This window comes from Leguminivora glycinivorella, chromosome 18 (genome assembly GCF_023078275.1).
Source record: "Leguminivora glycinivorella isolate SPB_JAAS2020 chromosome 18, LegGlyc_1.1, whole genome shotgun sequence".
Classification (NCBI taxonomy): Eukaryota; Metazoa; Arthropoda; class Insecta; order Lepidoptera; family Tortricidae; genus Leguminivora; species Leguminivora glycinivorella.
The window spans coordinates 3,204,761-3,348,939 of NC_062988.1; the positions used below are offsets into that span (position 1 = coordinate 3,204,761).

Below are 144,179 nucleotides of genomic sequence, written 5' to 3' on the forward strand. Positions count from 1 at the left end.
CAGAAAATTCGCAAAACATGAAAGGACCTACCTTGTAAACGGACCACTCCTTTTCGTTATTAGTGTAAGTATTTTTGTAACAGTCCGCACGTCGCCCTTGCGGGCTGCGTCCAACAACTCCTGGCCTCTGCCCATGGCCCATTTAATTTAAAACATCACACACAAAAACAACACAGAGATCAATCATATCAATTTTTTACACTAGACTTCACTACACACTACTACTTCATTGATCGCGCCGCCATGTTTAGTTCAATGTGACGTGAGTGCGCTCTAGCGGCCAGCATAGGAATCGATATTCCGTTCTCTTTGCGATCCGTGCTGTAAACTGACATTCCATCAGTAAAAAGAATCCAAAAAAAAATGTTAGATTGTTGAATATCAAACATCATATATTTTATAATTAAAATTACTGTTTTCTTAAGAATATATGCATTTTTCAATTAATTATTTTTTTTCTATGATGGGGCTGCCGCATTCCGTAGCATCTATTGTCTCGCTCTTACTCGCTTGTATAGTCTTTCTATCTCTTTTACTCTGTGTACATTCCACTTGTGCCATTCGTCTGACATTCAAACATTCATTCAAAAGTCTGCTGTCAATTCTATTCGATTCACTTCACTCACATGCCATTAGGCTTGTGCCGTTTCGTTCGTTGATCGGAGCGCTCCGATCTCGTTCTATCGCTCCCATGAACTAGTTCGCTCTTTTAGGTCTTTTGCTCATTTAGTTCAGCCAGACCAGCGATCACTTTCACTGCGGTCGGAAAGATCAGAACGTGGGACCGATAGTGTCAAAATTATACGAATAGTCCACAGATAGTTTTTGTAAGTAACCGAAGTTTAATATGAAAACTTGACTTTTTTGTTGCTCTGCAAATATCATTTACACATGTTCTCGATCCAAACTGTTCGCCGATCCTATACAACTAAATAGCAAAGACCGATTCTCAGAGCACGGAAAGATTCAGTTCATTTCGGTCTGATGATGATAGTTCGTGAAACACAAGCCTGTCTTGTTAAGTCGTGTTAATTAGTTATCGTACTGTTTTCCTTGATACGAGGATCAGCTGATTTCTGTAGGCGGAGGTGTAAATCAAATAATAGGATAAAACCGATAAAATAAATTCACTGCAGTGTAGTGAATTTAGTACTTATCGATTGTGATTCTTGTGATATGATATAGTTTTCATAGTTTACCATGATGCTTCATTATATTCTCATAATATTGTATATTTGTGCTTCTATTAATGGTGAAGAAGTTCAAGGTATGTTCAATTATCTAAGTAATTGTTTGTATGTCATTGACTGCTGAACTAGAGTCAAGGAGTTCCCTCTGATTTGAACAAGCTACTTTTGTATAAATAATATAATGTAGATAAATAATATAATATCCACAAACACCTTTCAAAATACAGGCTTTATCAGTTGCCTGCTGTTTACAAATAATAATAATAATAAACTTCAAAAACTTTGTTGGCTGTTTGGTTGCTGTTTTATATTATAATTAATTTTTGTATTTGTCCAATTATTTGACATATCTCCTAGTATTTATCCGTTAACCATGACTGCTCGCTGCACAGCCTAATACTATTTTGTTGTCCGCCCAGGGAGCTTAATCCGACTGCAACATGATGTAGTTAAGCATTCATTATTTTAAGATGAGGTTAGTGGCATCCATTTTGGTAAATATTGATATTATAATATTTTTATTTCAGAATCTACATTTGTAATATCCTTAAACGACACATATTCAAATGAAGAGCTATACAGCAGCATAATCAATATACAAAGCAAATCTAAAACCCATTTCCAATTCACCAATGTTAACAAAAACATCTCCTTTATTGTCTTTCAAATGCATAGTCACCTCTACAATATAACAATGCGGAATGAAACTTGTTTCAATAACAAGTACCGTGCCTGCGAGACATTAACGGGGACGAATGTAGGATTATTCAGCACGACGGAACCTATATCTAACATGTCTGTGACTAATCCAAATGATTTGGATTTGAAAGTATTGATAGCAGTCCATGGATATATTTATGACGGTGAGTTCATGCTTTTATTTCAACTAACAGTAACTAGGATTAGAATTTTTTTGTGGGTGTGTTTAGTTTTTTTTTTTGTAACCCCTGACGCAAAAACAACGGGGTGTTATAAGTTTGACGTGTCTGTCTGTCTGTATGTCTTTCTGCCTGTCTGTTTGTCTGTCTGTCTGTGTGTGTGTCTGTCTGTGGCATCATTAAGTTTTTTTTTGTCTCAAAGCTGAGTTAGTCGGGAGTGTTCTTAGCCATGTTTCATGAAAATCGGTCTACTATGTCGCGGTTGGGGGTTTTTCAAAATTTTAATTTTGTGGTTAGGTTATTTTATATATAGGATTCCGCAAGGTGACACCTGATTGTGTACATTATTTTTGATTTTATATTAATTTTATTATATGTTAAATGATTTATATTGTATATAGGATAAAGTTTGGTATTTCCTGAGTTAGTGCTTTTTGCCTCTAGGTACTTAAACCATGACAGGAATGCAATATTCTAAGTGCGTTTTCACAATATCCGATCCGATATCGGATGTCGGACCGATATCCCATACATCACAGGCGCCATTTTGTAATTTTTCCATTGAAATCCTTCCGACATCCGATATCGGATCGGATAATGTGAAAACGGACTAAGGGCGCTCATGCGAATATCATTATCGTACTGGGTTCGAATCCCGGCTCGTGTACGCTACTGGACTTGGTTGGTTGTTGTACGATATCTGTTTCAACTTATAATTGCTGTTACACGGGCAATTCACATACCATTACCGCGTTTGCTCCATAGTTAGTTGGTGTGTAATTGTGTATTGAACAAATGCGGCAATGGTATGTGAATTGCTGCCATTGCTGGCAATTGTGTTGCCCATGTAACAGCACCGTACAAATCAATTGAATTAGTTTCCTATATCATTGTCGATTTAATACCTACTACTACTGACTTACTTTGATACTATATTGACCGCAAAAATAAAATACTGTAACAACACAAGGGCAACAAAATCATGTAATATGACTACTTTTTGCTTATTCTTGAAACTAACTCCGTGTCGATTTTTGCTATCTACAATGCCATTGAGATTGACTGAATGAGTTCAATAACTTTATAGGTATCTTATCTAAATAAATAAATAGTACGGTCACCTAAAGATAAATACCTACGCTTTTTCTCCAGTATACTTGGAAATCCTCGAGATATTTAGTAATGTGACATACAGACAGACGGACAGATTAGCACCAGAAGGGTTCCTTTTGTACGTTTTTGGTACGGAATCCTAAAAATATATATTTAACCCTTTCGCTGACAGTGCTCCGCCTGATGTCGACGTACTGTACTGTCACTGAAAATACATATACAGGATGCTTTTTCTGCGGCAGTGGTTCGGCTGTCAATTTACCTACGTGTCAGCGAATGGGTTAAAAACTGAAATCTCGTTAGATGGGTACCTACACAGCAGCGGCTAATCCATCTGATTGGTCAACCAATCAGAGGCTGGTATTTGGTGCTTTGTGATTGGCTGTCGACAAAACCGACGGACCAATCACAGAGCTGTGTTTTGCCGGGAATGTGCGGTCCGAAACATAGCAAATAATTACCTATTCGAAAGATTCCATTTATTTTCTAAATAAATGAAACTTTTCCAAACTTCGCTACATTAAACCTGTAGCTGATCCAAATCTTCTCTTCCCATAGACCCGGTACCAGGTGGCTGCAACTTAGATGGTCCCATAGAAATACCGGCGTTCGTGTCAACAGCTGCCTCACCACACAGAGACTATATCAGCGTGACGGCTCCAGCGCCAAGCCCTAGCTTAGCTCCTAATATGTGTGAACAGAGCCTAGGAAGCCTGATCTTTTATAGGCTTTACTTACCTGAGAGGGACTTTAGTATAGACACGTATTTTGCGGGGATAAAAACTATGATGAGCTATTCTAGTGTTTTGGAGCATGGTGAAAAATGAGTTTTGTATTAGTTGAATATTTTTCAATTGTGTGAAAATCATTTAGGTATAGTCCCACGTTGGCCAGATACTGGTTATTGCGATTGATGTCTGCATTTATAATTTGCTATTTATATAGCAACTGGTCTAAAACGCAAAATTTCCAGGTATCTTCAAATGGCCGAATGCCAATACGGAAGAGCGATAGAGATAGATTGCATTCAAATGGCCGAATGCCAAACTGCACAAGAGGAGTCCCGCGCAAGCGGGGCTCCGTCGATATTGCTTCAAAGTTTAGTTTAATTTAGCGGTCTAGACCAGTTGCTACTAACCCCCGGTTATCATCATCATTATTTAGGAGCTTTGCTCTTTTCAGTGGAGTAGTTGCTAAGTTTTTGTATTTCTATGGCATTGAATCATGAAAAATTGAAAAATAAGACATCGTACGACGTACTTAAAAGTATGGATTGACCGAGACTTTCGGATTGTGTCATACGATTCTTACCATCTTTCTTGCTTTATATTGCTATGCTATTGCTTTACCTAAAGTATCAACAACAATCGACATCTTCTATGACACTTGAAAACACCGAATGACGCAAACTATGTTCGCAAAATATTTACATGCTTTCTTGTTGTAGATACCCCAAACTCACCCAGCATACGTCCGCCGTACCGTAAGCGCTTACCCTGGCACGGGGGCAGTGTTCGCAGCAGTAGCACTATTTGCTACCAGCAACGGCAGTGTGACAACTCCTCGGTGGTCCATATACGTGCCGACGGTCACGTATGTCTGCTCGCCTTTGGTGGAGGGGGATTGCATGTTGCTTGGTAAGTGGTCTAGGGACTGTTTCAACCATATTCATCTTTTAAACAGGTTAAGGAGTTCGGATATCTGACAAACTCTTAATGATGCGGACATGTGCGATGAATTTTATTTATAAAGACACCCGTGTCTGCTGGGTGCTAGCAGCACTCACCCTACGCCTAAACTTATCTAATAGAAAAGGTGCTGTCTGTTATAATAAATAATAGGTATAGCTCAAGAAGGATTTTTTTGCAAAAGAGAGCTACTGCATCCCAGGATCTCTCGTTGTGAAGCATTGCGGTAACAATATTTCGCAACGAGAAAAGTGTCGCTTTGCAGTTCCGCCAACTATGTATTGTAGACAACTAATAGATACCGACGCTTGGGAGACCCTTTTTTGAAGAGGTGAAATGCCTTACGCATACCACCCAGGCGGTTATGTGGGACGCCCCAGGCTAATGAGACCCGTAGTTTACCCATTAACCCCCCCCTGTCGCCGCCGCCTTGTTATAAGGGCGAGGTCCCAGGCACGCCGAAGTAGGTACCTACTCGTCCGCAACCTCGCAGCAAACGTTTAAACTCAGACCCGACTCTTGGGGAAATCACTACCATCTCAGTCGGCGCGTTGGTTATATATCGCACCCTCCCACGCAGGGCCCCTTACGTAGGCTTGGGAGACCCTAAGTGTAAGTTTATTTTCTATCCTTTACCCCAGGTGACCTGCTATCCCAAACCCTCTGCGCGTCTCTCCTCTTCGTTGGTCTGTTTGTGTGCTACTTCGGTCACAAGTTCTTCAAGACTGAGATGTTCATTTTCGGAATGCTGAGTGGAGTCGTCGTCACTTATATACTGATTTCGCTGATGGCTGAGATGGATCAAACGCGTGAGTTCTTCATATTATGTCTATAATAATTCGTCCTTATAATTCGTCTATAATTGGCTCTTTATTTCTATTCAAAATGTATATTCTATCATTCATAGCTGTTGGAATTCCTTGTATAAATAAATAAATAAATAATGTTTAAAAGTTTTTCACGAAACATTGTATTAGAAATGTTTACGAGCATCATTGTCCACATTACCAAATTATTGTTTTTGGGAGCAACTGCATAAAAAATATTACTATTGTAAAGTACACTACCTGAATTTTTCCAAGGTTATTACATATTACGGGTGATACTGGCCTCGTAACTTATAGATGTACGTGCGAAAAGCTTTTCCTTCGTATTTTTACGGAAACGCACGAACGTGTCATGCTAGTCCAGTAAGTCTCAGTATAAGACTTAACTCTGTCTGAACTACCATGACAAAATACGAACGTTTCCGGAAAAATATGAAGAAAGCACTTCGCATTACATCTGAGGAGTGTCTTTTCAAAAGGGCTTATTTCCACTTTGAACTTTTTTTGGGAAATCGAGAAAAACATAATGCCACGGTATTGATTTTGAAATTAATATTTAATTTGCAAAATTGTAATATTGTAAGTTGACGTTAATGCTATGATTACATCAAACGTAACATGTGTACCTAAATAAATATTTAATTACCATATGTTTTTGAGAATTAAGCACTTTTGATGCGAACTTTTGTGAATTAAGCCCTTTTGTTGTGGCCTCGTAGCGTAAACGTTATTATTTTAAAATAGTTTTATTTAATTTTTGGATTTTGTATTAAGTTAGTTGATATCAATGTTGTTGTACTACATACATTGGTTTATCCACATAAATAATCATTACACATTTTTCAAAATGTGTTCTAAACTTTGATGTTACTCTTTTTTTTAAAGATCAGGGCGAGACTTTTCGGGCTTTAATCTCAAAACAACACGTAATTTTCTATACTAAAAAAAACTGCATTCATAGTTTAAAAAAAAGAAAAAATGGAAATAAGCCCTTTTGAAAAGACACTCCTCATCTGTATCCATTCGAACAAAAGAAAAATCCCAACCAAACCTTCTTAGAGAGTTACTAAAGAACACTTATAAACAAAAGTAAGATATCTAATTTTCTAGTCGAAATGATGATGAATGGATCACATTATTCTAGGAGATTTTGAAGTAGGAACAATAACAAAACGATTAACTACTAGACTTTTGTACTTACCACTATCAAAAGGTACTCATAAGTTGCTACATCTATATCTTTTCTGCAGCTCTGATCGGTGCGTCTTTTCTCTCCGGGATCCTGTTTGGCTTCATATGGCTGACGTTCTGGTGGTTCTACGGCATCCCAGTGTTTTCCGTGCTTTTAGTCACTCTGACCTTCGGGTTTTTCGCTGCCTGCGTTCTGTACCATCAAATTCCTGGTAAGAATCTTTAGTCCTTTGCAGATATGTTATTGGTGCTACTTATGTCTGTGTTCTGCATCATCAAATATCCTGGTAAGAATATTTAGTCCATTGCAGACACCTTATTGGCGCTACGTTATGTCTCCGAGATATGATCTGGCTGACTTTCTGGTGGTTCTCCGGCATCCCAGTATTTTCCGTGCTTCTAGTCACTCTGACCTTCGGGGTTTTCGCTGCCTGCGTTCTGTAGGTACCATCAAATTCCTGGTAAGAATCTTTAGAACATTGTAGATAACTTATTGGTGCTTCAATAAGTACGTCTTCATGATCTGGCTTAAGTTCTGGTGGTTCTACAACACCCCTCTGATCTCTGTACCTCTACACTAAGAGAAATTTGCATTGTGAATTTAACAAGTTCGACTTGTTGCGGTTTATCCGTTTGAATCAGCCAAACGTATGTTTAAAACAATATGTGTCAGGTTGTTTTTATAAAATCGACTTGTTAATTCAAATATATTGCCGATTCAAATGACAAGTAGCTTGTTGTTCAAACAACAAGCTACTTGTTGCTACAACAAGCTACTAGCGCCTACGTGCTCTTTGGTTCAAACTTTGGCGCTATTTTAACCAAAAAACTTGTTGAACGAACATGAAAACTGGTTGTATTTTCTCTCAGTGTAATAACTCTGTCCTTCGGCTTCTCTGCCTGTGCCTTATACCATCAAATTCCTGGTAAGCATTAACTCATTATAGACGTTAAACTTTCGTGAGACATATTCAAATACACCCTGTTTTTATTGAATTCCGTTAACTTTAAGGGAAGGTTCTTTAGATCAAATACAATTAATTTCTCTAAGAAACTAGCGTCTTAACTTTTACGGTTATTGAGTTATTAAAAAAATAAAAATAATTACTGAACACGTGTGTGACAGCCTTTACCACTTCCTAATGTTATTTGTTTTGACATGTGCCGTCAATCACTTGACACTAACTTGAATATTATTCTTAAGGGTCTCTCACACTAATTAATTCATTTATTATGTATGAAAACTATGAAAAAAATTTTTGGTGAATTTAACTAAAAGTGATATACAGGGTGGTTCCTGATAACGAACCTAACGACGTGTCGAATTTAACGGAAAACAAAAAAACACGGTGTATTTACGGTCATTCATAAACGTACACTCAAGTTATCAAGCTGATATAGTTCGTTTGTCCCTTTCCGACGTATTGGTGTGATAGAAAGGGACAAACGAATCGGTTTGATAACTTAAGAGTACGTTTATGAATAAGGGGTTAATCAATAACCAGTTGTACTCACGTTATTATATCGCGACTGTTACGACATGTTTCGGGTCATTTAGGAGATCCGTCTTCAGGCATATAGGCAGACTGCTCCTACACTGAGAGAAAAAACAACCAATTTTCATGTTCGTTCAACAAGTTTTTTGGTTAAAATAGCGCCTACGTGCTCTTTGGTTCAAACAACAAGTTAGATACATTCTACAAGTCTCATTTTATTTGAATCAACAAGTCGATTTTATAAAAGCAACATGACTCATATTGTTTCAAACATATGTTTGGCTGATTCAATCAAATATCTTTTAACAAGTTTGACAAATTCGACTTGTATCATCAATATTGTGATTTATTCTGTTTACTAAGTATTTTAGTTGTTTCAAACGGATAAACCCGCAACAAGTCGAACTTGTTAAATTCACAATGCAAATTTCTCTCAGTGTAAAGAGAGAAAACTACGACACACTACATGCAGAGAGTTAATGACCCTTGGCTATGGACCATGGTAAAATTCTTTGGGATCTTGCAATAAGATATCCCTTTTGAATACGTATACATTTTTCTACCTTAGTAAAACTATTGGCAGCCATATACCATCACGATTATTGAGCAATTTAGGGTCACTAGCTAAATTGGTTGTACTAGTAGTACCATTAAAATTGACACTCTTTCCAGGTGGCCTGATAATGCTGCTGGAAGACCTAAACTTCTGGACCCTATTCATCCTAGTGATGCTCCTGACAGCAGTAATCCTTACACCAGCTACTTATCCAGCTAACATTCTGTGCTGTTCTGTTCTTGGCGCTTACGCGGCCATTTACCCTATAGACTATTGCTTGGGATCCAATTTGAAGTACATCATCATCAATACTGTGAGACGGGCCACTGTTGAGAAGTTTCATTATGCTGTGTTGTCGCCACCTTTTGAGAAGAATGGTAAGTGTTCAAGCACGTATATATAGAAAGTCTAAGGGGGGGGGTCCGGGTCATGAACTCAACCGGATAAAAAGAGGTCTCGAACATTTAATTAATAATGATGCAAAATAAAAGACTACTTCGTTATAAAACTTTTCTTCTTATTTTTCTTTTTATTTTTCTTCTTAAAATTAGTTGATTGACAATATCATTAGCGATTTAGCGTCTATTATTACGGCAGCTATTTCCCTATGCATAAGGGCTAGCCCCGTGAGGCGATCTTGTCCCGTCCTATTACGCAAAAATGTTTTTAACCTTTTTAAGGTTGAAAAACTTCTTTCAGCAGTTGCTGTTGATACTGACAAAGTGGCCAGTATCAATAGCAACTTTCTGATCGAAGGAAAGAAATTTGGATCATACTGGTCGATGGCCCCAATAGCAGGTCTAGGTTTTTTTCAGGCTCCAGGGTTGACCAATGACTCGGATCTAACTCGGATATCAAATGTTCCAAGAAAGGATAATATACGTTTCGCCGGTAGTATATCCGCAGTTTCCCCTGGAACATTATTGCGATGGGTTTGCCGACCAGTTGTACGAGGTGCCACTAGTTCACCGCCAGGGCATAAATTTTCGGCGCCCTTGGGAAGAAGATTCACTACGTAGGAAAATAAATCGCGAGCGTAGCGAGCGCGAAATTTTTTTCATAGTAATGCCGTAATTTGAAGATTAACGCAATACAAAATTTATTCATCAGACAGAGTGCGAAAGGGACAAATGGTTGAACTTTCGTAGTCGCACCCTAGTATAGTTACGTGTGGCTGAACGTGAATATCATGTACCTACATAAAATAACAAACAAAATGGAGCACTATAGTGGCCAAGTCAGGAAAGCAGATTCGGAATTTGTCCTAACTAAAAGAGCAGATAATTATAAATAGTAAGCGCGATTGTTTTTCCTATTGAATCGATTAATTAAGACAACCCGCCAGCGGCGAATCCGCGAACTTTCAAGCTTTTATTGTCTGCATCTGCACTATTCAGCGCTGCGGTCTTTGACATATTTTGGGGTATTTTGACTTCACAGGGCGCCTATGTTCCCGACTTTTAGGCCTTATATTTCGCCATCTCTATTATTTTTATATTAATGCTTAAGAGTTAATTAAGAGATTAACTGCGGACTCGATCGTCACCGTCGGGACGCCCATTTCGGTATTTTGCCACTAAGTGATCTGAGTGCTTTGAAATTCGCTCACCATCTGCTCCGACTCACAAAATTGCGCCTCCCTGAGACGTTTTGCGTCTTTGGCTTTATGAGGAACTCCGCTTTGGACTATTGGGTGGACTCATATTTTTGCATTTGGATAGCGACGTAGCTTTGCCATTCGCCGCACAATGTGGTTCGTCAAGGGCTAGAATCCTCCTTTTACGGCGCCCTAGCAACAGCGCCCTTATGAATGGCAATATGGTGCAACTTTCCACTTAATCTGAATTACAAATCTAGATTTTCAATAGGTGGATTAATTTCCGAATCCTCTCGCCATTTTGTGATATATGCGCGCCCACGTAACGTATAATTATTTGTATGGATTTTTCCATATTCTCGATTTTGGCGCCCCCTTACCATGTGGCGCCTAGAGCGGCCGCTCCACTCGCTCTACCCTTAATCCGGCCCTGCCTAAGGGGGGGGTTTGAACCCCCTGAACCCCCCCCTTATATACGTCCTTGTAAGTGTTAATGTAACAATATTTCATGTCAGAATCGTTATAATTGTTATCGCGCCGGAAAAGCAGGTGTCAGCGTCACAGACATTTTCTAGACATTCATCATCATCATATTAGCCTTTTATTGCCCACAGCATCGGCCTCTCTTCTAGTAGGCCACATGTCCCGGTTCTGACTTTATATTACGATTTGTCGACCAAAAAGGTGTCTATAGAATTTCAACCTCAGTAATGCGTTGGTGAATAATTTTACTGAAAAATCTTATCTTTAAATTATTTACCAAAATGGTATTATTGTTTAATACGGTTAGTATATATAATATTTTTTTAATATCCTGCGCCAATCCTTGACGTTTGCGGACTCGTTGACTAGCCATAAGGCCATAACACTTAAAAATTGATTGAGAATGTAGAAGCGAAGGTTTAATTTCCATAGAAAATTTGAATTTCGCGCCATTTTTATCCACTCAGTTGCTTTTGGTAGCTCTAGTTACCAGCTGTCACCTTTATTTTACTTGACAATAGAGGCCATTGAAAATTTTAGAGCAATTGCCAAGTTTTTATTGACTGTCTATATCTGTCACAAGTAGCAATATGTGACGTTATTTAGCTAAAGGGATCATATTTTCGATGGCGCTTACGTCCCGCGGCGTCGTATTTGTACACGAACATCGCTCATAACGCCGTAAGCCCCATCGACAATAAGGTCCCTTTACCCAGATAATGGCACATATACTCGATGCTGGCCCAAACATTCAACATTGCATATTCCCACAGATGCTCTGCTAATTCTCGTATGGGTAATGTTGGCCACAACGGGGTTCCTGTTCCAACATTACCACAATCGCGGGAAACCGCCCTTCCCTCCCCCGCCAAGGAATATTCGAGAAAGACCTGAGGGTTATGGTTCTATCACGCCTTACACACGGTACGTATATACCCTGTTTTTTTTTTAACTTTTTAATTCTATTAACTTCGGCGTATAGTTAGGTACATTATAGGAAACAATGGCATAGTTAGTTTTCTTAAATTTGTATTTTATTTTCTAAAAAAAACCATACACCTACAATTGCTTCAATTGCTGTTGAGAAACGGGCTTTACAATTAACTCACACTAAGTGTCAAAACTATGACATGTTAATCGCATATCGAACACACAAACCCCGTTTCTTAACAGCAATTGATGTAACATCTATCGCAGGTATATGGGATTTTTCGGAAAAAAGTTACGAATAAAAAAAATTCCTATAATGGACCTAACTATATGCCGAAGTTAACGGGAATAAAAACACGGTATAATATACACTCTAAGAAAAGTTTGGTTGTTCCTATCAATAGTATCAATATTTTGATAGTCGTAGTCAAGCATCTTGATTCCATACGAGCCTGATAAGATCTTAGACAAATCGAATAAGGTAATTTTGATTGCTCTTACTTTTGCAACATAACTGAGACAATTAAGATCTTGTTCAATAATTCCATGAAAAATAATTATGCAAACTAAATTACCTTAGTAAGTTAAACTAAGGATTTAATCAACCTATGTTACATAGTTATGCCTAACAAGTTAATAATTGTATCAAGGTGTACAATGGTTAGGAATAACAAAACACCTAAGTTATTAGTTCAGTAATACATTCCCTTATTGTTTTAGTAATCAGCTTTATTTGAATTATACACGGTGTTTCCGGTATCACTCAAAACCTCAGACACCCCAACTGATTTTTATTTTTTTAAACTCATCTAGAGTATTCATCTTTTAATCTGATCGTTACTTTTTTTTTAATTGAATTTTTAATTTTCTGTACAGCTCTACTTGACTTGTAGCTCTACACTCAATAAAATAATTGCTAACTACCATCATAAACCATAAGACTATTTATTTGTGTACGTTACTGCAACGACATAAGGTTTACCAATAGACAGCTAAGATGTCACTGTAAAACACTTTAAAGCTTTGTCACAGTAAACTTCAAATTGGACAGGTAATCGCAGTAAGCAAATAAACTCAATATTCAAAATGACAAGGTTGTAATTAGGTACGAGTTCAATTTGTTATGACTTATGATAAACATTAAGATTAAACTGACAAACAACGTCAAACTAGTAGCGGAAAAAATAATCGTCCAAGTAACCGGCCAGTATTAATACCCCTAAATACTGAAAAAAGGTAAACAACCTCTAGCAATGCGATATACACAATGTTGTATTACGAGTACAATAGAATGGGCACGTAAAAAATAACTAATAATACTAATTTAAACAAAAATATTACCCCCATCAAGATATAGCTCAATCGATTCTACTCTCGATTCTGAACAATGTGTTTTCAGGTTTTTAGTGTTAAGTGAAACACGGTGTATACAAGACTGTAATTGTAGTCATTAACTTAATGTCAACTAAGAGAAAAGTGCTCTTAGTTGGTCTTTATTTTTTAGAGTACACAATATCATACATACACGCACAAGTTTTTTTTGCAGAACTCACGCCAAAGAGCTGGTGACTTCCTTACACAACGTACCGATAGTTACAGTACCTAAATATAGCGCCTGTATAAATTCTAATGGCAAAATTCCAATTAGACCATGTGTTTACACCGATCAACAGACAATTTCTTAGCTTTCTTGATTTTCTCTAACTTTTCACTAATAAAAACAACCTTATATCTGGCAAGGTAAAAAGTCATAATAAAATAATATTATGGTAATATTTTATTTCGGTTGATTGGACATTACTTAATCATATAGGACAGACTTTAAAAACCGGCCAAGAGCGTGTTGGGCCACGCTCAGTGTAGGGTTCCGTAGTTTTCCGTATTTTTCTCAAAAACTACTGAACCTATCAAGTTCAAAACAATTTTCCTAGAAAGTATTTATAAAGTTCTACTTTTGTGATTTTTTTCATATTTTTTAAACATATGGTTCAAAAGTTAAAGGGGGGGGGGGGGATGCACTTTTTTTCTTTTAGGAGCGATTATTTCCGAAAATATTTATATTATCAAAAAACAATCTTTCGTAAACCCTTATTCATTTTTAAATACCTATCCAAAAATATATCACACGTTGGGGTTGAAATGAAAAAATATCAGCCCCCACTTTACATGTAGGGGGGGGACCCTAATAAAACTTTTTTTTCCATTTTTATTTTTGCACTTTGTTGGCGTGATTGATATACATATTGGTACCAAATTTCAGCTTTCTAGTGCTATCGGTTACTGAGATTATCCGCGGACGGACGGACGACGGAACGGACGGATGGACGAACGGACAGACAGACATGGCGAAACTATAAGGGTTCCTAATTGACTACGGAACCCTAAAATATCAAGTAGCCTATTGTCTTGAAAAATAGATTTCAGCATTTTCAAGGTGACACACTTTTTTTTATTTGCCTTCAAAAAAGTAAAAATCGCATAATTAATAAGTTTCTGATAAACTATTTGTTACGTTTCAGTTTGGGCGATTCTTCGGACCCACCATTCCGGTCTACAGTCAATCTCAGAAGCAACGAAAACACCCCACTGCTGGCCTAAAATGACACTTAATCGCATGTACCGAAATCTTGTTTTCCTATTTGAAAATTATCGCTCCTTGATCTCGCAATTAAACGTAAAAAAATTTTCTTTTTCTGCATTTAGTTTTGCAGATTTTTTTTGCTAAAAATACTAACATTTATTATATTAAAATGTTTATTTTATTATCTACAGTGGGTACTAAGTTATCCGTGAGGAGGGCCGTAGTCAGCTCTCTATATTTTTTTAAAGAGGCCTGTGTCACAAAGTTTTAACTGAAAAAAATATTTGAACAACAAATTATTTAAATTATAAGTAAATTTGTAAAAAATGCTTACTGCCTAAGTAAGACGGTTCTATGTAGTCGAACCTTTTTAAGGTTAACTTATATTTATTTTAATAATATGGTGAAAAGGTTGAAGCGTAAATTTATTTTTTAAATCTTTATTTTTTGTTTAATTTAGGACTTAGTTTTATTCCTAGTGTTACCAAATATTTAAAATCGTTAAGACTGTCGTCATTTGTGATAGTATATGTATGTATTTTAGAATAATGTACCTATTATCATTACATTATGCTTACACGGAGGTTTTTAATGCTTTTGCTGGACGCGCAAACTCATCTGTGTAGAACATATTCAAAGAAAAACTGAAAAAAGCAATTTTTTAAGCCGCATATTTGCTGCCTATGAAAATACATTGCGAAATAAAATGTAATCGTAATAAAAATAATCAATTGATGTTATAAAAGTAATTTACCTAACTCAAAATAGGTACATTTAATTCATTTTACCTACTTTCAACTGAATTGTATTTAAGAATAGCAGACCATGTTAACGCCATATTGCACAAACACAAAAAAACTAAAATCCGTTTAGAAAGAATTGTCAGTAGAAAGATTAGCCATTCAAATCAAATGCAGTTGAGGGATGGACAGACATCATACACAGATCTCTACTATTAGACGGAGCATTGAAGCACAGTAGCACAGTATAATAAAGAGTACTATCGTACAGTATGGCCACTCCCGCTCCCCGCTGAATGTGCCGCCCACCCCCTCTCGGTTACCTCACAGTTTCCACCTGTCAAAAACGCGAACAGTCGACCTGTCGTATTTCACTCATACAAACATAGTACGCGTTCACCTACACGAGCTTAGACTGTGTGCTAGGAACGCGCCTCTTTCATATATTTGATCGCCAGTGTCCGAGGTGTGGTGACAGTAGTAACCATACGTCGCACTCCATGGAGCATTTTGCGGGCACGTCAGATGGTAAGGTTCACAAATCGATCAAATACTTTTTCGAGTAGTCAGTATAAGGTATTTGTACTTAGTATTTGGTACTCAGTATTTATAATGTGCAATTTCAAATATCTTAGCAAATAAGGCCGTAGGTTAAAATATTATTAATAATAATATATTCGCATAAATTACATCAAATATATTACCAACATACTATTCAATGATATTTGTATTTTAAATTTAATGCATGTAAAAAATAGATACCTAATTAACGTACAGCCTTAGTTGCTAAGATATTTGAAATTGCACATTATAAATACTAAGTACCAAATACTAAGTAAAAAAGGTATTCTGAATACTCGAAAAAGTATTTGATTGATTTTTGAACCTTACCATCTGACGTGCCCGCAAAATGCTCCATGGAGTGCGACGTATGGTAGTAACTCTTCTAACGAACTTACGCCGCGCGGTATGTATGTGTGCGTGCTCTGTTCGTACACAACACATGTAAGCGGATGAGAGTGAATGGGAATGAATCTTTATCATCCCCTTACATGTGTTGCGTACGAACACAGCGCGCACACATAGGTACATACTGCGCGACATAGTATATAAGTGCCGCCCACCCGCTCTCGGTTATCTCACAGTTACCGCCTGTCAAAAACGCGAACAGTCAACCTGTCATATCTCACTCATACAGGCATGGTACGCGTTCACCTACACGAGCTTAGGATGTGTGTTAGGAACGCGCCTCTTTCATATATTTGTCGCCAGTGTCTGAGGTGTGCCTGTATACTCTCGGGATAAAATGTCAGTGTCTCCTCATTGCGCTGCTCAAATCGTGGTTTTTTATTTTACCAGTAAAATTGTACATATGTCTGGTAACCACGCGTTTTGTAAACTTCATAATCCGGTATGCAGTCTGTGACAGACAGATCTAAACCAATTATAAGCGTAGATAATCAGGATTGTTTGATAGAGGGGTGTGTTTCTGATAGAATTCCATTATAGGGCAGATAGGGTGCTGACACTAGTATGCACGAAAGTGATGTTGTTAGGAAAAAAGTACCGCATGGTATACAAATGTGACGTTATGAAGTAAAATATACCACTATCGCTTGGCATAAGGACGCTCTGACAGGTAAAAATATGCAAGCAAATTTCGACTTTCCGGTAAGCGACTATGTGGTACCTTTTTCTTGAATTGTGTCGCTTAACTTCAAGAGTGGGTAAATCCATTCTGCTGTAAGGTTGATTATCTTTCAGATCATATTATATTTTTTTATATAATCAACCTTATAGCAGAATGGATTTGAAGTTAAGCGACACAATTGTACTTCAGTAATACTTGCATACTAGCTATCAAAGGCTGTCTTACGGCCCGGCCATGACATAGGTCTAAGCGCGATAGCGGTGAGCGGCAGCCATACGTGCGAATGAAAAGTCCATCGCTGTGTCTCGCTCCAATGTATGGCGCGTTGGCACCGTAGTATTGGTACCTTTCACTTTACCTACTACTTATATATGTGACCTACTTAATAAGTTTATAACAGGAAAGATTATGAAAAATATTAATGTTTCCACATACTTACAGTTAAGTATAAGTTATATAGTGTATAAGTTACCTATATTTATCATTCTAGATAGTCTTTTCAAATTCAATTGCTAATTCAATAAATTATTTTCAAATAACTACTGTTTAATAATTACCACTGAACGTTTAAAATTCACCATACTGTGTTCGGATCACTATAATGCTACAATACAGATAATCCCTTTTGTTCAACCCTAAGAGGGTTTTCTATGTGTGCGTCCCCTATATAACACGCACACAAACAAAGACTGCTCAAATATATATAACCAATTTAGCTGTGATGTTGAAATAAGGTGTAACAGCCCTTTTGCGAAGGTTATAAAGTCCAAATGGATAGCAAATATATTGGTAGATGAATAGGGTTGTCGCAAACGCAATAAAGTTGCATATCCCTTGATTTTATTGCCATCTGCTGCGTCACAATAATGCAGTTATTAATAATAATATTTTATTCCACACTTTATTAGGGCATTGTTGGACTATTAGTAACACTCGAGTGTGCCCATTCGTCATTTTAAATGATCATAACTTTGTTTGGGGTTGATATTGACTTATTAAATTGATATAGATATTTTTGTGGCTAAATAGAGACACAATTTTTTTTGCCAAACATATATTTAGTAGACAGTAAGCTGGCACCGAAGCCTATTTAAATGTGTACAGGTGTTGTACGCAGTGTTCAAAACAAAACAATAATATTTTGAAAAAACCCCCAACCGCGACATAGTAGACCGATTTTCATGAAACATGGCTAAGAACACTCCCGACTGACTCAACTTTCAGACAAAAAATAAATCTAAATGTAAATCGGTTCATCCGTTCGGGAGCTACGATGCCACAGACAGACACACACACAGGCAGACAGACAAACAGACAGACAGACAGACACGTCAAACTTATAACACCCCGTCGTTTTTGCGTCGGAGGTTAACAACGGAAAATCACTGGCAAATAACATCGCACAAAAAGAAGGCCGCAAAAATATCTGATACAATCTTTCTAGATCCATAAGAGGGTGTCAGATATTTTTTATATGATGTATTACCACTGACTGTACGGTCAGCCAAAAAAGTGGTTTACCACTTTGGACTCGATTTTAAACGCATAAGGTTTCGACTACCAAACCACTTTTTTGTTTGACTGTACGACGCTCAGATAGACTACCAGTGCAAGTTTTAGGTATATTAAACGTCAAACTTCTATGATATTTTGATAATGCTATTAACATTGCTGTCTACTTTATTAGTGAACAAAAGAAATCATTAAAAAATACATACGTTTAGATCCACAGCGCAGGCTTCGTCATATAACAGAGTGTCCATCCACCTAAGGTTTCGTCAAAATAAAACATTATCATAACATACACTATCCGCAACACGCATCGTCAAAACTCAAGCACACAAAAAAAAAAAAAAAAAAAAGGCAAACACAATACCCTTAATAAAAACCTTATATCCCAACCCGGTCAGTACCCGGAACAAACGTCCCCAAAATACCAGCCGCGTTGCCGCGCTGTATAGCCAACGATATACGTTGTACCAGGTACGAACCCGATCTAGGATCGCAACCCCTATCCCGCAAGCGTCTACCCAGGGCCTTCACAAAATCCTTGGCTTCGGCGCACCAGGGACCAGCCGACTCAACCGCAACAGGGACAAAATCGTACACCGGCTTCAAGTTCGAGTACTTGGTATGCTTTTGCCTTGCCGCGTACTCCGCCGCCCCGCCCGCCGCACGCGTAGTCTGTGCCAGATGTGATGGAGCAAACGTGCTCACACACGTAGCATCCCACAACAGACTACGACCTTTAGCCCACGGAACGAGAGTGAGACCGTCAGGCCTCTTTCCATCCGTACGACTAAGGCCCTGGGGCTCCAACACGCACGGCAGGTTCGCCGACACCATCGCCCTGCGAACGATATCATTAATCGCATGATGTCGAGGAAACCTACCAGCACACCGCGCACAACTCAGCCCATGGTGGTGGTGCCAGTCCCATTTGCCTCCACCGTTACACCACAGACACATGGATGAGGCTCACACACAGTACACCCGAGCCTTAACGCAGCACCAATCCTCAAGGAGTCGTTATCCAACAACGTACCCAAGTGCGATGATGGCAAGGCGTGTAGCCAGGCCCCCGACTCGGGCGCTACTGCCGCCTTTAACCGAGCCAACTCAACCCCCGATGCGCTCTCCAGCAACTGTTCGTATGCCTGACGGCACAGAAGGTCATCCCACGATCTCTGAGCTCCGAGGTTGTCCGGTCTGGCCCCGCTGGAATAGCGAACAGCCCACTCATCCAATGCGCTACCCACAAAAGGCATGTGCATATCGATCTCACGAACTGACAAAATACGCGCAACCAGACCCTGAGACGCGTGTGAAGATGCAAGAAAAGCTACAAGTCCCACATCCTGCATGCGACGCACCCCCAACCCGCCATGCCGAATGGGAAGAGTAGCCTGCAACCACTGGGATTCCTCAAACCGGACATTCAGGATGGACTCCAGACCGCTTTGGAGCACCTCATCGAATCTCATCACAACCTGCATATGCATCCAAGTCGGCGCCGTTCTCAAAGTGTATGTTACGCGTGGGATTGATAAACAGTTACGTAACAACACCAAAGATACATGCGCCGAGACATGCTGCAAGTGCTTCATAGACTCTGAAAGCGCCACGGTTTTGTCCTGAACTACCTGATTAACCCCCTCCGAAAAAATCGGCGCCCCAAGGAGCACTTAAGATGACTTCTCCACCAACCTTAAGCCAGGCAAAACATCTTCAAAATCGGCTACCAACCCCCTAGTTTCCGGACCACAAAGAAACAACTCGCACTTCTCAGCATTCACCTGCAAGCCAACGGCTGATAACGCTTGCACTAGCTTCCTCACATCCCCCAACACGACATCCGGCGCTCCACCCAACGTACCATCATCCAAATACCAGACGTTTAAAGGACTGGCTAGCGAACGGATGACACCTTGCATGGCTAAACAAAAAAGGAGAGGGCCCAACGGATCGCCCTGCTGAGCACCTACCTGTGATGCAATCGGATCAGTCCCATAAAAGAGATTACTTGTGTCTGTCTACTTGGTTTTATGACGTTACCAGTAGGCCTAGCACATGATGGCCGCGGGAGTATGTCGCCGCGAGATAGATGACACGTCTTTGTCTAATTGTATTAATGACATAAGGACAGGTAGTCTATCTCGCGGCGACATACTCCCGCGGCCATCATGTGCTAGGCCTGCAGTATCTATTTTTAATACGGCATGAATAAAACAAAGGAAGTAATGATTAATGCGATATTTATTAAATTTCACTGTAATCCCCTCAATCTATATCCACTTATAATCGATTAATAATTTATTTTACACTTACAAACTAAATTACAATTAATACATACACTTTTTATATCATATCGCCCCGTCAGTATTGCATTTCATTCCATTAAACAATGAAAATATATTAAAATGTCAATTTTACATTAAAATTAAATGTAAAAATATTGTTGCTGAAAATCAGCACCATCATATCGAAGAAATAAATGCAATTTTGGCTTTAGTTTACACGAATTCAACAATTTGTGGTAAAATAATATCTATACTAATTTAATCACAGCAACATTGATTCCTATCAATAAATAAATATCGTAAATTAACTAAGTGCTGTTATGAGTTGTACAAATAATACAAATACAATTTGTAGTGTGACAATGTAAGGGGGCGCTCGCCGTGGCGAACGGGAATTTCCTCTTTTCTATTAATACTTGTCACCCTACATACATCAAAGAAAAAGGGTTGTGCAAAGGGTGCATAACACTAGAACGTTGGCACAAACAATTATTTACATGTACGGATTTCACGCGAGCGTTCTGAGCCGCCGCTACTCGATCAGAGATGGCGCTGTATGTACATTTAATATCCTTGGGTTCGTAGCATAATTTCGTAAAACAAAATTACTAAAATGCGTTTTAAAATAATGTGAAGGTCTTTTCTGATGTACGAAATTCTTAAAAACTGTAAAAATGAGGCAGTTTTCTTAAATAATATGCAGTTACATTTAATTTAACTTCGGTAGGAAAAAAACGTACCCCAAAACCATACAGAAAAAGGTACGGTGAGCTAGATGGCACAACATTTTAAAACATATTTATGAAAGTAAAACTGACTTTTAAGCCTGTGTCGAAATATTTGATAAATTGGTATACATATTGGTAATATACTGCAACTGTTGAGTTATATGTGTAAATAATTATGTAGTTTTTATGAATTTCGTACCTACGTACAAAGGAATTATGATTTAAGAAATTATTCTCCGGTAGGTACCCAAATCCTTATCTTAGTTTAAAAATCAAACGAGCGCAGTAAATTATGCTGTTATAATAAAATGAATAATTCATACTGATTTTTAGTACACTTTTGTTAATTCTGCTAAGAATCTATTAAACCAGTAATTAGAATGATGGTCTAAACCAATTAGATTTTTTAAGGTCGGGTTTGGTTCTGACTAACGTATGGAAACAAAGCTGTACTCATTGGGTAATTTTACTCAAAAAATATCAAAGTCTAAGTATGTACTAAAACCCCTTATTTGCCAAGAGTGGCACTGAAACTTGAGTAGATTCATGTGCTCTGTCTACCCCTTTATGAGATACAGGTGTGATTGCATGTATATGTATGTAAGTACTAAAAAATAGTTTATCAGCATAGTTTACCACGCGCGCCGCTTAAAACTAGGTTTGAACATCATCAGTTGCTTCTTACGATACGGTTTCTGGCATCTCAATGGCGTCGTGTCCCGCCGTCATATTGAGAGCGTTCATAGACAGGTCGTAGTTGTGCGGCATTTCGCTAGATGGCTCTGTCGGGTTCTCTGGCATTAGCAGGCGCGGGAACCCGAATAGCTGCGATCACTGGAGCCTGCCCCAGTAGTTGGACGCGAGGTCGGGCCCCTGTGATGGTATTTGAACGGGGACTGAGACGCCCGCCGATATTACACCTACGAAAAAAAGGGGAGGTCAATTGATATTTGATTGTTGAGGGTTTAACGGCTTATTATTGATAAGTTGTGGGTTAATCGTAATTTGAGTAATTTCAATTACACGTGCATTTCTTTTTTTTGCCATTTTTTTTATTTTGATTTTTTTAGGGAGTTTTAGGTCAATTGTACTCAGAATCACGAGTACTTTCAATCTCATTGGGAGGCAAAAAGTGTCCCAGAATGTCCATACATTTGTTACTTTCCTCTTTCCTCTTTTGTTACCCCACACAACATGTGCGGAAAACGGTAACAAAATAAGAAAAAATCGTATGGGACAATTTTTCTAACTACTAGGATTGAAAAAGCTAGTGATTCTGAGTAGAAATACCATAATTTTTTTCAAAAATATCAGGTTTCATAAAAGTGGCGAAAAAAAAGAAATTCTCACACATGTTTAACTTAAGTATAAATAGCATCACTTTATGTTGGATCGAAATTCGCGTCTCATACTTCCATATCGATATTTGAACTATTCGCATCGCCGTGAGACCATAGCGCGACCGTCGCCCACCTACGGCGTATATTTAATTTTTAATCGGTTACATTTTTAATCAGGTTATTATTTAAATTATAATCATATATTGATTTATTAAAATTTATTGCTTTATCTGTCGTTTAAATTGGTTGTGGATTTGGTGGAGTATGTATACTCGTTTAAAACGCTAATTAAATATGAATACATACACAAAACGAAGGTAAACGAAAATTAAATTACATTAACACCTGGTAACTTAACCTTAAAGTTTTTCAGACACGAGTAGGTATGTACCTAAATTAAACAGACTAATTGCAAAGTTATGCTACCATAGCAATTTACATCACAAATACCTTAGCATTCAAGGGGTTAATTCGCCCCGATATTATCGATCATACCTTAACGCATATTCCGTCCGATACACTTAGCGTTCCGCATCAATTGCCCAGATCTAGGACCCAAACGTCATATCTATCTCAAAACCTATTAGCGTGTCAAACCAGCCAATATGGCATTCTATTAGAAAACCTCTTATCTTGGAATATAGGCATCGCAGATTCCACCTTAATACGTGGGGCAGAGTCGATATTAGCAAAACGAGGGTTAAGATAGGAGTTTGTGCAGTTAATGGTTGGTACGGACGTTCTGTACATGATTGATGCTTATATCAGCAAGCTGAATGATAACCCTATACGTTTATGTATCATAATTATGAAAACGACGTATATGACGTGCTTCTCCTGAAGACTTACGCTGTTTTCATTTGGCGCGATTATACCTAGTGAATTATGAAAACGACTCATGTGCCATAGCTTCTCTTGGGGAGTTACGTCGTTTTAAATTCTCTCGGTTATACGTATGTAGACATGAGTTGGTTATTATAGATCGGTCTGACGAACCAATAATTAGTTCTAGGAAATCTAGGATTGTGTGATACAAGTTGGATGGCTGTATTGCAAGAGGTGAATCATGAATTTTGATAAGGAATTTGTCTTGTTAAAAGTTCCTAATTAGAATTCATATCGGTTATATTCAAAAGTGCATGGACACATTCTGAACGAATTTTATGTTCATGCTATTTAAACAACATAAATAAATAATCGCACTAAAACGCACTTATTTATTTATTTATTTATTTATAAAGTACAAATTCCTTATTTACCAGTCAACCATTGGACCAAACAGAAACTTACAATTGCATTCTTATTGCAAAACGCACTTATTGCTTCATTCATTCATTTATTTATTGCAATCATGCCCAACATAATATTACAATTACAATTTATGTGTAAAATGAACCCTAACAGGCTGTATTAATTGTAAAATAAGTAACGAGTTCATTTTCAAATGTAGGTACGAGTAGGTAACGTAGATTAAACTTGTACCTACCTACTACATATTCTGCGATTAAATTTAAAAATCTTATAATCAAATTAATAACATAGCCAATTTAATTCAAACCTATTCAGTCCCGCCAGCATATGTACAATTGTACATAAGTAAATAATTGTATGTCACTACATAAATCACTATAAATTGGTCAATTTTCGTAAGCATTTTGAGATAGGCGCCCACATATTACGCATTAAAGATATTGCGTTTATCGAACTAAACACCGCTTAACATATACAATACTAATGCGATACAGCAGCGCACTGGTTACATTTCAGGTATCCAGACATACGGCCGACTCAACCCCTTGCCTGCCGCCGGCGATAACCAGAGGGTTCGCTTTCACGCCATTATCGCGCTAAACACGCCAGTCAATGGTGTGTGTCTATGGCTCGCTCGTGCCGCTATATTGTTGCTGGCTTGTCAATTTATCGGTGTTTTAGACAAGATTTAATCACTATTGTTGTGATGCTTCGGTAGTGTGTTTACGTGATAAATTCTGAAGTAATTTACCTACTGAATTGTTCATGGTTTATGCCAATACTCGACACCTCATAATTTTTTCAATCGGTATTTTTGGGACTTTGTGTACCTAGTTAGATTTGTAGGAGTTTTAGGCTATGAAAAATCCTTCGACTTAGAAACTTATGGGAGACATTTTCATCATAGATATAGCCATGTAAAATATTCCAGCTCCTACCTACAAACACAACTACAAAGTGGGACGAGACTATATTTTAAAGGAATCACACATATTATTGCAGGTGACTGTACCATTTCATTTTCTGTCTGTTCCTACTACGGCGGTGGGTAGGCAAATATGAATCCCTCTGTCCGTATTCCAACCATTGTGCTTTTCATTAAGCCCCAAAGAAACACGAAAAACCAAAAGGAATCTTCAGTGCAAGGCGCCAAACGAACAAATCCGCATTATTTAATACCCGGCGAATGCACCCGTCGAAATCAAAAGACTAAATGAAATGCATTTTGAATGAAAAACTCTTTTGTTCGCTGAAACTCCGACAATGAACAACAATAATTCATGCCCCTTTCCGCCACCTACGGCTAAAAATGTCGGCCGAGTGATATATAATATCAAATGGAAAAGTTACTGCCTTTGGGAAACAATGGTTTGCTCTTTGAATAATAAATCCAGATTCGTTGATTTTGTTTAGCTTTTCACGCCGAGTTTTTCATTTGTTTTCGGCATATATAGTTGTTTATTCTGACCATACTTAGTTATGTATTATCTTGATATACCTAAAACCAGTTTTGAGAACATTCATCTAGCTGTTTTCGCAGTCTCTTCGCTCGTGAGTTTACGAAAATCTATGAAATTCAACGAAGTAATTGTGAGAAAATATTTTTCTTATGTGAAACTTTGTGTGGAAAAACAAAGGCCAATGGACTAAGCGATCGTCCACCTTCATAATTATTAGGTCGTATATCCATCTAAATGGCTTCGCTACTTTTAAGCAAAACAAACAACGTACCTACAGTCTACAACTCTGATAGAACATCAGCGTAAACAAACATTAGTGATTCGCAAGTCTGCTAAATTGGCGTCGCATTTGCGTAAGAATCCAACCGTCTACAGAACAAAACCGTTCGATATTCAAAATCAATTTAAAACCCATTTGTAAGGAACAGACAACGGCAAATCCAATCGGGACTCCTATTTTCCCTCCTTTTTTCCTCGGTTTTATTTTTTGTTTCCCTGTCATGTCGCGGTGCGCCCCTTGCTCTTGACTCAGCGTTTTTTACATTTTATTACGGAGTTGGTAAATATTTTCCAAGGCTCCTGATTTCGACGGTTTTGTAGCGTTCAGACATTGGTGTTCAATATTTTCATTTCATAAATGGAAGGTTTTCCGACTGAAACGAATGCTGAACTATAGTATAGGTATCTACAGACTCGAACAAAAGTATAAATATAATCTGTCATTTGGTTGATGAAATTTGTGAACTTTTAAAAGCAGTGAACAATAACGGTTTTGTGCTATATCTCTAAAATTAACCCTTTGAATGCTATTTGTGACACAAACACTTTCAGTTTTCAATTTGTCAACAGGTATCTTTCTAAGTAGTTAACTACCTACAAACGGCGATGTTCAAAGTATGATCTTACTTTGTTTCCTTTCTTACCTTGTTGCGAAGTGACTACCCACCTTTCTCGTAAGAGACACGTTAAACTCGTGATCATACCTACTGTCAGAACAAGTATGGATACCCGCCGTCATGCTGCTGAAGGCAGGAGGGCACATGTCATAGAGCTGTGAACTCCAGTGTACTCACAAATGCTAGCGGCGACTTGGGCAGACTGAACGTGACTTGATCACACAGTCGCTGTACCAAACTCAAGATTTGCTGGCGACTTGGGGCTGACCTTGAATACGCAGTTTTTGTGGCTGCCATCGGTCAAGAATGATGATGATGAAGATGTCTCACCAGTGCCAGTGGGGCTTGTAACTAATTCATAGGCGAGACTACTAATAAAAACTAATTAGTCCGTCAGTTAGATTATCAAAGAATTTTAGACACGTATTTTTTCTTTTTTCTCGTAAACGAAAAATGACGACGGTACAGTACGTTGAAGTTTCGCGTGACGTCACGCCTAGGTACAATTTTTTCTTAGAAGTGACGTCACAAGCAGTACTCCGGAACTTTGATGCTCTATATCTTTGCATTTTTTCATTAATTAGAAAAAGCGAAAAATATGTGTTCAGTATTTTTGGACGATCTAACTGACGGACTAAACAGAATGCCATTTTTTATGTAGTCGTCATCCCTATTACACGTGCCTTTATCACGCAGTATTTGTAGCTAAAATCTGTGAGAAATGATGATGATATAATGATATGTTACCAGTGCTAGCCGCGGCTTGTGGCTGGCTGTAGGCGGCGTGCTGGTGAGCGGCGGGCGCCCGCGCGTACCCGCCGTTGCCGAGTACATCGCCGAACATGTACGGGTACCCGCCGTCACGCTGCTGAAGGCAGGAGGAGGAGAGACCGCCGGACATTGAGCTGTGGGCGGAGAGAGGGTTAGAATAGGGTAAATACGGTCGGTTTATAAGGGATAGTTGGACGTAAAGATTTGACACGAAAATATAGATAAAATATAGATGTGGAAATCAAAAGATTCAGCAAAATATGATACTTGTTATTCAATGATATATATTTTACATTTCAAATGATTGCTTCTTAAATTCATTATTAAGTAGGTACCTACCTATATCTACATAAGATATATTTATAAAATTGTAAGATTTGCAAGTGGGCGTAGTTAACGATATCAATCTCTTTATGATGAACATATTATTATATAAGTTTAGTCTAGGTAGGTCGGTACTTATCGAGAAACAAGATAGGCTATTATTATTATGAAAAAAAAAACAATTATCTAAGTACCTAGTTTCATGAAAACAACCAATATAAAAAATAAGACCATAGCCACAGCACAGACACTCAAAATGTACTTCTTGACTGAAAGCACTCATCAAGTCAAGCCGTTAAAATTATACTACACAACATCAAAACCATTCATAAACTTTACGAGCCGTGAACAAAAAGCGTGTCGGCTAGTTTCAAGTAAAGGGGAAGCTTTTCAGTTAATTTTTGACGAGAAAAGCTAACCTCGTTCAAGTATTAAAAATCAATCCGAGTGGAAGGCCAACCTCCGAACCTTAGAGCGTCTCAGTGCACCTTCCCTTTAAAGTTTATAACGTCATATGTATTCCAAACTCTATTCTAAAACGAAGTATTTTTAGCGCAATAAAGACTCATTTTATTCAAACAACCACAAACACGTTCTTAAGTTATTTTGAATCTGTGGCGCGACTGAAAACGCAAGGCGACCTTTGCCGCGCGATTTCGCGCTCAATTTAATTAGTGTCGCCACTCGATGACAGATGGCGCTAGTGGTGAGAACGCGAGTTCAAAGCTCTCAGTTTTCGCGTTGTGTTGTGTGTATTCGTGTAAGCGCGTTTTCAACTCGTTTTATGAAAGACATCGAGGAAGTTTTCAATTTCGTTTAGTTTGGGTAAGCACTTTGCAGATGCATGATTTAACAGAAAGTATCTTACTTCGAAGAGTCGTAAAGAATATAAAGAATATACCTTCTTATTCTTGATCTTCATAACTTGGATCGTAATTGTTTGAGTTGTAATAGCAATGACATTTGCGCATTTACCTATGCTTATCATATTGTGTGTTATGGCTCGTATTCATTCGTTAGATTTTAAAATCTGCGCGTCATCATATATAAACATGATCTATTGCAGAAGAAATATGCAAGCTTTCTTAATCTGTCTCTGAAACAACGTACACGGATCGTAGATAATATAGGCTGCAGTATAGATTATAAAACTTACGAGCACACATGGCGACCACGCCAATGTTATTTTGACAACGTCCCTATTTTTATCTAATTATATAAATAAAATGTTATAGTATTATTTTTTAATCGGAGGGAAAATTGAGAAATTCACACAGTCTATGACCTTCTGGAACATCGATCCAGTCACTCTGACCAACTAAGCCACGGAGTCCTCCGTGTGCGAATTTTTGCAAGCCTCATCCCTTTTTACTTTTTAAAAATGTTCCTTTACCTGTATGTATCACTCATTGTCGATATAGGCTGCGGTATGGGGCTATACATGGAATTGAATCCCCCGTTGAGGGGCAGCCGCGGCGCGGGGGGCGCGGGCGGCGAGGCGGCCGGCGCGTCCCGCCGCTGACTTCTTAGCTTCTCTTCCCGTCGCCATTTCGCTCGCCGGTTGGAGAACCACACCTGTAATGGTACTGGTTAGGTTTGGGCGTTTGAAGTACGTTCATGGCCGCGTGCTAGCTGTGCGTCCTTTAGTAGGTGCACTAGAAGGACGCATCGACGCGATAAGCTATTATCACACTAGTAAGGCTATTTTTCTCATGACAAGGTTCTCCAATAGCCTTAGAACGTTTTCACGTTATCCAATCCGATGTCGGTTCTAGGAAGGAATGTCAAAGATACATCCGATATCGGATCGGATAATGTGAATATGCACTTACTGGGCTGGGACTGGGAGATCGAGAAAATATCTATTGGGCTTAAAAAAGGCTTATAAGATCTTGGAAAGAGTTTTGAGGGACTATCGCGAATTATACATATTGTGAGTGTGTTTAGTAAAACGTCCCACTTTGTCGGATACAATTAAGGCGAGATTTAATTGTATCTTTATATGAATAAAATAACAAAGCGTCTTTAAAGCAATCGAGAAAGTGGGACGTTTTCCCGTGCACACTGGCATATTGTTACAATATGCTGATAATTAGGTTAGATTAAGATCATAATATATATGTAATGAACTATTCATAAGAGCTTGTAACTACCTGAATAAAGATATTTTGAATTGAATTGAATCGGTCATCGATTAACTTGGAATCATACATTTAAAAAGTGGAAAAAACTGCTTTGGGCAAGACTTAAATTCACGGCTAATGTATAAGTACGTTTATGTATAATACTGAGTCACCAAGATCTCATCCATACCAAGAATCTTTCCATTTTTAACCCCCGACGCAAAAACGACGGGGAGTTATAAGTTTGACGTGTCTGTCTGTCTATGTGTGTGTCTGTCTGTGGCATCGTAGCTCCCGAACGGATGAACCGATTTAGATGTAGTTTTTTGTTTGAAAGCTGAGTTAGTCGGGAGTGTTATTATACATGTTTTATGAAAATCGGTCCACTATGTCGCGGTCGGGGTTTTTTTTTTCAAAATTTGAATTATGTGGTAAGTTATATTATTATTATTATTTATTTATATAAAGCGCATGATTGGATTTTATAACCTGTTGGAGTGACAACATGGAAACTTATGTTTAAAATACTCATTAAGGGCGGGTCACTGAGTTAAATAAAATTAAGTATGAGGGTAATCTACTTAATTATAGTAGCATGTACATTTACGTATTTATTAATCAAATTAGGCCGGCATCGTGGCTGCGTGCATATGATATTTTTATCACATTAATATAAATAGCTATTATGTGACGCACACCATACACCATGACATCATCATTAGCTATGTGTGTAATTGTGTATGTATATCTAATTATCTATGTATCTTGTTTACATTTTTAATGTAATAAAATAATAAATAAATAGGCGTTAAAATTTGCAGTTTTTTAATCAAATATTAGAGATAAGACCTATAAGTTGTCCTAGGCACACTGTAGATAAAGCAGTTAAGAGGCCGGTTCGATGGGTAAAAATTCAGTATCTGTCAAATTACCCCATTTACACACACTAACGCACGTCACACTCACCAACATACTTTTCGCACACTACCGCAATTTACTGGAAGAGGTCAGTGACCCTCATAGAGGAACTTAAGACAGGTCTATAGTTTTACTGAAGATCAGTTGTAACGTTACAATCCCATCAAAAACATTAATGTGAAATGTGAGCCAAGTTCAATATTATATAAGTATGCCTTGGTTGTTGATAATGTTGACGTAAACGACAAAATCATTGAGATCTAAAGGGTGCCCAGTTCAATGGCCAGTCCTCAATTTTTTTTATAACAATTTATAACATAAAATATTATTTCTTATGCATTCATTCGTTAACACACACACAAAAATAAACGTTACAATAAGAAGACGTAAACAAGAAGACGATGCTAATGGTCTAATCTTCCGATCAGACCATCCGGTGAAACAATCGCGATAGGTCACAAAAATTATAGAAAACATACATTATAGAAAATTACAGAAGCATATAGATTATAGAAGCAAGTTACATTATATATAAAAAAAAACAAAAACACTAATTATACTAAATAGTACTATAGGCTTTTTAACCTAAAACTGGTATTAAAAATATTACCACTTGTATCGTACCATCATATCGAGTCAGACACCGCTTGGCTGAACATTAAACCAGCCATTGCAACCAGCACGGGAAGCATGGTCCCGCGATAGACGATAAAATATCAGGCCGTCCCTATCGCACTATCAGTAAGTGCGATAGGGACGGCCAGATGTTTTATCATTTATCGCGCGACCATGCTTCCCGTGCTGCGCCACAGTGTAATGCGGTAGCTACGTGCATTAACGTGACAAACAAAACAAGTCGAAAGAACTGCAAAACTAATACACACATAAAAATAAAATAAAAAATAAAAATAGCCATAAAAATTTATATTAATTTAAGACTTAGAATATAAGTAAGCTTAAACCTAATTTTAATTGGGGAGCATTCATTTCTGGACGAAGGCCTCCTCCATCTCGTGCCAGCTTCTATTTTGAGCCAGACGGGACCAGTGGTTTCCAGCAACCGAAACTATGTACACACATTCACACATACAATCACGCCTGTATCCCATAAAGGGGTAGGCAGAGCACATGAACTCCTCAAATTTCAGTGCCACTCTTGGCAAAAAGGGGTTGAAAGAAAACGAAAATTGTGATATTTCAGTGACAGGTTGCCAGCCTCTCGCCTACGCCACAATTTCACCCGTATCCCACAGTCGACTTCTACAACACACACGGGAAGAAAGGAGGTGGTGAAATTCTTGCAAAACTAAAATGGATTTTATCAAATTACACACAAAATTATACATTTAACTACATAGGAGCAGCATAGCTACATAGGGCAGTCGGTAGTGACCCTGCCTGCTGCGCCGCGGTCCCGGGTTCGAATACGGGTAAGGGCATTTATTTGTGTGATGAGCACAGATATTTGTTCCTGAGTCATGGATGTTTTCTATGTATATTTATGTATTACAGTGGAAACTGGATAAGTGGAACCTGGGTAAGTGGAAAACCTCTTTAAGTGGACCCAAGTTCTCGGTCCCAGTCCCTCAGGACCGAATTACCTCTATAAGAGTAATTTTGGGACCTCTATAAGCGGAATCCATTTTTTCGTACATTTCTTATTTTTACCTCTGCAACTGGAAGCAGTCGTCTCCGAAACCTCTATGAGTGGAAAAGCTTGGCGTTATAATTTTTTTTTTCAATAAACCGCCACAAGGAGGGTAGTTTATTTCGTTAACATTATGGTTTGTGTTTAAACTATAATATATTTTGTTTGAGATTACACATCGTTCAGTTTAGTTTTATCTGCGGTGCGGTACCGTGCTGTTGGATAAGCAATGCCTAAGCACACAATCAAGTATTTATCTCTTCGGGATAAATTAAAAAAATCTGATTTTTTCATTAAAGTACAATCGCTACGGTATATTGATTTATTCAACCATACTGGTTTCTCTTGAATAAATAAAATATATTAGGAGTGATTTTATGTATAAGTTACTTCAAAACAAAGGAAAAATATTGTTTTGTATAACAGTATTGTAGGTTATTTACAGTATTGCTTTTTGAAGTCAGGATCACAAAACCATTTTTTGTTTATTTATATCTACATGCATATTAAATAAAAGATACATATTCATTTGACCTCTATAAGCGACATTACTAGCACCGACAACCTCTATAAGCGAGAGCCTCTGTAAGTGAGAAAACGTTTTATTTGAACCTGGTTAAGTGGAAAACTGGATAAATGGAAAACCTGGATAAGCGAAACTAAACAGCCGGTCCCTTGCGATTCCACTTATACAGTTTCCACGTATAAGTATTTATATATTATATATATCGTTGTCTGAGTACCCACAACACAAGCCTTCTTGAGCTTACCGTCACTCTGTGTATTAAGAATGTCCTATAATATTTATGTATATTTCTATTTATTTTATTTATATTTTATTTATAGGAAGAATCATAAAGGGCGAGAATTACAAGAAGAGCTAAGATAATGCGAATGGAACTTGACCTAAGTGGCAAGTAGAAATATAAGTAGGTAATCTACAGGCAACTTGTGTCATGTATACAGGTTTCCTGGTTAAGTTGGTGGCTGTGCAAGTATTATTTAAGCTTTGTTTTGAAAGTGTGAATACTTTGCAGATTCCTCAAGGGCGGCGGAATGTTATTCCAACACTTCGAACTTTGGTATTTATAACTTCCTCAGAAAGCTGCCGAAGCGTGGCGTGGCGTCAGCAAATGGATTCAACATTGACGGCGGTCGCTAAGCTTAATACAAGATAACTTATTAAAAAGATATGCAGGCGATTTATACTTCAAGACTCCGAAGAGTAGACAAGCCAAATGAAGCTTACGACGATGCAGCATTTTGAGTAAATTATGCTGATTAAGGAAGGGAGTCACGTGGGCTCTCAATGGAATATTGAAACAGTAGCGCGCACATGCATTTTCCAAATGACATCTATTGAGTATGAAACTAATTACTAGGGCTAAAAAATATGATCTTCCATATGTATGCGCAGTGCGCACTGATGATTATGCCGCAAGTTGGTATGCGCATGGAAGATATAACTAAAACATAGGTATGCGACCCGATATGGACCCGTTACTGGCACTAAGTATAAGTAAAATGTCCTAATAGAACCAGTTACGTGAAAAATTCTACTAAAGGTATAAAGAAATACCAGTTTCAGATTGTTTCCTTTATATTCACCTAATGTTATATATGCACATAATAATTATGTATGTCGCAAATATCAATATACTTAAGAGCCAAATTTGACATTTATGTGAAATAGTTTTGAGTTGTGAGGGCGCCCAAAGAGGCTCCAAATGGTTCGTGTAATATTACACACGATGCTGTCTGCCAGTTCGGTTACTTGAACTTGGCTTGACACGCTGCCGCGTGTTTAGACTGCGAACAGTGTCAATCTAGTGTTACTATATCACACGAATTCACTCCGATTCTTTTTCAAAATTTATTTGTGCAAACACCATATAAAATCAAAATGTATTCTGTCCAACAAGTCTGTCAGTAAATAAGAACAAATAAAACTATAGGTATCCTTTTCTCTAGCACCCTAAAGAAAAGGACGCATATAGTTTTCTTTGTTCTTATTTACTGACAGACTTGTTTGACAGAGTATAACTCTGGTCTAAAAAAAAGTGCTTTATTTATTCTAATTATAAAGCCTATTTTATTAAAATTAAAATAATAATTTTCGAAATTTAGTTAAAGTTGTCTGAATCTAAGGTTACGTGTATCGTGTGCAAACACCATTTAAAAATTATGTTGGACATAAGAAAAATGTAATACACTACGTATTACTTTTTTAATGCATTTCTGTCAAAGCAGAGATATATAATATAAAATAATTACTCGAACAGAAAATCTAAACAAACATCAATTATTTAAAAAAATATCAAACGAAAGCATTTATTACTACTTGACAGAACAATTTTGTGATAAGAGAATGTATTATTATAATAAAATCGCCATTTACGTAAATAATCGTTTATAGAATATAATTATAATGATTAGTTCTGTTAGTTTTTTCACACGCCACACTGAATGTCTCTTCGCGGAAGAATGTCACACACACTGACACACTAAATAGTGTGACCAGTATAATGAAAATAAAGTCCAACGAGTTAAAATTAATTTTAAAACTTTTTCATTTTAATAAAGTTTAGAAGACAAAAAATACCTAATTTGCTTATAATTCTATTAAAGTAACATATATTTTTGAATATTTCAACAATAATAAGTCGTAAACAACAAAAGAAGACAATTTTAAATTGAGACTCTTTTACATGTCACGTATTTATTTACCTTATTACTTTTGAACACATTTAAAGCACTGGCAATCTTTTCGTATCCGTATACAACTTCTAGTGTCAAAAACAAATGTCATTGGAGCAAATTTGGCGACACGTCCGCTCCGAACGAGCTCGAACGAGCGTCTGACTCCACAGAATCTGTTCGCAGTTTTGACGTTTGTATGGAAAATTTACGAAAGTTTATATTCAACATTGATTTTATTCGTTCTCTTTGTAAGGAAAAATACGAAAAGGTAATAATTCTGTAGTCCAGTTATCTAGCTTATAAAATAACATTATTTTAAAACTAAAACACGGTCGTACATATTCAAATTTATGAAGATGCCGACAGGGGCCGACCGCATTTTAGTTACAACTTTAAGTAAGTATGTATCTAAAATTGGAAGTGTTTCCTGATTTGTATTACACACTATTTTGCATACACATACTTAAAGTTTATAATGATCAAGAAAGCCTTTTGTTTGCCTAAAAGGTTTTCGAAGTAATTGCCATTTGATTCGAAGTATTTTCAGACAGAAATTGATTTCGTTTAACTTCCATTTACTGTATTTTAGTAGCATGATATTACACATGTAAACTACTAAATTTTTAGTTTAGGATATAAATAATGCGACAACATCAATTCTAGCAGTCTAAAGCATACACAATTGAGATGAGCTAACTCAGACGTGACCACTATTTGCGGGTTTTCTTAAACGAGCGTCAGGAAAACACTCATAATTAATTCAGGGAGTAACTTTTCCTTGATGTCAACTACTGATTTTGTAGATAAGAAGACGCGCAATTTAAAACAAGTACTGATCTTATCAATAAGTATATTCTGAGACTAAAACCAGACGTAGAAAACTACCAATTTTGCGATTTTCTACTTTTTGACATTGACGGCCTCTTAAGGTGCCTACTGAAAATCAATTCGCGGGACGATATTGGTTTGTTAGATCGTTGTATCATGTTACCAAGGTCAAAGGCAGATGTCCAAGATGGCGCCTTGTATGAGCAATTCCCGTTTAGTTTGTACATTTGGATCACGTCTCCGATTTTGATAAAAATTGGTAGGCTGATAGAGTCCATGATGCAGAGCAAGATCCACTAGGTTTCCCAAAATGTCCTGTATAGTTTGTATGAAACCTTCCTTTTTTGTTACCAGATTTCTATACATTTTCGGTAACAAAAAAGGAAAGTTTCATACAATCAACCTAGGACATTTTGGGAAACCTAGTGGATCTTGCTGAGCATCATGGACTCTATCAGCCTACCAATTTTTATCCAAATCTGAGACGTGATCCAAATGTACAAACTTAACGGGAATTGCTGGTATAGGATATCCTACATCAGATATCGGATCGGATAATGTAAATTCGCTCTTAGTTAAAAGCAAAAATGTGATGGCGACGAGTATCTGACGGGCCGTAATTGCCCGACGAAATGATAGTCTGTAGTCCCCTTTAGCACCTCACACAAACAATATGTGTAACATATTCTCGAAGGTAGTAAAACTACAAATTTAATATAAACCTATCTTAGCATACTTTAGTACATTTTTAACCTTTTAAGACATTCCAGACACCCTAATAACTTATTCATTCTTAACTAAGTTGTGGAGCGTCATGTTGCCAACATCTGAACAAAAACAAGTCCGTTGCGTGCCGGAACTGCGAGTGCCGCGTGCGTCACTTCCGGCAAGATGGCGCCCGAAAGCGTCATGAATGTCATGATGATGAGGCTGACCGTGTGTATTTAATTATTTAATGGCAGTTATATTGGTAACGAGAAAATGTGGAAGAACTAACGTGGAATTGGTACTTTGTAGAAATAATAAATGTTTGGTCGAAAATGCAATTAAGCTGTACTTAGGTATCTAAGTGTAAACTGTACCTGTTTCAACTTTAATAGATAGCAAAATAAAATAAAAAAAATATTTAAAGTTCATTCCCATTTTCAACTTTGCGCGAACTTTCTAAATTACTTATACCTATTACCCTAATATGTAGGTTACTAATTGGAATATTCTAGGCCCAAGTGTTTCCAAAATTACTAAAATTTAGTTTGCAATAGATTCATGTTTGTAAACTGTCTCGTTGTAACGTTTTATTACAAAACGAAACAATAAAAATCGATAAACCCCAAAACCAGCCCGCAATCCGCAAAACTACACATTACCATAACTAGGTTACACCAAAACAATTATTTCGTCAACTTGTTGTCAAAATAACAGAATTACGGCAAATCTCATTACCAACCCTTGCAACTATGGCGCAATTTATAAAAGGAAATGACAGGCCCCTTGTCATCCCTGTCAGTAACTATAGATATGGATGGAGGAAAAACGTCATAATATTTTACCCGAGTACGATTTAGTTGGGGGCGTTATTTTTATGTAGGGGTTTTAGTTCTAGGCGATAGTTTTAGTAATGTTTTATATTGGTTATGGACGTTATGGTAATGACTATTTGGCAAAAAAAGTTAAGGAATTACTCTTTATTGCGATGTAAAATTTTATTTTCACTATAACTAATTTGTAGGTACAGATTTAACCTATCGGGGATATGTTATGTAGGTAAGTTATATATTATGTAGGTATATATCGTCACTACTTTGAAAAAATCTTGTATCTTCTTCTGTCAATGAAAAGAGAAATGTAATAAGAATGTATGGAATCCATATAGACTTACTGCGTTTTAACTTTGAGGAGCAGTGTGAGATACGAGATTTTTTTCAAAGTAGTGACGATATTTACTTTTAACAGTTTTAAGACATTGGCGTCTTAAAGTATAAGTAGTTAACACTTTATAGGATATATTGCTTTTTTAAGTTGGAGTTGATAATTTCAATGAACACGTTAAAATTGTATATTTAATAAGAAAAAGCAAATTTATTCATAGATAGATAGACAGAAGATTGAATACTCTTTATTGGCACACATCAGCAAAAGGTACAGAAAAAAGTTACAGTGGAGATAAAACAAATGATTATAAATAGAGGCAGACAACAGGCGGTCTTCATATTTAGAGTTACGAGTTACTTATTCAAGGGCCAAAAATCCTAAAACGTTCAGAATATAAAGACTGACTTCCGTGTCTGTCTGTAGTTATTCCTAATACATCGCACCATTTCGCAACTATTTCCCGTCACATAACCAACTATATCTAGTTCCAATAAAACATAAATGTACGTAGCAACACTCGACCCTTTCCCCATTTCGGGACGGGAATAAAATATTGTAGGCAGCAATTTCAGAGGCCCGGCAATAATATTATGACATATTGCTTTGCCGGCCTCTTTGATGCCAATGTGCGGGGCTTTTCCTATTTTCCTATCAACTACGTAAGTATTTAAATAGAGAAATGTTTTTTGGGAGCCATGTGTACCTAAATACAAGAATCAATATGTATTAGATTTGGTTTATTTTGTTTTTATCGTTAAAATTGGCAGAGGAAGCAATAGCAGAAATATTCAGTTTAGTGTGTCAATTTTTAATACGAAATCGCGAAATCAAAATAATGAATTCTTTACTAGGTCCCTAATAAGAGCCAGTCGAATCTACAGGCCAGGATACGTAGCCGAATGGCACAAACGCTCACGAAACGAAACGCTCGTAGATATCTATCTCTATCGCTCTTGCATATTGGCGCGACAGAGCCAGACTACCTTTCGCGGCGTTTCGTTTTCGTTTCGCGTCGCAGAAATGCCATTCGGCTACGGCAACAGGTAGGCCAACTGCTTCTAGAGTTGTAAGAATCTATAAGCACTTAGTACCTTTACTCAAACCTATATAAAATTGTGCATGAACGCTACGCAACGATATAATATAACACAATAAAAAAAAGTGTAGTGTCCGCGAAGTCGTTGAGATATTAAAAAAAAATAACACAATTTTTTTTATTGATTATTTTTTCTACCTTTTTATTAGTATTTTTCCCAGTTACTCCTGTAAAAAAATATTACTAAAGAAAATAAACTCTTAAACTAAATAACCTAACATTCCCCAGCAAATCTTTCCCGCCATTTTGTCCAGACATTCGCAGGGCAGGCAGCCCTTGTTTTACCTCATTACGAAGTTTGCTCATTAGCCTGAGGAATTATGAGTAATTGTCATTCACAATTTAATTTTGTTTAGCTCGGGGACTAAGGGTGGAATTGCATGCTTACAGTTTGCAAAATGAGACCTGGACAATGACGAAATGAAAGTACAGTGAACAACACAGCTGTGAATACAATGTGCCAAAATTATGTATACAGAACTTTATTTCCTGTACATAAAGCGTGTCTACATATTTTTGGTACCTTGTCTGTATTCAGAGCTGTGTACAGATGTAGTGCAAAAAGATTTGCCTTCGAATTGTTACGGAAACGTACGAACGTGTCATACTATTTCAGTCAGTGTCAATACAAGATGTACTGACATTGACTGAACTAGCATGACAAATACGAACGTTTCCGAAGGACTACATCTGTAGTTCATTGTACTATATACGCCCCTGTTTTGCCATAGATATAGTACCTACATAATAAAAATTAAACTGGTAGAGATTTTTTTTAAATAAGGTCAGAAAGTGCTATCAAAAAAAAAATTAAGGTATCTCGTACCTGATTTATTAAAAATGTTTCTATGGTTATAAATAATATTGAAAACGCGTTGTCTTGGCATTAGAACTTGACTCTTGATATTCTAAGAAATCCAACTTAAAGACTTTATTCCCAAGCATTTCTTCCCCAGTTTTCTTGGAAACCCTTCTTTGTTCGCCTGATATATTTTCCTTTACATTTCTTTAGGTATTTTACTTTATACACGGTGTAATATGAGGGAACCGAAAGATTAAAACTACGCATTCCGAGAGCAAAATAAAGATAAAATGTTATATGACGTCAAGCTAATTTCAGCAAAAAAAAAATTTTGTCATTCTTTTTTGTTTTTTTTTGGGTGTATTTTCACATGAAAAAGTAAATATTATTCGTAAATCTGGCACTTCATATAAAAAATACTTTTTTTGGATAATTTACTAGTTATTTTTTGACATCTATCAGGAGGATAGTAAGATTATGTCTGATAACGGCATCATCACCATCAAAATAGCGTTTTGTTCTGAGAAATAATAAGTAATTGTTATTTTTTTAAATGCTTTTAACTCTAAAAATCATCCAGAAAAGTTTATATGACATTTCACTCTTCTAATATGACGAGGAATACGCTGTTTAAATTATTCGCTTTCCTTATGTTACACCGTGTATATTATAGAAAAAGAGAATTAAATCTTAGACAAAAACAAACCAGTTATTTACCAGTATTAATCAAAAAGGACAGGAGAGGGAAAACATTTTCATCCCTATTCAAAATACTACCTTATTATCAATAGAAGAAAATCCATGTTGAAATGATGCAAACACAAAGGCTGTTTAACCTGCATGTGGCCGAATCAATATGAGTTGTAAAAGTATCTAGTATAAGGTTCCTATTAGTGTGTCGAGGATTGGTATGCGGTGGGTGCCAATTTTTCAGAATGAGGGGGAAGGGGGGAGGAAATTCGCCCTCGCTTCCTGTAGGCTGGGTCGATACACCCCTGTAGTGTGCCCACAAGTGGGGGCAGTGTGGGATTTATGGGGATTTTTTTTTATTTTGAGAGGCTTGTTGAAAGCTGAAGAGGATGGAAGCACGCATTGGAACTTTGAAAATCTGGTTTTGATTTTTTATGATGGTATTATGCGGATCGTATTTAACTTGCACAAATATTTGTATTACTGAGATGCAAAGAGAGAATTGAAATATTCATTATGTAGGTACTAGCTATTGCCCGCGGCTTCGCTCACTTTAGAAAGAGACAAAAAGTAGCCTATGTCACTTTCCATCTCCATCAACTATCTCCACTTAAAAAATCACGACAATTCGTCGCTCCGTTTTGCCGTGAAGGACGGACAAACAAACAGACACACACACTTTCCCATTTATAATATTAGTATGGATTAATATGAATAAGTGAGTGTTTCCAATTTTCGACATTTAGAGACCTTATGCATCTCTAATAAATTTTAGTGGCTTTATACTTTAATTCGAATTTATATTATCAATGGTAATTTCAAGTCGATTTTAAATATTTTGTATATGACGTGTAAAAGTGCTCTGTGGCTTATTTTTGAATAAATAACTTGTATTTTTTTGGTATTTGTATAATGCATGTCGTAAAATATTTTGTGAAAATTCGTTTTTAATATTAAAAGATGAAGGTTCACTATGTCACTATGTGTATTTATGTTGTACATTATTGCAATAAATAAATGATGATGATGATGAAAACTTTCAATAAATACTCATTTATTTCAATAACTACTTATTTGTACGCCCGTCGTGGCAAAACAAGAATCGTACATGAAAAACCAATATTATGTACACGCTTGTTTGATACAAATAAATAATTCAATCATTCATTCATTCATTCAAAAATGTCCCGTATTTTCCAACAGTACGGCCACCCTACACAGCCTTGAACCCGGGGCAACACGTGGTAGCCACTGGAAACAACTCCTCGAAAGCCTTTCCGCCACTCAGGCGAAAATGGAGCTTTGTTCACTAATCTTAGAGAGCAAAGCGGTTTGTCGCGGCTTTGGTTTAGGGTTGTGCAATCGATATGTATTTTGTATTATTTGGCGGTGAATATAATTATGGTTGTTTTTTATATCTAGGCGTTATGTTTAGTGTAAACAATAGGGATGACGACTACATAAAAAATGGCATTCTGTTTACTCCGTCAGTTAGATCGTCCAAAATACTGAACACATATTTTTCGCTTTTTCTAATTAATGAAAAAATACAAAGATATAGAGCATCAAAGTTCCGAAGTGGGGGCTTGTGACGTCACTTCTAAGTAAAAATTGTGCCTAGGCGTGACGTCACGCGAGACTTCAACGCACTGTACCGTTGTCATTTTTCGTTTACGAGAAAAAATTAAAAAAATAAATGTCTACATTTTTTTATAATCTAATTTACCGACTAATTCTGTTTTTTTAGTCGTCTGGCCTATTATTAATGTTTTGAAATACCTGTGCTATGACAAGTACTTTTATAATAACTATTTATAAAGTTTTGTGAGACAACTGTAAAAAGTTTAGGCGTCCATTTTTTTAATAAATAAATTAAAAAAAAGCCTGGCAATTTCTCCGTGAGTTGCATAAAAAACGTTTTTTAGTACTTATAGGTACAACTACACAATGACAGTAATGTTATAATTGAAAAGCAAAATTTTATAATAAGTTCTATAAAAGATTGATAACAATAAGGCTATTGTGAGTATTGTGTCACTCTTGTTTTGACACTGTATCATATAAGATGTGTAAATAAATTGATACTTTTCTCAGAACGTATTTTGCTCTACTAGGGCGTTTTTCGAAGAAATAAATAGAAAATTTATTTTAAAGAATGAGATATAACTGTAATTTGATAGAATTTGATCTTGATATTCAAGGTCATAATACAAGATATGCCTAAATAATTAGTAGGAAGAAAAACGATAAATTGGCAACCCTAATCAGTTGAGTGACCGAAGTACCGGCACCGCCGTCGAATGTTAATGCAGCACAAATACCAGTGCATCAAGGTTAACGTGGACGAAAACATCGATAACTATCCAACAACAACGAACATCAACAATATGGGTAATTTGTATGATAAAAAAAATTTTATAGCGCCGAGCCAAGTCCTATTGTAACCCAAAGATAATAAGATTAATAAGTTGTTGACCAAAGATGCAGTACAAAAAACGCATTTTTTTGTAAAATGTACCAAATACGGGCAGTTTTTCGTATGTTTTTTTTAAATACGTATGCATAAAGCTTTTATCACTGTAGGCTTTTTACAATAATACTTTAAAAAAAATTAAAACATTTATACAGCATTATATTAATTACAATAAATAATATGAATTCAACAAAAGTACAAAGCTACTATAATTAATAAAAGATGTATTAGAGTCTCTAAATGTCAAAGTACATCTAAAAATTAATTAAATTGTTACGTGTTACACATGTGAAACAAAGTTATGACTGTATTTTTTATGTATTCAAGTTCAAGTCATTTTATCAAAAAACTTTTTCATCCTCAAATGTCATAACTCCATTAAATTTTTAAAAATGTGCAGAATCATAACACATAATTCGATTTAAAATGCGTTTAGTTAAAAGCTAAAAGCAGCCAAGTTCCCCTTGACAAATGGTGGTTTAAACTGTTGGCAACACTGCACTTGTTAAGCGGGACGGATTTTTTAAAAGGTTTGGGATGCCATATTTCGATATCAAAATGGCGTAATTTTATTGTGTGTGCGTTTCGATCGTACATAACGATAAATTAACGCATAAGTGGAAGCAGTAGAACATGCATGTATATACATAGAACAAAATTAGGTACATTATTTTGATTCAACAATTCGTAAATAATGTCCATTTTATTTTAATACGAACCTTGTAGATAGCTCACGGTATTTGGTGCATGTGAAACGAACTGAAAGTCGTGCACTACGTCAGATGTGTACTAATTACATCTAGGTATTAAGACGATCGTGAAGGTTGTATCAAAACTACATTCACAACTACAATTTGTTATATCTGAATCGGGCTCTTGAACTATACGTTCATTAAAAATACAGTGATAAATCTTTAATAACTTAATCATAACAATAGTGAAGTGTCAACCAGTGACTTATTATAAAATTAAAGACTGGCTTAACAAAGGCGAAGAATTGAACTCTAGGCTATTCTCCTTATACTGATCAACATTTGTTCGGCGACTTTTAAAAATAACTTGTATTTTGATTTTTATCACCCTTGAAAGTTTTTTCTAAGAGGTAATGTATTGCGAATTCTGTTAAGTCTAAAGTGTGACAGACAACGTCAATGACAACAATAATGGCGTACATTGAAGCTAATATTTATTTTGTATGAAAAATTAAAAATTTAAAGACTTCATAATTTTTAAAAGTCACTGAACAAATGTTGAGCAGTATAGGGAGAATAGCCTACAGTTCAATTCTTCGCCTTTGTTACAGGCCCCACTCTGTATAGTATATTACGATGTGTTGTGAATGGATCATACCCGATACTCCGTAGATCTACGCGGCGCGCGGCGTAGCGCGTAGCAAGATGGCTTTTCAAATGTATTTCATTCGACGTTGCGTAACTAATTCGACGAACGTTTATCGAAATGTTAAACGAATTGGGATACATTATGTTTTTCATTAATCGATTACGACGTCAATAATAGATGAATCGTCCAATGTCCTACTTCAAGCATACAAAACTTTTCAAATCACTTAACGAAAAAAGATCCTAGTTTTCTCAACAGTCAGAAATAAAATTGGCACTAAAAAGCTCACCGCAACCCAAAGTACATAACTCACAAATGAAAAATTCAAACAACAAAAACATTGTTTAACATATTCCATAGACAATATTTACATAAGCTATGTAATATTCACATATATTTGCCGGGGGTATGTTGCCCTTGTTTTTTTAGTCTGTTTGCTAAAGACGCATCCGCGTGGCCGTGCCTACGCAAACAGAGAGTGTAAACAAGCCCTTATGAGCGCATTCGTTGAGCGCTTTTAATAAATAAAAAACGCCCTTCGATTGTATGGTCTAATTAGAAGACGTTTATTTAATAGGTACACTACGATTAAAGGTAACCGTCCTAAGTTAATAGAATCTCTATTTATTATTTTACATTACGCCAGATCACTTCTGTACCGTAAAGCGAACTTAGGTATTCTAGGCAAAAAACGTGCTTTTACATCACATGTGCCACCTAGCTAGTGAGCATCTAAATCGTCTGTTTCAGATTTTTTGTTCAATTTAAAAACAAAGCGACGACGAAGTTATCTCTCATGATAGATGTACTTATCGTTAAAACCAGCCCTAAAAAAAGGAAATGTTACAAACTGGAAAATACATCTAAACGTTAGCAAAAATCTTTAATTTAAAAGCAAATATTTATTAAAGCAAGTGCACACCTCTTTTAATTTTTGACTTATTCTTACAGCATTGCCCCAAGCGGTCTTATTCTAGTTAGTGGATTATCCATGCGTGTAAACACCGCTTGATACCGAAAGGCGGCAAAGTTAGTATCAGAGCGTATCGCCACCTTACAACTGTAATTTTTTTTTAATTTTACCTGGATACGTGCCTCAGGCAATCCTATCTTTTCGGCCAGTCGTTCCCGCGCGAACACGTCGGGGTAGTGCGTTCGTTCGAACTCTGTGGACAGACATTTCAAAATTAAATTTCGAATTGGACACGTTCGAATTTTCGGATCGACGGTGAGCGTCAAATCGAATCTTCGTGGATCAGGGCTGGGCAGTTTTGGGGAAAACGGACTGTGGCTGTTGCTTTTATGTTGGCAACGAGAAAACATGTTATCAGTATGTATTGAGGTTTTTTCTAACATGACAAGTGATATCTCTGTTTGCATCATACGTAGTAAAATGTCAGAGGAGTAAGAGAAAAACATCAGTAGCATAAATGATCTGTAATAAATCCCGAATTTCATAAATAACGATGATGTTTGCCAACCTAATAAATATTATGACACCATAAAACAATAAAGTAATAAAACAAGCAAATAACCAGTATAATAATTGCGACTGCCAGAACTCAAGCGCTGAGCACACACGGGGGATTGGGGACATTTATTTATTTACTAATAACTTGTCGACAAACAATAAATAAGATGAAAGGGATGGGAAATAGGTTTATTAGGGCTCTAGGGACCTCTTATAGTTGGGAGTGGACAATTTCGGCTGTCAATTGAGTGCTAAGTGACGGCGATTTATGAATCTGGATCGGGAGAACCGAATTGTGGTTGTATTATTTCGAAGTGATATTTAGTAAATTGGTTGTGCTAAATAATTAAGTCAAACAGTTCAACTTAGATAATATAGTTTTCATTTTCACAGATTTCTTAACGGATATTATTATAAAACATTGACTTGAAAATTTCCTTCGCATTTATTGGACTTCAGTGTGTCTTGAGTTCGCATTCAAGCTTTTAAGACCAATAGGTATACTCCAAAACTGTTGCCTAAAGTAAATCAACTTTATATTACAAACACTGTGGGAAATGCCGCAGACCTTTTTAAAATGATGATGAATGATGAACAGAGATCGGATTTTTGTGCGTCATCTCATACTAAAAGTCATTAAAATGACGTAAGTCACTAAGAATGTCGCAAATCCGTCCGATCTCTGATGATGAAGGATGGATGCTACGGATCAGATGAAGACTATGAACCTATTTTCAATTATGACAAAAAGTGATAATTGTATGGCCCTACCAATAATGATAAAACTTATAATAATGGTAAATAGTTTCTCACCATTTTTAAGGCTGAGTGTTAAGTACTATCGGGCCTTCTTATTTGAAATGGGGTATACCTAGTTGTATTTTTTAAACAAGTGCAAGCTTACCTTTTTCAAGGCTGTCTATCTGGTCATTGGTGAATGATGTCTTGTTCCTCTGCAGTTTCCTCTTGAGCCGGAGTCTCATCTGTGAGTCTTCATCTCCTGAGGAGGCGTGTTCGCTGATGCCGTCTTTATTAAGTACTATCGGGCCTTCGTATTTAAAATGGAGTATACCTTGTAAAGATGTATTTAAACAAATGTAACTTACCTTTTTCAAGGCTGTCTATCTGGTCATTGGTGAACGATGTCCTATTCCTCTGCAGTTTCCTCTTGAGCCGGAGTCTCATTTGCGAGTCTTCATCTCCTGAGGACGCGTGTTCGCTGTTGCCGTCCGAACCAGCTTCGGATTGGATCGCGTCTGCTGTGGGGAGATGATCTGTTAGTCAGTAAATTAGGTCTGTCCTTAAATAAATGTGTTGGTGCTTATATCTATGTATTTTTATTTTAAGTTTTATTCGCTAAGGAGAAAATAGTACATTAAGAAACAAGTGCGGAAAAAAGGAAGTTAAAACGAGAGGTGATAAATTAAAACGCGATCGAAGGGAGTGTTTAATCGACATGAGTTACGAACTTCCTCTTTGCACGTGTATCGTACATTTTTTAGAACCTATAAGTATTAGACTTATATGTATTTTTTTTTCATAGACATTTTCCGAATTCTAAAATAGGCAGGTACGACGTAAGCACATTTAGATACGATGGTATCCACCTCACTTCACTCAACCCGCAAAGAGCTTTCCAGCAAAGTTCACAAAACTCCATCAAACAACCACTACGAATTACGCAACAAATCTCAAACATAAATAAACCCACACACTCCTGCAACGTACTCATTTTTCACAAACTGCACTCAACAACTATCAACCAAATGACGTCAACAAAACTGCACAATTACTCAGCTGAACCAGTCATCATGAGCTCCCAAACACACTACACTCTTAAAACGTCACAAATATTTAAAAAAACCAGTCGTAAAGGACCCGCGAGACGGCCGGATCGGACTGACAGCGGGGTCGCGCGCGCCTAGCGTGATGACCCTCTTATGAGGGCTAAAATTAAACGTTATTCGTAATGTCGACATGCCCCAAGCTAATTGATTAATTTGCTTTATGGTCGGCACTCGAACTGCCTGTAACGGCGCATGGCTAGCGATGCTGAATGGGGGCTGTTACACAATCTGCCACATTTTTCTGATACGCCCCACGGATCGTTTGGCGATTCTGTGATGGATGCAATTAATGATTACAAGTGCATCCGTCAGATGGAATGAATTTGTTGAGTATATGCCCTTAGCTAATTTGCTCTTGACGTCGATTGAGATGGGATAAGATATAAATGTTTGCCGATAAGTAACCAATCAAACTTTGACTAGGGCTAGAAATTGTACGTTCGCAATGACAGAGTTAACTTATGCGAGTTTACTGATTGCTAATCTATATTTTTATTTGAACTAGAATGTATGTTTTGTCTTATTAATAAAAATCAAAGGCTGTGCGTAAAGAAAAGAGTCGTCGATTGGTTCCCTTTTATTCCACGATGTTTTTTCTATCGGCACAAACTCTTATCACTCATTTTGAGCGCGTATTAAAAACTAAACTTTTTATACTATTTCCCCAAACAACAAATGTTTAATCAAATCGACCGTAAAACAAAACACGATCAACCTATGATCCATTTAAAAACTAAACCGATCATCAAAAACAGCGTTCGACATTCAAAACTCTCGATACATAAAGCGGGCGCTACACGAGATGATTGATGTGCGACAGACTTTCCAATCGGTTGACAATTCTGATTGATCGTGCGTGCGCGCCCTAGCGACGCGCCGTGCAAATGAGAATGTTCCCAAATTATGTTTTTTTTTGCAAAGGCTTGAATTGGGCTTTAAACGATCTAATGATGACCTCAATAATCAGAATGATTTTTGTTGAGTCTGATAAGACTGATTAATCTGATCGGTTCTAATAAACTATCTGAAGATTGAGGAGGACGAGATATTATGTACAAAAGTTCGTATTTATCATATTTCAGTTAACGTCAATACTTTTCTTGTCTTACTGAGTCTGGCCAAAGACATATAACTCCGTATAGACAGCTAAAGTCTAAGAAAAAAACGTACCTCAAAACCATACAGAAAAAGGTACGGTGACCTAGATGGCGATACACCTTTGGGGACGCTCGTCTAGATGGCGCTAATATTAATATTTGACATTTTAATACATATCAAGCTAACAATATGAGCCAAATTGTCAAAACTGAAGTTCAAAAGTTTTAAGCTTTTGTCGAGAGATGGCAGTCTATGCACTGTGATTACACATTTTACTTTGACAGTAACTCTTTATAATACTCGATCCTCTTTGGTCTGGCTAAAATAGACACTTTTGCGCGATTCCGTGAAAATACGATGGAATGGAAACACATTTTACACTGCATCTGTAATCTTATTTAAATTGATTATTTTAGACTGTTTACATGTGAAAATATCAACTCAACATAAAAAACAATACCTATAACTATATAACTATTTCTGTCTTTCCTATCACGGAAACCACAGGGATACATAGGGTATTCCGGACCTTTGGGAAGCGTGCGCGGAGCCGAAGCCAACACGCCGAGGCTAAGAAAAGAGAATTAGGAGTAATTTAAAAAGCATTAGGTATTTTATTTCAAAAAATATCGCCGTAAGCCTTCGGTAATTGTGTCATATACTTGAAAATTTCGACCCTTGCCGTCGTGACCAGTTGGCCGAGTGGTTCAGGCATCCGTGGCTATAACGGAGTACGCTGGTTCGAATCCAGCATTGGACACTTGGAGGCCTTGGTAATTTTTTCTTTGTATATGACATTTATTTCAGTTTAAATATAGAAGTAATCAAAATCGCAACAAACATTTCATAACAATAGCCCAAACAACTGAATATACCACTTAATTAAGGTCTAATTCCGAGAAAGGAATCTTTTTTACTTTTTTACCAATGGCGTACAAAAGAGGAGTCCCGGCAAAGAATTATTTTCCCTATTAAGGGGCACATTTTCATTATTTATCAACGTCTCGGCCTACGAGGAAATCATTAAAAGCCGAGAGCACTCACAATTCCGATAAACAGATGATTGGGAACATTGCATACCATGAGTTTTTGACATTTTACAATACGTTGTTCTAGTCAGAACAGAAGTACTCGAAAGCGGAGCATGTATGAGAAACGTTATGAAAGTGTGTGAAGCGAAAGTGGTTTGTCAGAATCATAGCAAATAGAAATCCGTGATCTCTGCCTACCCCTCTGGGAAACAGGGGTGATTGTATGTATGTATGGCGGTACGCGTAGTTCCCGTGTGGTAATAAACGATTTAAGAATTTCGCCACCTCCTTTCTTCCCGTGGGTAATGTAGGAGTCGACTGTGGGTCATGGGTTTAATTGTGGTGTAGGTAAGCGATGGGCTAGCTGTCACTAAAATATCACAATTTCGTTATCTTCCAACCCTTTAATAGGTGTCACTGAAACTTAAGCCGTTTCATGTGCTCTATCTACCCCTTTTAGGAATACAAGCAGGAGTTACTGTACTCTATAGTGTTAAATGACATTCATTGTACTTAATGAGAAAATTAAACCCGTAAACAGTTACTAGAACTTGCTAGAACTAAAAATTACATTCATTTTCCGTAACGTTACGCTATCGAATAAAATAATATGAAGTTACGTTAAAATTTCATAGTAATGAGAGAAATAATTGTAATAGTGATAGGAATGGAAGGAAAAATTGGTGGGAATAAGGGGGCTGAAGGGTGAGGGGCGATCATGAAGATCGATACTATCACTTGCGCGGGGGCAAGGCAGAAGCTAAGGCGAGTCGGGACAGTGGAGCTTTTCGCGGTCGGTGTGGAAAAAAAAGATATTTTTTACGCATTTAGTGATTGATTTATTAATTATTATTATAAATGATCTATTAGGACTTAAATTGTTGTTTTTTACGTTTAAAATAAGTAGCTACTCAATAGTACTTAAGTATCTAGAAAAATCGTTTTGTGATACTTTTTGAACTTGACTCAATTGTATGCAAACATAAATGTTTTATGTATCAAACCACGTTTCATATAAATCCTATTATAAAACTTTTGTGAACTTATGTAAATAAATTCCCAATGCGTTTAAAATTTTCAAAGTATCTTTACTTTTTAATTATAATAGAATCCGCCTTTCGCCATTGCTCTGGCCTCTAAAGTCTCTAAACATCTCTGCGGCCGGACAAGGCGCGATTCGGCTAATTCGCCGCGCTTCCGCAAATAAAGGTTCCACTGCCTCAGAGCTCCGACTTTTTCTTTATTCGCCATTGCCAATATTTAACCTTGGGCTAATGAATTCAGTATTTCTTTTTTCTTTTCGTTAATGTTATTTTGTATTTAAAGATGCCAACGGATTTAGTACTTATATATTTCATTCTATTTAAAAAAATACAAGTTTTTTTTTCTGCGAGCAGTGGGCGAGTAAATCGGCATACTGTCATTAATTTTTGACATTTTAAAATGAGTGAAAGCCCCGAACGGTCACTTGTAAGTAGAGTTTGCATTATCCGACGGGTTTTAAATATTCGAATAATTCGGATAATACAATTTTTATTATTCGAATATTCGAATAATCGGATAATTTCGGATAATTTATTAAATGGAACAAAATGAATGTTCCAGGTGCGTATAAGCGTGGAATTGATAACGGCTGAGATAGATGAGTGCCATAATGCGAAATTTACCTACATATTTTATTTATTTTTTGCGTAAATCAGCAAACTGTAGAAATTAAAACACACCTAGCTTTCTATCTTTATGACTAGAATCTTGCAATCAGATAGTGAGCTGTTGATATACGACAGTCAGTGATTAGTTTGTTAGGTATAAGACATTTTTCTGAAACACCTTTACCTTGAGGATGGTAGAAGCTTGTGTAGAGTGGAACGTGAAACAATATCATTGAATGATGATGGTTATAGGGCATGCAGCGTTGTCATATTATCCGATCCGATATCGGATGTAATATCAAAGGCATAAATCAAAGATGGCGCCTTGAATGATTTCGAGAATGTAAGGAGTCAGTTTTCGCTCGATATCGGATCGGATACTTATCTTATCTTAAATCTGCATACACTTCGACCCATCGGGATCTTTTGTGTAATTACCCCCTTCGATCCTAAGATCTGAAGGCAACTATTCAGGAGCTTCTCGACCATCTCCACGTATCGGATGATGATTCCTTTGATCCCGTAATGGCATGTAAACATCCCCGTTATAATTTGGAGTTGTCTTATGCCTAGCTTTCCTAGCTTTTTGCTCCATCCAGAGTCTACCCTCCGCGCATAAAGAGCTTTGAATGCTTCAGACCTACCAGGGAATCCCACTCTTTTTGGTGATTAGCCTTTGTTTGGTCTTTCATAGCCCTTTTAATGGTTCCTTGTGAAAGGCCCACAAAAGGTTCCGGACCTATGAAGTTGTCTTCAGATCCGGCCTTGGCAAGTTCATCAGCATTTTCATTGCCAATGAAGCCTTCGTGCCCCGGTATCCATACCACTTGCAACTTGTTTTACCTTCCGAGCTTGTTAAGAGCTTAGATGCCATTTAATACCAGTCTAGAGTCAACTTGGGCGATGTGAGATCATATTTATATTCTTTTCTTGGGTTTGTCAACTTTTTTATGTACTCTCTCGGCTTAACTAGTTTATTCATTAATTTAATCTTGTTTATTTTAGGTTGTAAACATTGTTTATGTACTATGTCCACCATAGAACAGGCTATACCTAGTGTGGAAATGAAATGAAATTTCAAGTCAATGCGCTTATGAACGTCAAATAAAGCTACGCCGGCTCTAACCCTACGCCTCAGCCTCGAGAAGATTTCAGTCCCCCTCAGTTGGAGGGGGGGTATCCACTATGGGACCGGCAAGAAACTCGACCAGAATAAAATGTAACTCACTATGTTATTGAAATAAATGTGTCAATGTTTTATTTTGTCTGCAGATTTAAACCACAATTCACTGTTACACATCAATGTCGAGCTACACAAGTAGCATTATCTAAATCTCAACGGAATTAATAATTAAATAGTCCTTGACTAAATAATGAACGGCCTAATAACTGTTTGTTTGGTCTAATTGCAAGCTCCCAAGAGAATATCTAATAAACTGTCCAGGTCATTACGAATCCATGTTCACTAAAATATCGTGTCAGGTAATTTTAATTATCAGATAAACTTAAAATCAGTAATTCTTTTATTTTTAGGGTTCCGTACCTCAAAAAGGAAAAACGGAATCCTTATAGGATCACTCGCGCGTCTGTCTGTCCGTCGTCAAAGCCAATTTTCTTCTCGAAACTACTGAACCGATTAACTTGAAATTTGGCACGCATCTGTAAACCTGTGACCCAAAAACGGACATGTAATTTAAATTAAGAAAATTTAATTATAGGGGTTACTTTTGGGGGGTAAAAATGAAATATATGTAAGTATTTCAAAAATATTTTAAATAGGCAAAAAATTACCAAAGTATTTTCAAAAAAATACACGAGATAGTTTTTAATTTATAGAGTACAGGAAAACCTATTAGAAATCTACAGTAAAGCGTAAGTCGGACTTAAAAGAAAAAAACTCAAATTACGAATTTCACTCACTGCCGCTGCAAGGAGTTACCAAATCTCTTGAAATTGTTTGAGCGCGTTTGAATATTACATATAAACTCATTTCTGTTTCGTTTTGTTCAAAATATCGATTATTCGCAAAAATTACTTAAGTACGTATAAAAACGAGGCGCTTAAGCCCTTCTTGTAGTGTACGGAACCCTTACAACGCGAGTACAACTCGCACTTGGCCGGTTTTTTTTTTCAATACCACGTCGGTGACAATCAGGCATATGGTCCGCCTGATGCAGTTACCGTAATCTATGTACGCCTGCAACTCAAGGGTTGCATTAGAAACTTCTACATTCTTTTTTTGAAGAACCTCATTCTACTATCGTATTATCTGGCAGAATGTTTGAATGTAATAATTTTGTCCAGCAAGATTCTAAAATATTCAACAGTGCAATAATCTGCTACGTTGATTATCACCAGGTGCTGCACAGGTCCTTGGCAAACTATCGATATCAAGTGGGGGGTTCCATTACATCCCCTCATTACCAATCCATTTAATATTCAATGAAACAATAGCCATTTTTAATCGAACACTCCTTTATAAAGTGGTTTCATTGTACAAAACCCCAAGCTATAATACGTCTCCGTCAATTGTTTTAAGGTCTATCACATGCAGCCGACTGATTGGTACTAAATGTGGTTGGTTACTGTAATTGACTTTGCTGAAGTGTCTGGTACAAGAACGCGTTGTGAACACTTGTGAAGTGTGCCTTTGAAGCATTTTAGATAATAGTCGTCAAAGGCAAAATTTCGAATTTTATGATAGTGAATTTGATTCTTATGAACTTAAATTTAAGATTTTAGATATCATAAACCCCACTTGAAGATAAATTTGATTATCTTGGTTGATTTAATATTTTATGAAGAGTGACCTTTCAAAGTTCTTTCGGAAAAAATGAATGCACTTGACATGCATTTTCGTTAGAACTGACCCACTTGTTAACCATCCCCTCTGAGACATGTCCCAATCCAAATAACAACATAAAAACTAGGGATGTACCGACTAGTCGGGAAAGCCGACTATCCGGCCACATTTGTAGTCGGCGATTAATCGGCGACTAGTCGGCAAAACAGGCCAATTAGTCGGCACTTTATAAGTCATAGAATAACAGTACACAAATAAATTAACAGCTGATATAATTGTATTATGTACCGATTCGTTATACCTTTGTTAGTCAAAAGAACAAATATCTGTGATCATCACAGAAATAAATATCCTACCTAGGACTACCAGGTTTCATAGGCAGAATGACTACCCTACCCACTAAGCCAAACCGGTTGTTAAAATTGGAAAATGTGTAAATATTCTCATAGACCTTTGAAAAATTGAACCTGTAAAAAAATTAAAAGCGCAAACGAAGGACAAAAAATGTAATTCAAAAATTCTGATGAATTTAGTCGAAAATTTTGTTCTGGCCGACTAGCCGACTAATCGGCCACCCAAGCGCCGACTAGTCGATAGTCGGCCTAGTCGGCCAAATCAATAGTCGGTACATCCCTAATAAAAACCAATCATTTGATCCCATTTAGCTAACAATCGTTAAAACTATCTATTATCTGTCCCTAAGTAATCCGTAGGGTCTGTCAACCGAATCGGGACACTTAGATCCCTGGGCGCTCATGAAAATGTTTGAACTACTGCACATAGGCTGAGGTCTTCTTAAATGGTGGATAAATATTGCAGAAAACAAGGCTGTGAACGTACTGTTAGACTGTATTTTATTGTGTAGATATTTTTATAAAGGAGCGATACAGATAACGAGCGACATATTTATAAATAGAGGTTGTTTTCGTCTCATACTTTTTAGGGTTCCGTAGTCAACTAGGAACCCTTATAGTTTCGCCATGTCTGTCTGTCCGTCCGTCCGTCCGTCCGTCCGTCCGTCCGTCCGTCCGTCCGTCCGTCCGCGGATAATCTCAGTAACCGTAAGCACTAGAAAGCTAAATTTGGTACCAATATGTATATCAATCACGCCAACAAAGTGCAAAAATAAAAAATGGAAAAAAATGTTTTATTAGGGTACCCCCCCTACATGTAAAGTGGGGGCTGATATTTTTTTTCATTCCAACCCCAACGTGTGATATATTGTTGGATAGGTATTTAAAAATGAATAACGGTTTACTAAGATCGTTTTTTAATAATATTAATATTTTCGGAAATAATCGCTCCTAAAGGAAAAAAAAGTGCGTCCCCCCCCCTCTAACTTTTGAACCATATGTTTAAAAAATATGAAAAAAATCACAAAAGTAGAACTTTATAAAGACTTTCTAGGAAAATTGTTTCGAACTTGATAGGTTCAGAAGTTTTTGAGAAAAATACGAAAAACTACGGAACCCTACACTGAGCGTGGCCCGACACGCTCTTATCCGGTTTTTACATGAAAATTTTCTAGACATAGATCTTTCAAAAGTGAATACTTAATTAAAACTTTAAGCTCGTTTATAACGTTTTTCTGCTAAAGATCTCATTATTTATGTAACCTCCTCCTTGCGTTAATCCCGGCATTTGCCAGGGCTCATGGGAGCCTGGGGTCTGCTGTGACAACTAATCCCAAGATTTGGCGTAGGCACTAGTTTTACGAAAGCAACTGCCATCTGACCTTCCAACCCGAAGGGTAACTAGGCCTTATTGGAATTAGTCCGGTTTCCTCATGATGTTTTCTTTCACCGAAAAGTATTTTTTCATTTTTTATGTAACAATATTAGCCAATAATCTACATAGGTGTTTCAATTAGTCCGGTTTCCTCTTGGACGATTATTTTTTTCCGCTACGAGTTTGACGATGTTTTCTTTCACCGAAAAGTATTTTTTCATTTTTTATGTAACAATATTAGCCAATAATCTACATAGTCTTCATAGTTACCTATATAACAGGAAACAATATCACGGAGTCATCCCAAATATTCTGTTCTCGGAATCTAAAAATAAGTTAAACTTGGACACTGGCTGTGTTTAATAAAGCTCGCTTTTCTCGCTACAAGCAAAGTTTCTAGACTCAAGTTGGAAGCCAGTCCGCACGGATGATTGGCGAACGGGATCGCTCGCAAATATTTGCGTCGTCTGCTAATGTGTGGCTAAGTGATCGAGTGACCTATTTATATTTGGTTATAAAACCTAGAAAACTTCTGCAAAATCCACCTCGTTCTAATATTATATGTTTTATTGACAGATAAGGGACAACGAATCAACTGCTCCCTAGATATGACATTGAAAAAAGTCTGTTTCGCTATAATTTACGAGTAACATCAAATTTTTGACGACCTTCTTCGGGGCAGTCCTTGGATCAATCAAAGTTCGCAAACTATAGAAAAATAAATACTAAGATTAAACGTAACATTTGATCATCGCTAAACCACCAAAAACGAATAACAAAATTCTAGCACTACACTTTCAAACCACGTATTTAAAATATCCCAATAATTTACCGCCAAGCAAAAAGCAGCGAACTTGCACTATGCTTTGAAAAATCCAATTGAATACCCGAATTCAGTTAGCTATCAGTCAATTAGTGTCCAACCGAGCCGCGGTCGGACCACTGGGCACCGCGGCCATTATTGTTCTAAACGTGTGCACAAACAATTTGTGCTATTATTACGGACTAACCGGACCACTGTGCAAATGTTGCGTAATATTTTGCATAGTCGAAATTGACTTTAAATCTATTATTTCAACAGTTAGTTTTGCGGTTTCTGTTGAATATAGTTTTAGCTTGTAATAAGCTTTTTTGGGGTTGTTGTTGTTGCTCTAACGAAATGGAATTTGTATAAAATGTTGGTACACTATGATTTATGATAAATAAGTTCACTAAAACTATACCAGCCTAATTTTAGTCTGCATTCTGTTTAAATATTAACAAACTCCTTCAGATTTAGATGTTTTTAGGGCTCCGTACCAAAAAGGTACAAAAGGAACCCTTATGTGCGACTCTGTCCGTCTGTATGTCCGTCCGTCACATTACTAATTAAATATCTCGAGAACTACTAATGCTATCAACTTGATTATGTTAGTGATTACTCAGTATATTTTTATAGTTCTAAAATTACAGGTCATGTCGGCACAAGTTACTAGCTTCTAAAACAAATAATACAATACAAAAACAATCGGAAATTCAGCGCTCCATTCTTGTCTACATCAAGCCAAAGTCCGCGTGTATTCGTCTATTTTTGCGTGTAGCAACACTGGGGACATTGGGCAGAATTTTGTCCAGTTTTTTGCGTGCGGCAACATTGGGATTTTTTGTGTGCACAGTGGGCACATTGGCTGAAGCCATCGATCCGTGCTGCGCTGAATATTAAAAACGTAGCGGGAGGAATATGGCTGTATTTTAACGTTTGTCGTCTAGTTGTAATAAATATACTGATGAACTTTTAACAGGATTTTATATGTACCTTTATTACATGTTTGTATTTATAGTTTTGTGCCACAACTTATTTGAAAATATTGTTGAATAGCAAATTGAAACTTTTTTTACCAAAAATTGGTAGGTTTAAACTCATTTTGATAATGATTACATTAATCTGTAAATTATCATATCTACCTTGAAAACCAATGTTAGTACGGCTTTTGCGTGGGAAATGGGGCATTCCACGAGAATTTAGCTAACGACATGCAATTCTTCTAATACTTCTGAAGACACTAAGAAATCTAAATTATATCTGACAACCGGTCACATACAGTGCAACCTGGCCGAAACATTGGGAAAAAAGGTAAAATAATGTTAATTATTCCCATTTGACATGTATGTGACTATGTAAATATGTGCACAAAGCGCGAGAACTTAAAGTGTTATGACCGTTCATGACTTGGTTAACAAATTGGCAGTATTTTACTATTTTCTCGAGCTTTACGGATTTGATTGAAATAACTGTCATACAACGCAAAATCATGTCGTAAGCGACAGTCTCGTAGAATTCTCCAAATGCGCATAATAATAATAATAATACCCCGCGGGGGCAGCTTGTGGCGAGCTGACGGTGAGTGGCGACACCGCGGACCCCTATTCCAGAGGGCACTTCCATCTAGCCCTCGCCTCTGCGCTTGCCTTAACCGGCCGGCCAGAGTGGATTCGCAAGAGCGGGACCTATGCTCCAGGTTGGAAGTGTAAAATGTCATAACGCCGGCGGCCTGCTATACGGATCACCGGGATCTGGCTACCGCAGTCTCACCTCTCGACAACCTTTCAGCCACTCTTCAAGTGTTGCTCTGTTGTCGCACCGTGCGTGCGGCCGTTTTGCAGGGCCCACTCAATGAGTTGGCGAGTCACCGCCTGTCTTTTACAATCTTGAGACTAGTTGTCATGGCAGGTGTCCGATAGTCTCCCCCCATAGACCATTATCCAGTCCATCCAACTTGCACATCAATAGCCTATGACCTTAGTTCCCATCGCAACACAAAAGTGCTGCACTGAAATAGTCTTTACACCTGGCGGGGACCATCTCCGGATGTATCATATTGTGCGCTCGGGGATGGTATCCGCCAGGTGTATCCCTTGCCTTTAGATTAAAGTGTCTAAAAGGGCCTCTGTGCTGTTGGCTTCGGCTCCACACATGCCTCCCAAAAGTCCGGGACCCCATGGTCCCGAGATATGGTAAGACATACAAATAATAATAATAAGCCCGCAGGGCAGCTTATGGCGAGCTGTTGGGGAGTGACGACCCCACGGACCCGAGTGTTCCCGAGAGTCGGTCAGGGTCTCCGTCTCCGGCGTGTCTTCGCCGGTCGGAGTGGAACCCCAAGGGGACTCGCATGACTCTCAGCTCTGGCTTGCCTTCATTGGCCGTCCAGAGAGGATCGTCTGAGCTGTCGCTCCAGGGGTGGAAGTGTTAAAGGGCATAACGCCGCGAGTAACTTCGGAGAAAGCGCAGCACCACCTCTCGACACCCCTGAGCCACTCACGCCGGTGTTGCGCCTGGCCGTCTTTATGATGGCAAATCAGATGCCCATCTACCGAGTGGCGAGTCACCGCCTGCCTCGATAACTTGTTAAGGCAATGTTATGGTAGGTGTCCGGACCTATTTTCATAACTCATCCAAACTTCAACCCATAGACCTGATTTATTCTTTCCATTTTATTGACAATAGTTTCCAATGCCTGCTGAAACCGGTTCATGGGTATCTATCCATGTACCCGTGAATGGGTTCCAGCAGGCGTTCTACATGACATCAAATATCTCCAAACGGCCTCTACGTGTTGGATCTATATCCCCATGCACGCCTTATAAATGACCGGGCTCGAAAGACCCGAGAGTTTTAAAACGGAGAAACAATAATAATAAAATACTTTATTGCACACTACAGAAGAAAAAGAAACATAATTCAGAACAGATACAACGTGGTAGGTAACAACAGGCGGTCTTATCGCTAAAACAGCGGTCTCTTGACAACCTTCAGATAGTCGAGTGGCGATCGGAATAAAATTTACGGGTGGTGCAAAGAAGAACAGAAGGCTAGTACCTAAATGTACAATATAATAAAATACATATACTACAAATATAAAAACTATGATAGACTACATATACTAATAAATACAACAATATATGAGATATAACTATGGAGACCATTTCAACGACATGAAATTTCTTGGAAAACAGAAAGTTTATGAAGTAGACAAATAATGATCCTTCAACATTTTTTTAAAAATGGGTAATGAAGTTGCACGTCTAATATTAATGGGCAGATTATTCCACAATCGAACCGCACGAAAACTGAAAGAGTTGTTGTAGAATTTTGAAGTGGAAGGAGGTGGGACAAGCAGCAGATTTTGCGCACATCTAAGGGAAGAAAGAAACTTAAATCGGGATTTGAGATAACAAGGAGTATTAGGGTGAAACAAGGTGGCATACAAGAGAGAAAGAATATGAGTATTGCGTCGGAGACGAATAGGTAACCACTTGAGCTGTGCTCGAAAACTAGAAATGTGGTCAAATTTTCGCAACCCAAATATAAATCGAATGCAAACGTTTTGGAGTCGTTCAAGTTTGTTCAACTGCTCTTCGGTGATATCCACATAGCAAGTGTCAGCGTAGTCCAAGATGGGCAGAAGGAGAGACTGGGCAAGCGCAATTTTAGTAGTCAAAGGCAGAAAGTTACGGACTCGACGTAAAGAACCAACAGTAGCAAAAATCCTTCTGCTCACCTCGCTGATCTGCGGAATCCAGGATAGAGTACGATCAATAATTACGCCTAAATTTTTAACCTGATTTGAAAAAGGAATCGATACTCCATCGAACAAAACACCAGGGAAGTTTTCAAAATCAACTCTTGCTATGGTTCTTGGGCTGCCAATTATAATGACTTGAGTTTTAGATGGGTTAACCTTCAAACCATAGCAAGAGCTCCATTTCGATATACGTTCCAAATCAGCGTTAGTGGAATGAATAAGATGAGGTACCTTGGGAGTAAATTTGAAGGTCGTCGGCATAGAGGTGATAAGAAGAAAGAAGTTTGGAAGTAATAGAATTTATAAAAATTGAAAATAGTAAGGGAGACAGAACGCCTCCTTGCGGGACGCCAGCAAGCGTACTGCACCAAGATGAAGAGGGAGAGTTATCTACTTTAACCCGTTGCCGTCGACCAACCAAGTAGCTACGAAACCACTCAATAGTTGACGTAGAAACGTTTAGTGACCGTAAGATACCCAGCAGGATATCGAAGTCAACGGTGTTGAAAACAATAATAACAAGAACTTGCAAAATATATTTAATATATGTAAATCATCAAATGAACATAAAACCCCAATTAAACCCCGTAATCGCGTATATAAAAAGCGTGCTTAATACCGGCACAGTCAGCTTTAATAAAAACAGCCGTGTCCGAGCCAGCGAATTGGGGCAATAAAAGTGCCCTTATATATCCGTTTTATATGGCCGGTTTTATTGGCCAGTAGTTTACATGACCGTCATCGTATTACGTATTTCAGAGTGGGGTAAGGGGGGGATTTACGAAAGTATTTTACGCAGAAGTTATGTAGGAGGCACTTTTCAGATGAATATCTAAGCCTGTTTTGGTTCTAGGTTGAAAATTCTGTAAATAACAGGTTATAAATTTGAACATTTGTATGTCAACGTTTTAAATAATTATTTTTATTAATCGTGTACAATGATCATATGATCGGAATAAGTAAAGCCTGAACAGAAATATATGACTTGTCAGGAGGGCGCTATTATTCTGATGTATAATAATAATAATAAAAACCTAGCTTAAGAGAAAAGATAAATAAAGGAAAATAATAACAAATATTGGGGACACCTTACACCGATTAACTTAGCCCCAAACTAAGCAAAACTTGTACTATGGGGCTAAGCGACGATATACAATACTTAAATAGATAAATACAAACTTATATACATAGAAAACATCCATGACTCAGGAACAAATATCTGTTTTCATCACACAAATAAATGTCCTTACCGAGATTCGAACCCAGGACCGCGGCTTAGTAGGCAGGGTCACCAGGTCACTAACGACTGAGCCAGACCGGTCGTCAAGCGTCATATGCGGTGACAGTTCAATGTAGTATGAAGAAAATAGTTCGAATGAAATTCCGCAACATGGCGCATAGTTATATATTTCTGGTCAGTCTTAACTATGGAAGAAATCAACTCAAATTCCACTTTTTGAGACACAGGAAACATCCATAACACCGAAAAAAAGCGTCTCTTTTTAGAACAGAATGTGCAGCAACGTTCCAACCAGATTATCAGATTTCCATAGTATACGCGTCCGAATACTTTGTAAGTTTATAACACGCTTAAAAATATGAAACTCCGTCGTACAAAGACTGCAAACGAGAGCTCTGCAGCATTCAGGTCACGCGCCAAACAACGCCTCGGAAAGTGCTAGGAAAAGTCGGCGAGGTCAGAGGGTAGGCGCGTGGTACTTGCCCTAGGAGTGTTTTAAAAATGTTGTCTTTTATATCTTAATCGCGACCAAACGTATCATACATATAAACCTTCCTCTTAATATGGACTGTGTTGAAGAAGTCGCGTCAAGCGTAAGTTTTTAAAATCTACATAAGCATACGTAGATTACAGACAGCAGGAAGAGACTTTGTTTTTTACTATGGGTTGGTACCTTTGGAAAATATGTCAAGTAAAGTTCGCTTTCAAGTGACTTTTCAAGTAACTTTTGAATTCGTAAACAGGAGGTTATCTGTGAAAACAATACGCTTCTTAAATAGACAAAAATGTCAAAACTTTATTGTAGCGTTAGTTTAGTTTCTCCATAAGTAGTGGAATTTCTGTGACATTTTCACAAACATATATATTTCTCGTCTTTAAAACAGCGAACGCAAATATATTTTGACATATTTTGTATTTAAGTCATGCGTTACTTGCGAATAATCTAAAGACTCTTGGAACTTGACGAAAACTAAAACTTCAAAAGTATTCCAGCTACTTTAACAATCCGCCTAATTTCCCCTAAACTTCCCTTAAAATTGAGCCATCTTCCTTTGCTCGGCCTTTGCTGTGACACGTTAGGGCTCAGTTGACTTGCGTCTTGGGTCGCGTCGACAGTCAACGGTCGCTTGAGGTCACGCCGACCTAATGTGGAGGCTTTTGGCTGGGTTTTATCTTCTTTTATTTTAAAAAAGGAAGTGCTATAAGAAATGCTTTTTTGCTTCTTCTAATTAAGTTTGATTAGGCTAGTTTTACTAATCATTTCAAAGATAAGTAACCTTAAATGGAACTTAATGGTCTATCACGTGCTATCTGTATCTTCTATTATTTGCAAAGAATACAATTACGTAACTTATAGGTGCTTTACTTATACTGTATTGTATTAGGTACCTTCTTTCGCTTAACAGACTAAATCCTTACAAGTATTTCCATGCCGATTCCTCCCAAGACATTGTTTTTGAAGTCATAACAAGCATATACCTATTTACCAGTACACATAAAACACAAAAGAGGCAACGGTATAATCTCCACAAGTCTGAAGTTCCCCCTAAGAACCGGGGGCGTTGTTTAGACCGAAAGGCATCTTTAATATTTCGTAAGTTCCACGCGCAGTATAAAACCCGTTTTATTTTTGACGCGAAAGTTTTGACTTAGTTCCGTTTCCGTTTGCGAAATAGGCTTTGTAAATCTTTAGGGAAAAGTCTACATCAAAGGGACTTTTGCGTTTTCCTGTTACATAAATAGATGTTCAGAAAGGATTATTCACTAACACAAACTGCTGGAGAATTTGGCTATGAATTTAGGTGACGATAAATTTGTATGCCATAAAAATAGCTTCCATTTGAATCAAATAAACGGAAAGAAAGAAACATTTTAGCTTTTTTCCTAGCAAATAAAGGCTTTGTATGCGATAATTCGTGCAAAACACAAGGCCGGTAGCTTCTACGCTTCATCTACTTTCCACTTTATAGTTTATACATTATATTTACACGTTACAATAAAGGACAAAGGCTATAAAAATTTGACAACGATCTATTTTAATAAATAATAGCCATAGTACAGTAATCAGTCCGTGAGATACCTACGGTTACAACCCGGGCTCCGCATTTATTACATTACACTGCGAGACCTCTCAGCACTCTAGCCGAAATGACAATCGTTGACGCTAGAGGCCGCTTGAAACGCCGTCTGGCTCTGTCGCGATACGGAAGAGCGATAAAGATAGACTACGATAGCGGTTTTTTTTTTTTTTTTTTATGGGATAGGAGGCAAACGAGCAGACAGGTCGCCTGATGGTAAGCGATCACCGCCGCCCATGGACACCCGAAACACCAGAGGTGTTAGAGGTGCGTTGCCGGCCTTTAAGATGGGTGTACGCTCTTTTCTTGAAGATTTGAAGGTCGTATCGGTCCGGAAATACCGCAGGCGACAATTCATTCCACAGTTTAGCTGTGCGGGGCAGGAAGTTTCTGGAGAAACGCACAGTTATTACCGTAAGCGTTTGTGCATTTGGCTACGTCCTGTACATTCATATTAGATAATGTCGACGCGTCTGAGAGCTGTCTTCACGGTACATTAACGACTAAACTCGGTCTGAAATCGGTACAACTTGGAACAATGGAGGTGAGAAGGGTCAGTGTAGCTTTATATTACTTACAAATTGACTATGTGCTCTAAGTACGTCAGTTGGTCTTGTTATAGTACCTATAAATGAAGTAGTTTTACTGGCACTAGGTACATTCAAACATTGCTACATTTCAAGAAGTTTTGACAAGGCAGTATGTACGAAAAATGAAACATTTTTCTTATTAGAATGAAGAACAAAAAGAAACGGTAAGTTTGAATTATATAAAAAGTGGAGGGGAATAGAAAAAAAAAATGCTTTTTTGCTACTCGTGACTGAACCTCCTGAGTCCCAGGAGCAATTGTTTCGCTTTTGAATTAAGAACCATTCGAGCCAAATTTTGGAATATGTACAAAGATTTTACACAAAGAAACCATGGAAAATCTACCTCACTAGTTAAGTTGCGAGAGTATTTCTTACTCTCAAAATCTGTTTAAATCATGGTATCCTGTGCACCCTTTCTAACAGTCTACCAAGCGCGGATCCAGCTTTGTGCCCAGGGAGGGGGAAGGAGGGTCATGTGGTAAAGGCACAGGCCTCAGGGGGGTTACGTGGTCTACCAACGGTCTGGTGGTGGTATGGCCAACCTGGGCTCCGAGGGGGGGGGGGGTCCAGTCCAGACAGGTCTAGTGTCCTACCTCTCTTATGCTCCTCACTGCTCGGCCGGTTGAGCTGCGGCGGCAGCGGCGCCGGCAACGTCGGCGCGGGCGCAGGGAGCCCAGGGTACCACCAGCCCGTCGCCGCCTGTCCGTTGAACATTCGTAGCTTCTCGTATACACTGTCGTTTTGCGCTGACGCAGCTTGCTCCTTCTGCGATGCTAGGTTGCGAAGCACTCGGTTTATTGAGGAGACCTGAAGGAAAAATAAAGTTAGTAACTTCTTTTTTGCTAATAATTTGTTAAGGACCTGTTTCTCTAGTTAAAGCTATCTATCAGGTAAAAAAATACGATATCTTTCTTCTTGCACGGTGACAGATAGAAGTGTAATTTTTTTGTATGTCGTATAGCTTTAATAAAAAGTAATTCTAGTACAAATTGTTAAAGTGGCTAGTCAAAAAAACACTTCGTCCTTGAAATCTTCAAAAGAGTAGCACTTATATAAGTGAAGTTATGTCACAGTCACAGATAAGTTTCTCAAAGTTCGAACCTAATTGAATTTTCATAGAATCTCGTTTGTTTTTATTGCGATTTTTAAAAATGTATCTACGAAAATCTTACAAAATATCACACACGAAATAACGAACACATAGATAACTAACCGTCCCTCCCATCCACACTATTCTAATATGAAACAAATTGCGACCCCTTAACTTCAAAACACGTGTAATTTAAAATCTAATATGATTACTAAATTCCAATCGGGCCCTCAAAGGGGCAGATTAGACCCCACCCACCTCCCAAACCCCAATATCTATCTACTTTCGGAAAAAGCACGCATGCGTTAAAAACCGACCCACACAAATGTACATGCCTATTTTAACACGTAACTAGGGTTCCCAGATGGTGGTATTTCAGTGTTTTGTTTTTTTTTATAGTAATAGTATGCATAGAATACCAAGACTTAAATTTTAAAGTCGGATGTTGTTCAGGAGAATCTTAACTATCTTTAGGTATAAATAAATATAAAAATAATTTGTAAATGTATCAATAATAGTTTTTTTATTGTTTTTTCTTTTCATAGTTTTTGAATTAAAAAGTATTTATGCAAGAACTGTTTTGTTTTCCTGGGTATTTCGAAGTACTTTGTGTGCGTTTAATTTTAACTTCTATTATTGCAAAAAATTGTAATCAGGTCAAATTCACTAAAAAGTCGTAATTTTTCTTAGGTTAACTGGAAGAAATCCCTTAATGGGATAAGTTCGCCTTTGTCTGTCCGTCCGTCCGTCCGTCCGTCCGTCCGTCCGTCCGTCCGTCCGTCCGTCCGTCCGTCCGTCCGTCCGTCCGCGGATAATCTCAGTAACCGTTAAATGCCAACAAAGTGTGTGGAAAAAAATGTTTCTTTTTAAAGTGGGGGCTTATTTTTTTTCATTCCAACCCCAACGTGTGATATATCGTTGTGTATTAAAAAATGTACGGGTTTAGTAATATCTTTTTTGATCTTTGTACAACTTTTGAAATATGTTTAAAAAATACACAAAAGTACTACTACTACTTTTTTTTTCACATATTGTCATTTACTTTAACCGGACTTGATCAATATGGAATTTTTTCACAAACTTTTTCAAAAACACAAAAATAACGCTTCGAAACGTCGGTAGGATATAATCTAAAGAAAAAATATTTACTTAGTTACTAAAAATCTAGTTTTCCACATATTTGAAGTTCGCATCTGGCAACCCTGCAACTATGTATATGTAGGTACGGATATAATATCTGTTTTCTTGTTGCCAATGGTAACGCTGAAATAGACTGGGGGCCGCGCATACAAAATTGCGTATGTGTTTTCTTTGTGGTGAAATTCCGGTTTTTTGTTAGTATAGTGAGGTTGCTAAAATAAAAGCAGAAGTGTTTATGTAACGTTATACGTTGTGGTAACTGGTATTTTTAATGTAATATCTAAACTACTTGGTTTGACAAGATTCTTATTTTTTAATACTACACACAAATACATATTACGTGTACAAGAATTTCCCGTCCTAATTTCATCTTAAAAGTTGATCTGTGATATAATATTTGTTATACAATAATTTTCTACGTTAAAAAAAATGTGCTGTTTTATTTTCTTATAAAAATATTTTCTTATAAGCCACTTATTAGACTTGTTTAATCGAACCAACTGAACTAAAAAGAAAAACTATAAAAGTAAGTAAATAGTTTGTCTTTTTTAAGTTTTCTAATTTTAATATTACTCATAATTCACATTTTTTATCCAATCTCGTCTCGCCATCACAACCACTGTGCAATAAAACGTCAAAAACCTGCAAAATATAAACAAAATTTCCCGAACGTGGAGGTACAGTCGCGCATTTAAGCGGCTCGGTACAGTCGGGCCGTAATGCAGTAATCCCGTGTTACGCTAATGGAAGGTAATGTGCGCTGAAAACAGATTTGCCTGGCGGGTCAGTTTTTAACCGATTGCAAAAAGAAAAGAGATGTAGTAATGGATGTTGGTGGAGTAGTTGGTGTAAACAGTGAAAGGTGTAGGCTTTTTTGCTTTGTTCCATATTCAAATTATTATTACTCAAAAATATCGCTAAAATTAATGAAGCAAAAAATCATTTCCCACAAATTGAGATCATAAGAGAGCCACATCATAATCGCTGGTATAAATTGCAGAAAAAAAATCAACAAAAAATCTAATCATCAAAGCTTAGTTATTCAGGTTTCATATCGATGCCATATTTATAATACACATAAAAACCTCGTGGGAATACGTATATAGCTACCGAATTACACAAAAAAGAACCAGTTTCACGCTACGCGGCGCCGTAAAGGTCATTTTAGATCCCAATTTCATACGCAACGCACTCTCTAGTATCCTAATAAGCGATTGGAAAACCAATTATGGATTTAAATCCTTCCCCAATCAGATAGCATGACAAAAAAAGACCTTCTATTCTAAACGCCAAACACATTTCGAATTTCGAATCCGGCCAATAGGAGAGGTGCATTTAAAACACAAATTCTGTTTCTGACAGCTCCCTGGCCAATCAGATAGGCTGGCAAGATTAAAGCGTTCGTGTTCGAATTTTAAAGGATTTATTTTTCTATTTCATGATTTTTTATCGAATGCGGTCAGGTGTCGGAGACGTGGAATAGAAGTTAATAGATTCTATTTTTTAAATTTTGATCGACGGCTATTGAATGAGTGGTCAATGACATGTTTGAAATTGAATTCCTTTGTTTTCGATAGCTTTTTAATTTCTGTCAAAAGAGTCATACTTATTTAAGAGTTCTGCAATTCATTTAGAATAATTGAAATTGAAAATTATACCACTAAAATATCTTGCATCCAAAACGAACCACTACTAAATTGCTAATACATTCAGCATGTGTTTCTTACTATTCCAGAATAAAATAGAAAAGTTCACAGAAAAATCGCAAATCAAATTATACAATTTAAAAGAGCACGTGTTGTAGTTTCTTTTATCTGTGATCGTATTTGCTCAGATGTCATTATTTGAGCAAAGGGGCTAATTCTTCTGCCATCATACGCAAGAATGCACGCAGCCGTTCGTTTTTTTGTGGAATTGTTAACTAATTGGTTTTGTGTATCGGTTTAACGTTTAACCGTTGTCCACTATTTTCAATTTGATAATATTTAAATTTCATACATGTGAGAGATAAATATGTAAATAGTATTTTATACAATCGTGATATAATACAAAGCTTTTCAGTCGAGTACCATGTTTAGGCCAAGAAGCTTGCTGAGTGGCCTAATAGTACGGTACGAAAGTGAAAAGCTTAATTATATCACTATTGTATACAATACTTTTTCTACGAGTCATCATCTTCATCATCAATGGACGGAAATATCATCATTCATGCAAGTTAAAATTAAGGTGCCCTATATTTCGCCTATCATTAATTCGCATAATTTGAATTGGCATAACAGATTTGGCATAACATAATTGTTCGTAACATTGAATAAGCATAATATTAAAAATGCATAATTCTTATTTCGCATAACAATGAATCTGCATAATTGAAATTTGCATACTATTATTTCGTATAACTTTAATTATCCTAAAATGAATTGCCATACTTACTAACTGTATGGAGCAAGCGATTGGATCAATCGGGGGCTGATTTTCCAATTTCGAGCGCTCGATTTTGAGTGTTTAATTTTATACTATCTCACTTATTAAGCATGAAAAAAATAGGGGTAAGTAAGGTACAGCGGGGCAAATCTCGAGTGGGGGGCAAATGTAACTGGTCAATTTCTTCTATGTTTTACAATGTTTGCATTATTTAAAAAAAACTGTTTATTTTTAAGAAACATACATGCATTTATGAACTTAACTGCTAATCTTAAATTAAAAAAGATTATTTGAGCTAAGGAGTCTTTATTTTATTTATACATTACTTATTAATTTTTTTCGTTTTTCATAAGTGTTCTTCAGAAAATAGAGAGAAAGCAGAGTGGCGAAGCGCATCTTCTTTTCAGAACTCCAGTGCGGTAAGCGTAAGAGCGGTGGCCAGTACTTATGATATAAGGATGTTCTGAAAAGACACATGAAGAGGTGCAATTCCAATATTGAATCGCGAGCGTAGTGAGTGGTTCAAAAAGTGGAATCTTGAGCGTTGCGAGACTTGCGAGGGTTTCAATGCACATTAACCTTCGTACGGCACGTTATACATTACCACTGAGTTTGAATTACAAAATTTTTCACCACCCCTACTACTGACTATAAAACATCAAACTAAATCAAATCCATCGATTTCTTCAATATTTATGATTCAAAATCATCATTTATAGGTAAAATTCTATCAGCTAGCTTAAGATATCAAGTTAAAATTCTATTTTCGAACAGAAAAGTAAGCCGTTACCCGTTAGTGTGGTGAAAATATAATTTTCTTGTATGCCATTTAAACATTCTACGAAACAAAGTTATGCTTATTATACTTATACCAATTCATCGTTATAGCAATTTACATTATGCTTATTAGCATTATACGAAATCTGTTATGCGAAATAATGATATGCGTATTAAACGTTATGCGTAATAAACGGTATGCCAATTCATATTAGGAGTATTCAGTTATGCGAATTAATATAGACCCTTAAAATTAATGTTAATAGAGTCGTTCACCGTTGTATCAACATCGAATTACCTAGCAACCAATTGTTTGTAATAACCGTCTGTGATTGGCCGATAACGCGACAGATAAAAAAAAATGTGTTTCAGATGCAGGAAAATTTGCCAGGTATCGCAAATTAGTATAGAAATTGTTGAAATTATTACAGTTAACTAAAGTCAACTATAATGAGCTTATTATAATTGAGTCGGAACTGCCATAGAGTATCCAACACTGAAAAGTTAGCACTTATAGTTTAGTCTGTGGTGTCCTAATTGACAGACTACAGTCGACAAGTAGAAAAATTAATGTTGCGTCTTGTGTCTACTTTTGGGTTGATCTTCACATCCAATTATGAAAGTATTTAATTACTATAACATTTACCCGCGGCTTCGCTCGCGTTAAATTCGAAAATCGCAGAATGATCCATACAAAATTCCACCTCCCATTTAATGGAAGTGGGGGGTTAGAAAGAGACAAAGATGTCATGAAAGACGGACAAACAAACAGACACACACGCTTTCCCATTTATAATATTATTACCTATGGATATTTAAAATTTTAAAACAATACGTATTATATACTTATTATAATTTCATAACACTATATTTAATATTTACGTCGATCAGGCGAGTAGATATTATTTATAAAACGATTCAATCTAAAGTCATATTCTATTATCTTTCTTTATTCACAAATATAGTTTATAAGAATTATAAGCCATACTTTTGCTTTACACGGACTTTTACCAAACACATACTTATGACCCTTCGCTCCAAGACCTCCAAATTAGTGTCCACTGATGTGTGAAACGGGCCTAAAACTTTGTGCCCACGCACCCCGCGTGTGCAGGGGGCTTTAAAGAGATTTAAAAAATATATTTTTAGACAACTTTGATCGTAAGTTTTTGAACGCTAATGGCTACGCTAGTTTGAGTTTTTGGTGCACAGTGGTTTTGAACGCTACATTGTTTTAGTCAAAAATATAAAGGGTTATTTTTTAATGTTTAAAATTTTTCCCAATTCGACGTTAGGCTAAAATTATTGAAAAAGCTTTTTTAGATGTGTGGGAACCACATTTTGAGTAGAATAAATACATTTATTACGTTCAAAAATCTAACTTTACTCAAGTTTCTTACAACTTTGGAACTAAACTTCAACTAAAATTTTCTTACGTACAAAACATAATAGTACACCTATATAAACTTTCAAAAGCCCTTACCAAGCTTCAACTATTATTACGATGCAAAGCTGACACGTCCAATAATTAACAGCTGTCACGAATATCGAAAATGACGGCCAGTCAAGCCTGAAATCTGGCAACTACCGTACATGGCAGTAACACGACACCGGCACGACTATACTTCAAATATCTACATAAAATTCAATCTTATACTATAGAGAAAAAGCTCATAATAGTATGAAGTTTGTGTCGTCGATTTTGTAACGTAAAACGATATCGCACTTTCGTTTCACGACCTTGCGTGTAATTATTTCGTTTATTTTGCTAATTTTGAAGGCATCTTGGTATCTTGCTTGGTTTGATGGGCAATGGTCTGCAAAACCGTCAAATTTCAAAATATTTTCATCGTTAAAATATGTATACGCTTAGTAAGTTCAAGTTTTATCATAATGAGGAGGCACACTGACATTTTATCCCGCCAGGCGGCGCCTGTGCAAGTGTCTAGGCATGTCACTGTCATTCATAAGTGAGAGAGAGAAATAAAATATATTCTTCTCGCTCTCACGTATACAATTCTTTATTTGTGCAATGGACTAATAAGGTGGCGCCATCTGTCATAACCTTTGAGTGTGCCTCCTCATTAAAAAATAACTTTAGAGTGACATAGTTGGTTCATCATACACTTTTGTCAAACCAAACGAAAACTTTCTTAAATACCAATTAAAACTAGTTTATTCAAGCTCCCTTTTCCCTACAAAACGTCACTAACATTAATATGATCCACGCCGATAAAATCTCTATCTAATTAAAAGTTAACGTATCATATTTCGCAGTGATAGCTCTCATAGATCATTCGATGCGCGGGCGTTCCTGCGTCACTTCCTCTTTTCAAAACCAAAAGAACTTTTATCACATGTTATTTAGAGCTTACTTTATATTCTAGCTTCTGCACTTTAAGGTCTAAGTTAAACTTGGAGTGAAATTGTTCCCGTTCGTTCTGGATCTGTCAGTTGACAGTTGACAGGTGTCAAGTGAGCCGCGCGCGCAGCTCATTACGTGACATGGCGATAGATCATCTAGCGAGCGATAGTGTTAGAGATCCAGCCGCCGGTGGTCCTTCGGATTATTGACAGTTTTGGGCAATTTCGCTAATGCGACATTTTGTTTACGAGTATTAGAAAATGCTTCGGTTATTTTTTGTATATGACGTAAAATTCTTTCGGATGCTTCATTGAACCGCAGGTAGATTTAGGTTCACATTGTTATGGAATGGAATATTTGCTTTCATATTTTTAAGTAGGCTTGTCCATGTCATCTTTAGCCTGTCATTGTCCATTGTAGGTGATGAAAGCATTGACGTTCATCTTTAATGGCATTAAAAACGTCACCGCTGGCTCTGTCGCATATAAAAGCGGATGAGATAGATATCTACTATGACGTTTCGTGAGCGTTTGTGCCATTCATCATTCGTAAAAAGGAATATTGATAGCACGTTGGTAACAACAGTACAGTTTTTTCCATATTTGAATCGATTTTCAGGATTAAACCCCAGTGGTTCTCCGCTTTAATCTCACAGACAAAAACCGTGGGCTTGATGAAAATCCCCTCTATTAAGCCGTTACACTTTTCCAGGCCCATTCAGCATCAAACCGATACAAGATATCCGGACAAAAGCCATTACTCTGAATAGGAATTCCGTAAGAGGGTCCGTCCCCATTAGAATTACTATTACCTACATTGGTATTATCTATAAACATTTTAACGTACACGCTTAACCCGCGGAGACCCTGTTCGATTCCCGGGTGGAAAGCGGTTAGGGTGCGTCGGTTAGGGAGGTTTTTTGCCATTCTCTTAGGGCGCCGAGATTGGATAGTGCCCTGATGCACTCGTCGGGTTCATTATGGATGTTAAATTGTTGTCGGCGATTTGGTGAAGGGCTTTTTAAAATGCATGAGTAATGAAATGGAGGTTGAGAATATTTTTGGGTGTATTTTTCGAAGTTAAAAGATTTTAGACTCATTTTGTTGGAAGTGTTTACACAGCATTTCAGCACTAATCAAGTTTTAGATGCAACTTTTACATTACGCATCAGCATTTTACTTTCAGTGAAGCACATAAGCCACATATCACTTTTCTCGACTTATATCTTACGCCGCAGCATTTTTGAAAATTATTGTAACACCGAAAAAAAAAAACACACCGAAACCAAACTTCAAGAGCAGACCTCCAACTGCCATTGCCAGAGATATTACATAAATAACCTAACCACAAAATTAAAATTTTGAAAAAACCCCCGACCGCGACATAGTAGACGGATTTTCATGAAACATTGCTAAAAACACTCCCGATTAAGCTTTCAGACAAAAAAAAACTAAATCTAAATCGGTTCATTCGTTCGGGAGCTACGATGCCACAGACAGACACACACACAGACAAACAGACAGACAGACAGACGTCGTTTTTGCGTCGGGGGTTAAAAAATAAGTTCATCGATGAAAATCTACTGAAGAGATTAAGCTACACGAGTTTTCATTCATACAGATGATTTCTTGCGAATCTTCTGCCGCCACAGAATATGAAACAGCCCCTCGTAATTAACCTGTCCCTCTGGTCCCATGTCGCTTATGTCGTGAATTAAAGAGTAACACTGCGTAACGGAGGGCGTGGGCAATGGAGTGGATTGTTTATTACTGTTATTATGATGCTTAGAGCGTTATTAGAAACAATTTTGTCTATCGGTTTAGACGTGCTAATCAATTCTCATTTCTAATATGCGTGGACTAATATGTGTCATTTTGGAATATTTTGAAGCTTCGGGTAGACCAGAAAAAGGGCAAAGCTTTTTTAGATTTATTTATAGATTTATTGATATCATTTTTTTCTGCGGCAGTGATACGGCTGTCGACGTAGTGTCGTGTGTGTTTGGTTCTAGTTAGATATAGGTTTAGTTTAGTTTTTTACCTATGAAAGAGCCACATAAAATATAACAAAACTGAAAAAAAATATTCAAAGTAAAAACAAAATAATTCGGAATGTCAACTCTAAATCAAATTACCATAAAATCGGTTCACCACCAAATGTTTATTCTAACAAAGCCTTTAATCAAACATATCAATATCACCCAGCTAGTTAAAACTATAATTCCCCGTAACCCACACCACTCATTTACAACCGTTTTGCGTGTAAAAACAAAAGCTGGTTACATAATATACTTTACGCTCGGAAGCCCCGAAAATGCTCGACGGTAGCGTTTTGGCGGTGTCGAGTTGCGGGGCCCAGTGTGCGATCGAACGCATTTCAACGAACGTAAAAACATGTCCCTCATTAAATTATTTTTTCAGCTAATAGGGAATTTCAACTTGATTTAGTTTGATTAGTAATATTGATTGTATTGAAAAAGTAATTACCATAAAATGTATTTATTATGATTTTTTAGTTATAATATTAATTTTTTGTTAAGCAAGTTCGACGTTTTGGCATTGTCGTGTAACTGAGTCTAATGTGTGATCGAAGGCAAAAGAACGAACGTGTTTTTATTTGGTTCGAATTGTTTTTAATATTCATTGTACTGACACAATATTTAATGTAAAGGGTACCAAATACCAATGAACTAGGTTTATTCAAATATAGTGTTTGATAAGTCTTGTTATTTTAGCGGTGTCGAGTTGCAGAGCCCAGTGTGCGATCGAACGCATTTCAACGTGTCTTTAATGGCGCTTAAATTTGGTATACATTATTTTTGAATGATCAGTGTTTTTATAGGATTTTAATTTAAGTTGATATAAAAAACGATACTATTACATATATAAAAAGTATACATGGTCAGTTTACGTAAAAATAAATAATAGGTATTACTTTGGCAAGGGTATTCGAACATTTTGAATTCCGGAAATGCGTCTTCGTCTCAGAATTTGCGTCAATATACCGAAAATCTATAGAAATCTGGTAACAAAAAAGGAAGGTATCATACAAACTACATAGGACATTTTGGGAAACCTTGTGGATCTTGCATCATGGACTTGAATTTTTATCAAAATCGGAAACGTGATCCAAATGTACAATCTAAGGGAATTGCTCTTAAACGGTTTAGAAAATGGTTTTTAGGTCAGTTATCAATGACCAGTGTCTTATCTTTATTCCATATAATATTCACTCTAAGTTATAATAATACAAACTACACAACACATGACATTTAATGACCGAAAATTGAGACTAGGCTAGGCTTTCTAAAATAAGACAACGTTAAAAATTTCAATATCATTATATCAAAATTTCCTAAATAAACAGTTACTAAGTATTAGTAAAATGCCTAAACTTTAGGAAACTATTTATAGAAGATGTTTCTAAGTCACTTGTCTTCGCGTTCAACGTTCGGAGCCCGAAGTAGCTTCAGTTATCCGGTTAGGCTAAATAGGTCTGCCGGCGTAAACTATTTAAATGAATACTGGTTTAGCCTAACTTGGTATATTTAGAATAGAATAGTGCGGGTCTACAATATATTATTTTGATTTTCAGTTACTAGATACATACATACATACATACATTCAATCACGCCTGTATCCCATAAAGGGGTAGGCAGAACACATGAAACTACTAAAGCTTCATTGCCACTCTTGGCAAATAAGGGGTTGAAAGAAAACGAAACTGTGACATTGCAGTGACAGGTTGCCAGCCTCTGGCCTACGCCACAATTTAACCTATATTTTTACTAGATACAATATATATGTATTGTATATGTAGGTCTTCTGTTTAACTGAGATCTATCAGTTTGCAGTAGGTGAGAGGCTGGTAAAGGTAAAAGTTATTATGGCTATAGATTTAGTATTTGGTTGGTAGCTGAGTGCTGACTACCTGTTAGTATTAATACAAAAAAATCTTATTTTTTTGTCTGAATGTTTGCTGCATTTAACTAGAATCACTGTGCATTTTTTATATTGCAGATTTATAGTTATTTATAAGTTATTTTATTTATAAATATCAAACTTCAATTACTTGTATAGGTACCCATTAGGCATCGCTTACGACTATTATTTAGGTATTATACTTAAACGTTGTTGTATAATACATTATTTGGCATGTAACAGTTGCAACTTAACGCAAATAAAAAATAACCTAAACATTTTCTACCAAAAAAATACAATTTCACTTCTTAATATAATATAAAACACAACCGAAACATTAGAAATAAATCATCCACACTCACTTCGATGAAAATTCCCCAACATTTTAATAAATTCTGGACTTACCCGTCAATTCCTATGGCATAAGCAGTTGACGGTAATCCGAGACAAGGACAGCGATAGTCCACCCATGGGGTAAGCCGCGAGTGTGAAAGAGGCAACAAATGTTCTGTGCATTCACGCGTAAACGGGGAATTATAGTAGCGAGGCCGGGTGGTGAAATGACGTAAGTTGGATTGTGGAGTTTTCTTCGACGCGGTTTTATTTTTGGTAGGTATGTATTTTTCATGTGACTTAAGATAGAAGTTTTATTATAGATGTAAACTAGTAGGTACTTACTGTTGTATCGTGGTTACCTACTACTTAATAATGTTTCGTATTTTTCTGTTCTGACACCATTTCAAATACCTATTATATTTTAGCAATATCTAAGTCGCATGTAGTGCTCATGAAAATAACCTAAAGCAACAGGTTTTAAATATTATGTAAATTATAAATTTTTAAGTCAAAGAGTTAGCTTAAATAACTATCAACATTTGGTTAAATTAGATTTTCGTTTTAGTCAGCTTAAAATATCTGTCGTTTTCATAATAAATCAAATACAGTACAATCCTCATTACTACATTATAGCTACAAATTCCTATACAAGGCACATTTATACGCCGCTGCAAACATACAGCTATAACTACAGAAGTAATCAACGCGCTCCCCACAACTCGAGTTACGTCATTTCGCCACCGAGCGTCAATCGATTGTTCCTCGTATTTTTGTCCGCTTTCAGTTGGTAAGAAACATCACGCCCATTCGACCGTTATGACTAGACGACGTCACGCACGACATGTAACCGTCTCGCTCTAACACATGTGTTCCGTATCTGCTCACCTATTTGCCCAGTGGGCCGAGTGCGTAGGTACGACAGTCATAAAAATAGCCCCTTTGGCGCCGAATCTCCTAGGGGCTCACGGTATTTCGATTTTGTGTCCTCTTGTTAGGGGGGTGTACGGCGTATGTCGACACTTATAAGCGTTATCTATCGCGAGTATTCTACGTGAAGGTCGTTGAACTACGTAACAAATATATTTTGAGGATTTGAAGTTTAGCACTTATTATATAAATATTCTATTTATAAAGAGAAGTTAAGATTTATTTCTCGTAAAAGTAAAAGTCGGAAATCCACACCTTTCCACATCCATTTGTAGATGACACGCAACACGTCCCCAAAACCTCGACACTCGAAATTACAAAAACTTTTTTTGTGCTTCCATTGTGCCGCCGAGTGTTTACATTATGCTTCGCTTTTGGGCAAAAACACGAATTCGTAGTTGTGACATTATTGACGTGAGCTTTGGAAAAATATTATTTTTTGCTCTCATTGGCCGGGCAGATGCGTCTGGTTCGATTACGGGCAATGTCATTTTGCACACAGCTTTATCCATAATCGCCTCCGCGATACTTTACTTTTTTTTCTTTTTTTCTAGTTAATTATCTCTGCGTTTTAGAAGTTCGGAGCGAAGTTTGCTGCGAGTCGTTTCACGAGGAATTTAGCCGCCGTCTGTTTGTTTCTTGCTGTAATTAGATTTTACGTTACTTTAGACACGAAAACAAATATAGCTTTGAGAGCTTTTTGCATACATAATACAGCTTTGAGGAGTCAGAACCATCGCGAGTTGGGGAATTTCAAGGTTTTCTTGTTCTTTTTATGCGATTATTTTCAGATATAATAACTTATTAAACAGATAGGTAAAAATTAAGGAAATAATATTAAATGAATGTTAGCTGATATGCTGTATGTTGCACTTGTTGTCCATTACAATTTCTATCGAAGCAACCATTATAATGAATTATTAATGTTAACAATTTCGACAAGTATAGCAAGTGATCGATTACCTAATGTAAAAAAAAAAACTTTGTTTCACAGTTATTTATTTATTATTTTATGATGGAAATATAAATCATAACCCAACAAAAGTATCCGAATTTTATTATGTAAACAAACTAATTCGAGTTTATTAGCTTTAGCCAACAGCCGTTTCAAAAATTTATGAACTCAACTATAATAGGCTACTTTTGAATGGACATCACAAAGAGCTAATAAAATGACATCATCAAACATGTCCGTCGGCGATTTCATAAGCAGTCATCAATAACGCGTAGAATACCCGTATTATGCTGAGTAGGGTCCATGGGTCTTCAAAAGGGACAATGACCCCTGTCGGCCGAAACATATGGTCGGCGATTGTCGTGAAATTTTTCTAATCGCAAAATTGGATTAAGAATTTGTGTTGGGGTTTTGTCTGGATTATTTTGACGTTGGCTCAGTGGGCTGACATGTGCTGAATTCGGACTGTTATTCATAGATTTTTTTCCGGTATAAATCATAAAATTATTAAATTGAACGTCTGATCGTAGCTGGCAGTGGTTCTAAAGTTACCAAAATAATTTTGTTAACTATAAAACCGTGAAAAGAGAAATGAAACTCGTTTATCATTTAATTTTGATCGCCTAAAATCGCTTAAAATGATATAATATGTTAAAATAATATTCATCATATAAATTAAAATTTCTTCAAAATTTCAAGACATTCAAGCTTCTAAAAGACTTCACTATCTCAAAGTTATGCAAAAGCAAATACCGAAAATAAACTTCAAGACACATTGAAAGCAAATAAGCTAAATTGTTTTGACGCTGTACCGACCGGCTAAACGGCCACGCATGGCATGCCAAGGTGAACGAAACGATCGTTATCTTTCAGATTATAGCACTGGGTTATAATACTTCATAATTTAATGGAGTAATTATACTCTTGTGTAGAAGTTTGTAGTGTTTGTGACGTCATGCTATTGTTTTTGTTTAAGATTGGCGAGTTTGAAGTATACAGATCAAGATTACATTATAATTTAGTAACTGTGTATTTTTTTTAAAGGACCTTTATAAAAGTTACATATCGGCCCTGTCAAACTGTGTATTTCACAATAGTGATAATTGTCGCCGACAGCGGCACTTCGCCGTTCATTACCTGTTCAACAAGTAAATATTGATACTGACTAACAATATTACTTATCAACCTAGAAGTAGGCACAAAATTGTCAGTGTCAAGTGACAATGTCACTGTGGTGACATAGCTCACTGATGTTACGAACAATATCCTCTAATACGTTTATAAAGTTAACCAGAATGTGCCATAAGCTTTGAGAGGTTATGTGAACATGAAAAATCATCCCATGCCTCAGTAGCTCGGGGTTGAGTGGTTTAGGCGTATGACGCTATTGCGGAGGACGCTAGTTCGATTCAAAACCTGAGCTTTGGAGACCCAAATTTTCTTCCTAGGTGTTCCTTCCTTCTTCCAAATTAGCTCTATAGATTATCAAAAGTAAGATATATTCCCTTTCTACATTCTACAAGGCTAAATAAAAATAACGCGTAATATTTTTTGTCCACACAAGAATTGTGGGAGTACCCCTGTGCTTTTCCACATGTCGTTTTCCTTATTTTATCTTATTTCCCTTCTCCTGGAAACGGAAAAAGTAAAAGTAATTATGTTGATATGGGGGAAAAGATAAGTCACTAAAAGAAAACAAAACGAAACTATGTTTACCGACGAAGCTGATTAATCTATGGAATACTCAGGGTTCTTCCAAATTTTTGAAAAAAAAAATATAGTAGGTACAATTTTGCCGGCTTTTTAGACTTGACCTGGTGAGTCTTTGATTCATACTGAACCTACTACAGGGTGAAATAAACTGTAAAAAATATTACCTACATTAAAAAATTTTGGCATTTTATCAGGAAGTGGCGCCCTCCTTTTTTCCCACAAATGTAAAGACTGAGCAGAGATATATGACCATACGTCATATTGCGGAGTTAACTGCGGAGAACTACTTATACTTTTCATAGTATATTAAACTGTCACCAGTCACCACATACAAGAGAATAACAGCGCTCACTGCTTGCTGCTCAATGCTTATACTTTCCTGGTCAGGCTTTTATATCCCACTTTCGAAGAGAAGGAAGAGACTGTCAAACATCTAATGGGTAAATGTCCCGCCCTCGCCACACAAATAATGAATAACTTTGGAGCAGGTTACCTGGACTCGAGGACTTCAGAGATCTACGTATGAGCCTCATCATCAAACATAATTATGGAGGTGGTCGAGAAGCTCCTGAATAGCTGAAGGCTCTTAGATACCATCCACACTCATAAGACGCATGTCTTGCGGCGCGCAACGGACGTCTCCGCCACGCCGCCTGAATGTAATTCAAAAAACGTCTCCTCAGTACATTTTGTATAGGAAGGACGTAAGACGCGCCCCCCACGTGCGCGCCACGTCGCCGGGGCGGCTGGGGAGGCTGTCTTAGGACAGTAGATCGTAATTGCACAATCGAAGTGTAAAAGTCCCCACAGGTATAAGATACAAAATATGTAAGAAAATAAATAAAGTACTCACACTAGGTATATTGTCGTTATTGCACACGTTTTCGCTAAGGAGACGGTCCCTGATCTCCCACGCGAAGATGGACGGACACTCCCGCTTGTAGTCCGCGATCTTGGACACCACTGGAGTCGTGGCTACCCGCGGCTTGGAGCCCCCGATGGCTCGTGGCTTGATGGACCCCGTCTCGTAATATCTGCGTGCAAAGCTGAACTTAGTTTGGACGAGGGAATGTCGTGAAAGCGTAGATACTTATAATAGTTATTTGTTATACAAGGGGGCAAAGTTGTATTTTAACGTCGAGTGTGGAATTGAAAAACGAGCAAAAGAAAGGATTCTATAGTATAGAATCCTGAACTTGCGAGTTTTTTAACACACGAGAAGTAAAATACAATTGCACCCGAGTGTAACACAAAACTTTTCTCCTCACTATAGCGAGGAAACTACAACGCAAAAAATGCGTTTATCACTGCTTTCAGTAGTTCCACAGGTGGTAAATCATCTTTATTACTAGATTAACCTACTTTTATCAATTTTAAAGCAGTTAATTTGACTTTATTCAAGGTCAAATTACTTTACCCACTAGTGGATAAAATGCGTTTTTACCCGCTGGTATTAAAGGACAAAATACGTGTTTCCGAGCTAGTGAGGGGAAAACTAATATAATGTGTCTAATACAGTCTGACCAAAGAGAGTAGAAATTATGAAGTGGCAACATCGTAGTGTCGTCCCGTTTTGACACATATTGATTTGAAAGGGATGGCACTAAAATGTTGCCACTTTTTAATTAAGAATTTTGTCTTATTCACGGCGAAGGGTAGATCGCGCGCTGTCTAAGCAACTTTGACATGCCATGACCTGCCTTCGTCAGTTTTCCGTGATCATGATGCATGCAACTGCGTCGAAATATCGGGAGCTCGACAAAAAACAAAAAGTTAATCACGTCTATATCCCGGTCAATATAAGTCACTTTTTAATTTCTACTCTTTTTGGTCAGACTGTAAACTGTATTAAGGTAAAATCATAGACAAATCTATATATATATATATATATATATATATATATATATATATATATATAAATGTTTCTTTAATATACAATACCGTATGTAGGAGGAAGCGTAGGTAAATATAAGCTAGGGATACAGATACGGAAAATTGTTTATCAGATTCTATCCACAAATAGATTTATCATGGGTACTTATAAGTTATTTAAGTATTAACTAAATAAAAATAATAGATTTTCATTCTTTCACTCTTTATTTTTATTGACCTAGAATATTTGTTCTAATTAACACAAGTCAAATCATATTCTATTGAAAATATTTCAACTTGTGCCATCTTAAAGCCCAGCCTCAGGCACTGGAGGCCTTGGTCACTTTTTATTTCATATGTGTAATTTATTTCGGTTTTAATTTAGAATATTTATAGAGTTTATCCAGCCAATGCAATACGAACAAAACTATTCCAATGAATACGGGAACGGGAAGTGAAAAAGCATGAAATCTAAACGTCAAAATAACAGCGCCGGTATAATTTTAAAAATTTGAACACTAAAACTTGTCATGCGTCAGAAATTCTGGCTTTGCCGAGCTTTTTGACTGCACGGAATAACTATATTTTTTAATTCTACATATTTTCAACGTATACGTTCTTTTTTACTTCAATTTCGCGTAGTGCCGGTAAAAAAAAAGATAAATATTCTGATGCAACAAAATAGTGGTCTATTTTTAGTGAATATTCCGGACAAAAATATTAATAATTATAATTGTTTTGCTTATTTTTAACTCCTTTTCCATCTTTTTTATGGTGCCTCTCTGTCCGTCTGTCTGTTGGTCCGTCTGTCACATTCCTAAATATCTCGAGAACTACTTATTACTCCTTTTAAGCGAACCTACCTACTTAGCAAAAATTTTATTTGACGTACTCCTTCGAGAATCTCAAAATTAAGACATTTTCTAAAAAGCACCTTATATTAAAAACAATTTACTTACATTCAGAAGCTACATTACTGAAGCCCCAGTACTTAAAAAAAAGAACTTTATTGCTCTAAGTTCTTTAAAATTAAAATAAAGTTCGTAAATACTTAGGTATTCAATTCAATAGGTCAAAAGTAGTATGTCTTAGTCCATGATATATGACATTTTAGATCTAAGCACAACTTTCGGGTGTAAGGATGTAGGCACTCGACATCGGTATTGTGTGATCGACATGTGTCGATATTTCGACAGTCGATACCATTGTAGCGATGACAATGTAGATATTTGGGATAAGTGGCTACAAACGGTTTGCTGAAACGTGCCGATATTACACACAATGGAGGATGGGAATTAGATGAATTTTGGATTATTTCCGGCTTGGGGAATAAAATATGTTGGTATAATTTAAAAGTGAGTTTTGAACTTAGTATTATCCTTTTCTAAATTAAATTACCTCTACATTACGCGCTTTGGAACACAGACCCTAGAAAAATAGCGAAATAGTTATATTTGGACTTATTAGAACTAGAAAAAGTTAAACAATGCCAAAGAGCATTATTAGGTGCCTATGGCAAAGGTCGATATAAAAAACCGGCCAAGAGCGTGTCGGGCCACGCTCAGTGTAGGGTTCCGTAGTTTTCCGTATTTTTCTCAAAAACTACTAAACCTATCAAATTGAAAACAATTTTCCGAAGTTTTTGTAAAGTTCTGCTTTTGTGATTTTTTCCATATTTTTTAAACATATGGTGCAAAATTTAGAGGGGAGGGGGACACACTTTTTTTTGCTTTAGGAGCGATTATTTCCGAAAATATTAATATTATCAAAAAACGATTTTAGTAAACCATTATTAATTTTTAAATACCTATCCAACAATATATCACACGTTGGGGTTGGAATGAAAAAAAAATCAGTCCCACTTTACGTGTAGGGGGCGTACCCTAACAAAACATTTTTTTTTTTTTTCACTTTTTATTTTACTACTTTGTCGGCGTGAGGGATATACATATTGGTTCCAAATTTCAGCTTTCTAGTGCTAACGGTCACTGAGATTATCCGCGGACGGACGGACGGACGGACGGACAGACAGACATGGCGAAACTATTAAGGCTTCCTAGTTGACTACGGAACCCTAAAACGAAATGTTTTTATAAATTAAATTTAAATTTGTACTTAAGTAGCATCTCAATGAAAAGTTAGTTGTTGTTATAACTGTTGCTAAGTTTATTTTTACTAAACTTCCAAGTAAGTATTTAGATAAACATCGCTCTTGTTCTTCATTGACCTACATCCACGCAAAACCAACACAATGTCAACCCTTAAACAAACAATATCCCGATGTCATCTGTCGATTCGACAATCGACTCGATTTGTTCAGCCAGGTGTCATTCCGACAGCAATCGATTCAAAGACGCCACACCAGCATAACTACGCGAGTCGATTGTGTTTAATCGATACAGATTTAGAGGTCACGCTACAATGGTGTTCGATTGTAAGCAAAAGCAAAGTGAGTACATCAGAGGATCCACTGAAAGGGCCTGTGGGGCCTATAGAGTTCGGTAATCGCTTTCGCCTTGGGCGACAGATTTCGCGTTGAGGGTGCGTAGATTACATTTTAATTGAGTAGCAGTTTATTTAAGGTCGGCGAACTTTCGATTATGTTTTAAACGCTTTTTGTGCTTGTTTATTAAGTGCTGTACGTAAATATGCTTTTTTTTTATTATAAAATGTATTTCGCACTGCAAACATATAAACCATCGTTCAGATCGTCAGCGTATTTTTTTTTAACTAGAAATTATCTTTTTTCTTGATCATTCTTAACGCTCAAAAGTATCTTATACCTTTAAACGAGCAATTCTTGTATATTTATTTATTTATTTATCTATACCGATGATCTCGGAAACCGCTCTAACGATTTCGCTGAAATTTGTTATGTGGGGGTTTTCGGGGGTGAAAAATCGATCTAGCGTAGCCTTAGATCCCGGAAAACGCGAATTTTCGAGTTTTCATGAGTTTTTCTTTCGCGTTAGTAAACGTAAAATATGGTCGTTAATTTCGCCGCGCGCGCATCGATTCCTCTTAGCTCAGTCGTACGAGGTCAGGGTTTCGAATCCCGGCCAGAAATTAAGTTTTTGTTTTTTGTCTTTTTTTGTTTTTGTATTTATAAGAGTTTTTTTTTATCTAAAGACGTGATATATTAAAATAGAACGAGCGAAGCTCGCCCAGATATTAATACCCGAAATGGACAAAAGTAAAACCAAAACAATATTAAACCAACTAAATTCCATTTATAACGGATTCGTCAAATTGTCGCCGACCGTCGAATTATTCCATCAAACAATAACAAATTGATTGAAATCAGTTTCGTTCCGCATACAACACAAAAAGCCAATTAATTTAATATTTCACATTCATTACCCGTTTTAATGCGAAATTGCACAGTAGGCGCATACCTATCACAAGCCCACTGTGCAGTTTCATATGAATTTGACTTTATATTTTAATCGCGATCTAACCGAACTTGCTCGACGCACAGTGGGTCGCCTTACGATCAAAACGGGGGTGATGAAGATAACAGAATCGGGGGCAAAAGGGGGCTTATCTGAGATTGTTTCTGAAGTGGTTATTCAAATGCAACTAAGTTACTGATGTAATGCAATTGTATTTATTTGAGTGGATACTTACTTAGTCTGTTGTTATGAAATTTGAGTAGTTATGGCAGGGGTTGGAGTGGAAAAAATGAAAATAAGGACTGATTCAATTAAATTATGTAAACTTTTTCGCGAAATACTAATAGGTATTATTATAATAATATTTTATTGTAACGAGACTAAATTGCCTGTACATATAAAGCTTAAACATGAGCTCTGAAGAAATTTTCGTGAAGAAAAGTAGATTCTCTAGACTAAGTACGCAATGTTGTCCGTCTGTAGTCTGCTTAAAGTTAGTAATAATTGCATTCGTGTAAAAAAATATAAAATATTATTGAATTTTTGTTTACAAAATGCTCGTATAAATAATTTGTGGGAAATATAGAGCAATGTTAAAACAGCAAAGGTAAAAAATGAGGAAACAGCGGGACACTCTTTAATTAGGAGTCCCGCCACGCTGCCCTTCCGAACCCTTTGGTAATTGGCACGATAAGATCCCGGGGTGTATGGGAAAAATGGCTTTTGCTGCCACCTTGCTTGGTTTGAGAAGTTTCGGCATTAGTAAATATACAAGTATTTTCTATTTTGAAAATATTTGTACGATTTGAGATTCTAAATTAATGTGACGCTACTCAAAAAGTAATATGGATAGTATAAATATTAACCAAAAAAGATTTAGCGTAATTAATTGCTAAGCAACTTTTGATTTATGTCGTATTTAAAAAATAATAATGAATTTTCTAAAATCCTTAATATCTTATGATATGTCAACTAATCGAAACATTATGCTATAATTTTTTTTTACAAAACTCATTGTGCAGTGTGTATTTTTATTTTACGTTAACGATTTACTAAGTCTTTTTAAGTAGCAAAGTCATGCATACTGCCAAACATTTGTTTTCAAAACAGCAAAATAATAACATGTGCCCACTGTGCAATATTTTAGGGTTCCATAATTTGCTTTCCTATAAGATCTCTTGAAGTGGCGTCAAGCAGGCTCCCGCAGTAGGGGTGCCAATTACTAGAAAATAATGTTTTATTTTGATTTTTATTTAGGGGCGGTCGTGGGACAACCCTGGAAGTCATACCGTGTATTAAACAGGCGTAGTTTCTTTGATTGACATTATTTACAGTTTTTTATTGTTTGCAATTGACTTTTGACGTCTTTGTTTTATTTGGACTCAGCGAACTCAATCGATGTACTGTAGTATTTAGAAAAACATTTCTAACACACATGAAAAAAAATGGTATTATTTCAATTTGATTACCGCACAATTCGTTACAAAAAGCATTTTAACTGTTCCCTCTTCGCTCAGAAGCATACTCAAATGAAAAGAGAAACTACGCACGCCGCTTTGCTAATTCCACGCCTGTCAGTTGCATTCCGATTACAAAAACAATCGGATCCCATTCACGTTACAATAAACACTCAGCTCAAGGAGGAGGGTTGGAAGCTGATCTCCAGATAAAATCGCAATCAAACAATAAAATGGGAAATTAGAACACCCTAGCACCCGATGCGTTCCCACCTCTAGCTCCCGGAGCGAGCATTCAACAAAAACAATACACTATGGGAATGCATATTTCTATTGATTAATTCATTGAAATTTTTCTCCAATTTTTGTCCGACAATTCGACCATTGTGCGGTTCCTTAGGCGGTATTATGGGAATTCCGTCAATTTGTGAACGCGTGGCCCCGGAATTTGACCCCTTAGATCGATTCTTAGACTTTTGTTCGCGACAATGGGTTTTGTGCTAAATAATTCGTTTATAGATGTCAAAGTAATAGTAGTTTCCATTATGTTGGGTGCTTACTGTACTTTGTAATGTCGCGATGAATTGCTGATTTGGAGTATTTTTGTTATCTTCATCTGTTTTAGTTTAGGAATCCACGGTTTCTTCGGAGATGCTATCTGTGTTCATTAAGCGTAGGTCCGGTTAGGTATTGATTTCACGATGTCCTACTTGTTGTTTTTTGGTTCGTTACTTTAGAAAATTTAAAGTCAACTTCATGATAAAGCAACATTATAGCTTCCTCGGCAAGATGCTTGAGGTGGTAAACTTGCACAATGTTTTAAGACACAATATGCAGTGAATTAAAGGAGCAGCCTGCCTCCTACAAACACCGGGGCAACTGACCTGCCGAGTATCTTGGACACGCAGCCGTTGGAGACCTGCAGGATGCGGCTGATGTCGCAGGGCCGGGCTCCCGAGTGCGCTAGCTCCACGATCTTCTGCCTTGTGGAGTCGGGCAGGGGTCTCCCGTTGACGTAGACGCCCCCGAGCTGGTTGATCCCACTGTGGCCGGCGGAGGAGCACCCGAAGAGCGCCCCTCCGCCCATCGCGGCGCTATGCATGAGCTCGTCTAGAACAAAATGGTCTGTGAGAGGTTTTACTAACGAATTTGCTCAACAGTGGTTTTAGACTAGTCTTAATACTATGATGATAAAAAGCAGCAGTAACAATAGATATAAAATTATTCACAGAATTCAAAATAAAAGATATATGTAAGTGTATGAATGTATAAGCGAATTTATAATATTCAAGTTACTCTGAAGAATTTCTAAGAAAAAATTCTGAAGACCTCTCCAGAACAAAAATTTATGAAATTATTAATTCAAGTGAGGACGGTTGTTCAATAGTATTTGACGACAAAATACGAGTAATTCATGGAAATGTAAGATACTATATTTTCTTCTTCTTGAACAAAAGTACTCTTGATATGAAAGCTTTTACAAAAACAATGGCAAGTAATCATTTGAAACTTAAAAGCAAAGAAAAAGTGTATTATTCTCTAGAAGTATCCACATATAACAACCAGTTTTCATTGCATTCAACACGTGTTCACACATCAAAAAGTTGCCGAAACATATCATTTAGGTCATCGCATAGACAATTGATCTGATTTTAATTCCACCGTGAATACATCGTTAGTGCTATTTGTTGGTAATAAAACCACTCTTTCAATCGCAAAGCCACCTAACAATTAATGGACACTTCCATTAGTCATGTTTTGACTGGAATTGCTTTATTTGAACCACTGTGCAAGTGCGCAATAGTTATATGTTGGACAAAATTGCTGTTTTTTTTGCGATTGTGATCATTAGGCAAAAGCGGTTTTGTGATACGTGTGTCAATATTAGTATTACATAAACATAATATATACGGTACCGCAATGTTTAGACACCTATGTTAATGTATAATTATTTATTTCTTATTAACTAATACATCGCAAAAATGTAGACTAAATTGAAAGGATACTCTTATTTGTAAATATAAATTCATAAACCGATTTTTCGAAGTCATTCGCTGATAGTCGTTTGATATGATTTACTGCACATAAAACTTCCATATAAAAAAATTTGAAAGTTTTTCCTTACATTTTACAATCATAATTTTGAAATAACGCAGCTGGCAAAAACAGATAAATAGATACTTCAGGATCATCCTTTCTCATAGAACTGTAAAAAATTAAAAATGAACTTAAAAAATAATCCTCTTACATCGGCACAAAGGAAAGGGTTCGCGTTTTTAAACCGCAAATTTTTATCTAATACTTGAGGATGCGACCGCTATTGTTAGCGTTAAAAAAGTAATCGAGGCTTTAAATCTTCTAAAATACGATGGAGATAAAAAACTAGCGATATACCACAGAAAAAAATTGGTTGCACTGCAAAGAAGCCTGGCAAAGAAATTTTGTCAATTGCGGAAGAAAAAAAACTTTATTCCTTTTTGGTATGGTATGACTTTTTTGGCTTGGTATGGACAATTAAGTACCTATAATTCTCTGTTTGTCCTCTATGTAGGTATTAGCTAATGACAAGCGACCCTTTAAATAAATTTTAATTAGTATTTTTTGTCCCAAAAATATATGTGAAAACTCCACTGTGCACTTTTGATTTAAAATCAAACATGTTTTAATATTATTGAAATTATTTTGTGCTGTTTAACATTAAAGTTAATGAAAAATGAATTGATTTTAAATACAATTACCATTAGCTAATTTAATTATTACTATTGAATATTGATGTGAAACTGTAGTATTCAAGAAAATTAATTTCCATATTATTTGTTAATAAAATAATATATTCATCTTTCGTTGTTGAAATTCTATAAATTCATGTTCCATTTACTGTCAATTCGCCCAATATGTCCTATTGATACAAAAGTAATATATAAATGTATTCCAGTAAAGTAATTACATAATTGTGAATGAATGTAATTCCAAAAAATTCAAAATCATTTGAAATACCTGACATTAAATACCTATAACTGGCTTGAATCTGAGTTCGAAAAATACATACTTAGGTGAAAGCTTTTTGGAAGTTCTGATAGAGGACCAACGGTATGGTAGGTCTAGCATGAACACCAAACCCAATTGAAATTAAGTAGTTACCTACTTCGTACGTCTAAACTGGAGATGCCAGTACTTTGGGAACTTGGGTGTTCATAGTAGGCCTAAGTTCAGGAATGCCATCGTTGCCTAGCAACTCACGCATCAAGCCACGATCAAGCCCCCTGATTACAATCGTCTCTTTCCACCCGTTTTCACGCCAATGGATCCCAATGACGTCACATCACATCAGTCAGATGCGCGCAACCGTTGGTCCGCCAGATAATTCCCTTTTTTCTAACACCCCTTACAAACACGCCTCGCGGTAAAAAGTGAACAATTGGATGCAATTTGTGGGCGAATTTGGGGCAGTCCCTTGATTAAGGCTGATGGGGGGAAAGTTCATTGTTTTGGCCCTTTTTTGCGGTCGCCTTGTATAATTTTGGCGGACATGGATTGAATACGAATGACGGAATTATTCTTTTGTTTTTGGTCATTTGCGTCTTGCGAGAAATTGTTATATTTCAGTTATATGGATCGCCTTTTTGCAAAGTTTGTCGTTTTTAAAAAGTTCTTTCTTCTCTTTGAAATATCTATACTTGTTTTTTTTGTCTGTTTCGTTTCTTATAAGATTCGATACTACTGTTTCTTATTTACTTACTTAAATAATAAAGCACATTGTTGATATGGTGTTTACTGTGTAGTAAACACATTTTTTCTAGACTTAGACAAAGTCCCCAGTTTACTTACACCTAACAAACTCAACCGATTAAAAACTGCTATATAAAAGGGATCAGGTATTTTGGGTATTTGTAAATACGCCCGAAGGGAGTAGGTACAGGTGTGAATTTCCATTTTTACTGCGTGGGTGGAACTACAAATTAATTTGCGTCAAGCATCCGCCAATTACGAGGGATTTCGCGCCAAAACTCGTTATTAATCACACCTCTTGCAGGCGTCGTCAACCATCGGTGCACTAACAAGCGCGGCTGTTAAAAGAACAATGGACAATGCATCCCGCCTTCGCGGGGCTCCTGTTATGAGCGGAGCGGATAGATAGTTGATTTGGTTGAAGATAAATCCAAATGATTTAAAACAACTTCATAATGGAATTCATTTATGTACATAATGAAATGTATGCGGGATCAGCACAATATGCAAATAAATGGTAAAATTGCATGCAATAATTAGGTAGACAGTATGATTTGAGGGCGATTATTGAAACGAATTGACTGTTATCATTCAATTTCTGTATAGGTAGGTATTTAAGTAAGGTAAGTATCAGTGACAAGGCGTCTATAAAATTCGATTACTGTCAGGTTGCTTATGCCTATGTTAACTACTAAGTATCGATATCGACTAATCCTGAAGTGTACAGGAAACAGAAATCCCTATCTATAGCTTTCGTTTGATTTTGTTTCTGTTGGACACTATTATTTACATTACGTAATGGTGTTATACACTTCTGTAATTGTCAACTAAAACCAAATAAATGTCGATTCATGTCAATCTTAATGCTTTAAACGGACTGTATGAAACTCCGCGAATCGCCTTTGGCTTGCGTAGCGCGCCACGCGTGTCGTGTGAGGGAGTGTTTTAATTTCAGAGGTGCAATTTATTCGAGCGATTTATTTTTAATCCCCGTTTTTATAGCGATGCTATAAATTTCATGTGTAGTTGAAGTTATTTATTATTTTCATTTATTGTCGCTGCAGTTTAGCCGGTTTGCTACTGGACTGATGTTTTTTGCATTTTCACGTTGCGTATTTGGCGTCAAAGAAAGTTATTAGCTAATGATTGCAAATTTACCAATTTTTAGGAGTTTTACTTTAGATTTTGCTTCACAAAATGTACAGTTCTGTAAATTGTGTAAAAATACGCAATTTTGTGATGACAATAAAATGCTAAGACATGACAATGAATTGAGTAAAGAAATTGAAATACAGATTCTTCAATAGATACTTATTTATTAATATGCGGTACAAAAGTCAAAATAAACTTGTCTTTGTAATGACCATAAGAAATACCTACGCGAATCTATAATTTTGTTTCTTCAGTTTTTTGAATGTTTAGGTACTTTACCGCTAATGATAATGGTTGGGAATTTTATATATATATTATGTATGTATTGATATATTTATATATTGGTTAGGTACTTATTTTGTATTTTATTTATGTACTCTAGTATGTAATTTATTTAATAGTGTCATTTTGTATTTATGTAGTTTATATAATTGTTAGCAATATTTTGGATTACTTTTGACCTTTATTGTACTCCTGTAAGTTTGTCTATCTTACATACTGGAACGATCCTCTCATCTTCTCCAAGGTTAGCTGGAAGAGATCCCTTATAGGGATAAGCTCGCCTTTGTATCTCTATTCCTACAAATTGTATATAAACTGTTGTACACAATAAAGTGATTACTACTACTACTACTACTACTTTATAAAATATTAGTGTACTACAACATTTGTGCCATAATTTAATTTAATGCATAATTTCATTCTTTACAGCACTTACACATTTTTTACGCTCATTTTGTGCATTAAATTACAATTTGTTAGTAACCATAAAATTATTTTCTTATTCATTTTTAAACTTCAATGCTCGCTTAAATTCTTTAAAAATCCAAACACACTCATTTTAATTCCTCCATACCGCCATTAACACTACGTTCTATATTATGTAATATTTAATTTATTTAAATAGACAATTACATAAGGGTGAGACGCACCTGGTGACATCCCCTTATTATTATTTTGTATCTGTTTTTGAATTAATCTGTAGGGGAGATGTAGTTACGCCATTTTGAATCAGTCAAATCCTGTTTGACGATGTGGGTTTATATTAAGCGGTTTTATTGGAACAAAATAAATAAAAATTCATTTTATACCGCTACAGCAAAGCATGATAAAAATTCAAACAATACTATTTTTTTATCCAATAATTTGACTCGACAGGTACTTTTGATAAGATACATGCCAATGAATAATTACATATTAGTATTATTGTGGTTTAATTAATTTTTCCAAATTCTACCTCCGATTGCCAATAATTATAAAAAACAAAAGGAAACATGTATTTTTTAATCTGTTACAGATTAGCAATATTTTAATTGTCGAACACTTCTCGACATAATATGTATGTCGACATATTTTATAACCCGAATAATCCCTATGTCCTGGGTCATAGCATGCTCAGTATTCATATAAATCTACATGGTGCAAAATGTACAAATGAATGCATCTTAGATATCATTTCTAATATCTTACAAAAAACTTAAATTTTCAACTTAACACTCAATATCAATAACAAATAATACTTTTTCAACCAACGTCAACTTTTTTCACCCAACAGTTTCATTCATTCATTCATTCGTCGAGCCGTTTGTTTCGGCCTGACATAATTTATTACGAGTGCTGTCAACCACGCCCCTCGAAAAAACGTACGACATTTATGCAGTCGGAATTTTATAAGATTGCGTTGTGCGAAAATGTTGACGACCTCTGTTATAGTTCGTAATAAAGTTTGTTTTGTGATGGATTATGATTTTTATGACAGTTTTTATGATAAAAAAAAAATATTTGAATTTATTAGTTACTAATAACTAATATAGCTAATAGATACTTGCTTTTAAACTTTAGGTTTTTGTATAAAAAGTATACCTACGTTTCTACACATAAGCATATTAATTAGGTATTAACAAGTATGGTACCTACAGATAAGAAAATGTGGACTATGGTGTAAAGGTGTAATGACTTGAAATGTAACTCGAAACACCTTTAGTATAAACTTTTCTTACCTAGTAGGTATCTATATACAATCTTTCTACATTTTTTACACACCTATTTTACTTATTTTCTAAAATAATTGTATAACAGTAAACAATTACCTAATCCATAACGGTTGCTCAGGTTACCCAAACCTTTTAAACTTTTAAAAACAGAACAAAACCATTGTACTCATTTTAAAAGTCCTAATCGCACCTAAGTTTGTCGCGTGTAGTTGACAAAATTATCAAAACCCAAGAACAAAAATAAACAATGGGATTTAGACTACTTTGCGGTCTGTATTGTTTTGAAGTCTATTGTTTAGTAATAAACATTATGGATTTAAAACTTAACTCTAACTGTAACTAAGTACTTTTAGTTGACAAAAATTAATACGTACTTACTCAAGTTGGGGTATATTAAATGGTACTTAAGGATAATAAGGATTTATAATAATGTCACTGCAATGTCACAGTTCGTTTTCTTTCAACCCCTTATTTGCCAAGAGTGGCACTGAAGCTTTAGTAGTTTCATGTGTTCTGCCTACCCCTTTATGGGATACAGGCGTGATTGTATGTATGTATGTATGTATAATAATGGAAAATTGGAAAATGATGCCGATTTTTAGCCGCCATAGACTTTTTCATAAGCACTTGAACGACGTTGTGGCCGATTTTCCTAGACGCGGTCAATCCTGACGTCAATAAGCTAGGCATACACCGTGTTTCACTTAACACTAAAAACCTGAAAACAGTTTGTTCAGAATCGAGAGTATAGAATCGATTGAGCTATATCTTGATGGGGGTAATATTTTTATTTAAATTAGTATTATTAGTTATTTTTTACGTGCCCATTCTATTGTACTCGTAATACAACATTGTGTATATCGCATTGCTAGAGGTTGTTTACCTTTTTCAGTATTTAGGGGTATTAATACTGGCTGGTTACTTGGACGATTATTTTTTCCGCTACGAGTTTGACGTTGTTTGTCAGTTTAATCTTAATGTTTATCATAAGTCATAACAAATAGAGCTCGCACCTAATTACAACCTTGTCATTTTGAATATTGGGTTTAAATTTGCTTACTGCGATTACCTGTCCAATTTGAAGTTTACTGTGACAAAGTTTTAAAGTGTTTTACAGTGACATCTTAGCTGTCTATTGGTAAACCTTATGTCGTTGCAGTAACGTACACAAATAAATAGTCTTATGGTTTATGATGGTAGTTAGCAATTATTTTATTGAGTGTAAAGCTAAAAGTCAAGTAGAGCTGTACAGAAAATTAAAAATTCAATTTAAAAAAAAGTAACGATCAGATTAAAAGATGAATACTATAGATGAGTTTAAAAAAATTAAAATCAGTTGGGGTGTCTGAGGTTTTGAGTGATACCGGAAACACGTTGTATAGTCAAATCCACCTTGGTAAATTTTATACTTAAGTATACATAATTATGCAAAGACTGACAAAATAAGAGTTAGGATTTGTATTTTAAAGTTAGATGATTGGCTTTATTAGGATATGATACTCACATTATCAATAACATACCTACATACCTCGTACTTCGTAGGTACGATGTCTGATAATCTCCCTTGGAGATATTTTACATAATTAAAAAAATGCATGAAAATGTACAGTCGGTCAAACAAGTTTGTCAGTAGAAAAAGCGCGAAATTCACTATTTTCATGTCAATTAAAAGAAGCATCAAAACGCGAATTCTAAATTCAAAACTCGAAACCCAAACGCCGGCCACGTGTCACGCGGCGTCAGGACGCATGCGCGCTGTTCCTTTTTCGAAATTCGCTCCGATGCCGACGGTTCGGCGTTCTTTATTTGTGATTGGGACGGTTGGAGATTTTGAAATTAGAATGTCATTTGTCGGCTGAGATTCTTGAAGTGATGATTTGATGAAGTTGAAAGAGATTCTGGATGGTAGTTTTATCATTCTTGAATATTTATTCTACGACTACGATATCCATAAAATGAGCCTTCGGGCCTTCGAATTAAGAGCGAAAATAAGGTAAATCAGCGTCCATTTTATGATAAAATCCGATTTCACCCGAAAACAGATTTCGTGAAAAACGACTGATCATAGTGATCATTCAATACATGAACGTACCTACAGGGTGGCCCAAAATTACGTTGACAAAGAATAGTAAAATGTTGAAATAAACCAAAATATCGAAGTTACCGAAAATATTTTTTGAGCCTATATTTATTGTATATTTCTACATTCACCATGAATATTTCAACAGCATTCATGTCCATTTCGCAAGATTTGCTATGTAGACCAATTGTAAAACGGCGATTTTTTTAAAATTCATACGTTCGATTCGTTTCAGCCTACCTACGTAAATTCACCTCACTTAAAACTATAAATTATAGTTTGTAATCAATCTTAAAACCCTAGCCCGTTTATTGATTACAAAAATTAGGATATTTAAAAAGCTAAACGTGCAATAAGTTAGACGAAAGTCATACTAGAGGTGCAGCGGCATATCGTTATTTTTTTTTTCTTACATTTGCGTTTGTACTTCAAAGCCAAAGGAGGGCATTTTGAAGGCGACTCGATTTATTTGGTCAAAAATTATTAAGGTTTCACATTTTAATTTGTTGGACAATCATTCGTATAAGGACAGAAAAATAATTATACAAACGTTTGTCAACGTATTTTTGGGCCACCCTGTATATAGTCAGTGTCTAAAAATGACGTTCAGTGGCCAAAAACAAATCTTGAAACAAAAACGTAACTTTTGATACGACATGACTTTCAGATATCGAATCGTTTCTAGAGTTAATATTTGACATATCTGACAGTTTGAATAAGGAACTTGACTGTAGTTAAAATAAAAATAAAAATGTTTTATACAATGCACGAAATAAAGCATCAGATAATTAGGTATAAGAAAATCATGGACAAAGTTGTTTTTAAATCCAATTTTTATCAATTTCAGGTAGAAATATATGAAGTAACGAGTTGACCGTGACGTCACTCAATTCGATTTCATATAAATTCCATATTAGCAAGTTGTTCAAATTTATTATGACAGTTCTTAAAAAGAAGCTGATTTGACTAAGAGGCAAGTAGCCTATTTTCCAAAAGTAGATCCAGAAATATGCAAGCCCTATTAAAAAAATAGACTATCGTAAGCCCTTTTGTATTTCCTTGCACGTAGAGACCGTCTAAGTATGTGAACGACTAAGGACCAGAAAAACAACGTCTATTTTTATACCTGTCGGTTAGTGGCTAAATGCAAGCGATATTTTTTAAAACCTTAATCCATTTTGATATTTTCTTTTCTCTTTAGATGAAAATGATATTACCCAGATTTATATTTTGTACCAAGATACTTATATCTCAAATACCTATTGTATATTTGGTAGAAACGTTTTCAAATAAGGAGACGATTTGAGGCTCGAAACCGGAAGGACCAAAAGACAAAAGTTAGTATTTTACTGTAATTTTAATGACTTTGGTCCGTAAACTACCGATAATAATAATATTAATTTCTTAAATCAAAGCCTACAGTTGTTCGTCGATTGTACAATTGATATCAAATACATTAGAGTGACTTATGTGCTCATATAAATCTGAACATCCCCCTATTGTCAAAATTCATCGCGTCTTCAGATGTTTTTAAACACATTTTCAGATCCCATCCTATATTTATATCTGATACTGTACTTGTTCTTGAACCGTTTTGTCTTCAGTTTAAATGTCTCTTTATTCTGTCTCCCGTAGCTTTAATACAAAGACATTAGGTTCAGCCAAAACCCTAAAAACGCCACAAATTCGAACCGGCGACTTGGCTCGGTGACACAGCCAAACCGAGCATGCGGCGATGTCACATTAAGCGCCAGACAAAGACAAATAGACCGGAAAAACGGCTGTTAGAACGAGATAAACTGCAATTGCGACCACCGCCTTCGAGGAATTTTAATGATTGAGCGCGCTTGCCATTATTTTGTCTGTGGAACTGGAGCGTTCGAGTTTAAATATGGAATATGGTTTATAGGCTCGGTTTACACGAGACAGTGCATTGGTAGGTCAAACACTTGAAAGGTCACATCTGTATAAAAGTTAACGACTCGTTAAATCCTATTTTTCTTATTTGAATTTCATACTGAAACTATCTAGGTAGGTACCTAAATATCTGTCCTGTTGTACAGGTACAGAACAGATTAAAAATAGCTAGATGTAATTACAAACGGGAACAAGTTAAGAGCATTATAAAATTTGTACTGACTGGCCCCGCAAATGTTTATTTAGTAATTATATTATGAAGGAAAATCTGTAAAGTAGGTTTGATAATTTAACAATAATGGTGACAATTGGTTTTTGTGTCGGAATGGCTATCAATATTGTAATGTAATGAAATTAAAAACTGTTTAGTGCTTCACACTTTTCACAAAATGAAAGTTTTATAATTCCAACGAAATTTGAACTCTCAACTCCTTTACAAACCAAAAATTGAACTAAAACCGAGAATCATACCTAGAGTTTGAAACTTTATGCAAATCCTAACAAGCTAAAAGGTCATCCGCTAACGACTCGACTTGCCAACTTGACAACTTGACAACTTGCCACTCTATCTTGTAAGTTGCAAGTCGTAGTTGTAAAAACTTTCCGGTAGCCAATTGGATATTTAAAGGGTTATGATAAGTTTTTTATTGAATTACGGGAGTTGGCTAGTTCGTTCTTAAGTATTTGATAAAAAGTTAAGATTAGTACCCACGAGTGTTATTATTAAACCATTCAGTGCTAATCACGACACGTTGTCGTTTTGCCTCTCCGACGCATATTTGCTACATACGGGGATATCCATCTTATCGACTTCTACGTAACACTACAACCTACAATCGTAGTTCAGCTGTGAATGTTGTTTACTCAATTCTTATTATCTTAACTTAAAACTAAGTATTGTCTTCGGTTACCGCGATAGTTACTCATGAAATAAAACTATGGAAACCGATTAAATCGCGTATAATGAATTTCCAATTCATCCTGACGTTTCGAACACTTTACAGCATTCGTGGTCAACGGGTGACTGAGGAAAAATTATAATGTGCAAAAGCTAAGAAATATTAACGAACCATGACCATAAATAATATAGACTTTTAAGGCAGGTTCACACACTATTAATAAAGCTAGTTATACAATATTCAGAAAATGTACCATTGCAATGTTAAAAAACAATTATTCAATTTCTTAAAATAACACAAAGGTAATTTTGAGAAATTCTTTTTTCAGTAGTGAAACTCCAATAAGAAGACATACGAGTATATAGATATTTGGTCGGCTATTAATTCGTAACTGAACGATACATTTTCGTATTGACTTTTTTCCGAATATGGACTTTTTTCCGAATTTCTAAATTAATAAAATTACTTATTTACCCAAACAATAAAGGCAAGAAATAAACACATTCGGTACCGCAGACGTCACATAAGTCGCGATCTTGTATAGCTCACGAATCCCGGCATAAATTCAGGACAGTAGTTTAGTCCAGTTAGTATGACTAACTCGCAACTTCACTTGTTTACTACACAATAGCTGCTCAAGTTTCCGAACTCGCCACTGTCTTACTCGTACTTAGATTTTGTAACTGTTACTGTGGAAACTCGAACGTAACTCACTTTACAATTTAGATAGACGATAGATGGGAATACATTTGTTGGTTTATGTTTTGTTTTGGTACGATTTTTGGTCATAATTGGTAACAAAATTTTCTTAACAGGCATACCGGTTAAAAATGTCCACTGATAAATAGAACAAGCTTTCGGAACTTTCTTAATAACAAACCATTTTAATGTTAAATTGCATATTATATGTACCTATTGTACTTATGTTATATAGTTACTCAGCTTTCAGACAAAAAAACTAAATCCAAATCGGTTCATCCGTTCGGGAGCTACGATGCCACAGACAGACAGACAGACAAACAGACAGAGACACACACACATACAAAGAGACAGACACGTCAAACTTATAACACCCCGTCGTTTTTGCGTCGGGGGTTTAAAAACTACTACTGTCATTTTAGCTTTCTTAACCCATTGCCATAAAAATATCTAATGTATTTATGAGAGATTTTATAGCCTAGCTAAATAAAATATAATATACTGATATTAAAGTCGTTTTGTATACATATCCCTTATATGTATATTCGTACTTATAGTTGATGCCCTTGTACAACCATTCATAATTTTTAATTACTCATAATTCAATATTGAACGAACTAAAACCAATGGTAATCAAGCTTCGAACTTGGTCCGTGGAAACCGCTGCAACTCCGCGCGTGTACACTTGACTTAATGTCTTTGTGAACTGTGTACGGCGTACTTAATTAGGTATGGTATGGAACTGCACTTGCTCATGTCAAACTTGGTATGGGGCTTAATGTGTATGGTTGTAATAAAGACAATGTTGTCGACGTATGGCCTGTAGAATCGTATTAGATATTTTTTGATTATTTTTTGTATGCTAGCAAAGTGCACTATTTTTTTAAACTAACGATAAATTGATAAAACTGAAATAATTGTAAAATACCTAAAAACTTTTTATAGGAAGTAAATATGTAATTTAATGTCATTTAACCTACTACTTAAAGTTAACTTACTACGTGTAAACGTGTATGTAACTATAACAATTTTATTTCTGATCTAATACGCGAATGATGACCTTTAAAGATTAGCAAAATGGCAAGTCATATCATACTTTCGTACATTATTATTGCAAAATGTTATATAATATGTTAGATAACAATTTTACCGACAAACAATTTTTTTAACAAAGTCCAATTTAAGGGTCCATTTACAAATCGCGAATCCTCGCATGCGAGATTCATTACATCGCGTTATTTGATTGGTATGCTTAATTATTGTACGTAACTTCAACAGTGTAAATGGGCCCTTACTCTCTGGAGCCCACGGCACTCCTGTTTTTGTTTAAATAGTATAGGGAATTTTAAATAAATGAACAGTTTAATTTTATGAATTATTTATCAGTGTAACATTCAGGATGGCAGCCCGAGTCAAACGGTAAAAATCCATTAATACTGTTTATTTGCTGAATAAATAAAACGATTCCAATCTAGTAGTATCAACTATTATTAATATAAAATTTTAAATATGCTAGTATTTACATGTAGGTAGTTTGTGAAACACATACTAAATCAATAGCATTTCTTTTTTTTTATGACTTAACTATCTACTTATTCAGTCTCTTGCAAGTAGCATGTACCTACCTACTTACTTCGTGTAAATTTAGTAAATTAAGAGTTTAGTCTACAATTTTTCATTTATTTAAGTATGTCAAGCAGGTTTCACGTTTTAATATATTTTTTAACCGCCTTCCAAATCTCAAGGGAAGGGGTTCTCAATTCGTCTGTATTTTTTTTTTTAATGTTTGTTCCTCGATATCTCCGTCGTTACTGAACCGATTTTGAAAATTTTTTTTTGATTGAATGTATATGCATACAGATTGGTCCCATTTTTCTCAGAACCCAGTTCTGATGATGGGATCCTGGAGAAATCGAGGGAACTCCTCAAATCTGAAAGGCATACATATGGTGATTTTTGTGTTTTTGTGTTTTTAAGGTCGCCACCTTCCCGAATGGAGGTTGAGGGAGGCGATGGCTGAGATACGCGTCATACTCGTGAACGGGTGCTGTTTGTGGAGACTGGTCTGTTCAAGCTTACCTGGGCCACATGTTTTGTTAGATTATTTAACTTTACTTTTGAGCGGATTGCGAGACACTACATTCGGTTCTTGTAAGAATTAAACTTAAGTAAGTAATGTCTTAAGGATGACACTAGAGACCATCACGTTGTCGTTTAATTTAGTTAATTTTAGCTTTTGGACACTTAGAGACTTTATACATCTCTGAGATTTTGATTATATTTTATTTTAAAATAGATTCCTTACTTTAATGACCTTGTTGTCGTTTGATTAAGTTAATGTTAGTTTTTTGGACACTTAGAGACCTTATACATCTCTGAGATTTTGATTATATTTTTAAACTTAATTTGTAACCTTGATTGGCCCTTATTTGTAAACTTGATTTGTTCTTTAATGATTGACAACTAGAGACTTGTACATCTCTTGAAATGTGTAATTTAGCTGTTCATTTTCTGTATTTTTTTTTGTATTATTTGACAAAGGTTTTTACTTTTAAATATTTTAATTTTATAAAATTTGACTCTTGGAGACGCTATACATCTCCATGGATTATTTGATTAAGTATAATATTTTTACTTGTAATATTCAGTCTTTTACAACTATTGAAGTATTATAGATTTCTTTTATCTTTGTATCTGTTTGCACTTTCTTTATGTATTGATTATAGTTAGTAATAATATGACATTTAGAGACTTTATACATCTCTAATTCTATATCAGTGTATAGCTACTTTGCTTATGATTAATATTTTTAGTTAATATTTCTATTAATTTCATTTGTTTAACTTTAATGAATACTCTGTAATGTTGACATGTAAAAGTGCCCCCGTGGCCTATTTGCTGAATAAATGATTTTGTATTTTGTATTTTGTAAAGGAACAGCATGCTTTTACGTACGGAACAGTAGCATTTGGTGCAGTGGAACTCCTGATGATGGTCAGAATGGAACTCCTCAAATCTGAATGGCACACTTATAGTGACTTTGGTATTTTTATAAGAACAGCATGCACTTACGTCCAGAACAGTGACATTTGGTGCAGTGGAACTGCTGATGATGGTCAGAACGGAACTCCTCAAATCTGAACGGCACACTTATAGTGACTTTGGTATTTTTATAAGAACAGCATGCACTTACGTCCAGAACAGTGACATTTGATGCAGTGGATCTGCTGATGGAGAGTGAGCCACCCCTGGTTAGAGTTCCGTTCTGATAATCATTCTCATCTGTAAGTACTTCAGAATCATCCAAATTTCAAAATTGGTTCAGAAATGACGGAGATATCGAATAACAAACATTAAAAAATATACAGACGAATTGATAACGATGTGGGGTCGGAATTTACCTCTTGTATATAATTTGTATTTTTATAATAACCTTTTGTAAATTTCCGTAGGTAAGTAATTCGGCAAACAAATAATGTATCAAAATTTCAGTATACATTTAAATTTTATTACTCGCGGACAGACCGACCTTTTTATTATATAGATAGCCGCCCGCAGGCGCAGTCGGTTCTTATGGTATCTAGGATACCGTTGTTGACTTTTTTCCATGTCAAACAGATAGATACATTTAATTTTCTTCTCAATGTTATTAATCTCATTTCTCCTTCTATAATATTATATTGATGTGTAGTAGATAATAAACCGCGCTACATTCAAGTTATTCAGTGCATATTATTTACCCTACTGCATCTACAACATAATCCAACATTTGAAAGTATTTATCACCAGAAGCCCAAATGAAATGAAATGAAATGAAATGAAATATATTTTTCTCAAACATGCAATGAAATATTGTCTTTACGTTCTTTAAAATGGGCTGGGAAGTATCGCTTTTTGGGCGCAACAACTCGAGAGGACTGTAAAGGGATTTCATATTATTTTTCAGGCCTAGGCCTGCAAAGTAACTTCTTTTTATAAAATATTGTCCTTTAGAGCATTTTTTTTTTATTTCATTGTATGTTTGAGAAAAGCACTATACATGCCTCGGCGTGAAAACGGATTCCCGGCCTCGTATCCCTATCCGGCCTCGCTCGCACGCTCGCTCGGCCGTATATACCCACTTGGCCGGAAATCCTCATTTTCCCGGCCTCTGATGTAATGTACTATATTAATAACAATTGTTACATGTCGATGGAATGGTGTATAAGTAAAATAAGTTATTATATTATATTATTAATTACAACATTAATTAATAAATTACAATTTATCAACCAGAAAAATACGGAAAACTACGTAACCCTACACTGAGCGTGGCCCGACACGCTCTTGGCCGGTTTTTAACTAAATAAATTCGAATTTTGAATTTAAAAGTCTTTTTAACCCTTAGGTGCATATGATATTAAAAATGAATTTACACAGCCAAAAATCAGACTGACATTAAAAATTTGACATACTGTATCAAGTTTAAATTTGACATGTATTTTTTTGCAAGTGAAACCTATAGTACCTACACTATTATATTTATTTATTTATTTAATCTTTATTCCACAAAGAAAATACAATTGTACACAAGGCGGACTTAATGCTATAAGGCATTCTCTACCAGTCAACCTTCGGGCAAAACAGAGAAATTGTAGGCGGTGCAACATTATAGATACATTATATAGTAAAGACTAGAGACTCACCTTTGTGTGGCATCTTCCAGAAAGCCTCCGCCGCCGTGGTTGGCTCCCGCGGCGGCACCAGCCCGCCGACCAGCGTGGTGGCCGCGTGCGCCGGCGCCGGCCGCCCCCACCCCCCGTGCAGCGCCACCCCGCTGCCTGCCCCCCAGGGACCGGCCACCAGCGCAATGACTGTTTCTGCACGCACTCAGTTGCGACAACCCTGGCCAAACGCTCCAAATACGCGCTGCTGATTGGCGCGCGCTAGTTAAATAACGGCACAGGGTTGACACTTATCTAAACGGTAATTGAACGCGGCGATGCTTGTTGCAACTACTCGGCACCGTATACGCGCTTGACACAGGGTTGACACAAAAGTCTAAACGGGAGATCGCGTCGTTATTGTTTCTTTCACTTCCGCGCTTCACCTTTGTGACCTGCAACAGAAAAGCACGATTCAAGAAATTTGTTGACCCTAATGCGGTATTAGATCGGATCATCAATCACAATCACTCCTTTGAAACGCCGAACATGCTTCCGTCTTACTCAAACTTAGCTTAACGCGGTATGTTAGAGTAGTATAGATAATAATTGCTGAATGATAGTGCTGAATGCAGCGCCATCTATTGTTGCATATCAGGAATAGTTCGGTCGTGAGTTGATTGTAATCGTTGTAATGAACTTAGATGGTATGATAGTTCGTACCACCCAGTTTGAACGGTAGTGATGTGTGTCGATCTGTCGGCCGATCTGTTTGAGTTTTTGTTTGACTGAGACGTTGGCGGCTACTATATGACGGTGCGTTTTAGAATATTGACTAATGAAATTATGAGTCTGTCTGGAGTGATTAGTTGAAAACGATACGTCTATTATTCTAGCTTCGAAATCAAGGCTTTCTTTACTAGTAACGGGTTATTTTTTGTTTTTCTTTTTTAAATCTAAAAAGCGAATGATAAATAATGTTAAAATGACAAAATTGGTATCCACCTAAAACCTACCAACTTTTAATAAGACACCAGCTTTTGCCCGCGGCTTCGCACGCGTTGGAAAGAGACGAAAAGTAGCCTATGTCACTCTCCATCCCTTCAACTATCTTCACTTAAAAAATCACGTCAATTCGTCGCTCCGTTTGGCCGTGAAAGACGGACAAACAAACAGACACACACACTTTCCCATTTATAATATTAAGTACGGATTACGTCAAATAAGTGTCTACCTTTTACATTATAAGACCATTTTACACGAGTCAAGTTTTCTATAAAAAAATCCTATTTTTATCAATTACTTAAAGACATTCGTTTTCTACAAAGCTAGTTGAGCTAGTTCTTTCATAAATATTAGTGACAGTGCCATTGGCATTTCGCTCTTTACTGAATGTAAACTTGAAACTATTAGGTCCATGGGGTTTCCGCGCGCACAAGATTTTCACAGAAATTGCGAAGCGTCTAGACTCTGGCACAGTATAATAAAGAGTACTATTGTACAGTATGGCCACTCCCGAACCCCGCTGAAAGTGCTGCCCACCCCCGCTCGGTTACCTCATAGTTAACGCCTGTCAAAAATGCGAACAGTCGACCTATCATATCTCACTTATACAAGCATGGTACGCGTTCACCTACACCAGCTTAGAATGTGTGCTAGGAACGCGCCTCTTTCATATATTTGATCGCCAGTGTCCGAGATATGACTCTGGTTAACGTTACTCGGGACCGCGTGAAGAGCTAGCGACTTCCACGCACAACGTATCAGCATTGCGATACAGCGAGGAAAAGTCTCCAGCATAATACAATGCTTTAAATTTGTTTATGTAAATACATGTCTATTGAAAAATTCTCATAATTGTATTTTTTTTTTAACGATAACATAGACCCAACTCCTAACCCCGCACTCGATCCGCATTTGATCTTTTCAAGTTCCGATTGACTTTGATATTCCCTGCTGTCGCCTAGTCAAAGTGAGGGCTCTTGTGAAAGTTTGGACACAAGTATTGAGTTTTTTTACTAATTGGAGTTCGAGGTGTGGCTTTTTGTGGTGTTTTAATTGTTGATTTATATTCTCACAACTAGATTTATTGTAACCCAACCACAAAATGAAAATTTTGAAAATACCCCCGACATAGTGGACCGATTCTCAGACAGACACACATAGAGAAACAAACAGGCAGAGAGACAAACAGACAGACACGTCAAACTTATAACACCCCGTCATTTTTGCGTCGGGGGTTAAAATATATATAAGTTTGAAATCGAATGTTCACTAAGTAGAGAAACATAAATTGAGCATGAAAAAACTCAAGAGTCCGTGTAAAGCTTTATATAGATTCAAATTTCGTAGTTTCAATGAAATTTGATATTACGAGTAATAATGACATTGCCATACTGTTCGTTGCAGAGTTGGCTTTGGCCAACTCTACATCTTTATCTACGATTTACGCATCAACCGATAGTCCGAATACCTACCTATACCAGTTAAAATTGTATAGAATATGTAACATAACATTAAGGTACAGCGGGGCAAATCTCGACTGGGGGACAAATGTACTGGTCCATTTTTTCATGTTTTACAATGTTTGCATTATTAAATGGAGTGTCCACCGGCTCTATATGGTAGGCGTGTTCAGAGGATACAAGTAGAACTCAACATCATGGTGTAATAATGGAAAAAATGGATTAGTTACAATTGCCAGTCGAGATTTGCCCCGCTGTACCTTATTCATATTAAATCCACCGATTTGATCAAGACATCAGACACCGCAAACATAAAAGTTCGGACCCGCCATACTTTCTCCCACAGACTACAGCGAACAGATTCATCACTCGCTATCTCGCCATCGGCGGCCCTTTTATGTATCGGGTAACGAAACTTGTTTCTAATTAGTGTAATTAGCATTAGTACAAGTGGACGCGCTGTGCGTGCGAAAGGATTTGTTCTGTGGCGAGTGAGATATGTGCCTTTTTCAATTTTCAGTTGATCTTATCGACACACGACTATGTGGTACCTTTTGATTAAAATTGTCACATATAAAGCCCGGTTTACGACAAACTACTACTTACTCCCAGAGTTAACCTGAGTAGATATAGATAATATCAAGATTTTGAATAACTGCTGATGGTGATCAAAAAGCTATTGTTTTACAAATTGAACATTTGTGTCAATTTGCCACTTATGTCGCTTTCGTAAAAACTAGTGCCTTCGTAAAATCTTGAGGTTAGTTGTCAAATCAGAATCCAGGCTCCCATGAGCATGACTACATCATTCTTTTACATCTCCATCTCGTTTTCAATTTAAAGCAAGCGTTTTTTTTTACTCTCAGCGAACACCGCATAATTTCACAATGTCGTTGCAGACAAACTAAATTCACCTTGGGATCAAAAACGGAATTTCTACGCTAAGTAACGGTAGAAAAAACAGTTTTTATACGTAAGTGGCCGTCTGGCTGCGTCAAAGGAAAACCCGCTAAGTCGGTATTTTAAAATTGTGAGTTAGAGATAATGTTGCCGATAAGGAGAAGGTAGTAAGTGAGATTTAAGTTTTTTTGGTAAATAGTTTAATGAAGGTGGAAGCGCTGGTGGCCTAGCGGTAAGAGCGTGCGACTTTCGATCCGGAGGTCGCTGGTTCGAACCCCGGCTCGTACCAATGAGTTTTTCGGAACATACATACATACATACATACAATCACGCCTGTATACCATAAAGGGGTAAGCAGAGCACATGAAACTACTAAGGCTTCAGTGCCTCTCTTGGCAAATAAGGGGTTTAAAGAAAACGAAACTGTGACATGTGTGTGTGTTTTTCGGAACATTGTGCGAAATGTCATTTGATATTTGCCAGTCGCTTTTCGGTGAAGGAAAACATCATGAGGAAACCGGACTAATTCCAGTGAAGCCTAGTTGGAAGGTCAGATGGCAGTCACTTTCGTAAAATTAGTGCCTACGCCAAATCTTGGAATTAGTTCTCAGAGCATACCTTAGGCTCTCATGAGCCATGGCAAATGCCAGAATAACGCATGGAGGATGATGTTGAGTTTAATGAAGGTTTTTCTGGGCGTTTTGCTCAAATCGACAATCATTGTGTTTAATTTGCGTGAAAAACAAAGTACCTATCACTATTTCAACTAACGGTAAGCACCTCCACTAAAAATAGCGATGTGTTCAGGTTTTTAATTGCTTGACGTTTCGATAGTTTATTCTATACCGATCGCAGTGTTACAAGTTACAATCCCATGTATGTTAAACTCTTTACCCGGTTCTCCTTAAACGAAACCTCTTACTTTGAGACACATTACCATAGGATCGGATGTCTGGTGTGTTCCTCACACTTCATTAGGTCCGCTTTGATTCGGATTTGAGGCAGGTGGGGATGTATGGCGATAGTTTTAGTTTTTTATGGCTCTGTTGCGATCTGCCGTAGCGATATTACCGTTTTATTTTTATTAATTTAGTAATAAGTTGAACGAGTAATTATGACAAAATAAACAGTCGACTATATGAATTGAATTTTCAACAGACGTACTAAATTCAAGATAAATCAAAGTGAAATTTCAACCACGCAATCCGTGTATCACGTACAGAAACATACAAAACATATACCCATTTAGACAAGTACCCTCAAGTTAAGTTGTAGCGTCAAAGCTCGCTTCCTATTCACGTTTTTAAAGGGAGCCTTTATGTCCTACCCACATAATTAATATTACGGCTCTAGAAACATTTTATAAAGCTTTGACATTTCGAGTGTCACGCTTTGATATTTGCATTCATTATTTTTAAATGCGAGAATAGACTTTTTCATGTTTAGTCTGAAATACACAAAGCATATAGTAGATATGTAATGTCTATTCAGTAAATGCACTTACAAGTAATTTCACAAATTAATAAATTTTTCATACAGAATGTGTCTTATTAATTCAGTCATTTATATTTGTTAGATACTGTAACAATGAACATTTTGTAAACAATATGAGACGTTTCCAAAGTAACATTATGGTTCCGATTACAAAAAAGATGTAACTCTAAAAATTATAAAAAAAAATCACATTAAATATCTCCTGCAATTATTTTAAGTAAATCTGATTACTTTTACGTATATTTTATTGATTGAGAGGGTTTCTATTCTGTAGATGAAGTGTTTGATTTTCGTAGGTCCTAAGTGTTGATTTGATTTATCTGTTTTGTTTAGTTTTAAGTGTTGTTTTTTTTTGTCTCTTTCATTGAATTCAGTTTGTGTAGTTTCATAAGTTCTCGTTGTTGTTTTTTTTTTCTTCTCTCTCATTTCATGTACCTATGTATGTTCAAACACAATGTATATTGTTATTGAATAAAAATACTATGACTACTAATACTATGACTATTAAATTCGCAACGTAATGAAAGAAGAGTCTTGGAATGTATTGGACCACATACTACATTTCACGACTCTTCTCATACCGAACAGACTCTAAAAAAGTCAAGGAAGTCTTTAACTCTTTTCTCAATATAAAATATGAATGTTAGTTTTATACAAATTTTTTTGTATTTTTACCAAAATTTTCAATAAATTTTTAAATATCAACACCTGCCGTCTACCACACTTAGCGCTTTAAGCTCTATTAGCCGGACCTCAGAATAGATATAAATTACTATCGCTCGGAGGTTGCGTCGGGCAATTTGTTCCATTGATTCTGACTTCTGGCCGATACCGATAGCAACTTATTGGTGATAATTGGAAAATTTACTGACAAAATCATAATACGAGTACCACTTTATTAACACGAAATCCTATTTAAAGATCTTAAACAGATTAATGTTGATGGCGTCTATAGACAGTAATTAATACACTCTTATTAGGCAATTGTGACAAAAAATCTAAAAACGTTGTGAACTCAGTGTTTTTTACAATTTACATTGAATATTTTTTTTGATAGATTTTTTTTGCCGTGTAAGTATTAAAAAAAATCTAGATATAAAGCTGGCATCATAAATAGTAGTTAGTTTTGTAATAGCAAAGTAACTTATTAACTTATAATTTGTACTCAGCAAAAAATACAACACCTACCTATTACATCAAGTAGTGATCTATATCGTTAGATTTTTTGTACGCCGTACTTTACTTGTGTGTATCACATGCCATTCCTGCTATCTCTACCCGTCTGATTTGTCGGCACGATAAATCAATCGTCCACTATTGTGATGTGTAGAACATCGCCTTTCTACCAGCTACTACTGAATTATATCCACCGGTACCAAAAGATCGTGGCTCAAAAAATAATAAAATAGACTTATGGTGTTTTGGTACTGCGCCGCGCTTGACCCGTGATCTCGTAGGAATCTGATCCATTCATACTAATGATTCGAGCTCATTTCGCCTTTTTGAATAAGGTACTCTATTCAAATATGTTTTGGTCATTTTGTTCATGCACTAAACTTTGGTGCTGGTGATTACTGTGCATGGAATTCGGGGTATTTTATTTGGACGCGGGCATACTTTTTCATGAAAAAAACGTATTTATTTTATTCGCACGAAATAATTTAGCTGAGTATTTTTTACACCAAGTGCTTCGTTCAAAAAATTAAATTAATTAATCTTAATCAGTCACATTTGCTACTGGAGTTTAAACCAAATTTGCATTAAGCTTAACCGTTCGCACGAAAGTACAAAACGCTTTTTTATCAGACTAAAATTTAATGTCACTTTCAAAAACCGAATAAAAATTACACATTTATCACCGATCCGGCTATTTAAAACACTGTCGGCGTTTTGATAAAAAAAAAAAAAAAAAAAAAAAACAGAAATACATGAAAAGCTTTTTACTTAAAAAAGGGTATATCTTAATCCTTATTAAGACCGAAAGGGTGAGGCTATTGAGACCTGTTATTTTGAGAAGGATTATTTTTTTGGCTAATAACACTTCGGTATCATATCTTGCCGTAAGACGGGGGCCGCTCCGTTCAGTTTTAAGAAGATTATTTGAACGTACTACATAAAATCATTTCCTTAAGCTGAGCTGGCTTTTAAATTTATTTTTTAGTCTTATACGGTTGCTGGAGGAAATCTTAAGTTGGTATGGTTTAATGGAACTGAATGATATACCTATCTATAGTAGTAGTCGTCTTTTTATTATGTACAAAGTTTTAAGCACAATTTACAAAAATATATGTAGGTACAAATTCGAACTTATCCCTATAAGGGATCTCTTCCAGCTGACCTTAGAATAACCTATAATATATTTGAAAGTTGATTTTATTAGTCTTTCAGCAAAAAAAATAACCGCATATTTTTGTGCGCTTTTGATTGGTTAATTTTTTCAGTAATTGCTAAAAAATATAATATTTTATCAAACTGATGAAATGAATTGGGTTTCATTATTTAATAATGTGTTTTACTCTTATAAATTATCAGAAATTATTTTAAAATTAAATGACAAAAAATCTGATGCTAATTTGGTAAAAAATTGCTAAAAGGATTAGTGTCAAAAATTAAGACCTTCAACTTTAAAACGACATCGATTACTTAGCACTAAAATGTCACATTACACGCCGTTCACACATTTATCCGTGTAATGACAGTGAGAGCGCAACTGTCAATGGTTATGTCTCTCTTTGTCAAAAAATGTCATTAATATGACAAAAAAATGTCAAAAGTGCCGATTCCCCTCTGAGTTGTTATAATGCGTGTCAACACTTGAACAGAGTTTGAAATAAATAATAGTTCTGTGAATGAATGTGCTTGTCGGCACGCTTGACTTGATGTCACTCGATTTATTGATTTTTATACATTTTATGGCGTTCTTTGATGTCAAGTAGGTACAAATAAGTTTATTTGTATGATTTCAGAGAGTACCTCAGTATCAATTTTATTTTGTGTCAACTTGAGTTATATGCCTTAGTCTAATATTTTTATTTCTATTTTGTGTCAACTTGGGTTTTATCTCTTACTATAAAAATACTTTTTTTTACTTAAATGAGATCTTAAATTTTTATTATTTAATTTGTATTATCGTTAATTGTTTTTATTACTACATCGAGGAGGGCTTTTAATATTAAATAACCTATTTCAAAATTCAGTTTCACATAATATAATAAAATATGCCTACTTTTCTCAATATAAAATACAACATTTTCTCTCCTCTATCCATTAGATTTCATCAATTCACACAAAAAATCTATTGTGAATGCGACCGGCCGGTCCTTTGTGCCGCAAGTATCGCTTACCGCAAAAATTATTTGCTCCCAACAATACCTTCGAGATCTCTATTTAACGAAATTACAAATTTCTGAGTTACACGCTTCTATACGGCGGTGGGATCAAAGTCGTCAGATGTATCTTTGGTTGACGTTTTTCGTTTGTTTGCTTTGAATTTTTTTTTCAGTTTTGTTGCGTATGAGTTGCCGATGAAAAATTGTAGTTTATATTTTTAAATAGGCAGATTTTTTTAAAAGACTACTTATAATTTCTGCACTAATGAAAATTAAAAATTAAAAGAAAGAATACTGTAACAGTTAACTGCCAAAAATTGTAGACATTTATTGCAGATTAACGAAATTATAAAGCCTATACATTTTTGACTGTGAACGTTATAGTAAAGTAATTTTTTTTTTTTAAAGCTTTTCTTAAAAATACGTTTTTTTTTTTAATATTTATTTACTCATCATTTTATGTTTGTATTATAGTTGTAAAATAATTGTAAATACCAGATAGTGGTTTCCATATTTTACATAATATTTTACTTTTTAGGGGACTGATTTTTATTTGCACATTTTTCTTTCATGATAACATGATTTTTCTCACATTTCTTAAAAACACATTGCGAGAGTCGTACAATATACTTATAAAAAAAAAACTGTACATTTTAAACTGCAGAAAAAATACCCCTACAAAAATTATACCGCATTTAATCTCCACAGATACTTAGCTTCTTAAATAAAATATCAAATTACAGAAAAAAATACAATAACGCCAAATGTTTACTTTTACAAATTATCTATAACAATGAGTATTTTATTTCAATTTTGGGTAACGCCAACCTTTGGGTCAAACTAAAATATCATGTTACAGATGGGGATGAAGTTTTTTCTTTTATTGGGACAGGTAGCTTTTATACCTCAATTATGTATAAATTAGTTTTGATAATACATATTTTAGTTTTCAAACTGCATATTCAAAATGGTAGGCGGACCACCTAGATTATTGAAAGTATATTAGTAATTGAATTTTTGCAACGGTGTATTTACGTTCAGAATATTAAAAAGTTGCATAAAATACTATTATTTATATTAGTAATTGAATTTTTTGTATTTACGTTCAGAATATTAAAAAAACTTAGACTAAGTAGGTAATGTTATTATTGTTTGTAATATTTACTATAAAATTGTAATTTGAAACCTCGCATTTTACTTTATTAATAGCCACTATTAGGAATAATGACCTGCTTATTGTATTGTTAAAATTGAGCTTTTAAGAGTAGAGTTCGCTTAATACACGGTAGAGCCGAATAAAGTCTTTAAAAATTGCAATAGGTACTATTATAAAATATTTAGGACGTTTTGATTTAAATATATATTTATAAGTACTAAAGTTTTGATTAATAAATTATTATGATAAAAAAATATTATTTACTTAAGGGTTTTGTTTTCCACGAAAAACACTGAAAATCCTGAATATTTGAATAGAAAATTTCTTAACCTCTAAACAGGTTTTACTATTGAAAGTTGACACTTGTGAACTTCCGACTTCAGGACACGCATCATTGACGTTAGGTACCCTAGATGACCTAAACTTAAGACCTAACCTAAAAAACAAAAGCACCTACCTCAAATCACACTAACAGTCCAACACAAACACAAACATCACAGTCAATAAAACCTTTTCGGTTCCTCAATGGGCAGTGTAGCGTAACCTTAATGCCCTAAAGTATTGGGTGAGAAATGTCCCGCCAACCGTTCACGATGTCACGGCTGGGTAGCGACTGGCCCAGCCATCTGATTCCAACTCAGCCGTGTGAGCATCGGGGGCGGGGCCTGCTCCTAGGGTGGGTGCACGCACACAGACGCACGCACACTACTGAAGCGCACACAGACGATGTTCGCGCGCTGTATGGACGTCTTCAGAATTTGACAATGCCGATTGTTTTATGATTTTTGGAAATTGGAAGATAGGAAGTGTTTTTCAGTTTGAGATTAGAGTTTATTGGTAATTTTATTAAATGTGTTGGTTTGCGGAAGTGTTAACTTAGTTAATACCTACTTTATTTTGTTTAAAATAGGTTCCTTAAAACTTCATTATAACTAATTTTACTAAATGCATATTTTTAGTTAAAACTTTTTTTCCAATTTAAAATTTTTTTCAGGAAAAAATGTTTAGGATGTCTGATTATATTTTGAGGAATTAAATGTTTTTTTTATTAAAAAAGGTTCTGTACGTCTGTATTCCTGAAGTCACTCGTAAACTTTACAGTCTCGGTTACGGTGTCCGTAAAAGGTTTCGTTAGCAGGAACGTTAACGAACCGTCATTTGGCTTATGGCTCGGTCGTATAAGTTTAGATTGTCTTATTCAAAAATGTTTCAGTGAGCCTTAAAGCGTCAGACCATAATCCTAGACTATACATAGATCGAGTGAACAGTTAACGGGTTAAATCTCATACTAATACAAATTTTAGTCTTAGTTTGGTCACACTTTTGATACTTAGCAGTTTTTAACCGCCTTCCAAATCTCAAGGGAAGGGGTTCTCAATTCGTCTGTATGTTTTTTTTAATGTTTGTTCCTCGATATCTCCGTCGTTACTGGACCGATTTTGAAAATTTTTTTTTGATTGAATGTATATGCATACAAATTGGTACCATTTTCTCAGAACCCAGTTCTGATGATGGGATCCTGGAGAAATCAAGGGAACTCTCTCAAATCTGAAAGGCATACATATGGTGATTTTTGTGTTTTTAAAGGAACAGCATGCATTTACGTACGGAACAGTGACATTTGGTGCAGTGGAACTCCTGATGATGGTCAGAATGGAACTCCTCAAATCTGAACGGTACACTTATAGTGTTTTTGGTATTTTTATAAGAACAGCATGTACTTACGTCTAGAACAGTGACATTTGGTGCAGTGGAACTGCTGATGATGGTCAGAACGGAACTCCTCAAATCTGAACGGCACACTTATGGTGACTTTGGTATTTTTATAAGAACAGCATGCACTTACGTCCAGAACAGTGACATTTGGTGCAGTGGAACTGCTGATGAAGAGTGAGCCGCCCCTGGTTAGAGTTCCGTTCTGATAATCATTCTCATCTGTAAGTACTTCAGAATCATCCAAATTTCAAAATTGGTTCAAAAATGACGGAGATATCGAATAGCAAACATTAAAAAATATACAGACGAATTGATAACATAATCCAACATTTGAAAGTATTTATCAAAGGAAGGCGGTTTTTTTTTCTTAAAAATTATTTGACATCCTATTTACATTGGCTGTAAGTTCCTATCCGTTTAAATGGCCGAACAGTTAGGATTTTTTAAATGAAAATATGTAGTTTGAGCTTACAGGGAAGGGCTACAGGAAGGAAGGCAAGATAGTTTTCTTCGATCATTATTACTATTTAATAATGCATAAATTATTATACTACATCTCATGCCGACTAAGTTGCAGACAGAAAGTAGTTAAATTTAATGTTTGGCTAAAATGTTCTTATGTTATTGTAAACCTACACGGATACAACTTCATAGTATTTTTTCTTCTACAAATTTTTAGAACAAAATGTCGCAAGTTACCTTGCATCTAGTAAGCAGATACGACTTTATTCTCCACGCAGCTTTCTTAGTTCTTTCCGCTAATGAACGCGACTGGCATGAAGGATAAGCTAAGTAAAGAGGTTCAATTACTCGGAATGAGTCGGGTGAGGATTTAATTGATTTTTTCGACGCGAAACGATAAAAGGGTTTGTGAAATTTCTCTACTTAAAGTAAGATAAAGTTCTTTAACAATTTCAGGATAACTTGCATTTATATTTGATGCTTACTGAAATTGGTGACAGTGAGCAGGGTTTCTTTTAGTGACTTAGCTTTTCATTTTATCGGCAAATGTGTAAAATAACTTCGAGTTTTAATTTGCTAAGTGAACATAAATCTATGGTGATCAATAGGTACCTACCAAGCCCACCTAACCTAGCTACCTACCTAGCTAGGTGAGTAGGTAGGCTTCTTCCTTTCTTCAAATATATTGTTTTTGCTATGATTTTTAAATTTTCAAAACTTAAGGTTAAGTCTGTGTTGGAAGGGAAGAATTGTAGAATATAAAGCGAACAATAGCCATTATATTTTATAATTGTACCTTTTCCCCACATAGGTATTCTATAAATGCGGAGAAAGTTAAGTGAAAATCATAAAAATATATACTAGTGTAGTATATTTTTATGATTTAATATAAGTACTAAAGTACCTAGTAGTTCAGTCTATAAGCATTGTAAATATTATTTGTTTTAGTCATTGTCTGCCAAAAAATCTCTCACGCCATGCTATTAACATTGTAACGTCACGCACAATTATTGCACAAAACTTAATCATGTCGTTACTAAGCATCACGCCGATTTATTACTAACACTACAGAATACTCGACTTTATGCTTTAGTATTAGGGCATAAAATTGCCAGAAATAATACCCTTTTTAGCTTAGTTGCAGTCGGTTAAAAATCAACAGACGCAACAAAGGCGACACGCGGCGTCACGGGTGTCTCTTATATTATTCCCACCCCTAGTAGCTTCAAAAACCAGTATAAAACACAATTCTGTCCCCTTAAAAAGTACACAAAGCCAGAGGTACATTTAAAATGGATCTTAGCACTTCGAATCGGAACAACAGCGCGACTCAAGCCCTAATTCTCGCCCCCGAATAAGGTCGCAAGTGGTAACGCTCTAAGCGCACATGCGTCCTTTGTGGCGTCGACAGAACGTCGGACTTATTTTACGCTCGCTACTTTCCCATTGTGATATTCGCGATACTGTGTCACGGTTTTCGATGCGGCTGGTTGGTATGATTGAGCTGTAACTTTTTTTGATGAATTATGAGGTTTATTTATGCTTTTTGGAATTGGAGCGCGCTTTTTTATGGCGATATTGGAAGGGCATTTTTATACATTTGGTAAGTCGTAGAATTTTTTTTTTAACTTTTTTTTTAATACATACATACATACATACATACAAACAATCACGCCTGTGTCCCATGAAGGGGTAGGCAGAGCACATGAAACTACTCAGGTTTCAGTGCCACTCTTGGCAAATAAGGGGTTGAAAGAAAACGAAACTGTGATACTGCAGTGACAGGTTGCCCTTTTTTTTTTAATAAGCTCATTAATCTCAATAGTGTATAAAAATAGTCCTTTCAGCTTTAATACACTGGAAAAAATATATTTCTAAATTTTCTAGTATTTTGCATTTTCATAATTATGATTTTCATAATTAAATAAGAGTATTATGCAGCTTTGAAAGATAATATATCCCAACATGTATTTTTAAGCGACGTTTTCACATAGATACTGTATTATTTTAATCTTAAAGTATGCTCAAGTAAACCTAAAATAATCACATATCAAAACCCTCTGATCACTTGCAATTCATTACTTCACATAATTTCATTTTCCACGTTCTACAAACACAATAACAATGTAACTAAACGTTAAAAAACGTCTCAAGATTCAAGAATAATCAAATGATACAAAGTATTAAATATAGATACGGACAAAGCGCTCAAAAATCTATCCACAACCTTAACTTATAAACAATAAAGTCGTTTATACATAATTTTGACGGATTGTCCGCATCTATATTTATTACCTTTGTCTACAAAATAAGTCCGTCGATGCGTAAATTAAACGCAAAAAAAAAATTTAGTCTATGGGACAACCCGCTGAGGTACTATACATTGTTCTTATACAAACACTTTCTTTATAAGAAGTATTTTTTTTTATTCTTTATACGTCTTTGTGCGTTTTCGGCTTCAGTTGGTTTGAGTAGAAATTTCAAATTAGCGCAAGGAGCATTGTTGTGCGTTTTTATCGAAGTTGCGCTGTTTGGAAAACATGAACCTTTTGACCTTATGGTGTTTGCTACTGGTGCGGATCTTGATTTTTGTTATTTATACTTTACTAGCTTTTGCCCGCGGCTTCGCTCACGTTGAATTAGGAAATTGCGGAATGCTCCAAACAAACTTCCATCCCCCATTTTAGGGAAGTGGGGGGGGGGGTATAAAGAGACTAAAAGTAGCCTATGTCACTCAGGTCACTCTCCAAAAAATTCACGACAATTCATTCGCTCCGTTTCGTTTTACCGTGAAATACGGACATTACGGACAAAGAAACTGACACACACACGTTGCCATTTATAATATAAAATTAAAATTAACATGGATAGATGATAGATAGATAGATAATAATAATTTGTACATTTTTTTTACTTATGTGCAATAAAGTTTAAATAAATAATATGCCAAGATTGGAGTGCACTGAAACTTGAGTAGTTTCATGAGCTCTGCCTACCCCTTTATGAGATATAGGCTTGATTGTATGTATGTATGTAATATCCAAGTCCAAGGATAGACTTACTTGACTATGTCCAATATGCAGAGTGCGTGGACATCTCGTCTTCCCAAATCGTATTAAGCTTTGCGCTCGAGTTCGCTTCGAGTGTTTCCTATGGCATCTGCTACGATAGTCCATGGCTTCTGATCTGTGGGATGATACAAGACATATGATTTAATAGGCTAGTTTCCTACTAGTCGAATCAGCTTCTTTTTAAGAACTGTCAAAACGATTTGCTAATATGGGATTACCATGAAATACTGAGGAGTGACGTCACGGTCAATTCATTTACTTTATATCTTTCTTTTTGACTTATTAAATAGAAATTATGTTCAAACATAACTACTGTCCATATTTTTCTTCTAATTATATGGTGCTTTATTTCGTGTACTGCATATTTTTTTAAGTAGGTATAGGAAACTAGCCTATTATCGAAGAGTTAGCGAAGGTAGGTATGTATACGAAAGTATTTTCTCCCAGTTAAAACGAAAACCTTCGCTAACTCTTCTATCAATTGATAATAGGTATGTCCGAATTTTCTCGTCTAGAGGTAATAATTCTCAACCAGGCAGGCAAGCATGGTCGTGCGAAATTATGATAAAACATCTGGCCGTCTCTATCGCACTATTTTTAAGTGGGATAGGGACGGCCAGATGTTTTATCATTTATCGCGCGACCATACTTGCCTGCCATATGTTTTATCATTTATCACGCGACCATGCTTGCCTGCCAATTCTCGTGAAATAAGCAGGGTTTACAGACAATTTGGTGGAGCAATACTTACATTTATTTAGGGGGGACTGAAATCTTCTCGAGGCTGAGGCGTAGGGTTAGAGCCGGCGTAGCTTTATTTGACGTTCATATGCGCATTGTAATATGCCTACTTGAAAAATAAATATTTCATTTTCATTTTCATTTTTTTCATTTAGTTTTAAGCTATTTACGCAAGGTTTAGGGCTTTAGGCGTACAGAAGTCACTCTAGTACCGTAACAGGAAATTCTCAATTCTTTCAGACTAATTTGGAACAAAAATTAATATTGAGAACAGATAGTTTTTTTGTATTTCCTAATAATAGCAATAACTTTTCTATTAATTGGCCGATTTTAAAGTTCATAAGTAAATCATTTAACTGTGGTTGTATCATTCAAACTTCACTTTAGCCTATCATTTCAAAACGACATAAATGTACCAGGCGATCATGAACGCGCAGCAGCCAGATAGCCATACAACCCCATAGCATTAACCCTGACCTATGTTAAACCCTATTACAATGAGATAAGGTGCATGAACGTATGGTGTGGTGTGCAGCTGCCGCGTCTTACACGCATCGCCGCACGCGCTGGGATGTGCTTTGTGCACGCCGATAGACGAGGGTGGCCCAAGGGGTGAGAGGACGCGGTAAATAAACGACGATCGATCGAAGGAATGAAAAACTAAAATACGTGTTATACTTCGTTAGTTAATGGTTCAAACTATGAGCTACCTTCTGAGGTGTTCGCCTTGCGGTATGACATGGGGTTCTTCAAGAAGCAGGTATTTAGAGTTCTCAAAGGTCGGTAACGCAGTGGCTCTCCTCATCTTGATTATGTCCATGGGCGGCGATGACTTTCTTCCCATCAGGCGGCTCGTCTGCTCGTTTGCTTCCTATATCATAACAAAAAGTTGACAGTTTTTTGGACGACAGGCGGTGAACGTGTGTTACTTTGTGGTCAGTAACGTGTGGAGTTGAGATTGGTGTAGGTAATAAATATGAAATAGGTATCTACGAACTAGCGTTTACAATGGAGGCTGTTGGCAGAGAAACAGTGGAATAAAAAGCGAATATACTCAAAATGAAGGTACAAAAATGTTTAAGCAACATTAATGATTTACTGTAGAAATATAATATGGAGGCACCAGTGTAGGTGCACAAACATGTACTTAACTTGTCTATATCGAAAACTTTAAAGCTACACACTACACAGTACCTATTGGGGTTCTTCAAAGAAGGAGTGTACAAGTTTCTAATGGGTAGGCAACGCGCATGTCCGTAGGTTACGGTGACCGCTTTCCATCAGGCGGACCGTATACCTGTTTGCCACCGACGTGGTAACTTGTTTCGATATAAAAGTATCGTCACTCGATTTGACTCTTTCCCGCACATGTATCGTAATAATACTATTTGCAAACTTAATCTAAGGCGCCGCCTAAGCTTATAACTTGTTCCACCATAGTGCATTAAAAAAGGATGTGCGTTTTCGCCGATAGGTTACAGATTAGCGTCAAACGTTCCGCAAACGCGGCCCGTGCGGTTTTAGATCGCGGCCTTCGGATTAGGTTCGGCGCCTTATGACGCTTTTGCAAAGGTGTGTTGAGGTACTGGGTTGGAAGTTATTAAATGTGGAAACAAATGAAAAATATATTTACGACAAATATTAAAAGCAAGGGAATTATGAAATGACTAAGGATAAGGAGGTATGGAAGCGGAAGACATGCTGCGCCGAACCCAAATGACTGGAATAAGGGCAGGCGTATGATAATATTTTTTCCCCTCACTAGCTCGGAAACACGTGTTTTGTCCTTTAATACCAGCGGGTAAAAACGCATTTTATCCACTAGTGGGTAATTTGACCTTGAATAGAGTCAAATAAACTGCTTTAAAATTGATAAAAGTAGGTGAATCTAGAAATGAAGATGATTTACCAGCTATGGAACTACTGGAAGCAGTGATAAACGCATTTTTTGCGTTGTAGTTTCCTCGCTATAGTGAGGGGAAAAGTTTTGTGTTACGAGTACACTCGGGTGCAAATGTATTTTACTTCTCGTGTGTTAAAAAACTCGCAAGTTCAGGATTCTATTCTCGAACCATCCTTTCACTTGCTCGTTTTTCAATTCCACACTCGGCGTTAAAATACAACTTTGCCCCCTTGTATAAAAAATAACTATTAAAAAATTGACACTTTAAATGCTATGCAGAATTATCTTTTTCCAACTGCGGACATAGCGTCATTCTCGAAACTGTGTGATACGACACAGAAAAGTTCCATACAAGATGTTTAGCCGTCGAATGATGTATAGCCACAGCGCTCTTTCTACAAAAATATGGACAGCTCAGTTTGTATACATCTTCATACATTGAAGAGGCTCACGTTACGGCACCTTGTCGATAGCCGTAACGTCCTCAGCCGTGTTGTGCAGGAGCATGCATCGTGATACTAGTGACGCATAAAGTTGATAAGTCACTTTGAGGATTCTTCTGTGAGATTTGTGGAGTGTCTAAAGCGGCACAAGATACTTGACCTCATTATAATCCCAAGTAAATGCAATGTCTGTGGACGAGATAGCGGTTCCCATATCGCGAGGGTCTCTCTTTACGTCTCTTGACGTCCGTGAACGTGTTAAGATAGTCTCAACTTCATTATAATCATTATATAAGAAACAATGTATTCAAACCCCAGGGCAGTGTTAATATTCCCCTTACAACGATTACATATTCAGTTCTTTATTTATGAATTTATTACGGGGGTACATATAATTAAGATTTTAAACGCCCGTCCCATTGTTTTTGTTTGGCGGACCGTGATAGGGAGTTTTTGTGTCTAGTTTAATGTAGTTAGTGGTCTAATCATGATTATGGTCTGTGAGCTTTTTTTTTTATCAGCCTATATGGTGTCCCACTGCTGGGCAAAGGCCTCCCCTTCCTTTGAGCTTATTTTGTTATTGCTAAATTAAGTAACGTGTAATGGTAATCGAAATAAGAAAAGGTCAAAATCGTATTTCAGTAATTTGTTAATAAAAATAAATCGATATGTATATTTTATTACCAAGGGGCTTTTTAGACTATGAAAATCCTATATGTCAATTTAAATAGAAATAGTGATCAATAGGCATTACTCTCTATAATTTTCTTACTTCCAAATAGTCCCAAGGGGGTCTTATGGTCCCCCTAATAGGTACTTACGGACATTAACATTGTTAAATAATTTCGTTCCTTAGACACTTTACTTTCGTTAGTAGGTAAACGTAAGGTTAGTAGGTAAGGTAGGTAGGTAGGTAGGTAGCAGTGGCGGAGCGTCGATACAACTCGATTCCCAACGGGTTCCCTAAAATTCTCTAGTATCTGTAGAAGTCCATATAAAACAGATTCCAAAAACTCCTCCGGCTTTACCAATGAAAATTTTCACGCCCCGCCACTGGTAGGTAGGTAGGTGGTTATAGGTTTTTATAGGTATAGAATCTGAGCTTATGAGCTACAAATGATACAATCGTCAAACTCCATCTCATTTACAATTCAAAAGCTCAAAGGTCAAAAGCAGCTATAAAAATAACATCAAAATTCAAGCCGAGCCAGCAACAATGTCGCTTTCATTAATACCGGCACTCATTTAAAGCAAATCAACAAAACATTACCTAAAGATAAAACAAAATCAAAACAATGGCGGAACACGAAAAAGAAATATTCGAACAAAGAACGCTCTCCGAATATCTGGAAAAGTTGAAAAGGCATTCCATTTTCAAATGTGACGCACCTAGCTGCCAGTGCGTTCCGCGGTTTCCCCTTTTCACGCACACATAGACAACACCCATAGACTATGTCTATACTCTACGGCTGGAAGCAACGCATCGATAATGTCAAATTCCAAGTTTAAATTTAAAAGCATTACCGACGAGAGTTTCACGTGAACTTTTGAAGTTTTACACTTATTATTTTTACCAACGTTATAAATTATGTGACTTATAATTTAATCCCTAAGCGCAATAACTCGTATACAATATTCACATAATTTCGACTTAATCCACTCCTTACCTATCGCGAAAAAAAACAAAATACATAAATAACCGAACAGTAACCGATACTAAAACAACACAGATGCATCATATTCCCCCATAGCATGTAAACACACGTCTATGCGCCGTCCCGCTTTAGCGCTAAGCTTTCCCGCATGGCGGTATCTCGTTCTCTGTCTGGGCGTGTTCTGGCCTGTGATTGGTGGAGGGGAGAATGGCGTTTATCGGAATCCGACGGCAACCTCCCGACGGCATTTTCCCGACGCTCCGTGTTCCAAAATCGAAAATGCGTTGTGAACGATTGTTCGTTTTATGAAAATAGATTATTGACATATTATTGGTTACATTTTGTTCGGGTTAGTGGCGTCCTATATTTATTTAACGGTGTCAAATGCATATTCACGTATGTAGCTTAATTTTGTGAAATTTCGTATCTATTTTAGTGCAGCATTTTAGTTACAATTTTATTTTTTAACACCTATAGGTATCTATGTTTATTTGTTGGATTTAAAATGTGTTTATAGTGAGAAACAATTTGAATATCCTACGGAGGGTAACAAAAACAAGTTATTCACGTTCCTGTTTTCTAAAAAAAAACAATCATATAGTGAGGAATAATATTTAAGTTTTAGTGTAGGTCTATTCTATTTCTCTTTGATGAGTCAACCATCTTAGTCAAAACATGAATTAATAATTAGAAACAAAAATATCTATATTAAAGGAATGAAAATATAGAGAATGAATGTTTTTAACTCGCAAAAAGTTTGATATTTTATTCGTACAGGAAAATGTTATATTATTAGGCACTTGTTTATGCCTAATTCATACTATATTATAAATGGGAAAGTGTGTTTGTCTGTTCGTTTGTCCGTTTTTCACGGCAACACGGAGCGACGAATTGACGTGATTTTTTAAGTGAACATAGTTGAAGAGATGAAGAGTGACATAGGCTACTTTTTGTCTCTTTCTAACGCGAGTGAAGACGCGGGCAAAAGCTTAGTCAATCGTAAAAGAAGAACTCAAGGGACAACTGCAAAATATTAATATTTACTAAGCGAGATATCCGAAAATGCCTGAAGTTATTTTAGCCATTTTAGGTTCACTTTTAAAATCCAGAACTATGCCTCAAGCGCGGATCCAGCTTCGTGCCCAGGGGGGGGTCACGTGGTAAAAGCACAGGCCCCAGAGGGGGGGTCACGTGGTCTATTTGTATGGCCAACCTAGGCTCCAGGGGGGGGGTCATGACCCCCATGACCCCCCCCTGGATCCGCGCATGCTATGCCTATAGGTTAAGTTCTTACAATTATATTATTATTCTGTCTTAGTAGCGGAGGTATTAACCATTTTTAATGGTTCCTACTTTCAAATTACCCCAATGTAGGTACAGTGAGCTACGAACGAAATTTTTCATAATGTGTAATGTCTAGGCTTACCATTTTTATTGTACCATTATATTTAAGTAGTTTTAAGGCTTTAAACACAATACCTGTATTGTTTTTTTGAATAAATATATGATATGATATGAATGAATTTATTGCTGAATTCACCATTCAGTTTTGCAGCTGAACATTGTACCAAACTTAAATGTAAACAACACAACATTAATACAAAAAAGTGAAGCGCAATTGATACCTAACATATAATCACATGTCCCATAAAGGAATAGGCAGAGCACATGAACTACTAAATTTCAGTGCCACTCTTGGCAAAAAGGGGTTGAAAGAAATCCAAATTGTGACATTGCAGTGACAGGTTGCCAGCCTCTCGCCTACGCCACAATTTAACCCATATCCCACAGTCGACTTCTACGACACCCACGAGAAGAAAGGGGAAATGTAAAATGTTTCACATACATAAAATAATACGTAAACACATACAGATACGTATTACTTATAGGTATTTATACACAAGTATTTTATTTAAAAGTATGGTACTTTTAAGAAGCGACGCCGCTATGTTATCCTCAACGGAGAGTGAATGGAAAATCGATACATTGTACGAATGGGAAATTCGGTCTAAGCGACAGTGCTGTACTTTCGTCGCGCCGTGCCGTTATTTTCATTTTCTGGCAATATCTATACTTTCATTCATATACCAAAAGATTTTTTTAAATCTAAATGTACTTATTCTCTTTCCCCAAACGGACATTAATATCTAAGTACTTATAATAAATAGATCTAGTTTTATTGCATCATAAATATGATTCTTGTAGTTTACTTTGAGCTCCTAATTTTTCGTCGTTGCTTGTTACACTTACATATTATAAAAGACAGGCCTCGCTACGTATGTCTACATATCCATACTAATATTATGAATGGGAAAGTGTGTGTGTGTCTGTTTGTTTGTCCGTCTTTCACGGCAAAACGGAGCTACGAATTGACGTTATTTTTTAAGTGGAGATAGTTGAAGGAATGGAGAGTGACATAGGCTACTTTTTGTCTCGTACTAACGCGAGCGAAGCCGCGGGTAAAAGCTAGTAATATATATTTTTAGTACAGACGGTGAATTTTTTCACACTAGTGCGGGAAGTGATTCATTTCTTGTCAGGTCGAAACATCGAAGGGCCATCTGTACTGAAAAACGTCGTACGATACACGTGCGAAAAGAAACTTCCTCTTTTTCGCACTTGTAATCGTAATGTCCTATTTCCTTTCTTCGCGATAAATTCAAAAACTACTGCATTTGTAATTGGGTTTTCATTTTTTTCATTTACAACACGATACCTACATCTACACTTATTTGCCAGTTATTTTACTTTAATAGCAAATCTTAACCTAATTCCATCGATAGAGTGGTTGCCAAATATGTTTTGATAATTATAAATTAAAATAATAAAAATAAAATTAAGTCTATAAACTGTTTAATGAAATAGTGGACGATTTTGATCATAATTATTAATAATGACCACAAAAAGTACCCTTATCGAGACCCTGTTTATGTGTGTAAGGGTGAACGCACACAGCTTTCGCCCAATTATTTCGTTATGCGGCCCGGCGCATACGCAGCCGTTCGTGACAGCACTTACTTAGGCAATGGAATATGAATCTTAAATCATAATGATATAGTATTAAAACCCGAATGGAATACATTTTGAAGGTTAATTGAGATATATTCAAAATAAACAGTGGTTATTAATAAATAAACTAGGTTTTTTATTTAAACTAAAATGAAAACGAAGACACATAGGTACGAAGCCTGTAGGTAGCATAAATAACATAATATTATACTCATATTCATTTATTTATAATTTGTATGTCTTTCCCATCACGGAACAATGGTATTCCGGACCTTTGGGAGGCGTGCGCGGGGCCGAAGCCAACACGTAGAGGCCCTTTCGACACTTTAATGAAATGTAAGGGGTACACCGAGCGGATGTTGCCCTTGCCCGTATCATGGGACACACGCAGAGGCAACACCCGCCAGGGTGTAAGGACTATTTGAGAGTTAATGGAATCTAAAATGAACTGGTTTATTTTGATGAAAGTGATGGACTAAATACTGGGCTATGGATAAAAAACCGGACGCCTGCCTAATAAAACGGTATCCAATTTTATTTCCGGCAGACAGTGACTCGTCCCCACAAGATGGGCCCCCACAAAAAGCGACATCCAAGATGGCTCAAGGGCAACACCGGTGTGAGAACTCAAGGGTGTCGAGAGGTGCACACCGCCTTCTGCCCAGTGGCTGTGAAGCCACTGCACCAACTCGCGTCTTATGCAAATTTTCACTTCCACCCCTGGGGCATGTAGCCCTAACGACTCCACTCTGGACGACCAGCCAAGGCAAGCCAGAGGTAGAGAGTACTTGTTGTACACATCTTACTTATAATATTGTTTATAATATTGTTACATATTACACTTCAAAATTTATTTACATGATTATTACATGGTGTATTAAAATTAATATATTAATAATTAGTAGTAATTGTAGTTAAAAATGTCAAAATATGTCAAGACATTATTAAATTAAATCAAGGAATATTAATATTAAAATGAAAGGAATACAATATATATGTTTAATACTCAATATACAATATATATTTAAGTTTAGTACTTATATTTAATTTTTATAATTTAAAAAAGTCTGTTTTTTTTTAATTAGACCTTTACCCACAGAACTATATTTAGATAGAATAAATAAGTTAATCTATTTCTACAGGTGCCGAGCGTGTCACATATTTGCACTGACATTGTTACTTATTATAGGTAGTAAAAATATCTCTAGCCCTTGATTGTTCATAATTTTTGTGTTATTGCAATTAAATAATCACGTAACGAGACATTTTGTATAAATATTAGTTAACTTCCATCTACAGTCAAGTGCAAAAATAGAGGTATGTAATCGAAAAAATCATCTCATAAATATGGTACTACGCTAATAATTAATTAATCTACGGTTGTACTCACGCTATTATATCGCTATTGCTGCGACATGTTTCGGGCCAATTTGGAGGCCCCTGTTCAGGCATATAGGAGTTCACGCGACGGCTAAACTCCGTGAACTACTACGCTCTATGGTACTACGCTCTTATTACACCGGACTAAGATGCTGGGACATATTTTTGAGTATGATGTGTACACCATATTTATCTTTACACTTGGCTGTGCAAAAATTAACGAGTGAAAATGTAGGGATGGACTACTAAGTAACTACTATACGTTTTGTTTTGACTGAATTCAGGCGCTTAGTATGTAGATGCACATATCAATGATGATGTTTTCATTGCACTTTAGCAGGTATTCGAATAAACCCGGAGTTTTGATTTTGGTTCTTCAGAACATTTAGTGCCAGAGAGCTGCATTAAACGGTAAAATACCTGTAAGCGCGAGGCTGGCAACCTGTCACTGCAATGTCACAATTTGGATTTCTTTTAACCCCTTTTTGCCAAGAGAGGCACGGAAACTTAGTAGTGCTCTGCCTGCCCCTTTATGGGATACAGGCGTGATTATATGTATGTATACATGTATGTATGTATACCTAAAGTAAGTTTCATCTAGGTTTGCTTCGCGCGATTGTGTTTTATTTATACTTATGCCTGAGCACAAACCAATGTTTCAGAATTATACAGTTTTAAACCAACAACTTAAAACAGTACCCTCACTACCCTGTTTTTCAGCCTAAAAGCGCGATAAGCGCATTACCTACAAACATTTATAATCGGCTAAGTATTGAATCGTTTCAGCCATTGTTTGGAGACTTTAAACCTTTGGCACCCTAGAGAATTGGTTCCGAGAGTTTAAGCCTACCAAATTACTAAAAAGAAGCCAAATATACACCGTGTTCAGTGAAAATAGGGTTGGTTTTTAGTTGATCTAAATCGTAAATGATTCCTGAAAAGTGAAAGCTTTCGTACGCAAAGGTATTTAGGTTTAAACTCCTATTGAAAGAGGTGAAAGTTTTGGAGACGAACTGCCATTCGAAATTAAACTATAAACTCACATATTTTAAGGTTCATTTCTCCTTGAGTAGTCTAAAGATGTTCCTGTAACGAGTGTACAGTGTGATTGTATCGCGGGTGTAGACGATTTTGGACTTTAAAGCGTTTGTTTAAGAACTGTCTTTATGTGGGAAAGTTTCGCGTCAGTTGCAGGTGTCTTAGTTTTAGAATTTTCTGTTGAATACAGGTTATTTTCTTGACAATACTTTATGTATCTAATATTATATTTATTTTAATATCGCTCGTTTTGGCCCAGAACCTTCCTTTACGCTATGACATGGGGTTCCTCAAGAACCAGGTATTAAGTGCGTTTTCACATTATCCGGTCTAACATCGGATATCGGGCCGATATCCCATACATTACAGGCGCCATCTTTTATTTTTTCCACTGAAATCCTTCCGACATCCGATATTTGATCGGATAATGTGAAAACGGACTAAGGGTTCTCAAGGTCGGCGACACAAGTGTCTCCCCTGATGTTGCTTATGTCCATGGGTGGTGATGACTGCTTCCCATCGGGCAGCTCGTCTGCTCGTTTGTTGCCTATATCATTAAAAAAAATTGACATTGGACATGCGTATTCAAATGTAACAAATCTATCAGATTATATTTTATATTTTATATTTATTGGTTTACCAACAATTGTTTACACCATTATTGACATAAATTCAACCATTATGATTATGATCGCTAAGCGTAACAATTACTTAAAGGTAAACACCACATGCATCAAATCAATTCATAAATGTATTTATAAATAGGTAAGAGCTATGCCATATATATAAACACATACACACTGCAATGTCACAATTTCGTCTTCATTCAACCCCTCTTTGCCAAGAGTGGCAGTGAGACCTGAGTGGTTCATGTGCTCTGCCTACCACTTTATGGGATACAGGCGTTATTATATGTATGTATGTATATACATAAAACTTCTGGCATTAACTCGGTACTATTACATTATGTATCACTAACTTATGTTAAGTATTATTTTTAGCCAAATAGGATCGGACCGATTATGGCAAGAACAGCCATAACTATGATAATCATATAGATACCTACGCTACGCTTCTGTAGCCTCGCCGTTCATCGCCTGTTCATCAAAGAAATATTGACACTGAGTAACAATGTTAGGTACTTATCAACCCAGAATTGGGCACAGAATTGTCATTATCAAGTGTCAATCACGGTGGTGAAATAGCCCACTCTGTTACATACTTGACTTGAATCGGCCCCTTGGTTTTGATAACTAGCGTAGGTGCTTTTACTTTTAATAGTTATACTTAAAACCTATTTCACTCGCAAAGATTCATTATCTCTTCGAGATTAAAATACGCATATTAAAGCCTGTTGCAAAATACAAGCCCTTACAGAAATACCTCAATGTAAAGTGATAAAAATACTCTTTAAAGGCATATTCACGATCGTAAAAGGGCATAAGTGCCGTTAAATTCTTAATAACATAAGCTTTTTCAGAAAATGTTGCCATGACCAATGAACCGACCATGATAGACTGACCAAGGATAGGTACCTGCATTTATTTTTATCCTGTATCGTTTCTGTAATATGTAGGTAAACATTATACTGTAAACATGTAAGTAACTGTAGGGAACACGGGACTTTTAAAAAAAATAAGCGCGTTACAAAACACGGAGAAACTAAAAAGCAAAAAATAATAAACCTTTGAATTCAGATTTCTTATCGGATTGCAATAATCTAAACATTCAAATTATAAACAAATCAATTATTTTTGTAGTCGGTACCAGACCTGTTCGTCGCCTTGCTATTTCCTGTTTGCTCCACCCAAGGACCATCTCGGGATTATACCTGATCGATTGAAAAAAAAATTTTGAAAATCGGTCCATGATTCTCGGAGATATCGAGTAACATACATACAAAAAAAAAACAGAAACATTCAGTCGAATTGAGAACCTCCTCCTTTTTTGAAGTCGGTTAGAAATGGGATAGTTTTAGATAACTCAACTAAAAGAACTAGTAGCTAGAGCAATAGTCGATAAGCAAGATACGAAGCCGAGTTGCCAACATGCCAAACGCTTACGCTCTGTAGCGAACGAAAAGCATCCACCACTGTTGCAGTCATAATTATGGAAGTGACCTTCCTTCTTCATGCCGAATTCTAAACGCAAATATAATATTTATGTCGGACTAGATTTATTTATGTAAAAATTGCCCAATATAAAGGTTTCTAATAAGAATAAGAAAACATTTCATATTGATACCGCTAGCGCCATCTGTATTCATTTTCCCTCGATTTTTCGCAACTCTCCGGAAAATGTGCAAATAATAGGAGGATTGCTTCCTCCTCAGAGGGCGACCGTGTTCTGCTATCAGACAATAGATGGCGTTGTAACTAGTTTTTAGGGTAGTCGAAGGGGTCGCGGTTTTGTTCTACCACCCAAGAGATGGCGTTGTTCTCAATTCGCCCTAAACCTCTAGGACACTCGGTAAGCTGTGTCTTTACGAGTAAAAAATCGTGTGCAATGTTGCGGGAATCGGTCCTGGAAAAAATTGTTATAAATTACATTTATGGTATAACTGCAATAGTAGACAAACTACATATAAGTAATAGAAGCAGCGTGTCAGTGTTAGACTATATTCGGAAGAAAGTCATGAAATGTATAAGGGACTAATCTAATGCGACGACTCTTCTCATTGACCATAGATTAAATATAAGATCATACCATCCCATACATTATAATCTGCAGTGGTTTACTGTCAACAATTTACTTCTTAATTCTAAGAAAACCAAATGTATTCGATTTTCTCTGCCGAATGTTAAACCAATCGATACAAAAATACTTTTGAATGATGAATGCTTAGAGATGGTAGATACAACACTGTTCCTTGGTTTAACATTGGACAAAAATCTACAATGGAGTCCTCATATAAAGAAACTAGCAAGCAAATTAAGTTCAGCCGCATACGCCGTTAGGAGAATCAGGCAACTGACTAATGTTGAGACAGCTCGCCTAGTGTATCATAGTTATTTTCACAGTGTAATGTCATACGGTATTCTGGTTTGGGGCAAAGCAGCTGACATACAGACTATCTTTGTATTACAAAAGAGAGCCATTCGTTCTATTTACAACTTAGGAACACGTGAATCAGTAAGAGAACTCTTCAAAGAAATTAATATCTTAACTGTAGCTTCCCAATACATTTATGATAGTATAATTTATGTTGTTAAGAATTTAGACTGTTTCACTAAGAATTCTGATATCCATAATTATAACACTAGAAACAAAAATAAGCTTGCCATAAAGAAGTTTCGTGTCCGTAAAGTACAGAAGTCATTTGTTGGGCAATGCATTCATTTTTATAATAAGTTACCTGACACTGCTTTGAGATTACCCCTCCCAGCTCTTAAGAACTACTTAAAAAAATCATTGATGTTAAAGGCTTATTACAGAGTCGAGGACTATTTGACAGACAAACATGCATGGCCCGAACCAGAAACTACAAAAAACGAATAGCAATTAAAATAATTGTATTATGTATAGAGGACACAGTTCAGATAAGAAAGCACATCAAATATTTTATATTTTATGTTGTGTAGGTAAATTACATATTTAATGATATTGAGATTCATATTATCTTTTTCTTCTGTGACAATTTGATATGTTTTCTCTGAAGAAGAACGACGTATTATTAAGCAATAATATAATTTATTGAAATTAATTTCCATAGAGTACCTAGTCTGTTCATATTCTTTGATGAATACTTTTGCATGTTAAATTGTATCTTGTTATTTAATGCATGTTAATTATAAGATGTAATGTTTTGAAAAGAAGTTGCCCGCCGAGTTTCTTGCCGGTCCCATAGTGGATACCCCCACCCAACTGAGGGGGGACTGAAATCTTCTCGAGGCTGAGGCGTAGGGTTAGAGCCGGCGTAGCTTTATTTGACGTTCATATGCGCATTGTAATATGCCTACTTGAAAAATAAATATTTCATTTTCATTTTCATTTTCAACGCCGAGTGTGGAATTGAAAAACGAGCAAGTGAAAGGATTGAGGAGGTGAACCACGAGCGAAGCGAGTGGTTCGAGAATAGAATCCTGAACTTGCGAGTTTTTTAACACGCGAGAAGTAAAATACATTTGCACCCGAGTGTAACACAAAACTTTTCCCCTCACTGTAGCGAGGAAACTACAACGCAAAAAATGCGTTTATCACTGCTTCCAGTAGTTCCACGGGTGGTAAATCATCTTTATTACTAGATTCACTTACTTTTATCAATTTTAAAGCAGTTAATTTGACTTTATTCAAGGTCAAATTACTTTACCCACTAGTGGATAAAATGCGTTTTTACCCGCTGGTATTAAAGGACAAAACACGTGTTTCCGAGCTAGTGAGGGGAAAAACGTATTGAACTGTGTGTAATATTCTCGATTACTTTCAAGTACTTACTTACCTACATCTACTTATTGGCTATTTTCTTGTCTCCAGCAGTCCAGATATAGTCTGGACCCAGGGGTCCAGATATGGAGGGGAAATAATGCGTGTCAATTTATGACGTGTAGTTAAGAGGATACGGTAGCGAAAATGCTAAAATGGAAAGGAGCCCCCCTTTCAACTTGGGAATTTTAGTTAAATATACAAGTGTTATTAACTAGATTTATCGAAAAAAAATTGTCCATTAAGAACAACTCAGTCAAAAGATATTTCAAAAAAATCTTTAAAATCGAGGTTCCGCTCTCGATTAAAATCGGGCTATTGACTGGGTGCATGATGACAGCATCACCTAGCGGTTACAACTACGGCGGACTTTGAAACGCCAAATGGCTTTCTGTCAATACGAAGAGTAAGTAAATAAACAAATCATTTTAATGAAATAGCGTAATGTTTAATATGATCACATAAATTTATAGTGTCACCTTTTTAAACTCCGTTTAAAATGACACAATCAATAAATTTCAGGTAAGTACACACAGAGTTTCTCACGGTTGAGTTCACGAAATGTAAATAAAGAAGTAAACCCATTTTAGGTAATAACGCATTTCATATATATTGGAGACGATTATTTATGCCTGTAGTGTCGTAAATAATGCATAATTTTTGTCTATTTTAAAAGTATGTTGTTTTAAAAGTACTTACTTTTTCCTCTTACAGCGATTATCTATTTCATTTGTTGGTCTCGTTTCCCATTTTCTTGTGCATATTTATACAATTTGTGATCACTGTTTTTCCCAGTGTTCGTACATACAGTTAGCTACATAGCAAGTATCGTGACGCATATTTATTTATTTTTACTTTAAATGCACGGATACGTAAATTTCGCTGTAAAAAGTGACAGTTGGCCTGCCGAGGGTTCCTTTTTTGGCCACGGTGCGCGCTGCGATCGATTCGTGGTTCTCCCACCACCTACTTCGCACCCAGCCAATTGATATTTTTTACTATGAGAACAAATCTTGCCAACCTAATCAGTGCATTTAACCCTAAAAAAAACATTTTCTCAATAAAACGTATACACACCCAAAAATTAGCTTTTATCTCGGCTACCAAAGCATACCGCCTTAAAAAATCTAAACAAAGTACTCGTACAAACAGTAAAAACGCAAGATTATCGCTTTGTGCGTCCGCGCGCGGTACTGATGCGCAAACGCACCGAAAACTTGTAATACGCCGCGCCTATTGTACTGCGCTTTGTGGATCTACCGCTAATTTTAAAAAGAATATCTGTTACTATGACTTGTACAATACAGAGCTTAAACCTGTATTTTGTAAGTTTTGCAAGAGGAGAAGGTACCTATTTCAAAAGCCTATAAGTTTTCTACGCTTTGAATTAAACTACTCGATTGCCCGTGTGGTGACGGGTTAAGAATTTCACCACCCCCTTTCTTCCTGTGGGTGTCGTAGAAGGCGACTGTGGAATAAATAAATAAATAAATATTATAGGACATTCTTACACAGATTGACTGAGGCCCACGGTAAGATCAAGAAGGCTCGTGTTGTGGGTACTCAGACAACGATATATATAATATGTAAATACTTATATACATAGAAAACATCCATGACTCAGGAACAAATATCTGTGCTCATCACACAAGTAAATGCCCTTACCGGGATTCGAACCCGGGACCGCGGCGCAGCAGGCAGGGTCACCACCTAGGCGAGAGGCTGATGGCAACCTGTTACTGCAATGTTACAGTTTCGTTCTCTTTCAACCCTTTACTTTCCAAACGAGATTTTTGGCCCGGTGCTACAGTTTGGAAAAGTAACTTCAAACAAATACGTTGACAATTTGATTGCCCCCGTTAAAACCCCCAAAAACTACGTAACAACACCGCTGGATATCAATTCTCGATAATCTTCCTAATCCCCCCTCTGGGGGAAAGAGGGGGGGGGTGAAGAAATCCTATTTTCATAGTTCACTTCACCAACCGCCGTAACTTTGTTAGTACGCTTCGATGCATTGGGCTTCTGGGGTATAGGTGGATGGAAAGTCTTGGTAATTGTAAGAAATTGAGGTTTAAACTTAGTTGTTTGATAGCTATGAGGCTAGGACTGTAAAAACCAGAAAGTTGATTCAGCTTTTTCGGTCTATAAATTATGGGTGTATACCTAGTATAAGATATGTTACTTATTATATGTTACTTGTTAGTTTCGAATATGAAGAAATACATGGTTTGAAATTATTTAAATGTTTATAAACAAACAGTTTTAGTAACTTATAAACAAAGACCTATATAACTTCGTATAGATGACCAAGGTTTAAGAAAAAAGCGTATCCCGGAAAAAGCTACGCTTAACCAGGGGGCGCCACATCCTTTGGGGTACGCTCAGCTAGATGGCGACTCTGATTGAGACTTAAAACATGTCAGTTTAAGGCCATGGGTTTGACTTGTATATAAATAATCAAACGGACGATATTAGACAACAGCTTAGAAAATCTATCATACCTACTATACAAACAACTTGGTTCCGCCTCGACCGACAATTACATGACTGTGATCTGAAACATTTGACGACCGGTCTGGCTTAGTCGGTACTGACCCTGCCTGCTAAGCCGCGGTCCTGGGTTCGAATCCCGGTAAGGGCATTTATTTGTGTGATGAGCACAGATATTTGTTCCTGAGTCATGGATATTTTCTATGTATACAAGTATGTATTTATCTATTTAAGTATGTATATCGTCGCTTAGCACACATAGTACAAGCTTTGCTTAGTTTGGGGCTAAGTTGGTCTATGTAAGGTGTCCCCAATATTTATTTATTTATATATTTATTTATTTATTTCTTACTGTACTGACCTAGGTATGTAATGTACTATTCCTCCGTATTTTGACGGAAACAAAAGTGTTTTAAGATTTTAGACAGCATCGGTATAAAGAGTACTGTGACTGACTGAAGTAGCATAACAAATATAAATAAAAAAAGATGGAAAACTATTATGAACTAAATCTGTAATAATGTGTGGATTTGATAGTTTGTATGCCTGACATAACCGTCAAAGTTTTTTTCCGGCAAGTATCAAAACGTTTCAAGCAAACTACAAACGTCTTAGATGTTTACAAAGTTATTTCATATTTTCAATTTAAACAGAGGCTCGGTGGGAAGAACCCTTAAAGTAAAGGTTTTATACAATGCTCAGCCTTGCTACATAGGTATAATATAGTTACAGTGTGTAAATCTAATACGGACATCTCTTAACGGCGGTTAAGAGATGTCCGTAACAGTAACTTAAAATTGTTGTAAATTGATGGTTTTACTAATAAATTCTGTCTGTAATATTGTCTTCGGTTACCGCGATAGTTACTCATGAAATAAAACTATGGATTACGTCGGGATGAATGAATTTTAAATTCATTATACGCGATTTAATTCGTTTCCATAGTTTTATTTCATACATTCTGTCTGGTTTAATTTATCTCCCGTATAAGTGCGTTTTCACGTTATCCGGACCGATATCCCATACATTTAGGCCACCATCTTAGATTTTTGCCTTTGAAATCCTTCCGACATCCGATATCGGATCGGATAATGTGAAAACACACTAGGGGTTACACACTGTATGAATATCTAAAGTAGGTATTAAAGTTTGAAGCGGAACCACAAACCGCTAGACAAATTTTGTACTTGTGGTTAAGAAGTGGGTTTGACATATCTGTGTATATGAGTCATTTATTGAATTAGAGTATATGTAGTATATAAGGTGCTAACAAATTAGTCACGGATATTTTTACGGCTGATAGTACTCCGCTCCTGGAGTATATTTATGCATGAAACATCATAGGTTTTGTTATGTTTTATTAGAAAAAACTAGGAAACAAATATGCTATGTTAAAACACCCCGTTAATAAAATTATTAAATGAGACCTCTCTGAACACTGTTAACGTGACATGAGAGACACTGTTAAACATCCTGACAGGCGATTACATTACAGAGGATGGTTATTTAGAAAATAAATTAATTTTTTTTTTTTGTTAAGGGTATGAAAACAAAAAAAATCATGATTTTTTCAGTAATTTCTAGTGAAAGTTCATTGTTTTGATGTTAATTAACGTCCCTTAAAATATCCGTGACTAATTTGTTAGCACCTTATATATAGTAGCGTCTAGCGTCTTAACTCTTACGCCGTGGCGTGCGTGGGCGACGGTCGCGCGATGGTCGCGCGACGGCGATGCGACGCATACGAAACCTTATCGATATGGAAGTAGACGATGCGATGAGACGCGACGGCGACGGTCGCGCGGGGTGGTTCCTGATACTGAACCTAGCTGCGTGTCGAATTTAACGGAAAACAAAATAGTACTACTAGCGCAATGGCCCTATATATAGTAGTACTCGATTATTGTAAATCAAAATTATTAGTGACTAACTTTTTCAGCTTCGCCCGCGTACTAATCTAATCTTGTTTTCCCATACAAACTTTGGACCCCCTTTTGACCCCATTAAGAGGTGAATTTAGAAAAATCCTTTCTTAGTGCTCCTTTATACGGTTCACTATTATCTGGCAGAAACTTTTTACGCATATATTTGATTCGTATAATCGTTCTTGGCAGAAGTCAAGTTTGGCAGAAACACCTTACGCAGAATATGCTTTGGCACAAATCATTTCGCAGATTTTTGTAATACCGAATCGTCTGTTGTCATAATGTTGATGAGCATAATAGTCTTCTAGTCGAACAATACATTTGCAGATAATATTTGTGCATATATTTAGGCGGCATAAAGTTGTAATTTGCTATTTGATAGCGAGTTGGATGTGTTGGGGATGCAAGATACCTAACACTCCTCCTCGCTTCGCTCGTCGTCGTACCTAACGGTGACTCTGGGGCAGTTTTTCTTTTCTGATAGCGAGTAATAATTCTGCTAATGTAATATTATGCTATAAGATTATTATGGTACCTACATACAATTATGCTAAACCAGAGTCGACCAAAGTAATGTTCTGTAAAACAATATTCTGCCAAATGTATCTTATGCGTGGTAGTAATAATGCCAACTAAGTTTTCTGCAAAATTACTATTCGACCGAAAGTGTTTCTGCGAAACATGTTATGCGAAGTGTGTTTCGGACTAAAATTATTCTGCCAGATGAGGGTAACCCCCTTTATACCTTATAAGGAACTTAGGTACGTGCCAAATTTGGAATCTCCAGGAGGAGCGGTTTCGGCTGTGCATTGATATTATCAGTCAGTTTCTTCTTTTGTATATTTAGACCAATGTAATATATTATGTACGTACGTACCTACTCCGATCCATTTGTGCCACCTTGTCAATATATGATATCCATTAAATGTCGTTATTTTTAAATACGTATTACCCAACAATGATGGAAGAGACATTAAAACCGTCAAAAACCATTCACCTGCAAACATGGATTGTGAAAACTTAATTCGTTTCCGTCCTGGTGGGTAATGTAACAATTGCTGGCCTATCTGTGTGATCATGTAGACAAATCTATAATAACTTGGGCTAATGGGCCGGCAAATATCATCTGTCACATTGGTCTATAATTATGGGAAACTGTTTTTGTAGTTTCTTGACATCCTCATTTTATGAAAAAAAAAGCGTAAGGGTAGGATGTCCATATGGCCTGGTCCGTAGCCGCATGGCATTTCTGCGACGCGAAACGAAAACGAAATGCCGCGAAAGGTAGTCTGGCTCTGTCGCGCCAAGCGTTTCATTTCGTGAGCGTTTCGTGAGCGTTTGTGCCATTCGGCTACGTACCCTGGGCATTTGCACGAAAATGGGCAAAAATAGATTGGATAGGGAGACAAACTATCGATCATTTAATAATTTAGACTTTTGCTTTCACATGGGAATCTTCAAGAAGCGACGAGAAGGTAAGTACTCAACAATTAATGTGTGATCAAATCCCGGTCACATAACAGGTATATAAATAGTTTAACTGGACAGGCAAAATGAAGGTACCTACAATTTGCTTACCCGGTACCCGTGCAGTTAAACTATACAGATGAAATTGTGCAAAAATTACAGTGTGTGATTTAAATGAGGTAGCATCATCGTTCTCAATTGCGCATATCTCACATCAGCGCATCTCCGATTGTTTTAAACTGCACTTCCAAGAACTCAGGAGCAACGCTCGCGCTCGCCCGCGCAGAAACTGTCACAATTTGACGTTTCACTTGACGTGACGTTCGTTATTCAAACACCGCCTTTTTTTCTTTATCTGTGCCCAATCATCCGGCGCCGCGTTCCAAATTTAAACTTAGATTCCATTAAGCTGCGTCCGAATTTCGAATGGAGTGGTTCGAAATTTGAATTTAATTTTTAATCGCCGGTTATCTCGATGGCCTGTTGTGGGGTATTTCGTTTCGTTCTTGCATCGGACGCGATGAATGCATAATTAAGTGGAAGCGTTTTTATGATTTTGTTAATCCGACCCCGTCATACTTTACGTGACGCACGGTTCAAGTTCAATTTCATAAATAGTAAGTAGTTTTTGAAATGGACGTGCCTATTTATAGAAATAATTTTATGTTTACTGTGGGTTCATATTTTGCCTCTACACTCTACAAGTAAAAATAAGTGTAGTAAAACGACATTAATGTAAACACTTTGTGGCGGTAGAACTATAGCTGCTGCTTTTCAGAGTCAGATCAAGCTAAGTAAGCAGCCATTTTGGTAACACAGCATAAGCAGGCATTCTTTGACGACATATTTCTATGAAATTGTCAGCTTTATTTAAGGCGTCTACAAGGCTATCAAAATTGCTGCCAACTAGTGTCCTTTTTCAGATGTTATTTTAATAATTATAACCATGCAGCGATGCAGGCGTAATGCACAGTAGTTAGTCAAGATAAGTCTGAAATTTGAAAATTTCAACAAAAATCCAATTGAACAAGTACTTGTTAACATCTATTATTAATCTCACTACCATTTAAAACGAAAGTAAAAGTCTAACCTTTTTTACCGGCTGTCATCCTCATATTTGAATTTGGAACCCAAAAAAAGGTATTTTATTCGTGCCGCGTCGGAACGCAACCCGATCCCCAAAATTCACTTGCTACCAAGTTTATTATTTGATACTTGGGGGGATTATTTTTTAAAGCTGCTTTATAGTGTCGGCATCGCTTTGACGGCTCTCAGAGGTAGGTGTTTGTTGAAATTATATGTTTACTGCATTCAATGGTTGATTGTGCGCTATGGGTATGATGTAGGTATTTTATTGTGTTGCTTGCAGATGAATTAGTAGTGTAAGTTACATTATTAGGCATATTCATATTCATTATACTCTGGCACAGTGGCCTAATCAATATAAAAATGGATTTGAGTTGCAAATCTAAATTTTGTATTTTTGTATCTTCATTCTTGTTAAGAAAGACATATCTGGACAAAATTAACCAATATTTCATATTACTAAAAATGCTTACAGATACAATTTTACTACTTAGTTTGCCAATAACGTTATCATAAAATCTTACTTATTGGTGGTCTTCAAACTACTTGACATTTTAGAGAACAAAATTGTCAAAATGTCGACCGATCATCGACTATAAAAAACTTTCTCACATTTGATACTTATACAACTACCGTGTACTTTACTCCCAAGATATAAAGTTCAATCTTCTTTGAATACTTGTAAGGGTTTTTGGTAAAGAAAATTTTTAGATGATGTTGATAAGAAATGGATCGGAATTGGTATTTAATGATTTTAGTTATTTAATTTTGGAGATAACGAGGGTGTAGGTGACAGACCGACATAATGTTAATAAGCTTGTTTTTAGCCGACAATTTTTTCACTATATGTTGGCTCTTATGTGAATGTCATCATTAGACAGTACTATTTGTACAGATTATCTATTTCTTTTACTGAATAAAGAGGTGTGAGTTAGGATAGTTGATAAAAAACCGGCCAAGAGCGTGGCTCTTATGTGAACGAACCTATCAAGTCATCATTAGACAGTACTATTTGTACAGATTATCTATTTCTTTTACTGAATAAAGAGGTGTGACAATGTAGTTGATAAAAAGAAAGAGTAACATTAGAATGTGACAAATTTTGAAACTTATGTAAGGGATCATCCCCACACAAGAGACGCATGTCTTGAGGTGCGGAACGGACGTCCGCGCCACGCCTCCTGAATGTAATTTAAAAAACGTCTCCTCAGTACATTTTGTATAGGAAAGACGTAAGACGCGCCCCCAGGCGACACGTCGCTTGGCGCGCGCCGCGCCGTCTCTTGCGCGTCCGTCCTATACAAAATGTACTGAGGAGGCGTTTTTTAAATTACATGCAGGCGGCGTGGCGCGGACGTCCGTAACGTCCGTTCCGCGCCTCAGGACATGCGACTCTTGAGTGGGGACGGTCCCTAGGAACGCCATTCATTGTGACTCCTATGCATATTTATATGCATGTTCAAAATTCTACCTATAATTCTACCTACCTAACCATATATATTTAAAAGATATGTTTCCCCTCCCCTCGCGCCTCGCCCCGCCCGCGCGGCCCTCTAATTAGTTGTTGACACCTGACAGACTGTTATAAGACATGTGCAAAAACGGTTGTGCTTCCGTGATGAAGTGTGGACCCCAGCCAATCCTGCCTGCAGTTCCTGACTCCCGGAGAGAAGGTTAGTGCATGTCTTTGACCACCTTGACAGATTTTTGTATTTCTATTTTGCCCCCTCTTGTCCGTTCATAAACAATGCATTTTTATGCATTTTTTTAACTGTTCTCCACCCCGGCCTCTAGGTGCGTTCAGAAATGGCGCCTCGTTTGAGCGTTTGATGCCCGTTAGATATGCGGTTGCGGCCGATCTAATTATTCGGAATAATCTTCCTTTACTCCGTAAATTGGTCGCAGTGGCGACATCTATCCTATCTATTCAGTGTGGTTCCTCATTGAACTTTTCTACCGCAGATTCTCCATCATGGCCTTTAGCTTCGTTCGAAAATGGCGCCTCGTTTGAGCGTTGTGTTAGATGCGCCTTAGATATGCGGCCGACCTAATTATTCTGAATAATCGTTCTATACTCCATATAAGGTGCATTAGGGTAATTCCGAATGACAGAAATGCTCGAGTAATTTCGAAAGGGGAATCTTGGTATGATGGATACAACGGTGATTTTTATGAGACTTTCGAAATTAGATTTTCGGAATTATCCTAATGCACCTTATACAACGATTGCAGTGGCATTCTTTTGTCTTATTATTATAATCTTCCTTTACTCTGTTAATCGGTTTCAGTGGCGATATCAGGTCTATCTATTCAGTGTGGTTCCTCATTGAAGTTTTCTACCGCAGATTCTCCATCATGGCCTTTAGCTTAGTTCGAAAATGGCGCCTCACTTGAGCGTTGTGTTAGATGCACCGTAGATATGCGGCCGACCTAATTATTCGGAATAATCGTCGTGTAGCCATAATTAGTCGGGTGACAACGCGCGACCGCCCAAGACTATGGAGATACTCAAACTTTGCGTTAGAAAAAAGACTCACTTCGAAATTGAGCATCAACCTGATCAACCATGAGTTTTTGACTCATTATAATACGTTTCTTGATAGTTCAAACGTCAGGAAAAATTTCCAAAGAGATCTGAAATTAAGAAATTATGTCCACATAGCAGTTTGGCAATCAATCATCATAGCAAACAGCATCTTTAAAGAAACCGTACCGTTCCTCTGGCACATTGTATATAGACTAATTAATTTTAACTTTCTTAAATAAACTTATTATTATTTTCATGAAATTTAACTAAAGGCATGCCATGCTGTAAATTAGAGTTTACTTAAAATAATTCTACCCAAATTTAAATTAAAAAAAAAGTTTTATAAATTTATTTATTTAGATTTTTTTACTACGGGCGTTTGTTGACAGCCTCATAACCAAGGTTAAAGTTTGAGAAACGCCACAACTCGGCATGATGATGGATCACCCGAACCCGAGAAGGTGTCGAGGAGTCCCGTAATCAAATCGTTGTCAAAGGCCCGATTAGCGACTCGAAAGGTTTAGAGACTTCTGCGAAATCTTGTCAGGCGTTAATAAAAAATATAGTTTAATCAAATCACTAATAAGTCCATGAGTCAGATAGCATTACCACAAACAACTGGAATCTGGCGTATTCCCTAAAGATGTATAAAGTGAGAAAGACGTACAGATGTAATAAAGAATATATAAGGTAAGTTACGCAGTTAACGAAATATTTCAGTGTTTGCACCCGTAGTACGGCTATTTGACATTAATTATAGGTATGTCATTGTCAAAAATTATGAGATGTTTGATGTGAAAGGGAAATACGAAAATGATTCAAATGGTCCAAAAATCTATAACCACACAGTTTGACAAGCACATTCTATAAAGACGTCCACCGACGCCGGCGCCGCGACAACCCACTTGTCCAGCCAATCGGCAACGAGCATTTTGCACCTAGCAAAAAGACGTAAGTAACATGGTATTGTGAAGAATCTGTGATGTTTCGACTTGTTAATATCAAGTCTATGTTTAATCAACAGAATCAATGTTTAATCATTGTTTACACTGTACTTTAATTATATAGCTAACTTGTTTTTCTAACTTTCATGACATATAAATGCAATACAGGTCTCCCGCGGTACAGGCCTAGCCTAGTACGGGGACCCCTGGAAACTTGTGTTAACAATAATTAGGATATGCACAAATGGATGTAAATTTTACCTATCTTTTGCAACAAATGTCTTTGTGTTTAATGTGCAACAATAAACGATTTTTACTTTTTTTTTTATGTAGAAACTTAATAATGAAAGGATTCAAGTGTCTGAGTATGATGAACAAATTAAAACAATCCGACTTACAGCTATCAGGGCTAAGTGGTGTTTTGTGTAATGGCGTAAGTAACAGGGTATTTTACAGAGTATTTGATGTTTTGAATTTTGGAGCAGTCAAAGACGATGATGTTTTGCGAGTTGCCCTTAATTTGATTTGTGTTTAGTTGAATCAAACAGCAGCAGAAGGAAAACTGGTTTAAGAAATACGACCAAGATTGAAACCGCTACACGAAATAAAACATAGAACAATTTATGGCGCAGGATTTATTTGTGGGACACTAACGCAGGCTAGAAAAAAAAAAAAAAATTATGGCGGTTAAATTAGACAAGAACAGAACTATCTTCTTTCTATAAACACAAACTCGCAGAATCTAAAACTTTGTCAGTATCATGTTTTGGCTTTGTATGTTGTCTATTTATTTCAACGGCGGAGTACCAATACCTACTGAAGCAAGTAAGTACCTACACTAAGTACTTACCTACCTATTTGAGGTACCATCAAAAAGGCGCCCCAACTAAGGAGTTTATAAAATTATAATAAAAACATTTCCCAGAACGGATCCTTTCCCTTTCAACCGATATTTTACAAACAAACAACTTATGAATCCGAAAAGGG

At 36.4% G+C, this 144,179-nt stretch overlaps 2 protein-coding genes across 8 annotated transcripts; one reads left to right on the forward strand and one right to left on the reverse strand.

Moving 5' to 3' along the window:
• The first annotated feature begins 1,121 nt into the window (after positions 1–1,121).
• Positions 1,122–17,347, forward strand: LOC125235961 (transmembrane 7 superfamily member 3-like). Of its 2 annotated transcripts, XM_048142622.1 has the most exons (9): positions 1,122–1,267; positions 1,718–2,053; positions 3,740–4,005; positions 4,629–4,818; positions 5,511–5,678; positions 6,947–7,099; positions 9,056–9,316; positions 11,793–11,943; positions 14,469–17,347. In XM_048142622.1, the coding sequence occupies exons 1-9, from the start codon at positions 1,201–1,203 to the stop codon at positions 14,545–14,547; spliced, it is 1,671 nt and encodes a 556-aa protein (XP_047998579.1). In that variant the 5' UTR covers positions 1,122–1,200; the 3' UTR covers positions 14,548–17,347. The 2 variants fall into 2 exon arrangements, with proteins under 2 accessions (XP_047998579.1, XP_047998580.1); XM_048142623.1 differs by lacking the exon at positions 6,947–7,099.
• A 4,214-nt stretch (positions 17,348–21,561) lies between these two features.
• On the reverse strand, positions 21,562–103,704 carry LOC125235999 (paired box protein Pax-6). 6 transcript variants are annotated; one of them, XM_048142677.1, is made up of 9 exons: positions 103,609–103,704; positions 87,338–87,578; positions 80,586–80,766; positions 64,679–64,892; positions 46,560–46,727; positions 45,066–45,148; positions 28,885–29,066; positions 27,144–27,301; positions 21,562–22,369 (listed from the first exon to the last, which is right to left on the reverse strand). In XM_048142677.1, exons 1-9 carry the CDS (start codon positions 103,619–103,621, stop codon positions 22,281–22,283), a joined length of 1,329 nt encoding a protein of 442 aa, XP_047998634.1. In that variant the 5' UTR covers positions 103,622–103,704; the 3' UTR covers positions 21,562–22,280. The 6 variants fall into 6 exon arrangements, with proteins under 6 accessions (XP_047998634.1, XP_047998637.1, XP_047998636.1 ...); XM_048142680.1 differs by having other exon boundaries at positions 46,560–46,712; positions 80,586–80,778; XM_048142679.1 differs by having other exon boundaries at positions 45,078–45,148; positions 80,586–80,778.
• Positions 103,705–144,179: the final 40,475 nt, after the last annotated feature.

Excerpts from the sequence above, each read along its gene's own strand:
- LOC125235999 (XM_048142676.1), bottom strand. Across the intron at positions 45,149-46,559 it reads GATAGACAGCCTTGAAAAAG|AGTTCGAACGAACGCACTAC; the intron begins GTAAGTTACATT and ends GTCTGTCCACAG. Across the intron at positions 27,302-28,884 it reads ACAATGAGTGATACATACAG|CTCAATGTCCGGCGGTCTCT; the intron begins GTAAAGGAACAT and ends CTCCGCCCACAG.
- LOC125235961 (XM_048142622.1), top strand. The coding sequence starts at position 1,201 with ATGATGCTTCATTATATTCTCATAATATTGTATATTTGTGCTTCTATT. Across the intron at positions 7,100-9,055 it reads TCTGTACCATCAAATTCCTG|GTGGCCTGATAATGCTGCTG; the intron begins GTAAGAATCTTT and ends CACTCTTTCCAG. Across the intron at positions 11,944-14,468 it reads TCTATCACGCCTTACACACG|TTTGGGCGATTCTTCGGACC; the intron begins GTACGTATATAC and ends GTTACGTTTCAG.